Source organism: Thunnus albacares, chromosome 13, assembly GCF_914725855.1.
Source record: "Thunnus albacares chromosome 13, fThuAlb1.1, whole genome shotgun sequence".
Taxonomy (NCBI): domain Eukaryota; kingdom Metazoa; phylum Chordata; class Actinopteri; order Scombriformes; family Scombridae; genus Thunnus; species Thunnus albacares.
In genome coordinates, this window is record NC_058118.1 from 8976811 (window position 1) to 9116490 (window position 139680).

At 39.0% G+C, this 139680-nt stretch overlaps 2 protein-coding genes across 5 annotated transcripts; one reads left to right on the forward strand and one right to left on the reverse strand.

Annotated features, from left to right (window-relative positions):
* Positions 1-2775: 2775 nt before the first annotated feature.
* Positions 2776-110285, reverse strand: LOC122995008 (roundabout homolog 1-like). 4 transcript variants are annotated; one of them, XM_044369907.1, is made up of 35 exons: positions 110186-110285; positions 107581-107627; positions 104392-104530; positions 100098-100286; positions 99102-99230; positions 97179-97271; positions 73206-73532; positions 23003-23160; positions 19029-19149; positions 17906-18044; positions 17676-17803; positions 15865-15873; positions 15440-15564; positions 15167-15338; positions 13139-13347; positions 12965-13046; positions 12700-12868; positions 12421-12587; positions 12148-12269; positions 11148-11382; positions 10796-10917; positions 10455-10626; positions 9908-10105; positions 9119-9145; positions 8276-8315; positions 7924-8078; positions 7414-7770; positions 7199-7318; positions 6966-7101; positions 6292-6444; positions 5745-6190; positions 4800-4940; positions 4478-4699; positions 4236-4390; positions 2776-4061 (listed from the first exon to the last, which is right to left on the reverse strand). In XM_044369907.1, exons 5-34 carry the CDS (start codon positions 99184-99186, stop codon positions 4239-4241), a joined length of 4782 nt encoding a protein of 1593 aa, XP_044225842.1. In that variant the 5' UTR covers positions 99187-99230; positions 100098-100286; positions 104392-104530; positions 107581-107627; positions 110186-110285; the 3' UTR covers positions 2776-4061; positions 4236-4238. The 4 variants fall into 4 exon arrangements, with proteins under 4 accessions (XP_044225842.1, XP_044225843.1, XP_044225841.1 ...); XM_044369908.1 differs by lacking the exon at positions 100098-100286 and having other exon boundaries at positions 13139-13344; XM_044369906.1 differs by lacking the exon at positions 100098-100286.
* A 123-nt stretch (positions 110286-110408) lies between these two features.
* On the forward strand, positions 110409-121292 carry LOC122995009 (protein phosphatase 1D-like). Its single transcript, XM_044369910.1, has 7 exons — positions 110409-111047; positions 115503-115731; positions 116329-116453; positions 116576-116757; positions 116968-117192; positions 117578-117665; positions 118961-121292. Exons 1-6 carry the CDS (start codon positions 110531-110533, stop codon positions 117659-117661), a joined length of 1362 nt encoding a protein of 453 aa, XP_044225845.1. The 5' UTR covers positions 110409-110530; the 3' UTR covers positions 117662-117665; positions 118961-121292.
* Positions 121293-139680: the final 18388 nt, after the last annotated feature.

The following is a 139680-nucleotide window of genomic DNA, read 5'->3' on the forward strand; positions in this document are numbered from 1 at the left end:
ACCATGAAAAAGGTGATATATTTTGTCATAAATAGAGTTTTTTTTTTTGTTTTTTTTACTGAACAATCCTGTGTAAGTGATGTTGACTGGAGTGGACATTACCTTTAACAGTTTTGGTTAAAATTATTCACCCACCATTTATTCATAACAGTCACATCACTCCAGCTTGAAGTGATAATTGGACAAAAAAAGGTGGATCACACTGTGTGGTCGCTGTTGACAGCTGTACAACTGTAAAGGAGGTCAGCCTTTTTGCACGAGTGGGACACACACACACACTCACATACAAGATGCTTTGACAGGTTTTATGGAAAATAACATTTGTGCCTCTCACCAACTGTAAATGGACAAACCTCAAAAGTGCAGTCATTATTTATGTATTATGAAAGGTAACAAAATATCAACAATTGCAATCACAGAAAACATAGATGTGTTATCTGAATGTTTAGTGCTTCCTTTGCTCATTTTGTAGCCTATTTATGCAATCAATGTCAAAGCAGATTCATTATTAGCCTATTGCTATATATAAAGATCTCCAGAATTATACTAAACAATACAGTGGTTTTGAGATGAGTTCTTAGTTAACACTGCAGAGTTGTACAGTAACTAGCTTTGAAGTGTTTTCTTATTTTTTGTTCAATCATCAGAATAACTAAGATGTGTTTTGCACATGAGCAGTTAGAGATCTTCCTTGCACACTTCATTTCACCTACTGTACTGTCAGAAAGCGAGGGAGTGAGTAAGGTTAATGGACTGTAGAAAACAAGCTGTAGCCAAAAGTTACATACTATTGTGACAGAGTCATAGATTAAATGAGTCATGTGGGTTGTTGTGGATCAGTGAGCCTAAGGCAAAGCTTGTAAAATAAACCCTCCTGTGTTAGTGATTCTAGGTGGAAAAGTGCAGAGTGGCCCTTCTTATGGCAATTTATTTATTTTTTTCTGTTCCAACAAGGTTCTTCAGGTTCCGTCGTGCTCAGGTATAAGTTGGCATGAGGACGTCACAGAAGAAATATGGCACTTTGATGAGAAATACAACCTTACTTGCAAGGTGAAGAGACTATTCTTCAGTCTTTGATCCTCTTACCCTTAGCTGTACAGTATGTGTTCTGAAAGCCATATTTGATCAAGTCGGACAACAGCCAAGTAGAGAATTGAATTGTTTCTAGGTTGAGTGGAGCACCGGACTGTAAGAAGGTTTAATTACTGAAAAAAGGCTTTAACTATTATCATTATGTCTATTCATTGGCTCCTGGTCGCTTACTGGTCAGCTGACCTTCAGAAATGACTCATATATGCAGAGATTGTATTCCCTGATAAATTTACATACATTGACAGTCAAAACCTGCAATAACTCATTTTCTGGCCACTTGGGGGGAGAAGAAGCTGTGGACACAATGACATAATATCACCTTTGAAGTTGATGTGGAAAACTTGTTAGCAATCAATTGCTTTATCACACATCCCGCAGATATGTAGCAACATTAGCATTCATTTGGAGTCGTGTCCCTATCCACTAGGTGAATGTAAATCCATAATCCCTTTTCATAATTTCAGTGTTTGATAAAGACCTAACAAAGTCTGGCTTGAAGGTCTGAGATTAAGGACCAAGTAAACATTTTATCAGGAAATCTGAGTCATTCCTGTGACCTGAATGAGATTTCCATAATGTGCTGTGTGCAATAACTGAGTTTGTGTCTCTGTTTGTCGCATGTGGGTGATGTCAGGATATCTGAAATTAGGGATCACAAAGGTCACAGGGGCTTCTCACCTCACTTATCACTGCTGAATGGAGTGGTTCAGGTTTTACCAATAAATCACACTGAGGTCTGTATAATTATAAAATAATTTGTGGATGATGCACCGCTCACAGACATACACACACACACACACACTGAAAGACATCTGTGAAAACCTTGCTTTCAACAGCACACAGGTGCTCTGTTGATGAAGGTTCATAAGCGAGGTTAATTAAACAGCATGTCTCATCACGTCCTCAGTCAGTTTTCTTTTCTCCTGTCTCTCTCATCTGCCTCTCCTCACTACCACAGAATTAGATGGGTTTATCTACAGTATGGGACGACCAGATAGACACTCAGCAAAATTCTGGTGACAGTTTTGAAATCAATGAATGGTCAAATATCTTTGAATATGTTTCATTATAAATAATGACAACTTTTCCCCCAATTAAATCTATAAGATTCTCAAGACTTACTGGCATTTTGCAAAACCACTGTACAGTAGTTACGTAAAATATTTTCCTTGATGCCACTTCTACACAAACAGTACAGTTTTTCACATTTTCTTCATCTTTGCCTATGAAACTTTAACATTTTATAAATCAAATCAATTCAATAATGTTTCCTGTAGCATAAACTCAAGTGAATATTATACACATGAATGGTTCAGGAGAAGAAAGATTATAAAATGATTTGTATGATATATTCAGAATCTGTTTGAATGTGTGGTATATATGTAATTAACCTTTCAAGGTCTTGGGAAAAAAAAAAAAAAAACAACAAAAAAAAAACACCCATGACTGTACATACTGTACATTTTAAAATCTTTTTTGCTTTAGTTACATTAAAGTTCTAACTTTGAAAACCACCTTTGTAGACATAAGTGAAATGAGAGTAAGGATCGACAGTTGTTTGCGTTTTTCATGGTAAATACTGGCTGGTTTTTGCAGTATCTGATTCTTTCTTTGTCGCATTAGAATCTGGAAAGTAGAGTCTACAGTGAAAACTATAAAGAACTGGGTTACAGAAATGAGTAATTTGTTGTTAGCAATATTTATTCAAAGTAGAGTAGAGTAGTTAAAGTGACATACCTGTTCCATACATAACCTATAAAAAAGGGCTGGACAATATAACCAAAATCTATAATTGTAACAGTAATAATTTTCTTAATACTCCAGTGCCTAATAATATTTACTTTCTTGCAAAGGCTCACTTCTGATATCTTTGTTAGATTCTGGTTCTGTGGTTCATTTTAGAAGGCTGAACATCTGGTTAGATGTCAGTGATTGTTGTAGCTATTCTCAGTTTAATTGTATGGTCTTCAGGCAATTCATTTAATGAAAATTGCTAAGTGAGTTTAGGCCAGTAAGAGATTAATAGTCAGTAATTTGATCAATTTGGCATACTGTCCAGCCCTGCACCAGAAGTTATGGTCAAGGTCAAGCGAACACAGGCGTAGATGAAACTGACTCAGTGGAGAAAACAATGAATGGAACCAGTCCTTGACCAGAGTTTTCATCATCCCAAAGACAGGACAAAGCAGTCAGGATGTTTAGTAAAATCTCCTACAGGTGAATCTGCATGCAATTCTCTCAGTACACACAACAGATATTTCAAATCTGAATGAAAGCAGCTCAAAATGTACGCAACTGAATGCACAATCACAATCAACAATCGTTTTCTCAGCCTGAAGTGAGCTGATGAAATGATTAACAAGACTCCAAAGACTGATTTCCTCCAGACTGAAATTCATATAATAATAATAAAATTAAGTGATTGTGCTTTTATAACCAAAGTAGAACAAATAATACAAAGACAAGATGTACATCACTTATAAAACATTAACACTGTTATATAAAATTTGAATTTCAAGCACTTCTGTGGCAGTAAACAATTTACAAGATGGCTGGAAAAGACTCAATATCAATTACAGTAAAAGAACAAGACAACTGACAAGCAAAGATCATAATATGGACTGCATCAAGCAGTTGTCAGGGACAATATTTTTGTAGACACTCACAACCGCCATCAAATGTGCATACATCTTACTTTACTGAGCAACCTGTCGTTCAGGCTCGTGGAAGCTGGTCACCCAAAAAGCAAACAATAAGCAGTGCATCAAATTGAAGTCCACAGACTTGAACATGAGAGCACTTTTTCTTTTTTTCCAACATCTAATGAGAAATTTGAAGTAGAAATTAATAGCATGTATTGTGCAGTATTTTTGGAGTCTTCTTCCATATCGTAAAGGTCATTGTCCTTCGTGTGAAGCAACTGTAGCATATTCTTGTTGTGCTCACATTGCTTCTTAGCTTTTCAGGAACTGTGAAAACAAAACAGTGTTGTGTTTGTCTTCTTGCGCTTAATGCACTTCAATTATCATTTAACTTGTGTAACAGATAATAAAAGAGACGTCTATTTGTAGAAATTACATTGACACAATAAAGCTGACAAATTAATTTTATATCTGGAGTTTTGATTCCTGAGGTTTACTTACATCCTACAGCTGGCCTGTAGGTGCCACCTGTCCTCCCTGTTTGGTCCGTGAGTCTCCACATGATATAAAGCTGGATGATTTGGGATCATCAGGCTCCCTCTGAGCATGACCTGATGGGAAAGAGGGACGACTATACAGAAGGATGTCCCCAAATTCTGCAGAAGAGACAACAAAGTGAGAGGTTTATAATTGACTAGACTATAGTTTGCAAAGTGAGCAATATAATGCATCCAGTACTGTACCTGAGTGCTGTCTGCTTTTGCTGCCTCCTTTTCCTCCTAGTGGAGTCTTGTGCTTGTCCTGGCTCTCTCTCTGCTCAAGTGTACCTTCCCTGACCCTGTGAGTCCCAGTGCTGCCTCGTCGACCCCGGCCCTCCCCAGAGCCCATCCGAGGCAGAGTGGCCCCCCTCACTTTATAGTCACCATGGGACATCTGGCTGGTGAAATTCAGAGGCATGCAGGTGTCTGGGGACACATCAGAACACAGAGATCCAAATGTTAAAGTTGTTATGAGATACACAGATATTAGACAAATCTCTAGTCTAAATGTTGGTTCAGTCTTTACCATCATTGAAGACGTCTTTGGGTTGGTAGCCCTGTTGACCAGTCTGGTTCTGTTTATGCCTCCTCGGCCTTTTATGTGTTATTGCAGGACTCATGTTGCTGTCTGTGGACATGGGGCTGCTGGGTCGCTGATGCCGCCGGCCTGAAATCATCACACAGATTATATTATAATATTAAAATGTTTATTACATTAAATATTACGGTAGATAACAGTAAACTTACAGAGTGAGTCTGTTTTTTTATATTTTAATTGTGCTGAATTAATATATGATAACACTATTTGTCAAATATACATTGTATAAATTTACAACCAACACATAGTTTCTCCATCAATCCTTATTGTGAGCAGTGTGGTGTTAAATTAGGACCACAGGGACATTGTTCCCTAAGTAAATATGTTTTATTTTCAAACTAACTAAACTATTCAACCTTATCTGATTGTTGCTCAGATTTAATACCAATTTTACAAGGGCTTTAATTTAGTGAGTGATTTGAGAAACTCATAGTAACTCATGTAAAACCTTCTTTTTTAAACCTTTGGTTGACAATATATAGAAAACCACCATGCCATAGCTTATATGGCATCTATTATAAAGTTGTTATATTGAAATGTTAATGTATATTTGCAATTTTTAAAAAACATATTTATCACATTTTTATTTTATTTTATTTATTTAAAATAAAACACTAAAAAGCTTTGGGAAATATGAGTTGAGGCAGTGGAAATGACATGACAAAAATGGCCAGATTCAAACCCAGAGTGTCATGGATGAAAATCATGTCACTGAAGAAGAACCTTGAAACAACTTAAATTAGTAAAATGATGTGCAAATTCACAAATAAATCAAACAGAGTAAACAAATATGATAAAATGAGATGTGATAATGACATAAAATGATATAATAATAATAATACTAATTCATTTTTTCCCCACAAGCCCTCTCACCTGACTCCTCTGGGTATCTACACATGCGCAGGCCTACAATATCCCGCGAAGATGCTACTGCCTGGTTGAAATCGCCGTCTGTAAAGAAGGATCCTTCTGAGGTGCTGACAATACTGGACCTGCCTGATGAGATGTTGTCCTCAGATGCTGAGCCCCAGCTGTTAACCATGGACCCTGTGACTGATCTGTCCAGATCCCCAGTGCTGGAGGCTGGGGTCTGCTCCAGCCCGTGGAGGAGCAGCTTGTGTGGAGAGGGGTGGTGCAGCTGGTGTTTGTGCTTCTGCCGGTTGTGGTGTTGGCTGTAGTGACTTTCTGCAAGCTCTGTGTCTATCTCCTCCTCTGCCTCCTCATCGTCCTCTTCCTGTCCATCAGTATCCATGCAGAGAGGTATGGAGCTGTAGGTGTGTGTTGGGGAAAGAGGGTGCGGGTGGCTGGAGATGTGCTGGCTGTAAAGTGCATTTAAAAAAATCCATACAGTCTTGTCACAACAAAAGTTTTTATTGAGTCAGGTAGAAATGACAGTGTCAGGAAGCTTTAATCTGGTTACCTGAAGTGCTCGGTTCCATCGCGCAAGCCACTGCTCAGGTCTCCCTGTGGTGTTGTGGTAGGTGGGTGACTATAGGGCACTTCAGTAGCAGATGAGGCTGCTCCTCTAACTGGAGGAGTAGGACAGCCCTCTATTCTCTCCTCTGGATCAAAACTGATAAGAAAGGGACAAATATGGCTAATTATGGCTAAAGTAATGAGGAATGACATTGATGCAAAAAACTTTGGTCCTCCATTGAAACACAAATTTCCATCATAGAAAAATGGACAAAGGTGAACAATAAGCTTTCTGCAACATCTGTTTGTTATTGCTGAAAGGCTGCACATGTCTTGTATTCATGCGTGTTTCTGTTCTTTCCATTATGCATTTCATTAAGTAATTCTAAATATAGTAAACTGACTGTCTGACAGTGATAAATATCTAAACTGTTTAATTAGTGTGGTTTAAGTGTCGGCAGTAACAATAAGGCTCTGTTTTGAAAGATGGTTTGCAGATGTTCATTGCATCCTGTAATAATGCCTGGGTGATAACTTTGTGTATTATTATATTATTATTTTAAAGTCAGTTTAAAGCAAATAAAGTAATGTATGTGGTGACCCACTTCAGCACTACCGACTAAAAGACCCTGTGTGTATTTGTGCTGTAATGCATATATGCAATCTGTGTGTGTCTACCTCTTTTCCATGGGTAGGCTATACTCATCACAGTTCCAGGCATTAGCATGAGGAGGAGACAGAGCTTCTCCCCAGCTCACTGCATTATGTTTTGGTGTCTTCGGGGCCCGCGGTCCCTTCCTTTGATTTTGACTGCCTGAGAATTTAGAGGAAAACCCCATGGTAAACACAGACCTCTGGCTTGATTCGTTAAAAATCATCACACATCTGTATAGCTCATCTCTTGGCTTCACCTGAGGTGCTGTTGCTGCCTCTGTCTGAGCTGTGGTGTGAGCCTCCAGTGCTGTGGTCACGGGTCTGGTTGTAGGGGATAGTTTTAGGATGGATCATACCTTCACCTCCTTGCAGATGATCTGAAGACAGAGAGTCTCACAGAGTGAGAAAATTTACAATATATTTCTTTTTTCATTCAAATAATGCAAGCAAATCAAATTTAACCCCACTTTACCTTTATTTAGCATGTTTTGCTCCATTATGTTGTACTGCATCTGTGCTGCCATCTCTTTTGGTATTGGAGGCGGGTTGGGAGGCTGCTTCCAGCAGGGCATGTCCAGAGGCTCTACAATAGCACCACCGGTGGCTGCCTTATTCTTAATGCTTGCCTGAATGAGCTGTGTGGTGGCATATGGGATGGGTTCATATGTGGCTGCTGAATCTCCTCCTGGACTTGCATAGCACAAGTTGGAGTTGTTGAACGTTTTAATCTCATTCAGCTTGTTGGAGAGGTTCACATCACTGTAAATGGGCGTCTCAGAACCAAGCTGTTTGTTTTCTGGATGGTTTCCGTAGTTAGCAATGCAGTCAGCTGAGGAGGACATGAAACAAAGCAGCACATGAAGCACAGCAAGAGTCACAAAGCTTCAGCATTGCTGGGAGCTGTTTGATTTTCATTAGACACACAACATGTATCACAAAAGCTCCTACCCGAATGATGACATGAACTCAGTCATGCACTAACCTGGTCGGCTGTATGTTGTCATGTTACTGTCACTGGTGCCATTGCCATTATTACAGCAGTTGATACTACAGTCCTTGTGATTGGCACATGCATTTGGCCAATTTTCTGGCAGCCACAGCTGGTTCAGAGGTTCCCCCATGCTGAGAAGGCCAGGTCTGCAATAAGGAGGACCATAGTGCTGTCAATCAAAACCTGCAGTCCTCATATATCACTGAAGAATGATGAGTGTGGGGTGGATGCATAAGCTTCATTGTTTAGAACAGGCAGACATCTCCCCCTAGTGTTCCCACAACGTGAGTGCATTTCTTCTGTTAGTCTTAATATAACACAAAGGAACAAAAATATCACTCACCTGCCAGCATTGCACACAGATTCTCCTCTTTGATATGCAACTGCAAAGGCATGTAGAAAAACATTAAAACTTGATGAGCTGTCAAAAAGCGGAAATGCTAAAGGCAGAGAGAAACCATGAAAGGCAGGTAAATATTCCAAGCTAAAATCTAAAGTCAAGTCTATGCTCTCTTCAATACATGCTTCCATTCAGAGGACAAAAAGTCTGACTGTATGGTTTAATGGGCATGAAAACAACACAAATAATTGCCTGTGCTTTTACAGCTCTCGGCATAAATTCACAAATGAATCAGAAACACTGTTTGAGACATTTTCTCCTCCATCATTGGTTAAACATCAAATACAATTCTCTGTATAATGCATTCCATATTTTTCCTTCTTTAATCTAATGAACCTAACCTAGTGAGCAGGTGGGCTCGGCACACTATCTGCCTACAGATGTTTATGCATAAAGCTGATGTTGCTTTATTACAATCAGCAAAATCCGTAGTTTGGTTCAACATGCTTGTACTGCATTTATGTACAATAACAATATACTGAAGAGGAAGCATCAACTGCTACTTTAGTTCTTATTTTAGAGAAAGAACTATCTAATCACTTTTAAGGTTAGTTGACATTGTTGATGTTTTACCTCAATTAATTTCTCTTCATCTTGTTTTTGTTTGCTGTATTCTATGTCAAGATTACGTTTTTAAAATCAAATTTTTCATATTCTTTTTGCATTGTAGCGCTCTTTCAGTTGTGCAGTACGTATAATGATAAAAATGATAATTAACCTGCCAAATACATAGCTACTCAATACAAGTTATCACAAACATTAGCAGATCTATCATACAGTACATACCTGTAGGTGTGAAGGTGAATGACGGGACTGTAGGAACACACAAAGGAGGAAAAACAAAGCAAGATGAGCAAACTGAAATAATTTCAATATACTTTTGTATTATTGTAGCTATGAGCTTAGTTATGCACGCTATGAGGTTTTCTCATATCTATGCATCTATCCTCTGCTGTGTGCACACAGTATTGATAGACATCTCTTCATATAAAAAAAAAACTGATGTGTACAAACATTTAAATAACCACATGTCAACTGCCTTACTGCAGCCTCTTTCTTTGACACAAGTGTCCAGGTGCAGGTTAATGGGGGTGACAGGCAAGCCGGGGGAGAGGGAAAAATAACAGTAATATTGTAGCAGACATGGTAATGGCAGGTTGACAAGCCTGTGCCTCCAAGAACTGTGTTGTGTTGAGGAAATGAGTGACTAAAGGTCATCGTTTGAATGTCTGCATAGTCGCGAATGAAAAGTGTCTAATTTGTTTCTGAAGTCTTTGTGTCAAAGGGAGATTAGACCGGAGTATTTTTCACCCTTTGATGTGATCTGCTTATCAGCGTCTGAAAATATTCCTTAATATCACTGAGATGAAGACTGCTGTTTAGTCTGGTGGCAACGTGTCATGGATTGATCACTTCTACAATCATAACGACCTTCAAATGTTCCCACAAAAGTAAATTGACAACCTGTTTTACAGACGTACACCTGGCCCACACGGTTGTAAATTAGCATCTTGAACATACACATATCTATCCATCTACCCTTATAAAATATACACATAACAGAGAGACACACACCCTTGCGGATGCCAGTATATGTGCTGCTGAGGCCACTTCTCTTCTTGCGGTGACGGTAGAGCCACACACTGAAAATCATGAGGACCAACCAGCAGGTGGCGCCAATGCCAGCAATAAATGCCGGCTGCCTCACTACATCTGAGATCTGAGACAACGTGTCTTTTTCCTCACTGATATCCATCATCTGGCCTGCAGAGTCTGATCAGTAAAAGAAGAAAGCAAGAGGTCAGACATTACAGCAAAACAACAGCAGTGATGTCAAGAAAGTATAATTCATGTGTTCAAAAATGTTGATAAGGCAGCAAAGAATCATGCATAAAAATCAGAAAAAAATCATGCATTGTTAAAAAGACAACCTGGACAGCTAAAGGTAATCACAACATGAGCTTCAGATTGTTCATTCAAGTTTCCCATAAATAGCAGTATAAGAAACATTATGAGAATGAATGAGATTAGAAGTTTTCACCCTGAGGTATTGTCACTGTTTATTGGCCGAGTTTTGTGGCAGCTTACTAATCAAACTCTCCTTTTTAGGGAGGACTCTCACCTAATTGAAAGAAAGTGACATCACTCTTGACCCCAGGTCCAGCACCGTTGCTAGCCGCAACCTCTACACTGTAGCGAATTCCTGGTGCCAGACTGGGAATGAGCACAGAGAAGGTGGAGCCATCAACCGATTGGTTCACATGATACCGACTCTCATTACCCAGGCACCAGATCTGTCAAGAGAGGGTGAGGAGGAGACAAGATGACAGTGATTGCCTGAGGGACATATCTGACAACACAAGAGGCATCATCAGCCTCACAAAGATACAATTTACATTTTAACTGGAATACATGTGATGCAGAGCATGGGTACAGTAGAGGGCAGGAGCCTTCTTCTCTTACTTTGTACTCTTGAATGACTCCAGCCTCTTCCGGTCCTGGAGGTGGTTTCCAAGTAACGAGGATGGCAGTCCCATTGGCATCACTCTTTGTCACTGTAACACCCTGGGGTGCTCTACTAGGGGCTGAAGCAATGGAACATACAGTTTACCATGGAGACATATTAAGTCTCATGTGATGCTGTATGCATCCCATGTATGGTCTGTATCTCTGACAGCACTGCACACTAAATAAAGCAATACCTGCTGTTTGTAATGTCATCTAGATATATAGTCAATAAAAGATGTTATTCAATTCCTCTCTGCTATTAACAGATACATTTAATACTGTAGAAGGAAAGTTCTCAGACAGTCACCTTCTTCCAATGTCCTGACCACCTTCACATCACTGTCAGCTCCCTGGAATTCATCAAAGAAGGGGCGCACTTTGAACTCGTAGATAGATCCCCTCTTGAGCTGACCGATAACCACCCCGTCCTCCTGTGGGGTGTGTACCTCCAGGACACTCCACTGCCCCTCAGGCTGGCCATGATCAGCAGACGCCCTGTACAACACCTTGTAACCCTGGATGTATGGAGACTGCTGCTCGACCTAATGGAATTGCAGAGTAAAACATACAGTATAAATGTCAGCGTGCTCCCTTTTGTTCATGAGCAACTGAACGTCTGGTTTGAATCAAATGTGTGAATGTAAGATAGTCTTTATCGCATGTGAGTTAAAACAACACACACCTAAGAACGATGTTCACTCTTGTTTTGTGTGAGAGTGAACATCCTGCAGGAATGATCTGTTAAAATTCAGTTAATTCCCTTTGCCTTGAGGGTGACACAGAATAACATTTCCCCATATCTGTGAATTCTCACTGTAAACTGTGATATGAGGTCATTAATAGTTTCCCCTCAGCATGTTTCTAGTTAAAATCAAACCAGGAGAGGACTAAGCAGTTTCCATTTAAACCACGCAATTATGACAATGGATGCCTTAAAAAATTCCAGCTAGGGCATCCACACACACACATGCATGCACGCACACACACCCAGAAAAATGCTGTAAATAAATTCTTATGTGTTTGGAACAAAGTGCAATTTATCATCCCAGAGACAAATTCACTTCTCTGTGCAGTGGATTTATTCTCTGCTAATAAATGTTTAAAGAGAAAACTCCAAGTATTTCAGCATAAAGTAAATATTTTCAAGTGTCTTCACACTAGACAGTTTAGTGTAGATGATTATTGCACATTTGACATTTTTCCCATATTTAAACTCACTTCACATCAACTCACATAGAGTACATATAACGTAAAATTGTGAACAGTGTGTGCAGGACGGTCAAAATTACTGTATGTGTTCGCCTTACCATCCACTGCACCCTGACAGCAGAAGACGACAGGACAGTTGGTGTGTGCAGGTGGATCACCACATCTCCCAGCTCCCTCTGGATGTGACGATGATCCACTCCCTGCATGGTGGAAGTGCTCTCTGTTGGTACCAAAGGTACAAAATGAGTTAAAGAGCAACAGTTACTTATTAATTTGAACTAAAATAGACATGCAGATTCTGTTCAGATTAACTGTTAAAAATGAGGTTAATCTAAAAAAAAAAAAAAAAAGGATGAAAAACCCACACTGACCCTGTGTTCTGACAGCATCAGAGATTGGGCTGGGGTCACTGAGGCCATAAGCATTCACTGCTCTGACCATAAAGAGGTAGACAGTTGCAGGCTTCAGGTTCCTCAGGACAAAGATCTGTGTTTTCACATGCTCAGCTAGGGTCACCCATCTGCTGCCCAGCGTATAACTGCAGGGAGAGGTGAAGCAATGATAACACATAGATACAAGGCAAATTTCAAATCAAGCTTGATAATATATGTTGTTTAAACATGCTGGATATTACACACTGTATGTCTAACCTGAATGCCTCGATTAGATAAGATGTAGGTGTTGCTCCTGCATTGGGGTTGGATTTCCATGACAGAGTGACAGAGGTACGGGAGATGTCAGTCACTTCAGGTTTAGATGGAGCACTGGGCACCAGGTTAGGGTCTGTAGGATGACTTGACTGCACAACAACTCCAAATTCTGCCACAGAGATACCAATAAATTAAAAAGCGAATTACACAAGCTACACAGTGTATTAGCAACCTTTATTTATTTGTCTGAATTTGAGTAACCTACCTTCGACTTGTAAGTATGACGTCCAGGAAGCCTCTCCATTCGGACTAGAAGCTATACAAGAGTAGAAGCCTGTATCTCCCAGCTAAGGGGGAGATGATATATAGTGGAAGACATTAGTGGGTTGGCTTGGCTCAGTGCTGTCAGTACTAACTGCTGTATTACTTCATCCCATACCTTGGTGTAGCGAATCTCCAGTGATCCTGTGTCTGCTATGGACATACGGGAGTCCACTGGAGACACCACCGCACCATCCTTCTTCCAGTGGACTGTAGGAGGTGGAGTGCCAGCAGTTTGGCAACCCAACACCACAGTGCTGTCCACGGGAACAGTCTGATTGATTGGGCCCTGTCTAATCACAGGAGGAGGGTGGTCTGACCCAGCTACTAAGAAAAAAAAGGAAGTAGAAAAGTGAAAGAATAATAATGAAATGTCTAACATCACTGAAAAATGTTCACAGCCAACACAAATTACTAATATTGAACATATGTTTTTAATTTTTTCCCCATGATAGGGGGGAGTTTTTGTGGTTATGTTTAGGCAACTTAAAACATTACGTTTAAGGGTTGGAAAAAAATGTCATTGGAAGTAAAATATGGGTAAAGCTAGGTTAAACAAAATGCATATTACATTCTTGTACTGGGGTTAAAACTATATTAATATTCAAAACAGTAAACAGTAGTTTATAGTATGGAACTGGAAATTTGGAATTGATGTTCACAGAAGAAGTTATGAAGATAGACAAAAATAAAAGTAAGAAAGATGAAAGTAGAAAATGAAAAACGAGCAAATGAAATACTGCCAAAAACTGCAAGACAGATAAGATGTGAAAGATATTGAGAGGAAAATTGGTAAAGAGAGAGAACAATAGGTTTAGGTGGCTGTGCAGGCAGCGGAGGAAAAAGAAATCAACTTTTCCCCTCCAGCGGAGAGCAACTAATCGTTCATTCGGCAGTAGGTACTGCTGGAGCCGACTCCAATCAGAACGGCAAAAGCCCAACTAATAACAATCCAACTTAGATAACGGAGCTCTCTCTTACATTTTAAAACCCTGTGGATGGGGGCAGGGGTTCTAAATAAATAAATAAAAAGAATAGCAAAAAAAAGATGATGGAAGCGCGCCTTGAAAACTGCCGGAGGTAATGCGGACCAGTTATTTCCATTAAAATGCACCACTCCAAATGGGGATGAGAGAAGTGTGGTGGGATGGAGAGACTTTGGGGGAGGGGAGAGTAGAGACAAACAGGTAGAGGCGAGAGCGGAGTGCTATAGACCACTGAAAAAAATACATAAAACATGACCCCATCTTTTTTTTCCCATTACCTATAACAGATTTCTCACTGTGGAGTGGATGCCTCTCATTTCCCTACTAAGGTGGCTGCATTACCAATATGAGCAGCGGATTATACATTATAACTAACAGGGCTGCACTGAACAACTCAATGTGTACATGCAGTAACTGTCTAAGCCTGAAGCAATTATCTTCATTAATTTAATATATGTACAGAGAAGCACAGTTACACAGTTACAAAGACACATGTATTCATGATCAGACAGGTCATTTAATTGGGAGCCTGTAGACTTTGCTGGTGGTGTGTAATTAATGGTGTAAGCCTCCTAGCACATTTAAATTGCTTTTTTAATCAATTATTGAAGTTATCCCATCACCTAGGACTTGGATGACAGTTCCTCAAACCACTTTCTATATAAACATACCTAGAAACAATATGATAATCCTGCAGTCTTAATTTATAAATATCTGCAGTAGACTAGATTGTGTTATATTAATGGAAACTAGAGTAACAATAGATAATAATTATGATATTTCCCTTTGAGCTTTTTATTTAGATTATATACATTTGCCATATAGTAAATAGTATTTTTAGAGGTAAGAGAGATGAGACCAAACACTCTTTACACAAAATCACCATGGAAACAGAGGGTTTTGAGCCCATCATGTGAGCAACATCCCCTGAAATCTCTCCCCTGACAGTTAGTAACCAAGGCCAACTACCACACCCATAAGGGAGGTAGCTCTCACCAGTGTGCAACCAAGGCCAACTCATAGCCTAATATATCTGCTCAACAACGAAAAACTGCAGCAGCAAAGTAGTCCGTTTAGCCAAAAGACAAAAGACTGAAGCTGGAAAGGTGGCTGATAAAAGCACCCCCATCTGCCCTCTATCACTCCCTCTCTTTACTCACTGTCTGTAACCTCCAGCAGTGCTTTGGTAATAACACTGCCGGCAATGTTGAGAGCCTGGCAGCTGTAGAAGCCGCCATCAGAGCGCTGAACATCAGTAATGGTCAAACTGCCCATCTGGGAGACAGACAGACGGCTGAAGGGCTGTGGTGGCTGGTAAGAGAACAGGAGACTCTGTAGGGGACACAGAGATCACAGAGTTTGAAACCCCTTCATTAGCGTTATTTGTACTGAGTGGTGATTTAGTGTGATGACAGACTGAGGGTCAATCTCACCTCACTGCCCTCCCTCTGCCAGAAGATAGCGGGCTGTGGGTTACCGGTGGCCTCACATTGGAAGGTGACCGTCCTTCCCACTGACACCACCTGGTTCCTGGGGCGTACAGCAAATGCTGGAGGCACTGTAGAGGAAGAAGGGTCCTAATTACTAAGGCAGCCTGATACATTTCCTTAATTCCCAGTTTAGGAACATCAGTCAGTATGCATAACAAGCTCAGAATAAAAGATATGTAGCAAGAAATGGTCATTCTTTACCTTTTGTAATGAAAAAAAAAACAGCATATTTTTATTCATTTACCCACATATAACATGAATTACATACTGTATTGGTGGATGGAAGTACAGTGCAGCTAGGACAATGACAGGGGCTCATGATTTCCTGTTACTGTCTGATGGTGGATGAGGGGCGGATGACAACTTACCAGTGTTGACTATAAGGGAAAAGACACAAAAAAGAGCAGTATAATGAGTGATGAAGGCACATACTGGCATATGCATTTGAGATGATGCACTAAAAAGTATTGACACATGCTTGAATGAGTGAGCACAATGGAATCGGTATAAAACAACTACAACAACAACAACAACAACAATTTCATATACGCTCATACATTTGTAAGTATAGTTTGGAAAGGATATGCAGGAAAGGAAATTGTGCTTTTGGAATTAAAAGTGAAACATTTCTCCAGTATTCAAACCAAGGTCAAAGGACAAGGCAAGCTGTTTAGACCCTATTAGACTCAGCAGATTTGTTGACTCTGAGGCGTGAAAAATGAAGGGCTGGTTTAAATTACAGAGCCAGCCAGCCTTGAGGCCTATTTGGACAAAGCTACAATCCCCTAATGGACAAAATAAACCTACAAGGAGCGAGGAAGGAGCACTGTGTCTGGATAGAGGGTAGGAGAGGAAGCTGCTGGTGCTATGCAGGGACCTCTGCTCAGCTAAATGTATTACACAAACAAAGACACAATTTTAAAATGGGAACTACTGTATATCTTGACATCTGTAAACTAGATTTATAGTGAAATGAATGGCTAGCTAACCAGCTGGTTTTGGAACTGCAGCAAGAGTATGACTGCAGTTATTGCTCAACATTTTTGTGTTCAAAGTTTTTTAAAAAGTACAGCACATGATTTTGCACATAGTTGGCACTCTCTCTGAGGAGACATGTTTCATGTATAGTCAAATGTATTTCATTTATTTGAATTCAGCAGTTTCTCCAAGTTAATGTCTGAAAGTATATCAATCATTTTAATGAGTTCACTGCTAAATAGTCATTTCATTTCATACTTGGAACCTGGGCAAACCTTATAATGAATAAGCTTGCTGCAAGGCCTGCTACATCTGTTCCAAATGGCAACTGTTTAATATCAACCAAATGTTTAAGGTCAGTAAAAATGATTTTGTTGCTATGACTGTATATACATATACATATATATACATATATATATCCTCCAATAAGACAACCTCTACTCATCTGCCAGTTATTCCTGCCCTTCTCCATTCACTGCCCAAATTAGCTATGGCCCCCCTTGATGGTCATTTTCTCAGGTTTTTGGAGGGAGAGGAAGACAATGTAATTGGAACCATGTCATTTCCCAGCATGAGACCAGCCCTGGCTTATCTTTAATTAAGTCCTACTGTCCTCACAGTCTGTGGCACTGCCATGTGTGTTTATGTGTATATATGGGTCTGTAGGTGCAGCTATGAGAGGTGTCTTACCGCTCATTTCTTGCGACTGATTTAAGAACTAAAGGATGTCATTGTGGCAGGACAACTCCGACCAAATGAATCCATTTTCTGCGGTCACGCAAACATTAACTGCATGCTCTTCTCAGTTTATACAGTACATTATTATGAAAAGTACTGTAAACAAACTGCAGCACAGTCCTACACTGCTTGTTTTAGAACCGAGGACTGCTGTAGACATTATATGACCTCCAGCCAGGAAGTGAAAAAGAACACACAAAAACCCCAGAGATAATTCTGCCTGTACTGTCTTGAGAGCAACAGCAGCCTATGGCACAATAACAAAAACTAGGTCTGGATAAAGGCAGTGTAAAAGTCACTGCCTGCTAATTTGTGACACTACGAGACAGGATTAGTTATCCTGTTAGGCAAGGAAAAGCTGTCTTGCAAATACTTCTCATCCGTGAAAAGGAAATCTGAGGCTTTGAAAATAGTGTGTGAACTGAGAAGGTGGTGCTATGGTTAGAGGACGGGTTGAACTGACCGTGCACAGTGAGCGTGGCGGATGCTTCAGACTTCCCAACCATGTTCTCCACCACACACGTATAGGAGCCCTCATCTGAAGAGGTCACTTGGCGAACAATCAAGGTATGGTCTTCTAGGATTTCAAATCTGAAGGCAAGATGGACACACACAATCAAGAGATGAAAGGAAAAGTTGAAACACCAGGTTTGCATGGTACATTTTTGTGTATAGAAGGCCTTTGTGCATTACCTGCCCTTAGGCAGGTCAGAATCATCTTTCCTCCAGCGGACAGTGGGAACAGGGTCTCCTTGAACCGCACAGTGGAACTCCACGCTCTCATCTGCCAACACCACCACACTGCTGGGCCGCTTCACAAAGGTTGGGCGCTCTAGAGAGCAGCACAACAGAAAGCAGCACAAATATCAATGTATTCACTGACATCAGGTTTGTGAGTGCCATCCATTGTATATATCTAGTAACAAGTCTTATCTACATTTCTTTTTTTGTTATCCTTAATCGCTGAATTGTCGGATTGAAAGAAAAAAATATTGAAATAGCTTTAAACTTATCAATCTCTTTGTATAGTTACTGTGGTTTATCTAAAGGTTCTTGTTGGACTGGATGTATCACACCTTCACTTCCATACCATATCAAGTTTAATACTGGATTGTTGTCTTTTGATTAACGTGTTTTGTGTGTGTGCATACTGTATTTTCACAGTAGCATGCATTGATGCAAGGAAATTGTGCAAGGAGTTATGGCAAGATAATATTCATTCTAAATTTTACTTCAAGAAACAGAAAATGTTAGTACAGTCAGCCAATTATCATAGAACTTGGAAAAATTAAAAATTCTAGAGAGTCATTTAGTCATTTATTATGCACAACCTGTATATTTTGACCTGTTTCTGTATTCAGCAGGATTATTCTCACAGCCTTGAATAGCTTTATGAGGCAGTACTCCCAACACCAACCAAGGTCATCTAACTGTGTGATACTGATAAGAGCTCTATTCTGATGGGAAATGTTAGGAAAATAAGTGGGGGATGGAGAATTGAGGCTGGAATCAGTAGTTTAGGGTGGGGGCTGTCGGAGGTAGCATGGGGAGCTCTTGTACTGAAGGGTTTGGAGGATTGTAGCTTTGGATGTAGCAGCAGTAAATGTTCAGCACAGTTTGAAGGGAAACCTCTCCAAAGCTGGCAAATTGGATGGTAGTGCTGCATAATCAACGTAATTAATGGGTTATTATACCCCAGTGACAAAGACCTCACACAGTGGACTAGAAAACTAAACCACCGTGAACTGAGAGGGTACTTGGACTAAGTTAAGCACTGCAACAATGGAAAATGCAATCACGAAGCCCCAAATTTTACCTAGCACAGTGAGTTCAGCGATCTCGCTCTCCCTTTCTCCGACCATGTTAGTTCCAACACAGATGTATTTCCCTGCATCACTCTTCCGGGTGTTGGTGATCATCAGCTTGCCACTGCGAATCTAAAAGAAAGCACAAAATATATTTGCACAGCTGTATTTGCCCAAGACCTTATCATCCTTGTGTGTACTGTGTTTGTGAGTAGCTGAGTGACATTCATAATGCATGTAATATTCTGGCCAAAATATGTACATTTTGTCATAAAATGTGCCACAGCTAAATTTCATTTACATTTGTACAGCTTTCTCTGAAGACGTGTTTTATGCATAATGCACACACTGTGTACTCACATCTTTGGCTATCTTCCATTTGAAAATATACATGTATGTGCACTTGATGTCAAAACAGCAAGTAGTGTCGTGTATTCTTGTGTGCATCTGTATGCATCTCTTATCTGAGGACAAGAATCTGTACTGCCTTTCAAGCTTCACAGAAGGTCACCCATTATGAAATTACATAATTCATATCTGGTGCTACATTAGCACAGAACCCTGGGAACAAAGATATACTGCCTCTTTGTAGAGACCTTCCTCAGATGTTCTGTCAGCCTACTTTGCCTTTCTCAAACTTTTTACCTTCACTGTACTCATATTTGCGCACAGACACACACACACACACACACATGCACTCTCTCACACACACAACAAAGAGGCGGAAGGTATACTGCATGCACTCCATGCTGTTTTCATTCTTTTCATATCCTATCCACCATATGCCCCCACAGACTATGGTAGCTGTCTTTATGGTACTTTGAAAACTGTTCAGATAGTCTGTAGCTACCCAGTGTTATAGGTGATACCACAGCAGCAGTGAGCAGGCGTGATACTATAACAGGGATGTGAAGATGTCAAAACAAACACAAGGTCATTCCCTGTACCCAGACATCTGAAACCTTCTCCCAGGCATCAACTTCAATTAAACTTTCAGCCTTGTTATTATGATTTAAAATTGCTTTTTTCCTACTCACACAAGGCAATGGAACTGATCTATTCATGTATTCACACACAGCCTGTTATACCTCAGCCCGGCTATTTCTTAACAGAGGTCAGAGATCAAGGCTGACTACAGTGCTGTGTCCATGAGGCAGGCAAGGGATTCAGCGTCATGCTAGACAGCACCTGGCTTGGTGGGCACTCTCCACTCACCAGCTTACAGATGGAATACATCATTAAATTGCTGCTGCAGGGATGAAACCAACTGCCTTTCATTCATTAGTCAGGCTCCTCCAGGCTAACCTTCCACCACAAAAAGCTCATACTGTACACCAAATAAATAACAACTATGGATGGCCTAACTATGGCTGACATTCCAAATCTGTTGCAAATGATGTGGTTTTAAGAGGAAGATTTGACAAACTGTGGTGTGACCTGTGGTTGTGTGTACTTTTATACACAATGCCAACCGCTAGTAATCACAAGGAGAAAGTGGCAGAATTTGGGAACTGGTACTGCAGATTCAAACTTTCCTGTCAGTATTCAATGGATTAGGTTTGGATGTTCAGACTCACATTAGCAATAAAAAGACTCATATAACCAATGCATAAATCTTCTATACAGTATATGACTAAAAGCACAACTGCATTATTGCATACAGTTACAGAGGTGGTTATATTGCCATGAATGAGCCATGAATGAAATCAGACATTGTTGGAAACCTATCAAGTCGGACAGGCTGCATGTTTTTGCAAACAGTAACTGTATTTTACAGTATTGGATTGGCCCAATAAAATATATATTAGGATATAATTGCATAAATTTACATTGCACAATTACACACTAAGTTGCAATAAAGATGGATTTTTTTTGGCCATCCTCCACAGGGGCTTAACATGTTCGTGCTTCAAAACAACATCCTTTTTAATATATTTACATTTTTGTGTAGCATATTGCACATGGAGGACAGGAGTAGCACAGTTATTAATAGAAGTGGCACATATAGGGAACGTTTGACATGTAGACTTACAGTAAACAACTTTTTTCCAATTGCTTGAATGTCAGTGTATAGCCCTATTATTTGCTCATAATCTTTCCCATATTGTAGTTTTCCATTCCATAAATAAGTAAGCACTAATATTTTCATCAAATCCAGAAGCATATTAAATTCAGGTGATTGAGGTTACCCTGGATAAAAAAGATTTGTGTCTTAGATTAATAGGACATCAGTGGGCACTTGTCCTGGTGGGTCTACGATGCAATAACTGTCTCTTGATGAACCAAAATCAAATTTTGTGGAAATGTAATGATGCCAGTAAAGTACTCCTCAAGGACTGCAAAGATGATCTTGCTCTAACCAATGCCACTGACTAATGCTATACTTGTGTTCTGCAACTTTTGCTGTTTGCTGTAAATACTGCTGCACTAGTAACTTTAGCAGCTGATTAAAGAGCAGACCAAGAACTTTTTTATTTCCTGGACTGACCGCTCCTCGCTTTTAGGAGCAATTCCATTGCAAAGAAATCCACATGTGGTTTGTCTATCCTCCATCTCGGACACTGAAACCTCAACTTTCATTTCTGTTCTGTTTCAATATGTTCTCTCTCTTCTTCACATAGCCTTAGACACACTAAAGGCACACATATTCTGAAGCTGCTTATAGTGTGAATTACATGTATTTTATGTTTAAAGGCATTTAAAATCCATAAATCACATTTTTTGTGTATTAGAACCTTCTAAAGAATTAACTCACCACTTTATCTACATATCAGTATCAATAAATTGAGGTCCAGGACACAAAAAAACACTTAAAAGGATGGGAAGTAGCCATGAATCAGTTGTGGTGGACTCCTTTGGTCTTTGTACAGTAAGTGATGTCTTTGAATGAACTCTCATGGCAAAGACATATTTCCATATAGGAAAGATGATTAGGGAGGACAAAGACAGGCACGCAGAAAGTACAAAGCAAAAAGCAGCCTTTGTATTTCCCTCAGAGGAGCCTCCGCCTGGCTCTGATCCATGCCTCTCCTTAAATCAGAGATAGCTGCTCTGTCCATCACAGCCCCCCAGAGAGACTCTACCTGTCACTCCACACTAACATGAGCTTTGAATCTGCTCTTGTGTGTCCCCAGGAGCATGCAGAGACATTCAAATAAACAAATCAACACACACAAATACACACACACACACACACACACACACACACACACACACACACACAATCATCTGAGATGCCGAAACCAGGTCCTGTCCTTCAGTTAAAGGGATAAGAACTCCTGCTCTTGCTGGCCAAAGCCATCAAGCCCTTCTGGGTCTGAAATCACTTAAGTGTATACAGAAACATGAAAAGAAAATCACTGCTGTGTACTGCATGCCACAAGACAACTTCATTAGATTACAGTAATACCGCACTATAGTTCATATAATGACTCTTACTACTGCCAGCTTGTTATTGTTTTCTGTTATTGTGTATTTTTGCCATCAGGCATATACAAAAAGCATAGTATGCAGTTTTTTTCTGATACACTGTTATGGTTAGTTTTTTTTCTGTCAAAAAACATCTCTTTAAATTCCTCCTAGCAAACTGAGTTCTGTTTAGAAACTCAGAGATTATATGGGTAAAAATAGTTATTTTTAGGAGCTCTTGTGACCACAAGAAAATTGTTTTTTGATCTGGACTTAACAGTCTTGCTCTTCTATATTTCCACATTATTGAGGTGAGAGTTAATTGGTTGTTCTAACAAGGACAACTGAATACCAAAGATTTACACCACAAATCTTGTACAACAAAATCCAAGAGTTGAGAAGGCACATGCTTAATTTAAGTCCAAGCTTCTTGTTTTGTATCATGTGGATGTACCAACTGGTAATAGGTGTTTTGTCTTACATGATGGTGAGAATGACAAAATTAATTTTTTTTGTGAACTATTCTTTAAAAGATAGGATGATCTATAATGTTTAAGGTTAAAACAGTATCTCTTACTGTGATGCGTTCATCTCTGTCATCTAAGTTGGAACCATCTTTCCTCCAGGAGATCGTGGGTTCAGGGTGCCCACGGGGTGGTTGGCACTCCAGCACTGCAGGCTCACCCACTGCAACCATAACGTCTACTGGGTTCTGTCTGAAGTCATCACGTAAAACTGGAAAACACACAAAAAAGCAGACCAGTGAATAGAGTGGAATTTAATGATGCTTGACCATGATTTGACAATGCTAAATCACAATATCTGCTCATATTGCGTTCAAGTGGGGTTGTGTTTATTGTATCAACAACAAGAGTCCATTTACTGACTGATGTGGTATTCACAGCTTTCATAAGTGGGAATTTTATAGCTCTGAGCTCAGACGTTGTGACAATGTGCATGCTAATGTTTTTTTCAAATGTCAGGGCACAGGCAAATTGCTTTTTAATTCTTTTTCTATTAATTTCTTCTGTTGTTTACTCTTTTCTTATTCTGAGCATGGCAATGAAATGCCATGCTCAGAATAAGCATGAATAAGCAGAATAAGCATGAACTGCATGAAATGACATGCAAACACAAAATCAGTCACCATTTTGTAAAGGGTACAAGGCCATGATCTGTTTCATTGTTCGTCACCTAGCAAGTGTTCTCAAGACTAATGCCACTTTAGCAGCAGGATATTGTCTACTTGACTTATCAAGTCGAAAATATGACCTTACAAGTTCTATTTGAAGGCAGCATAATAAAGTGTTATACAAGAGCTCTGTCTATCACAATTTTTAAAAGCAGTACACCAGATCATGCCCAAAATATATCATGATTTGTTAATATTCTATCTAGACAGCTAACTGTTTATCTGTGGTGAAATTTCCCAGGGAACCTCATGGGGTTACTTCCTTACTCAAACAGGGAATATAGTTTATTGAGACAAGCTGCTGAGAAAGCTGGTTGTCTTAATGGCAGACAGTAAGATGAGAAGATTCACTGCTACAGAGCAGATAGGTGAGCTCCAGACGGCTCCACTAGCATGCAGTGGAAAGCTACCACAGCAATTTATCATCTTTCCACAACGAGTAGCCTGTGCGCAGAAAATGAGCTTGTAGCCAGAAGCTGAACTGGAGACAGCTCAAACTCGCATCCACGCAGAGCCCAACCGTAAAGTGTGATTTCTGGTGGACACGGGCAGCTCCTTTCTGTCTATGTATTGCCTCAAGCTCTAAACAACAGCACAAAGAAGAGTACATTTCTGATTAAAGGCAGGAGATTATAAACACTTAAATGTGTCAAAAAATCAACCAGAATAATCTTAGACCTCTCAACTGTAGTATGGGACCATTATTCATTATTTGCAAGCGAGAAGCTGAGGATGGACATGAGGAATGTGGATTTGTAAAAGAGAAAGTGGTACATCATGAATGAAAACAAGTCTTTCCTTTCACATCACTGAGCAGATTCTTGCTCCTGATGAGGTGAACAACATGTGCTAATGTAGACGCCTGTGCATGAGTGACTGCTGTTAAGCATTCCCAGTCTTAAATTACAGGGGGGGCTTAGAACCTGAACAAGCCAAGGGAGCTGAGCCAACACAGAGAGCAGAACAGCAGAACTCAGTCGAGCTGGGTTGGGGTGAAAAGACAGGAAACAATGAGGAAAAGGCATAATCACTCCCAGATGGCGGCAACCCATTCACCCCTGGCTATGGATTTGTACATAACACTGGGCAAGCGGGCCTGAGACGCCTGATGAGCACTGTGGATATGGGAGAACAAATTGGGATGACCTTCTAATTGGAAGTATTTCGGCCCCTGCATCTCTTTGAGCTCCACTATGCTGTTCTGCCCCTCTGATCCTCCAAGCAGGGTTGCGACTGGCTGACTGCAGTTGACTGAGTGCTGATGGGAAACAGCTGTCTGACGACCCCCCCCACCTTCCCCTCCACCCCACCCCCACCTCCACGAACACCACCGTGTCACATGATAAAAGGCATTCCTCGTGGGACACAAAAACATGGTTGAGGTTACTTCAGACAGGAAGAAAGTGAGACCATCACAATTGTGTGTACAGTACAGTGTGCGTGTGTGTGTGTGTATGCTGATTGATTGACTGATACTATCTTATAATTCCAAAAGCAATCAGGTTACACATCTGTTTTTACTATCGTGTGAGGTCCTAATGTCTCCATAGGATTTGAAAGCCTGGACTATTTCCTCCGAACCCTTTGTTAAAGATTTATTTTTGGTGATAGCGTTGGGGTTAGTGTAAGAAATAAGGCGAGGAGAGATAAGGGTTAAAAGCAGAGGAAGCTTATGAAGGTTAGTGAAGAATGTTCTCATAAGTGTGCGTGTTTTTGTGTGTATGTGAACAAGGAAGAGTTGGCTCGTTTATGCATGTTATACTATTGTGCTGAGTAAGCACAGGGATAATCTGGAACATGTGTTTGTAAAACTGACTGTTTATATTCTCAGAAGGGAAAATGAATCTGCTTATTAAGTTATAATAAGAAATTATGCATGCCCAACTAAAAACCATACAAGCATACGCAAATGTAAGTACTCTGATTCTCAAAACAAGACCATCTTCAATTCCTCCCACTCTCTTGCCTTAGTGTCTCTTTTCTTGTCATTTATTATCTCCGCGCAATTCATAAACGCAGCTTATCTTGAAACATATCCTGACAATCTACTTCCCACAATAGGACGGATGTTGCTGACACTGCTGTATAGCCCTACATCCCTTAATTCAGAGGCGTTTGAAAAACCTGTCTCCATAGAGAAGAAGAATGAGGTAAAACTGATTCATGCATTTGCTGGATACATAAATGTTTAAATTTTGTTACGGGCTGATTGATCAAATGTGGAGATCCAGAGATGGCTGTCTGCATTTTAGGGATATTTGCAGAATTATACAGAGGGCAATCACCACAAATTAAACCCAGATTCTTACCTCTGCTATAAAAAATACAGACATTTTTTTTCTCTGCATGCTTTGATTGCAGAGTCATTAATATTTTTCCTGTATCTCCCAGTCAACTTCAAAAACTAAAACTACATTTGCTGTGTTTAACCTTATTTTCCCTTCTGCTCTTTCACACTTGCATTTGTATTTTAAGGCTTTCTTATTATCAAATTATACTTGTTTATTTCAGGAGTTGCATAAAGATGAATGTCATAGGTTTTTACAGAGTCAAAGCAATTCATAGAATGCAGGTTCTGGCTTCTAACAGCATAACCCACCTCTACAGCTCCTGAAGCCAACTCAGCTTGCCTGTTTAGCTGGAGCTTTACACCTCTCGCTGTCTTCTTTTCTCCCTCCATCTGATCCCTCCAGATGAGAATCTCATAGCCCACTTCAAAGCATCAGCCCTTGGCCTCACTACCCTGGATCTGACAGTGTCTGACTTGTTGTTAGTCCTCTGGAGCCTGAGCCAGAGCTTGAAAGGCCTACTGCAGCAGAGCTCCAATAATCCTCTCTGCAGAGTCCAACTGGACCAAAAAGGAACACAATCTAACCCCACAGACAGGGGCACACACAGTAACCTTATCACACTTCATCACCACATGAGACAGCCAGAGGCACCTTTTGTCACCACAGTCAAAACTAACCCTCCCTTGTTACTCCATTTTGTATTCAAAGTGCCTTTTTGCACACTGCAGATCGAAGGTTACGATATTGTAACACTAGTGCTATTAGCACAGGCGGAACCCTCCACTGGACTCCAAGGGTATTCACCCACTGAAATTTGCATAAATGTAGCCGGCCAATCAGGACACGCTTAATTGAATATGTGTGGAGCACACAGTGTATAAGGCAGCATGCGCTGTCCAGCATCCTACAACCTCTTCAGTGAGCGGTGTATCAGCCTCACTGATCCTGACCGGCTAAAGTTAGTTGCAGCCCACCTACTTCTTATAGCCTAGGCCGTCTCAGTGACGAAGTAGGGGGCCCAGCCGATCCAGGTAGTATATCACTGAACTGGGTGGGGCCATGGCCTAACCTGCAAGGGTTTAGTGTCATGCAACAGACCCTCTGCACACCCTGTTCCCTTGGTCATCATGGAGCACAAGAAAAATGCAGGTGTATCATGTCCAGAGGGGGGCCAGATGAAACATAGCTGAAACACACACTCACCTTTTTCATTGGGTCGATCCAGTGAACACAGACTGCAAAAAGGAGCCCAACATGTCCAAGAGATAGAACCGTATAAATGGACATGGCATAGACCAGGACACTGCCATGCATATGTCCTCGACACATCCCACTAAACAACGATTTGGTCTAAAACCAAACCTAAGACCTAAGCCCCCCTGTTCTCCAGTCCCAAGACATGAGTCAAGCACAACTCCCAGATATTCTACCTGTTGTTATGGCTAGGGGATGCTCTTCTTCCAGTTGATCGTGAACCCTAACTTAGTTAGACACAAAATCAACTGGGTTGTGAGGAACATAGCCCATTTTTTGCACCTGGCCATGACAATGAGGTCATCAGGGTAAAAGAAAACCCTCACACCTCGGTTGTGCAATGAAGCCCACTGCCAAACCCTCCATAAATGGGAGTTTGGCCCACAGGGGGTTGGTACAGAAAAGGGCCGAGATGGCGGGGAGGTCCATGAACACACCACCACGGACCATCCCGTAAGCGTTGCAGCTGCAGTATTCATGCTACTGTGTTCAATAATTCTCGTCTCTCATGTGGAGATCGATGAAGGAGAACACAGATAAGTCCTATATTTGAATTCCAACTAAAACATAGACACTTTGTGGTAAACAAGAAAGGACTACTGCCACCGGCAGAGGGTTTATGTACCTGACAACGGCCTATGAATTGAGGCGGAGCAATTCAATGTTACTGTCTGCAATGAGGAGAGTGGAGTATGGTGAGGATTTTTTTCCTGCTGAGCTACAGCGCCAGGAGGTGAGTTTAAATTATGTCTTTAATTAAGTCTTTTTCCATTAACCTTAGGTGTAGTAACGTAATAACATTAACTATGTAGGTCGTGCTTTTTAAGAGCCTGGAAAGGCTCAATTTGTGGCCTTGATGTTAAGCTAACACTTTTCCCCCTCTGTTATGCCCATGACCTTGTTCTGAGACGCATATTGGACAAATTTCATCAGTCATGCTTTTGATAAAAAGTATAAAATGTAAAAGTATAACAAATTGGTTTAGTTTTTGAATGTGACTGCAATATTTGTTTTTTTACTTCATGCACCACTGAAGTTTTTTGCTCGACACCCCTCACCCCCCAACCAAACACTAGTTTGCTAGCATTCACTAATCTTAGTAGCTGGCTAGCCAGCTACACAGTCGAGGCTACACTGGGCATGTAACATAAGCGGGCTGTTTGCGGAGCCGATGTGCTGCATAATATTTTCTTCTGGTGGCTACACCTAGAGGCGGACATACAACGTAGGCTTCTGTAACTTCACAGCCAAAACAAGATGTTGGACCTTGGTTTTGGGATTGTGTTTTCACTAAATGCCAACAGGCTGGTAAGATCCCAAGGTGGAAGCACCGTTTGATACAAAGTAGCTGCTATTTCAATCTCTGTTATCAAAGAAAGCAAGGGACGTAAAACAGGAGACATGAAATAATAATAGAAAATCTCACAACCAATCTGACAAAGTTAGAGCTCATTAATCCTGTATAGTTCAATTATTTAAAAATATAGACCAGTTATAGCACATTATAGCCGTGTATGGCTTGCATAAAAAATATAAATAGAAGACAGGTCTATGTTTAGGCTTGTACACTTGAACTCCGTGGCGCATACCCATGACTTATGTGCTTTTGTCACTGGTGTAGCCACTTTCATTGATTATAATGGAAGCGCATGGTTGCAGCATCCACTCCATGAGTGGTCCATTTATGTTACATGCCCAGTGAAGCCAGAGTTACTCTGGCTGGGGGATTCACATTCAAACAGCTAAGTCACTGCCCATGCTTTGCTCGCTCTTTGTATTTTATATTGACCACTAAGTAGGAAAATATATTTATAAATGATATTTTGATAATGGATTTTTTCCTGATAAATACTTATGGTAATGCGGAGCATGCTGCAGACTAGGGACACAACTCAAAACTTGATTCTGAGCAGACATTTTGCCTCGTCACACTTCCCCTTTCCCCCCTCTCTGCTGTGTGTGTTTGTGGTGTTAAGTTTGCATGAGAGCAGGGCTGAATTCCACACATACACTCACAGAGATCAGCAGAGCAGAGAGGCCACAAAGATAATGAGACTGACATTGGGTTATTGTAAACTCCAGTCGTAGATTAAAATTATTAATTTAAAATTACAACAAAATCCTCCAGTGGAGATAGTGCAAGGAATTTTTCAAAGACCTGTTAGACAAGCAGCAATGTCTTCAACTGCTCCTCCTCAGTCAATCGACAGATTGGAGGTTTTAGAGATTTACTTTACTCATTTTTGAGACTAATTTTTTGGCACTATTGAATTGGATTATATTGAGAGGTGTTTCTTGTATTTTGTCCACAGTTTATCATGTAATATAATTCAAAATCACAATCTACAGTCTCTAAAATGAACAGCAACACCACTTACAACAAAGCAAAACCAAAACTGAATATTTTAACCATCATAAAGGTTGTAATTCTTGCAGGGCAGTTGCATTATACTAAATAAGTTTTAACTAGTCCAAAGTATTTGAAAAGTATGTTTGAAAAGTAGATGTGGAATAGTCAGTTTATACTTTTGTTTATTTGTTTGTTTGTTGTTGTTGTTTTAATAATTGTATTCTTAACCACTTAATTGTTTCAATAAAAGTAAGTCCCATCTATAATCCATTATACTATCATGTGGAAATGTTAATTTTGTGCGCTCTCCTCCAATGGGCAAGGAAGAATAATACAGCATTATAAAGAGCGTCATGGACATCATCACAGGTGTTCAGGCCTTGTCTGTATTTATGAAGACTGGACACATTTCAAACCCAGGCTGAACTTCAAAACTGTTGTAAAAGAAGGTCATAAAATTGTGAGTAAGTTGTGATTTGTGTACGTTCCCAGAGCCTGGTAACATTAACAAATATTTTGCACATCTAAAGACTCATTTGAGGAACAGTGAAACAATTAAATGTCCATTTGCAGGTTGGTCTTTCAAGTCTTGTAAACTGTCAATTTTTAAAATTCATAGAAGTAACTACCATAAGTTTTCCATCCTGAATAGTTTAAGACCAGAGCTTTTTGTACACCATACACTTACAAATGCAGTAATAGAAGAGGATTCTGTTTCTGATACTGAGGTACCACCTTCATATGATTCTGTACCTGAGGCTGAACCTGCTATTGAAAATGGAGAGGCCATTAAACATCAGTTGGCATCTTTATTTCTCTGCATGCAAATTTTTTTTACATGTTTCAAGTTTAGCAGTACAAGAAGTAATTGATGAGTTATTTGATATGGGAGAATTTGCTTATCGAAATATTAGGAAAATTACAGAGACAGTTTTGGAGGAAAATAACTGCAGCTGATGCCTTTGTTGTAACATCATTGTAACATCAAATGTCTTTCAAGGGAGGGGCCTTTGGGCACAGAGCATAAAAGGCAGTCATTTTATATAAAGAACTTTCCAGTTATTTAACCGGTTGAGTATGTGCTAAATGCACAAGAAAAAAAAACATTCATTTGTTTATGTTCCTATTTTAGATTTGTTAAGTAAGTTGCTGGAAAGAAGTGAGACTCTTCAAACATTACAGAGATCCAGTGAATGGGAAAGTCATTACAGTTCATTTGAAAATGGTGAATTAAAGAAAACAAACTTCTCACTGAAGAATTTGGCATAGCTCTTGGCTTATACAGTGACAACTTTGAACTTTGTAAACCAGTTAATCAGTAATCCAGTGGGGACTGGAAAAGAAACACAAAGCGTGTGGTATATATTGGGTGATGGCCAACTTATCCAGACTTAGATCAACATTATCATCAATTTATCTAGCTGTATTGTGCAAAACTGTACACATAAAACAATATAGTTACAGCAAGGCTTTGGAGCTGCTGATTTAAGATATTCAGCATTAAGAGACCATAAGTATATCTGTACAAAGACTTGGGTCTTATGTCAAAGGTACTGGTTTGTATGTTTCTGCAGACAACTTGGGTGCACACTCACTTGCTGGTTACCAAGAGTCTTTCATTATTGAGAAATTTTGCAGATTTTGTTTGGCTAACCGAATAAATATTCAGCAGCATGATTGCCAGGAGTGGGACTTTTACTTTGAGAACACCAGAACTGTTTGATGAAGCTGTTAGTGTGCTTAGACAACTGGCGCCTCATGTGTTGATGGTTTGAAGAAAGACTGCATGATGTATTGGAAGGAACTGTACCTGTGGAACTATGTATAAGTCTTTAAGATCTGATTGCTGAAAAGTATTTCACATTGAATGACATTAATGATAGAATAGCATCATTTTCCTTTCAGTTTTACGACAAAACCAGGGTCCGGCATAACCGATGGTCCGTGGCCAGTAAAAGTTTATGCAGGTCAAGTTGTTTGGCCAGTACAGGACTTGAAAAAATTTATGTGAAAGAAACATATGAGGCTACGAAAAGAAAGAGGGGCTTTCTAATTTTGTGGAAGCAACAATACTCCTGGGTGGAAAACAGCGACTATTAGGTTTTGTACAGTTTGTCGGTGACACACTGACAAGGCTGCTCTTCATTAGCATGGAGGATCCAGACATGGAGCAGTTCAACACATCTGTGGTAGACAGGTGGCTTTCAGAAACAGACAGAAGGAGCTTGGAGTGAACATGCGCACACAAACAAATGCCATTATGTTTTCTCTCTCACTGTTCTATCTTAACAAGTACATTTCTGCAGATCTCTTAGCATTGTCTCAGATCTTAACACAAGAGTTTATTATCAAGGTCATCCATACTCACTGAAATGTTATTATCATAATTTCTGTTCTCTTCTCCCTATGTATTCCATACTCACTGGCTTTACCTAAACCTATATTTACACACCATTCATTTACTGATCCAGTGTGCCTAATTTTATAATATAACTAAAGTAAAACGACTAAATCTAAAGGGAACTTCACTGTTGTACGTATTATGTATACAATGAATAACCACAATTATGGGAAAAAAGTTATTTTCATTTTTTGGCTGCCGAGTCGGTGGAAATATACAAGGGGCTGGTAAAACTGATCTACTGGCCAAGTCGGCCAGCGGGGAAAAATGTTACATTGGACCCTGAAAACTACCTGACCTCAGACAGTACAAACTTTTCAAAAAATGTAACAATTGGTGGTTATGGACATGAGAACTGGGTGCTTCTGAGATTTCTTCCACTGTTGATCGGCCACTGTATTCCAGAGAATGAAAAAACTTGGCCTGTGGTCCCTGAATTGTAAGACATTGTGGAGCTGTTATCCAGCCATTCATTCACAACAGACACCCTGTGCTACCTACAGGCCAGACCTCTGACAGACAGTTGCTTTTACAAATATTTAATGGGACTAAATTATGCTCTGAACGTCATTATCTTGAACGCTATCCTGGTGCACTAATTGAGTTCTGGACAATATGATTTGAGGCAAAACATTCTTTCTTTAAGTGGTTCAGAATGCTGGCAACTTCAAAAATATTCTGCACACTTTGGCCACAAGACATCAGCTGGTGTTGGCATATTATTTGGAGATGCCAACTATTTTCAAACCAAGCATTAGTACTGGGCGAGTATCAGTTGTGTCTGTGGGCATCTTACATGCTGCTAACAGAGAGGCTATATGTAATAAGTTTAAAGGTCTGGACTCTGTTTCACTCACCTCCATTGCTATCTTAAATGGGACAAAATATTCTAAAGGAATGGTGCTCTCAGTTGGACAGACAAGTTGACTGCCAGATTTTTGGGAGAGTGCTAGAGATCTGTGTAGTGGATCATTGCATATCATTCATTATGGATATCATGGCAGCCTTCTTGGAGAATCTCAGGTGTTACCAGCTCAGCAAAAGAGACCCTGCAGTAACTGTGGTTGTTGAACTTGACATTCTGAGTGACTACATCCCTCTTGCTGCATACCCTATTGAAAGAAAGCTGCTCATCACTCGAAAGACATTCATGTTACATTAAGGTAAAGTTTATTGGGGAGGGTTGTGTTGTACATTTAAACACACCCTTAATCTTTGGACCACATAACAGACTAGTGACTGCTTGACCAGTGCAATCACATACACTTTACTGCAGAATATGAACCTCTTTTATTGTACAATTTCATGCATCTAGTCTCTGCTGTTTTAACTTTTTATTTACAACTTCTTTTAGATTCACTTCAGAAGATTTTTTTTCCTGTTAATATAAAGTGTTTTCTTGTTTGTTCACTGTGTTTCAGCTATTGGTGCTTCCTCAGTGATGCTTCTCTGAGTTATTATCTCACCTCAGGAAATAAGGCTTGTCACCCTACAGAATGTTCCCCTGTCAGTCGATGAGCTATATATAGTACTGCGCAACACTCTGGGCCTCTGAGGGAACTTCATTTACAGTTTGAGGATCCAGACTTTGGGAGTGAGCAGTGCAATTTGACAGACATCGAGGATCTACCAAAAGAATGAGCCACACTAAAGTTTTGTTCATGTTTTCTGAACCATTTTCTGACTTGACACTGTAAGCTTTGGTTCCCCAAATAGTGGTGATTCAACAGAATGGCCTGATCCCTTTGTTATTCCAGATTTCTCCCATGACATTGAGTTTCACCTGTGGATAGCAAATGATGCCTATGCCAAAGAACTGTGATGCTCATCTCAGAGAGTGAAATACTGGACAGACTAGCTGATATCATATCCAAAATCACTGCCTATCCAAGTAAAGACCACTATGAACGTGCAGCCAAAGCTCTTGTTGCAAAGCACCCTTGTCTCAGGGAGCCAGGGTCAGGTATAGGATGGTATTGCTGGGTATTCAGCTTGAGATTCAAAATGGGCAATTTCCATCAGAGGATAATGGCAGCTACATGCCCTGAAATTCTTGTAAACAAAAGAAAAAGGGGAGAGGAAAACAGCAAGCCAGTCAAGAAGTCAAAAAAGGGAGAGATCGACTACTTGCCAAAGCCACCTGAGGGACAAATTGCTGTTAAATCAGAGAAGGATTGCAAGACCATGCTTCTAGAAGTGCAGAAGAGAGATCCAGATTTACAGCTCCTGGATGAATTGATGATTGCAACATTCTCACAGCACAGAATAAAGATCATTGGTGATGAGCCACTCATCTCTGCGGTCATGGACAGATGGCCTGCAATGTTTAGTGAGAGACAGAGTAGTACAGCACAGAAATCCTGAATTTTGTTACTTGAGCATTGATGTAGTCAGAAGGCATGTACTCTTTGTTGCAATCATATTTGTGATTTCTTTGTGTTTCTACCCCTACAGCTCTATGCTGCTCTCAATTTCCCTCACTCATGCCCTTTTCTCTGTCGTTTCGTCATCTATCTGTTTCGAGTGCCGAGTTCAGTAGAATTGTCACAAAAGACCTGCTGGAGTCATTCCTGGATAGACTAGAGGCCTTGGTCTTGGTGTCAAGTCTACTAGAGCTGTAGAAAGCAGCTGCTGCATCGGGCTGGAGGTTGACCCTGAGCAGTGTTCTGCGTTGTCTTAAAAAGGAGGTTTAAAATGTAAAGAAAATAAATAAAAATCACGATTCTAGCTTAGGTATCGCATTCACCTATTCTTGCCTGTTTTGAGGGATACAAACTGAAACAGAAGAATAGCTGCCTTACTTGGTCTTTCACGCTATCTTTCAGAGGATTCCTCTGACATAATCAGGATGTGTGATGTAAGACACTGTATTTACACATTTCAGACTACACTCACTTGTTTTAAGTTGACATGTGAGTAAGGTAACATTTTTCATGTTCATTAGAGGTATTCTCTCCTGCTTTGTGTCAGTCAGTGTTTCCACGAGGGTGCGTCTGAGCTCCTCACACACACACACACACCACGGAAAAAATAAAACTGACTTTCGATTATACTATGCTCATTGTCATAGTGCAACAAAGTCCGCCAATTATTTAGGCAGTATGCGAAAATGATTTAACACCTGTTGAAACAGCTGAACACACATTTGCAGAAATGCAACGTCTTCTGTTGCTCCCGCCACAGACAACTTCCTATCGTCTCTTCATTTACCACCAGTATGTTTCACACAGACATACATAGCTCCTTATGCTAACAGCAGGTTGTTATGAATGAACTGAAAATGACTGCTAACTATATGTAGTGATTGAGCCTAATTTGCTATTTATCTCAAACTGAGTTGTACTGTTTAGAACTTGAGGCTGAGGGCCCTATTTTAACGATCTAAAGCGCATGGTCTGAAGTGCATGGTGCAAGTGCATTTAGGGTGTGTCTAAATCCACTTTTGCTATTTTAACAGCAGAAAAAATGGTCGATGCACCAGGCACATAGTTCAAAGGGGTTGTCAATAGTCTCCTAATTAATCTTGGGTGTTTTTTTGTGTGTAACATGCAATAAACCAATCAGAGTGTCATCTCCCATTCCCTTTAAAAGCCATGTGTGCTTGCAGCTTGGTGGATTGCTATTATGATGGTGCATTTGCCAAGTAGTAAGAAGGAAATGGATCTGCTCGTGCACAAAGTGAAAGCGCACGATCCATTATGAGCACACTGGCCCCTGCTGCTCCTGGACCCTCCATGACCAGCCCCAGACCACGAGTTTAAGATCCTGTTCATTAATTTGTTGCGAATGTATTTTTGTTTCATTTTTTGAAAAGGTTTATTTTTTTTAATAACATCTTTGGTTTCTTTAAAATTGTTTTCCTAAGTAATGGAGTAACAGGTAAAATCAGCAGGGTTTTAATTTCTGAAAGTATAGAAACCTGATCACTGTACTCTCTAAAATGTTAAAGAATATTTGTTAAATATTGTTCAAAAATTAAATCATTAATTTTAATCATGTAAAAAATCATTAACACAGTTATCAGGACTTGATCAGCTCTCCAAGGTCCTGATCCTGCTGCTGGCAGCAGCTAGAAGCTGTGCAGATTTATTTCCTTCTTTAGTTTAATCATTGTTTTCACCTTATTTATTTCCTCATGTGTTCCTCAGGTCCTTATGTATCAAAGTAGCAGAAAAGTCGATCCGTGTCTGATCCGCTGTTGTCCAACTGTTTAAATACCTACATGTATTGCCACGATTTGGTCAATGGTTAGACAGTTTTATCCATCATTACTGCGTCAGACTAAGCATTATGACATGTATTATTTAAAATATGTTGATGTACACAATAATAATCGTTCACATTGTAATCCTTTTATTTGTAATCTTTCGCATGTTTGTGCGCTGCTATGTGTCCTGTGTGTGTAACAAGCAGAGTGTATGTTGTGCACCTGCCTACGTAGGCGCATATTACTGTCTTGATAATGTGCCTTTAAAGTAACAGTGAAACATTGCGTCATTGACTTCAGACCAGGTTTTTGTTGGTCAATAGCGCAATCGCTCTCTGCTGCCTCAAGGTAGCAATGCGCTTGACCACACCTATTTTAAGACCAACATGCCCACGGGCGCACTGATGGGTGCCAGTGCATTTGCTATTTAAACAACGTGGATGCTGGACAGGAAAATGACTGTTCAACTCTTAAACTAACAAAGACACCTGCGTCGCACTTGGCGCTGCTTTGCGGCCCTGAGAGTGAGCAGCCTCTACCCCCACCCCACAGTACCTTTCTAGAGGAGAGTCTCTTCACATCACAATGATGCTGCAGGACTGTTTAATGTAAAAGACTTAAATGCTCTCTAAACAGTGACATCTTAAGACTTTAGATTAAAGATTAGATTAACTATTAATCAGACCAACAGTATTTTAAGTTATGTAATGTTTTCTGCCCATACATGTCAGTAGGGTTATTAACTCATTAAGTAATAATTAATTCTAGCCTACAATATGAGAAAAAAACAAGTTACTCCAAACAACATTTTTATTCTATGGATGATCAAGGCTCTCTTACCACTAAAATTTTACTAGAAAAATACATATATACATATATGCACAGCACATACACATATATACTTTGTAATGTATGTAATGTAATGTAAGACATTTCCTAGCCTTTTTAGAATGGCAGTGATATTTTAAACTAGGGGATGTCTGGTAAGATGTATATGTCTTTATAAGTCTTCAGGCTCATGGAGAAACCCTCGACGTGATAAAGAAAGGAATGCAGGTTGGACTGTTGATTGGATACGAAGGTCTTCTGCATGATGCATTTCCTTTGGAAGTCTTTAATGTGGCTCTGGTAGTGGTGGAGAAGATAATCCTACATGAGTCCAGATATGTGCCCACATGCTTTGCCATGTTAAAGGGCGCAATCTATTATCTTAACCTCAACCTAGTATGATGTACTCCTTTGAGTTCCTTCAGAAGGTCACCATGAACATTAAACCAGACCAAGGCTCAGCAAGAATTCATGGACTCAGAAATAAACTTAGATATAGCCTGTAAACAAATCAGTGCACATCTCAAGACCCTACTAAGAGGAAGCTGTTAATCGGGACTCTTGCATTGTTCTTCACACAAACATTGTTCATGTTTTCGACAGTATAATTTGTACAGTGCAGGTCAGGTACGGACAAAGCAAGTCAAGTATAGATAAAAAATTAAAAGGTGAAAAACCTTAGTTACTGTTCTGAGGTAAGTTTGGTAACTCAAACATGTAAAACCTTTTTTGAGGCACTAACTTTCATAATGTAAACGAACATTTTTCTTTAGAATTGTGTTAAAGGAATCTTTTAGACATGGAAGTTGTATGTATGGTTTTATAAAACTCTCATTATCCCACATTTAGCCTCTGCACAACTCCACCCTATCTTATCTCATTCTCTCTTTCTGTCTTTCTTCATCTCTCTCTTATTATCTCATTTCCAGTTTTGAAAGTATGTGGGAACCAGCAGATGTGTTTGATTAACACATCTGCTTTTTTGGTCTTGACAATGTACAACATTGTTCTTGTTCATACTGAGATTTTATGAACCTGTTGTTGTTATCTCACATTTTGCCTCAATGTACAACCCTGGCCCATCTGTCTCTATTTCCCCAGCACTCCCAGTTGTCAACATATGTGGGGCCCATGTGTTAAAACTCACTACAATAATACAGAAATGCGTTTGTTCGACTAGGTAATGAAAGTTTTCTTACATTGATAATGTAAAGTAATTCTTTGTTTTAACTTACAGTATTAAGTTGAAACAACAAGTGATTAGAGTTCAATCAACTTTGACAACTTACAGGGCTGGTCCATTATTATTATTTTTTTTTTTAGGGTTTTTATATTATTCTGTAGCTTTACATTAGTGTTCCATATGTATTCAAATCCAAAAATTAAAATTTTGTTCAAAGTATGTATGTTTTAGCATCAAAATGCCATTTTCCCCAGCCCCTCTAAAAGCTTTTTCCCACGTGACCTGACGTGGGTTTCTGCATGATGACGCTGCTACATATAAACCAATATAAACACCCCAGTCCGCCTACCCAGTAGCCACAGAGATGGACTGAGCACTCACTGTGGCTGCTGCTCTGAGTTTAAAAAATAAACTCTTGAGCTTTCCTTTCGCCAATAAACGGTGTTACTCGCGGGTGTTATTCATCCAGAAGCTCCGGCTCTGCTCCTGGCTCACTCCCCCAGAGCTCCCGGCACTCAGCAGCTGTCTGTCCCTCCGCCCCATCCAATGCATTTATAAACATCTCACACAGTCAGACACAGCGCTGCAACATCGCTCATAGTATATCTGGACAATTTTTCGTGCTCTAACATATAGCAAGCGAGTATGGTAGGAAGACACAGTCAGTGAACTGCTTATGTGTGTTAGTGGGTGGGAGGATCAGCGCTCTAACCCACATCACCGCTTTTTGCTAACAGCGGAGTGGGTGTTCCCGTTTGAACAACCCGGAAAAAACGGAGATAGAGTCTTTAAAACACAATGTTGAGATAACTTTATGAACTTTAATTTCTGAGTTGAAACAAAGGTAATCTTCAAGTTTAAGGTTACCTTTGTTTCAAGGTAATCTTTGTTACTCAACTCTTCAAGTTGACTTAATTTGTATTTTCAAGGCAGCAGAACTTGCATTTCCAAGTTAAACCAACTTGAAATATCTTACAGTTTGTAAGGCACTGATGGTTTGATATCAGTTATAGTTAAGATTTGCCAAAAGCGGACAACAGCTGTGCATGCCTCTGCTTCCAATTCATATTATAGTGGAGGAATACAATTAGCAATCAGCTTATCCACTGGGAAGAAATGCCTGCTTAGAGACCACTGACAAATTTAAGGCTTTTAGGAAGAAAAAACATAGAGCACTTTGGCATTTCCACATCATTAATATGATGTGTTTTATATTTTCATATGTTTTATATTATCAGATCAGAGCGATAGAGAGAGAGAGAGAGAGAGAGACAGAGAGAGAGAGAGAGGGAGAGAGAGAGAGAGAGAGACAGACAGAGAGAGAGAGAGAGAGAGAGAGAGAGAGAGAGAGAACACAAATTAAAGCAGGGAACCATGCCATGCAGGCTTGGGGAATCAAGAAATTAAGAATGCAACCACATTTTTACAATCAGCGGGGTCTGAGCTTAAAATATTAGCTGCCAACTGTATGATAAATAGTGTTTTCTTTGTGAGAAAATTAAATGGAGTGACTTGACCCTGACTTTTCAAATTGTATATTCATCACAGTCCTCAATTGCCCAAATGTATTCTCTTTTGTCAGAAAAGATTTTATGTTTTTGTGTTTGAATATGTACATGTTTATGCTCAAAGGTATAATCTGACATTTTGGGAAATGTGATTATTCGCTTTCTTGCTGTGAGTTCGATGAGAATATCAAAACCACTCTTATTTTCTGTACGCTAAATATGAATACAGTATACAGTCAGCAGCCAATTAGCTTAGCTTAGCGTAAAGACAGGACGTAGGGGGAAACACCTATACTGGCACACATTATCTTGTTTGGGTTTAATCCACCAAAGTGCAAAAACAACAAGTTGTGGGTTTAAGGGGGTAATGTGCTTGACTATAGATGTGACTGAAATCACTCCCTTGCTCACCCACTCGTTCCTCCCGGAATAATAGACACTCAATAGTTTACACAATAGTGAGCACTAAATTCAGATTACGAGCATTTACTAATCATCATTTTGATGTGTAGTCACTCAACTGTACTTTTCACATATATAAAATATGACACATTGTATTGTGGGATTGTTAGCAGAAAGTGGTGTAATGTCATGGGTACTACTTTTCATTCAGTAGCAGAATTTTTGAGGTCACTATATTGTGGAAAAATGTACACACTATGACATTCACAGCCCATTTCTTTGGCTGGGAGCACTGACTTCCTGCAGTCTCTGCTGGTTGCCTGGCAACCTCTGGTGGTGACAAGATTTCAGGAAGTGCCAAAATGTTGAACTATCCTTTTAAAAATAGAATTTGTCTAAATTGGAATAAAATGTCAAAAATACAGTAATTCTGCCCATAACGTGTTACCAGTGGCTTAAAGTGATACAGTGTTAAAAGCCAAAACCAGTGCCCACAACTCTAAGCAAGAAACTATTTAGTATTCATTTAATACATGACTTAACTAGTAAAAAGTGAATGAGATTGATTACCTGTCAATGGACGAACATCTACTTGAGCAATATTCAAAGGCACTCACTATACCATAATGCACCTAATTTATTGGAACCCCTTACATTATTAATACATACATGCATGATTTAGTCAGTAGCTTATTGAAGTATCTCATACACACTGGTCTCCTCTAAATGGTTCGATAGTGAGTGGAGAAAAAATGAAAGATCAATGAAACACTCCCTAGAAAATGACGTTGAACTTCTCTAAAAATGACTGCCCATACTCTTGTTATTCCTACATACTGTAGGTGCAGTGTGACTGTTTTTCTTATATTTCATTGGATGATCTCAGCGATATGTAAATACTAAAATGGAAAAAAGACAGAGGCAGAAGCTGGAATTATGGTTCCTCCTCTGTTCTGTGGCGCTCTGGACTGAGACCGCACTAAAACACATTATTCCAAGAGTAAGTAGTAATAAGTAAAAATAAGTACTGGCATCTATTACACTGTCCTGAAGTCTTAATGTCTCCCAGTGCTTAAAAACATTCATTTCAGCTCAAATACAAACCAGCCGTCTTTGACTAAAATATCCCAGAGCACACACTTGAAAATATATAAATATAATAAATACCCAAAGCTAACCTTAAAAATACAGCAATCATCCAACCCCAGCAGATATGAAATCCTTGACTTTTTCTCAAAATCTATCTCCTGAGCTCTCCCCACCCCCTACCTCTCTGCGTCCATCCAAACCCACCCGTCCCCCCCTCTTCTCCTCAATCACCTCCTCCTCCTCTCCTCCTCCTCGCTCTAACAGAGCTGGAGTATGGAGAGATGGAAAGCTGCAGGAGAAACAGCTACTTCACAGAAAACCAATGTGTGCAGCTCATATATAGGTGGTCAGACCAACACATCTTCAAAATTAAATGATCACATAGGTCGATTGTACCTGCACTCCAGAGCCACCTATAGGACCGCTTTCTAATATGCCGCCTTTATCAGCAGTAATCTCAAAAAATAATTGTTTTATGGTGTGACAAAACTGGGGTCAAGGTCTGGTTAGGTTTAGGCACAAAAACCACTTGCTTAGGGTTAGGAAATGATCATGGTTTGGGTTAAAATGATCACTTGAAATGTGGTGTGGGTTAAAGTTACTTCCTTAAAGTTACGCAACCTTCGTTGTCATAGGTGTCACCATAAACTCCTCAACAATCAAAGTTCTGGTTTTTAAAAAACTGTCTCGACTCGCAGTTGGAAACGTGAACAGGAAGTGAACAGAGGTCACGTACAGCTAAGTCCACTTTTTGCCATCTATCTATCTAGCCGTCCACCCAAGCACGCTAGATGGTGTAAACGTAACTATAGGTCGTTTTTTGACAGCTGAATTTTCGACCTATAATGTTGTTTTTCTTGTGAGGAAGGGCTAGGTCAGACAGATTGACAGAGAGAGACAGACAGACACATACGCACACAAATACACCACTCTCACATAGGCAGTCCAGTGGGCCTTGTACCCCTTTGCAACCACATACCAAAGCCAATACCATAATATGAACTGCAACCAAGCAAATCCAATAAAAGCTGCTAGCAGCGATGAATGGGCCGTCACAGCTCACGCAAGTCGGAGGGAGCGGCAGCCGTGGTATTGCTACTGGAGGTTGGTTGACATGGCTCTGAATTTTCGGGATTATTGGACACTGTGTGAAGGGGTAAATATTATTTCCTGTGCGCAGTATGTGACGCTGGAGATGACATATTGTAATTGTATATCCATTTGATGAACTATGTGTCGTTTAGGTTCCACTTCCTGTTGCCAGTAGGTGGCGTTTCACAAGTGAGTTATTAATGCAGCAATATATTTACTGGAGATTGCCTGACATGGATATGCACTTTCATGAGTATTGGACATTGCATGTGGGAGATAAATATCACTTCCTGCATCCACTATGTGGTGGTAGAAAACACCAAATGTATATTATGTTGCTGCATATCAAATGTAGACCACATGCTTTAAATTTCATGTAAATCAAAGGAGGTATATAACATAAGGTCTGCTTTCCGTTGCCAGTACATGGCACTATGACTACGACTTAATACTTACATGTAGGAATCTTCAGGCCTGAACTCATATCAAGCAGGTCAAGTCTGGATGAGGGTGAATAATGCACAGTTAAGTTACAACAGCTTCCTCTTTCATGGCAAAACATGCGAATTGTTCACCTTCAGGTGAAAAGCTTTGCAATTTAGCTTCATGAAGGTCTTTAGATTTTAATGAGGTGCATCTTGGTTACCTGCTTGGAGGAGTTCATAAAAGTATGGCAGATGTGAGTGGCAAAAACAGCGCAAAAATTGCACAGTAAATTTAAAATGGCAGACTTCCTGTTGGGCTTAGGGCATGGCTCCAAGAGGCTTTTTTCATCTATGTCAAATTTAAAGGTGTGGGCTTTAACTTTGAAAATTGTTAGGGGGAGCTATTAAGCCAACTTGCCACACTCCAACCCAAGACCCATATCAGATATCAAGTTTTGCCACTTCTGATGCATGTGCAAAGTTTTGTGAGGTTTCAAGCACCTCAAAAATGTATTTGAATTTGACAAAGGAAAATCATAAATAATCCTTTGAAATACAATAGGACCTTCACACCACATGGTGCTTGGGCCCTAAAAATCATTCCTTGAAATACAATAGGGCCTTTGCAACACTTGATGCTTGGGCCCTAATGAAGGTCCCACACATACAAATTAGGATGCACGCATTAGCTCAGGCTCATAACTACGACACATGAGATTTGTGGAATACACACAAGCATTCAGAAGACACCACACACTGCTTATAAAGGAAACAAAAATTCCTTGCATGTCCTCCCCAAGCTCCCCTATTTGAATTTCATTTTCTGCAAAGAAATCATTACTCAAAAAAGTCCCAAGGCAAACAGATTTTTTTGCATGCAGGGCCATAAATCTATCTTATGTTTGGCGAGCCAATTAACTGAACATAGGGGCTCACTTACTGAGGATAAAGCTCTCGGTTATATTATTTGCTGGGCCAAATTTTACTCTTTAACTTTTTCTTTTCTCTCGCTTGCTTTCTTTCTCACATTCAAAAAACCTTCCTTTCTGCATAAAGTGGCTCTGTCCAGTCTAAAATGTCACGGCAAGAGCTTTATAGACATCTTTATGTAAAATGTTAACCCAATGTTGACCTCTGCTATCTGAATCTGTACCAGACATTCATTTATTTGTATTTTTGTAATTATCTTTTTTTATCTAGTGTGACAATTTTGTCACCACCACATAAAGAGAGAACTACCACTGCTACACATGCTCACAGTACAAATATAACATATAAATTTACCCCAGCCACACTTATACCTCTTTAAACTATCAGATAATTGTCTCTATCTAAGCCTTTTTGTAGTTTTGTTTTGTTCTGTTTTGTTCTTTTATGTTACTATTTTTGCCTCTCTATTAAATCTGTTAAAGTTATTAGTTTGTTATTTTACTATCATAAAAAGACCAAAGAAAGGAAAGTGTGACAGAAAAATGATGGTACACGTGCACTGGACATACACATATCAAGAGGCACTGCTTTCTGACAGGGCTTTTATGGAGAAGACCTTCACATCACACCCTCTTTACTACATGACACGCCCACTTTAATACATGACATCCCCCCCCCCCCCCCCCAAATGGGTCTGTCATGTAGTAAAGTGGGTGTGTCGTGTTGATACTGCAAGTCCGCAGATAGACCTACTTGGTTTTATGTGTGCGTGTGTATGTGCGTGTGTCTGTGTGTGTGAGGATGGCTCCCTGCACCGGTTCATCAGTTCTGACACTCTAATCCTGTTGATGTACGTGCAGAACATATCACTCGTGAGGAGCAGACATTAAAACCAGCTAAAAGGATTGTGTAACCTCCAATTTAATCTCCTCCACTCATTATATCCCTCTGTAAGAAGGAAGACAGGAGGAAGAGAAAGAAAAAATGTTGCTGGGAATAAGGAGAGGGCAGATACAGAGAAACAGATGGACATGAAGCAGATTAGGAGAATTAGTGAAGTGGCAGAGGAGCTGGGTGAAATGGAGGTTGAACAGCTCTGATAGGGTTGGGAAATTGTCAATCACACAAAAGTGCACCAGGTTGACTTTCAGTTCTCTCAATGGTCTTATGACAATAAAGCAACCAAAACAAGTATTTTCAAAGTTAAAAATTATTTGGCCCGCAGCCTGAGCAGCACCATTAAGTGGAAAGCAGACTTTGACTATTCTCAGAATGATGATCAGAGTACTGTAATAGCTAGATTTAATGGTGCAGGTTCAGAGAGAAAGCGAAGGAAGAGAAAAAATATTTCAAAAAGGACAAGAAATTAAATTTTCATCTTTGATACACTGCTTATTTTTCCTAACTATGATTTATTTGACTAATATTACTCACTGGAGAACATGCTGATACAATATAACACACTTATGTACAATATTGAGTCATTTGAGAATCAAATGAGAAATATGTGTAAACGTGTACAGACATCACACTGTGTTTGGATTTAAGATTTAAGAATGTGTGCTGTAGACATCTTTATGAGCTGTAGAGAATTTTATCAACTTAAGGGATGGGGGAGAGGTTTCGGTAGAAACACAGGCCGACAAGTTGTTACACATGTTAAGGAAAACAGACGCAGATGCAGACGGTACACTTGCTCTTTTGTTTATGAAATATATAGTGTTTTTATTGAAAACATTCCCACACATAACTTATTATAGCTTATTTAGTCTGGAGCATGCAACATAAGGCAAAACTGCTCTGCACTATGTCATTCAGACCAAATAATACATTGTGCTGTGTTTATACTTAAAAAATGTAATTTTTAATGTTAAGCAGGCAAATTGCAAAGACCATGAACTGCTAGCAGCAGTCTGTTGGTCGGTCTACCACTTTGGTCCAAACTGAATATCCTGACAACTATTGGATGGAAACTTTGTACAGACATTCATGGTCCCCTGATGATGAATCCTACAAACTCTTTTTTTTTCTCTAGTGGCACCATGAGGTTGACATGTGTTGTTCAGTTAAATATCTTGACAACTATTAGATGGATTACCATGAAATTTACAACAGATATTCAAGGGTCCCTAAAGGATACATTCTAATGATTTTTGTGATCCTCTGACTTTTTGGTTCTATTGACAACTACTGGATGAATTGCAGTGACATTTGGCACACATGTTCATGGTCTCCAGAGGATGATGTGTAATAACTTTGATCATCTGACTTTTCATCTAGCATCATCTGGTCAAATTCTGATTGGTCCATTATTTTGGTTTGTGACCAAATACCAATTATACTCTGTGATTAGTGATAATTAGAAAATGTTTGCATGCTAACATGCTAAACCAACATAGTGACTATGGTAAACATTATACCTGCTTAACATCAACATACTAGCATTATCATTGTAAGCATGTTAGCACACTGATGTGAGCAGTTATCTGATTTTTTTTTAAAAAAAAGACATTTTGCCATAGATGATCTCCCCAAAGCTCACACATCCAGTCCAAATCTACCTGGATACCATACATCCGTTAATTCTATATCTATATCTATATCTATATTTGATTTGATTTGATTTATTATTATTTATTGATAGGGACTGTGTGTAGTTTAAAACATTAAAGGTGCACTGCACCGGAGCTAGCTCAAAGCTAATTTGCATCCGTAGTCCCCTGCAATCAAAACATACAACAGCACAATGACAAACAGTACAAAGCCAAAAACAAAACAAACAAACAAACAAACAAAAAATGACCCAGAACACACCGTACAAAATACAAAGCTACACACAACAGCACATCACATACACCCACAATGTCAATTAGGAATTAATAATGTAAACTAGACTCAGTGGTCACACAGCTGATTGGCCTTTAGTAGATTTTTTAATTTTGGCCTTTATCTATCTATATTTATATCTTATCATTATCATCAGGGTATGTTTATTTGCTGAAGCATTACCATATTGCACTATTTCATGACAGGCTATCATGACATCATACCAATGTGTCTGTAGTGGGGAAACCCCTCTATACTGTAGCTGTGGGGAGTTAGTTCATTTGCTGCACTGATTTGATTACCAGTTAATAAATTGGGTTATAGTATCTAAACTATATCTATTACTTCACATTTCTGCAATTATGGCTCCCAGGCTACATGAGCAATTACTGTCTTATGTTTTAACTGAACTGTACATCAATGGAGTGTGGGAGTAAACCCACAGAGGTTCAACTTGTTTAATTTGGCGCACTCTATTTAAATTGGATTACTTTGTAATAAAAATAAAAAATAAATTCCTCTAAATATTATTTACTTATACTTATTATATTATTTTCCTCAAGCAGATATATCAACTGTGTACACACATGATCATTAAAAACATCTGACATGCTAATAATTTTGAGTACATTTTCTAATTCAGTTTTCTAAGGTCTCATTTCACTTTTTCATCAAATCAAGCTTGCTCAGGATGGCTGCTTGATCCATTCATTACCTGCAAATGCATTCAGGGAAGTGCGTCCTTCCTGAGGGCACACAATGTATGTGGAAGGACACAGTTCTCTGCAAAATAAAGTTTAATGGAGGTATCAAGTTGCTGTACTTTGCACTCTCATATGCAGTCTGACATTTGCAAGAACGGCACACTCCTTTGGTGTTCTGATGATGCAATCCTTGTGTGATTAAATCTCTTTGAAGTCTAAATAAAATGTTTATATGCGTGGGTGTGATGTCTGCTCTTACCACCTGTTATTTTGTATAGCCTTCACTTTGTAGACCATAAACTCTTCAACCCATTGCCATAAATTCATATAACCATCTCAGATAAACAAAGTTAAATGTGTGTTGTAACTAAACTCATTAGGCACGTACTTAATGTGAAGCACCTGCCAAAAACTCAAAAAAAACGAGTGACAAGTGTGAGATGACCACAAGCTCCAGCCGCACGGAAACTGTGCTTTAATTATTCCAAACAAACGTGGAATTCCTTCTGGCATGGGTGATAATAGGAGGTGGAAGAGCAAACAACTGAGAATGCTGTGTGGATGACACTAATGAGCGACAGGCAAGGGGACACAGAGAGGTGTATGACAGGGCGTTGACAGTAGCAGGTTGAAATGGTGGTGGAGAAGAGGCAATACCTGGGGACTGTTCAACACAAAGCACAATGACCTACATTCTGAGATCTGTGCTAACACCTCCCCATAGAGACCTGACCTCCTGCAAGGAGATGGCTTACAATCTGGCCCTGTGTCATAAATAAAGCCTTTCTTTATTACATCTATTCAGGTGTGAAACAATTCACTGGCTCCACTGGTACAATCAAAATACTGGCTTGTGATTCAAATCAGACAGAACCTAGCAAAAAAACAGGCTGTTTGCACTGTTAATTGTGACAGCTATAGTAGACACCTGAACCCTTTAGACAGCAGGAAGTGCATTCCAATGAGCATAAGAAGAAGAAATGGTACAAAACCAAATCAAGTCCTCTTCTTCTGAATAATGGAGAGAGCTGGAGGCAGTAGAAACGTGGCCCTTTCTCTCCGGGGCAAGAGTCCTTCGCATGAAAGCAGAGAAAAGCCACACACACACACACACACACACACAACCCTTTAACCCTCTCATTAGTGTAATCCTGCATGAGAAGAGTAAATTGTCATGAATAAATCCACTTAGAAGCCAGTGAATGAAAGACTTTCACTGTGGTTGCATTACCATTTCAATAAGCGTGCCACGCTGCAAAACGTTGGCAGTGTTTGACAGAGTAATTGGGAACATTAACGAGTAGATAAAATATGGTTAGCGGAGGGAAGCCTGTATGTAAGTGTGTATGTGTGAGTGTGTCAATTAATTTTTTGCCCAGACAAAAAACATATTTCTAGATTTTTCCACTAATAAGGCCAATGAATCCCCCCTGAAGGAATGAAATTGGTGAGAAAGACTTTGTGGGCTTTGTTTGACAAAACAAAAGAATTGTGAAGCAGACAGCAGTCAGACCTTGAGACAAATATATTCAAGTGTACTGGCCCATAGAAACCTTTGTTTGAGCAGTACGACCTCAGTGATGGTGTTAGGAAAATGTCCCTGGGCTAGATTGAGTTCTAAATAAGCACCTTACTTGAACTGTACACAAAAAGCAAGAGAGGGGCGAACTTCAGAGCATGTGCAATTACACACTGCATACAGAGCATAAATCTGATGCTTAGTGGGCTGCTCTTTGTTTAAAGCAAGTCATATTAAATGAGTATCTACCCAAATTCCTACCTGGCCTTTGTTTGTGAAAGAAGACGAAGTGGGTAGAGATTGAAATAATAAAGAGCAAAACCCAGGAGAGATGCTCCAAGGGAGGAGTGCACCCGGGTCACAAAGAGAGGCGATGGAGAGGAGGAGGAGGATGAGGAAGAATAGGTGGTGGGGAGGGCGATGTATTGTAACAAAGAGAAAAGTGAGCGAGACAAAGACATACAAGCATGGGTAGGAATAGAGAAACAGACACAAAGACACCGCAGCGTACAGTGAATGCAGCATCGAATGAGACGGCAGTCACTGCAGTGTGTTTGTTTTATGGCGAGGCGGGTGCCAAAATAGGCAAAGTTATGGCCTAACAAACAAACACATGCACGCACACAAATCACACACAGTACAGTACACACACTCACAGTTACAGCTATGTTTCGCATCATAATGTACCCTCAGGTGCCCCAGTCCTTTCCCTGTCATCAATCTGAGAGACAACTCAGGGCCCAAGAGAGAAAGAGGCTTTGGGCAGGTATGCATTGCTCTCCAGAGTGACAGAAAAAAAAAAAAAGATAATATAAATCAGACAGATACCAGACAGAATCATGGGCTGTTTTCACACAAATATTTGAGACTGTGGCATTATATTCCAAGCTATATTACACTGATTGACAGGCATACATTGTGCAGTGAGATAGAAACCATAACACAACAATACTTTTATTCAACGAGGGAAAATAACATTATCGTGACGGGGAAAGGTGCTGACAGTGCAGGTGCAGATAGCACAGTCACATGATTCCAAGGCGTGTTATAGAGGCTGCATTTGACATCATCCTATATATTATTTCGTCATAGCTGATGGATATGTGAAGAGATGCAGAATAGAGGTAGAAAAAAAAAATCATGAATGAGTGCATTGTGTCAGATGGTTAATGCTGATAATGATGAGTGCAAACAAGGTGATGTAGTCGGCAGAGCACCATATCAACACTATTCAGATGGTACAAAACAACCAAGGTTTTCCAGCATCCTCTCTTTTTTTTTCTATTTCCCAATCATTTATTCCCCTCCAAGATGGCTTCTAGAAACAAATTCTGAGCTTGGTGCAAACATACATCATCACCATTGGAAACCGATCCACAAATGCAACATTTTAGTTGTTGTATGTTACAGCCTAAAAACAGTAGTCTTTGACACAACCTCTTCCAGTCATAAAGAGGCTAGAGACGGGTGATTTAGGGTAGGAACGGGAAGAGAAATCGAGTATAACGACAAGCTTGTTTGGTTTGGACCGAGCTGCACCGGGGAGGAATGAATGGGGAGAGAAATGAATAAGGGGTGAAAGATGAAACTTTAATGATCCCTCTGGGGAAATTGGGTCATTGCAGCAGCACAGGGAAGGGTACAGATAAGAACAGAACAAATGCAAGCTGTTGTAGATAATAGAAGTAATTAAAACAAGATAAACATACTAAAGATTACTCCACAGAGAGAGAGAGAGAGAGAGAGAGAGAGTCATTTTAACACATTTATATATTAAATGTATGTGCAGAATGCCAAATTAATGAAAATGTCAGCTGGGAGAACTTAGCGGGTAAAAACCCATGTGCAAATGTCCGTTGTGAGATGCTTAAATTATCAAAATTTGCAGATGGAGCAAACATTGCAGTGGAAGGGAAGAAGAGAGTGAAGACAGATTGAGCAGAGGAGGAAGGGAGTTTGTGCTGAAGCAGTCCCCCAGCCCCTTTAATTGGTAGGAAACAAGAGGTCTCTGAATAAACACCCGCCACAAGAGAGAGCCTGGCTCATTTTTCCTCTCCTCCTCGTGCTATCCTTCTTTTCTCCTGAGTAGTTTAACTGAAGCTAACTCCAAGTCATACTCCCCTCAGAGCTCTTCCTCCTCCTCCCTCTCCGCACTTCCCCTTCACTCGTCACTGGCCCCAGCTGTCTGTCCTCCGTCCCCTCCTGTGTATCTGTCTGTTGCTGGGACGACAAACTAAACACCATCTCAAGATTTCCAAATATAACAACAAACTGCTCTCAGAAGCTATGATCCCCCAACTCTGCACTTACCACTCTCCATCTCTGTATCTCTCTGTTTTTTGTTTTTTTTCTCTCTCTCTCTCTCTCACTGCTGGCCCGCCGTCTTCCCCTCATCTCTGCTTTTTGGTCTTCTCCCTAATTATCTCACGGAGGACGAGGTAGCCCCTACCATCCCCCACACCTCTCTACAGCCCCGCTACTGAGAGCCCCTGATGAACAATTTGACGTTTCTCTAGCCTTCTCTTTCTCTCGTCCTCAAATTGATTATTGTACAGAAAGCACAGCTAAAAGAGCAGCCCACTGGGTAATTTGTCTTTCTGACGAAAGGAGTCAATGAATAGGTATGGGGGGAGGGAATAGCAGAAGGCTCAAAATGATATGCAAAGGAAGAAAGAAAAACGTGATTATACGAAAAAATGGATGGTGGATGCTTCGGCCGTCTTATTTCTGATAGCTCATTCTGTTTGATGTTGTGGTCAGAGGCACAATTGAGGAGAGCGGACATTTGCATGTCAGCTTAATATGCATATAACATAAGATGCAGCTGGAAAAGTGAGCAAAGTGAGATAAGTACATCCCCAAGAAGCATCTGTAATTACATGAAGCACGGCGGAAAATAACGTTAATACAACGAGACACAGCCCTGTCATCCTCTCTCTCCATCCCCTCTGTGTTATTCTGTAAATCCCTATCACAAACACTGCTGCAGCCCTGTGGCTACAAACATTCATCTGTCAGTGTTTGATTTCACGTAAATATGACTGACTGATGGTGCTGTTGGATGATGCCAGCCTCCAGGTGTTTTCAATCTCCTTGACAATGACACTCCCATTGGTTTGGCGTGCCAGACTCCAGTGATGACAGGGATGGAGGGTATCATTTGGGCACCACAGGAAAGATCACTAAGTATGTGTATAGACACCCTGCCTTATCATTAGTATGAGGAATGCCATGAATAAGCTCTGCTGAAATATAAGCAGTTATCCTGACTCAATCTTCTGCTACATTTGATGACTCACCTGGCTGGATGTGAGTAAATTAGCAGACCAAGACGAGGTCAAATAGTGTGTGTCATCGACAATTTTGGTTGAGGCAAGTGCACACCTGAATAATTTTTTTGACAATTACTGTAATGAGATGTTGAAAGTTCTAGCTTTCTTATATATGTTCCATCATGCAGCTTTGATTCTCCACCAGTGCAAAGTAAGCTGAATCAGCCCCCCGCCAACTCTCTTCTCATCTCTGCCGTCTTTTCCTGCATATACTGTACGCCCTCATCACTCTTCATTCTCCCTTGTGCTTTCCTGTCTTCCAACTTCAATCTCTGCTTACTCTCATCTCCTTTGTTTCCTCCAAGCTATCTCACCATCTCTCAAGGCTTTGCTCCTCCCTATATTCTTTTCTTCTCTGCTGCTTCAAGCCCGCTCTAAAGTCTTTCAGCAACGCTAGATTTCTCTCACTGATTTTTAGGCCCAAGCTTCCCTCTTTTTTCTCTCCCAGTCCTGTTGTGCATTCTCTTCCCCAATCCGTCCCCCCCCCCCTCCAAACCCTCCTAATGGATCCCATGTCAGCAGAATACCAGAGTAAACCACACAACTGCACTGCGGCTTCGTGTCTGTCTCTGCCTCGATGTCTCTCTCTTCTATGTATAAAAAAGTGTGTGAAAAAAAAAAGAATAGAAAAACTGCTGGCTGAGCATTACAGTTCAGTTAAAAAGCTGAGTCTAACATTTAAAATACATGACACTACAGGTGCACTCTCTGTTGTATGGTGACCAACACACATTTGTCAATTAAAGTGATGACCTGTGAGATTTTACTTTTGTTAATTCTTTTATTTGATGAAATCTTTAACTCATATTTGATGACAAGGGGTCAGTGCGGCACTGTCTTTGTTGGACTTAATATTGCTGAAGTTTGAGTTTTCTTTGTGTAGCCATGGAAGCTATCGCTAAACATGATAATTATCCAGTTCTTCTATGTTCCAAAGAAACTGCTGTTGCTTCTGGTAAACTCAGCACTTGCTGTGCATGAGAGGATTTTCCCTCATTTTGTGCCACAATTTGTATTCCCTGAGGAAATTATAGGGGGAATATGCTTAATAAACAACCCTGTCTCCTTGAAATTAAATTTATATACCACATATTTGCAAAAAAAAAAAGTTTTTTTTAGAAATGTAGTGCTGCCCAGATTATTTTTAAATCAACATAATAAAGAAACTACTACTACTAATCAATGTAATCTGGTAAATCACAAAATCTTGGTACTGAATATATGGGCAAAGTATTCAGTGACATCTTTCATTCATTTTTCTACAGTATCCACTACTACAATACAATATCTGCTTGTAGTGACTAACTTTATGGTTATGTTTAGGCAACTCAAAGCATTCGGTTAAGGTTAGGGAAAGATTGTGGTCTGGGTCAAATACTGAAAAAGTCAGCGTTGACTTGAAGCACTTGACGAGACATGTTTACTTTATTAACATTTAACCAAAACCACAATCCTTTCCTAACCTTAACCAAAGTGCTTTTGCTGCCTAAACCTAACCTCACGCAGGAATCTACTCAGGATTTTTAAATTAGACAGCAATGTCAGTGCCACTTTCTATGTACTTGTGTCCCTAATGTGACACAAAAATCTGCGACATTCTGAGCCACAAAAGGCTACAGCATTTTCAAAAATAACGGATGCACTTAGATGACTGGCTTGTCTCACTTATGTTTGATTAGGCATTTTAGTGTATGATTTTCAATGAGCTGCTTTTATCCTTTTAAAGGCTGAAATACATGTTGTGTATGAAAAACCATTACACCCTGCCAAACCATTTTTATTTTATCAACAATGTGCTCTCATCTTTGACTGCACTGGAAAAAAAAAATGCTAATTATGATTTACATCAATTACATCAAATGCAATTTCACAGTTTTTCTCTTTCATGATGGTTATCCTGGCAAGCGTCATGCGGCTTTTCATTACAGCAACAAACTCAACCGGCGATAAGTTTTTGCAAAAGGTGTGAACGTAAACAGCGAGAAGTTAAACGGAGGCACAGCTCTTTGCCTTGCTGCCTTTCCTTTGGTGGAGGAGTGAGCCAGTAGTAGTGTGTGCAGGAGGCTACAGGCTCACAGGGACAAGTGTGATAGACGATCCGATAAGGGACTGGCAGGGACAAACTGTCACGTCTCTGCTGGGCTCGGCACTCCACAGGTACACGGCATCACAGGCGAGCCCTGGCAGTGACAAATGGACCCAATTTCCATTTATTTATCTATCTGTTGTGTGGACCACAGAACACATGCAGGTCTGCCCCCCATAAATCTTTATCCTGTTAACACAACACCAATATACCAACACATTAGCCCTCCCAAGCAGCACAGACTAATCAAGCATGTTGTTACACAATGCGTAAAGAACATCAACATGTTGGCTGTGAAATTACTGGCAAACACACATCAAGCGGACAATTATAAAATCACTGCAGACAAGTGACCTCACTCATGCACATGTGAGCATACAAATAATGTAAAATAACATTGCCCACTAAACAATTCTGGAGAGCAAAATGGAAGGAATGTACTCAGAAAATAAATCTGGGGCTAAAGCCACCTCACTTATAACACAATAATAAGTTTCTGCTCTGGAGATGGAAGGGGCTGGAGGAAAGCCAGAGGGAATGATGGGGTCAGGGGCGAGGGAAGGCACACATTTATACTGTTTAGATTTGATAAGGCAAGGAAATTGCTGAGAGAGGCACCCACTTCTAGAGAGACAAGCAGCCTGCCAGTCCGTCTCAGTGACTCCAGCAGGTTTGGCTCAGTGAGGAGGCCTCGCATGACACGCTGTCCCCTGCTGACGAAAGCTCGCCTCTTACAAAGACATCTGCATCAGCCAAATCAGTACTGTCCCATCTATAAACACTAGACTAGAATTAATAATTATCTCTCTGCAAGCCAGCTCACTTCCTCTCACTATTGTACACAAACAAGCTCCTTTTACAGCCTCAATCACACACCGCCTTCTCTCTCACTGACACATAAACACGCACGCACATAAACTCTCCCTGCTGGTTTTGTCATATTACCTGACAGAACACCAACAGATTTTTTGCTCAGTGCCAAGCAGCCAGTGGTGTGAATGGTTGAGCCGCTGGATTTAATTAGCGCTGCGCCCATATGGATTAGCAAACAGACAGGCAGGCACACGCACAACTAGAAAGTATGTCACATTCCCACCTGATCGGCTCTTAACATTGCCCTTGGTGGCATGCATACATGGATGCACACATGAATACACACACCAGAGGGAAAGGAGGGGTGGGGTGGGAGGGGTGGGGGTGGTGGAGGGGTGGAGGGTTGGAGGGGGGACTTCATAATCAGGTGATTCGTAATCAGGTGATTTCTTTGCCGTAAATTTAATTGGTTTTAGCAGCAGTGCAAAGAAAACGTTAAGGTTCGCTTGCTGCACCATGTGTACAAAGACAGCTGCTCTGACGGGAAGGAGGTGGGAGGGAGTAAACTGAACATATTGCTAAATAGATTATTTTAAAAACCAGAAAGGTTGATAAACAACATACTGTCATGCTGGCAACACTGAGATGCAGTCTTTTTGTGTCACCTATAATGATTCTGTCCCACCACCCTCTTTTATACTATTATACTACTATTTATACTATTACTAGGACACAACATAATACAAAATAAATGACATTAGCAAATATCTGTTGTGAGTTAGGATTCTATTTGAGCTATCAGATGACAGATGTTTTTTATCTTGTTTTACTATGATTTGAGCTAAGATAATTCTTTGATATGCTTTTAGTATAACTACTAGCTTACATGCTCTCATGTAGCAACTATTTGGCTCATGGATTTAAAAAACACAAGAACACTTTTGTCAGCGCAAAGAGAAAAAAAATCAATTGGACTACATTCAAATGTAACTGTACTAAAGCTACGCTTTGCAACTCATCTTGCGCTGCTGACCATTGATCTACTGAAATATTGACAATTTTTCAATGATTCAGTGCTTTTTTGTTCCAAGGGTATCTTACCGGTGGAAATTAATGAGGAGAAACATATCCATTGATCCTCACCAGACCGACGAGGCTCTGGTTTTTGTTCAAGTGATTTCCTCCACTAAGGTGTCTGTTTGTCATCTTAACACCGGCCCAGAAGTCAAATAACACACTCCTTCCACAATGACTTTCACTGATTGATTGTACCATGTCATTTTCATCAATCCAACAATACCCTTAGTGCATCAGCCTGAGAAAATAGCTGTAATAGGGTAATATGGTGTGGTTATTCTTTACTCTTACCAGGGCCACTTAAACTAAAATATGGTATTTAGTTTCAGCTGTATAAATAGTGAATAATACATAGCAATATATGCTACGTAATGGTGGTTAAGGCATTTTGTGCAGCTAAGCTCTGTATGAATAATAGCGTAATCCGCTGCAATTATGGATAGATAGCTTATAATTAGCTCACTGTAATCCCTCCAGCTGTCTCTCTCTTAGTAGACTCAGCACTGTCTGGATCCAAATAGGAAGAAATGAGAAAGAGGGCAGTTAGGGATAGGGATAACCTTTTCTTAGAAGATATTTCTGGCATTGTGGAATCAAATGAAATGTTGTCCTTCACAGTGTGTGGACACAGAGTTTCTTTTATGTCTCTATAGGCTCCATAGAGAGAAAAAGGATGTGTAGAGAAGAGACTCAGGGCCGAGTTGAGGGCAGTGTTAATTATCATTTCTGCTTCAGCCTGTAGTGCTACCATCTCCACCTCCCACACAACAGACACTGAATTCCAGATCATATCAAGGTTTTCTGTCTAGCCATGGTTGACTTCCACTTTCTTAATTTTACGTCACTGTCTTATATCGCAGCATGTGTCCAAATTAATTGGTTTGTTGTGGGATGCACTGTTTTATTCCGCTCTGCTTGATATACATATGCAACTGCTTGGGGGTTTGAATGAATAGCAGGAGGTGAACATACCTTTGCAGTAGTCTTACGGTTATTTACAAGGCAAAGAATGGTAAGATTTACTAGTACTGAAACCCTTGATTAGACCCAGTAGGTGTCTATGCTGAAGCTAGCCCATGTTTAATAGCCTCCGTTGAAGCGTACTGACTAACATGCATGGGCTGTTAAAGTCCCGGTGTTTGTGAGCTTGTCGTTCTGTTCAGTAACCAAATGGGAGCGACAGGGAGGGCTATTAAACATGGCAGACTGTGTATACTGTAAACAACGTACAGCACATACCCCACTGTGTGTTCATGGGAGTGTGAAGCTTCCTGTACTTCTCTCTACCAGAAGCAATTTGGTTCATCTAGCTGTGCTGTTGCTCCTCAGAACACACAGCGAGGAGGCATTCATATCCACTATGGTTGTTTTTTCCCAAGACATGTAGAAGGTTTAAATTGTAGACGCAGTGGTGCAAGAGGAGAATATATCTGACTTCAGCAACCACCTTTATCTGTTTTTTTCTCTTTATTTTGTTGTCATTAAAGAGTGAGTTCACCCAAATGAAACTACTTTATAGTAAAGGCGCAGTTCCTTTGCAAACTGAACACTGTTTCTGGAAATAGATAAATTCTTTTCATTTAACTTTTCAATGATAAACATTCACCTCCATTACATTTGGGTTGAGGCAGAAGAACATATATTGAAAGCTGGTGTAATGAAACGAAAATGATCTGCATGAGTAGATACCTCTAGAAATAAGTGAAGAAATACATTGTTTGTAGTTTTCAGTGTATTAAACATTTAAGTACTATGATATCTCCTGAAGAAACAACATTCAATTAGCTCCAACTAGGAGGGTTTGAGAACAGTGCAGTCAAAGGGCTAATCAAACAGATAGGATTTCATTCGTATCTGCGAGTAAGCAGTGGATATTCTCATCCTCTGCCCTCTCCCCTATTTCTCCCTTTGCATCCCTTCCCACTATCCAACACTCCCTCCATCCCCCATGGCAATGCGAGGCGGGCAACAGTATCCGCTCTATTACAGAACCTCTAGAGATATCTGCCTTCTCAGCATGAAGTGGAGCTAGACGGTGAAACACATACGCACACGTATGTGCACACACACACACACAACCACACACACGCACACACACACACACACACACAGAGGATACCGCAGGTCTGTGATAATCAATGCCAACAGAGCAGCAGCAGATAGAGAGGCAGACCCAAGGCCAAGTTCTACTCAAACAAGCAAAACTGAGAAAGAAAATACACTAAGGAGGGAAGAGGGAATATGAGTGGCCTGACCCAAAACATTAACAATTCTTTTGTCTGTGTACAGTACATTTCATATGAATTCTTTCGATTTTATAGTTTATTTATTTGCACAGAGGCTTATTAAAATGATAACGCATGCAGAAAGTGAAAAGGCACTCTGCATTGGAGATAAATAAAAATCAAAAAGGTGAGAAAAAAATAAGATGACAAAACTGCAGGTGAATATAATAAAATGTGCTTTAAAAACAAATGCATGAAAAGAATGTATGAAAAAAACGAAAACCTCTAATTAAATCTGATATGATGTCTCAGTTTCTGCCACTGACATGTTTTTGCCAGTTTTTTTCTTAAAGGTACACATACTGAAAAGAAAATGCATGCCAACAAAAACAACACATAGCTTCGTCATACTCTATTTATAAATGGTACTTTATGTGAGTGAGAGAGAATAGGTGAGAGCGAGAATCAGACTGACAGCGCTCCTACATCACACTCTCTGTCTCCGCACATGCTGTCAAATAACCTCAAGGAAAAACTGACAAGACGCGCAGGTGTCCGATGGCTATTAGTGTAAAAACTTCCTCATCTGTCAGTGATGGGAACCAGTTAGTGAACCAGCTGTCAATTAAACAACCACTCATCTTTAGAAGCTTCTCACACTTACAGTACAGAGTGGAGGAAAAAGATATGTGTGTGTGTGTGTGTGTGTGTGTGTCTGTCTGTGGTGGGTGGATGTGTTGTTTTATTGCCTGTCGACTTTTTGGTGCAAGGCCTTTATAGCGAGACATTTCTTGTGGCATATATGTCGTACACACATTTGGTAGAAGGCCATGAGAAAAGGGTTTGTACCAAAACGTCAGCAGGCAATAAAACAGGCAGCAGAGGTGAACGTTATGTGCAGGAATCTTCACTTGTTTTCCATGGGTGTCTTATTGGGAATTTAGAAGCTTTTTTTTGCCGCTTTGACAAATCCTGACCAACAATCACTGACATTAACACTCAGAAACATACATGCACCCTAAAAAGCATGCAAGCTTACTACTGCAAAAAGAAAATGACTTGTGTATGTTTAAAATCATGTTGTGGGACCTTTGTGCAAGGATACAAAGATAACATTTGTTGAGGTTATTGCACTACTTAAAAAGCCCACGGTATCAAATTGGATGTGGGAGATTTGCAGGAATCCCAGTATACCCGATCAATCCAATTATCAATCCAGCTATGAATCCTGGCTCGCTTCACTATCTCCAGATGAATTCAGTAAACCTTTAATTAGCCAGTTCTGCTTGGAGGCCACTGGGATAACATATAGGAATGGAGCCTGGAAAAGTTCATCCTTTTTATCAGCCTGTGAATCTTTCATGAGAAGATGCAAAAGCAGCCAGGTCCAGTTAACTTACAGTCAATAAACTAGTCAGATGAAAAGCAGACTCAAGTGTGCAGGATGAGATCTGAAAGAATATACTGTACATCTCAACGAAATACTAAAAATATCAATGATATTCAACATTAGCTCACCTTTTCTCCATTGGCACTTGGTGATAAAATACTACAGTAGATAGCACTATCGCTCTTCCTTCCAATTAACTATAAGGCTGTAAGGACATGCTGGAGGATGCAATGAAAAAAAGGAACTATTTGGTGCCACAAAGAAGACAACTTAATGGAATATCTAAATATACTTGTGTTGTTATGCTTAAAGGCAAACCACAGTGGCACCGTGCAGCAGAAGCAATTTGTAGGAAAGCATACCTGTCATTCATCTGCTACTATACATAATGTGGCTCTAGAAAAAGGTGGTGCCATCAAGTGAATAAAGCTGCTTTTCCACTTGTAAGTTTTGAACAGATACTGATATTTTAGCTGTATGTCATTATTTTACCGTATGCTATTATAAAAACATGATTTCCTTACAAAATCTTCCTCATCTTTATCAGTCCGGTTGCACATCTCTTCCGTCTCCATGTGCATTTGTAAATGCTAAAAAAAATTTGATCATGAATTTGATTCATGATCAATAGAAATCAATAGGTGGCATTCTGTAAGAGAGGTGTTTATACAGTCTTGTGACCAAAAAGACAATGAGAGGAAAGTAATTCTTGGTTATATGAGCCAATTTTGATTTTTGCCATGTGGAAATGGTAACAAAATAAATTCCAATTTATCATATACTCAAGCAAGCAGAAGAATGTAAGTGGTCAGGCAGGAAGTTCCATTCACATAGTAACAGGTGGTATTTGTCTCATTTTCCATACAATACTTGGACTGACACACATACATTCTGGTGGCAGCCCACTTGCTGGCAGGTTGTCAAACAACCATATCAGCTGTTCATCCCTCTGACCTCAGAGACATGGGGCAGAACTGCCATGATCACAATCCCAAGACACAATCGGAGTGCCATCAGCACAACGTCATCAGAGCAGGGAGGCAGTACTGAAAGTCACACGTGGCATTTATTGTCCTCACAGAGGTATATTAGATAACTAGAAAAAAGCGGCTCAATTACTATGCACAGTATGTGTCAGCTTAGTTCCCTGCCATTCTTAACAATGAATACATATCAGAACAACATTAGTCTGATATGAGAGCTGAAAAAAACAACTTTAATTGTTCATGTTGTAGATGCTGCACATTTTTCACTGTGACATTAAAACCTAAACCTTCTTGGATTGTTTTCCTAGAAACACAAGATATTACATTAAACCAAAAAATTAATCTCAGCAGCATAATGGCATATTTTTCATGCATGATTGTGATAAATTACCAGTAGATTGCTGTTATGAAAATGAGTTGAAGCCTGACGTGCTTTGCATAACCTGTATTAACGATATGGGCGGGCAAGAGACACAGATTTATGTCCTGAATGTAGCATGAAAAATATAAAGACAACACATCTTCGGGTATAGGTGCATTAACTGGTTTTCCATGTATGTGTGTGGAGGGGCACTAATATGTGTGTAAATGAATAAGAAGTCCCAGTGCTATGGGCTATATCGCTCTGAAGATCCTTTTAATTATCTCCAGTCCCTCTTCAGTGTCTCCTGGTTTTCCTCTACCTCTCAGCTTCATCCTCTCCTTCAACTCCTGGTGCCTCATCTCATGCTGTCTGTATTTGTGCTCCTTTGTTATGTCTCTCCAATAGCCTTGGGAAGTCTGGGAGAAAGAGTAAAGGGAGTTTTCCTTCGAGAATGATCATAAATTGAGATTGGGCAAACACAGAGGAGGGTTTTATTGGTAGAAGGAGTTTTGAATAATGAAATATTCTATCTTTTAATATTTTATGGCATTTTAAGATAAATATTCTTTAATATATTTGAAGGAAAGAATGGAATGGAAAGGATACCTGTAAACATCTATTGTTGCTTGCAGATACTTGTACTAGATTGCAGTAGTTGATTGAACAGGGCTCTCATTCATTTTGTTGTTTCTATCTCTCGTAATAAAACTGAGACCTTGAAAATTGGCCTTGATGACAGAGAAAAAAGGAATTTAGTTTGTGGGTGTGGAAGGAGGCTGCCAGCTAAGCAAACACAGAGATTGTGAGTACGAATTATCACTACATCCACACATAGCAACACAATTAATTGGAAAAATAATGAAATTGCCTATTTGAATTCTGCAATGTCAACATCACAAGAGGCTGTTGATGTTGAAGAGATAAAAGGTAGAAAAAGCACTGCCCCTTGAAGTGGCAGTATAGTGCTACAATTTATTAAATCATTTTAAGTACTGCAAAAATGAATCTAACTTAAACTATTTTAGCATCTTCCACACATGTTACATTATTAACATTAAAATAAAAAGCAGCACTACCTTTTAAAGGTAATATAGTGTCAAAAAAAAATCTGACAGACATACACATGTTTCAGTCTGCCTCTAAATAGTATACACCTTACACAGATAGACACACACATACATACATACACTTTGTATACTGTGTGTATGACAATGTTATAATGGGGAACACATCACTGGTCATCAAAGCTTTCAATAAGTAGCTTTGGCAAATCAGCCACAACAGAGGCTCCATCACAAACCTGTCTGCACATTCCAAAGTATTCCCAATGGAGAGAGATGAAGCGATGCTCCAGAAGGAGGAGGGGGAGGAGGAGGGGGGAAAATGGCAGAAAATAGGGGATGCAGAACTGACAGCCAGGCAGGCACAGGAATGGCTGTGGTGCTTTGGAACTGTTCATCTCATTATTCAGCTTTCCATTGAGGAACCACTCCTCTCTCTCTCACTCGTCGTCCCATATTTTGCTGCATGTTATAAATCACCACATCTGCAGCCCATTAGTGAAGATACCAGCATCTTTGGTTTTGGTGGGTAAGCAGTAGGAGCTATACTGCATAAACAGCCTATTACTCTGCTGCTACACTAGCAAGTGCTAGAATCTCTGATTTCAAGTGTCTGTCACTGCTTCTCTGCACTGTCATTTCTGTGAAGTATTAAGTGAAGTGCAGTATCTCTCAGATTGCCCGACAATGTCTCTAAACATTTTCTAAGTTGCCCCTTTTCAGCAGCAACTTTATTTAGTATGGTGAGCTCAAATGCTTAGGTTTATAATGCAATATTTTATAAATATTATGTTCTCATCATATTATTTTACATAATAGTATCTCATTTCATGGAGATGATATTTAGCCTTATCTCTTAGATAAACCAAAAGCAAGCAAGTTGCTCACAAAATTGTTACTTAGCAAACCTATAATGATAAAATACAGTGTAAATGTATTAACTTCCTGACAGTAAAAGTACCTGAATACAACTTTACGCTAGCTTGTCGTGCTACATATCACAACCTCCTGACTTTGTACTGAAGTTCTTTGAGAAATTTACGATGTAACACAAAGTCAAGAGGTTGTGATATGTAGCACGACAAGCTAGCGAAGCACTATAAATGGTGTGTTCCCTGCCTCCGCAGTGATGTCTGCATTACACAGAAATACTCTCTGGATACTGAAAACTTCACCTTAATCTTCATGGTGAGGGAACATGACACCCAGTGCAGCGATGTGGCTCATTGATGTGCTTTTAATAGTTTTTGGACAACAACGGAGGTCTATGGCGCAGAGGAATAAGATATATCAGGCTTTGGATACACACACGATACTGGTACGATCAGTTCATTATTGGTTTGGCTCTGCACATGAGATTCATTGACAATAAGAAAAATATAGAAAATCGCTCCTTTAAATTATCATCTTAGTTCAGTTGTGTAATCAGTTCATTTATGTTTTATGTCTTGATTCTGAACTAGCATTTTTTGGTAATGGATTTTTTCAAAAGACAATTTGGGTTCAAATCTGTATATCAGTATAAAAGCTGCTCCGTGTCTGTGCAGTGGATACAGCAGTAAGAGCAAGCAAGGCCTTTAAGATTATTGGCATTATTTTTAAGCAAAGAGTAAATGGTAATGAAAAATATGTTTGTCTATATTGGTTTAAAACTTTGTAAAGCATTTAGTAAACACTGAGTTGAATTTCCCTGCAATTTGGCTGTCTGGCCTCCAGAATATTTGATTATGCTAAAAGCTAAGTGCTTGCCTGTACTTGATCACGAAAGAATTTTGATTAGCTTAATGATAGTCCAAAAAGTTTGAATTTTAATCATAGACACCAACAATCATCAAACCACAATTACGCAGTGCACATCTGAGAGAGTGTTCATTATTCACTGTCACTCCCTGAAGGGACTGTCAGAGTTGCACTGAGCTTAATTATTTTTAAATGAAATTACAGTTAACTTTTACCGGGTGATGTGATACCACAGGAAGCAGAGACAGTAAAAAACTTTAGCAACTGAAAACTGACACAAGGTCAAAATGAAAAAGCAACACAACCTTTGACCCTCAGGGGAAGATAACATTAACTCTAAGCACAGATACGACCAGTGGATGCTGTTGACTGTGGTGGTATGGAGTGACAGATAGAGGATGGATAAGGCTAATATCTCAGCAAATGCACAACCATCCCTCTTCTCTCCATGACAGCAGGATTACTCAACCATGCTGTAAGCCTTTAATACTTCCACACTGACAAATTCAGAAGCAAAATAGTGGGTATACTTGACATGTGCTTACCATAGCACAGTTTATGTCAGTACCGGGTTTGCTGCAAGTTATGACTTGATGATTGGTTTTCACTGTTTATTAATTTCAGTTGTTAGAAACACCTCCGCAGCTAAACACATGATTGCCGGTAATTTGGCCCTCCAGGAAGCTTCTCTTGCCATGTTACAAATCAGCAACTGGAGTGAATAAAAGGCATATGACTTTAGAGTAACCTGACACAGCAAGCATCTAGTCTTATTGGAAATGGATAAAATCTAGTTGCATTACAGCTCTGAGGCTGCAGGGAAATGCAACCAGCTCTGAGCGGGAAAAGGGGAGAAAAGATTTAGTGTCGGGAGAAATGGGCTGAGCCGAACAGAGTCTCCCCTGCAACAATCAGAGCTGAATATTTTAACCGCAACAAAATGATAGCCAACATGAATTGGATGTAGAAGAAATGGAGGGATATCCAAAGCATAATGCTTAATGTAGCTCACATATGAGCACACAGGAGCATACTATTCACAAAAGTCTATCCTCCACAGACGGATTTGTTGATTTAACTCTCCCAGGCTGCTATTTTCCTCCTGTGGCCCGTCTGTCTCTCCTCGTCAGCAACTTATTCTCCAAAGATAAGCACAAAAAGAGAAGAGGGGGGAAAAAACATGCACACATACATATGACAAGGCCAATAAAGAAGGCTTCACATGTGTGTAATGTAGAGGAACCATTAACAGCCCTGAAAATTCACGATGCCTCCCAGCTTATTAAAAACAAACAAAAAAAACATCTGCTGAATCTAGGTTTATGTCTGATAAACCTAGATTCAGCAGATGTTTTTTTTGTTTGTTTTTTTTGTTTTCTTGTGTTTTGTGTGCTTGACGAGGCAACAGCACATCTCTATTGCAAAATGAAACCTACTTTTGCCAGAGATAGAAGAAAAAATATTAAGGGGGCTATTATTATTATGGTGTAATTCAATTATCTGACATATAATGCAGATTTGAAGGTCAGTCCTTTCTTTCTTGTGAAAGCAGCAACTGTAGTTTAATTTGACATACATATACAGGACAATGCCGACAGGACAATGTACACACAGACACACACAAAAGGAACGGCTTCACATTTTGATAATATTGCCACACACCCAGGAGCCATATGGTCTTTGTCAGAATCTCTTGAGTACTTCCCCTCTCCTCTCCCTTCACCACGCTGCTGCAAGCCAAACAAACTCTTTCCCTACGTCCTGACACTCTGGCGCAAATCTGGCTCTTGGAAAAGCTGAGCCAAGGGGAATATAGCGACTAAAATTGTTTAGACAATACTTGCAGTGCACTCGCCCCAGTCTCCAGACTGTAAACACAAACCAGCTGTCCCCGGAGTGTGATACTTATTCACTGACTGATCTAACCATGGGCCAACTGGGAGAGAGGGGAGCGGAAAACAGGATGAAGAACAAGAGGCTAGCACGGCGTTCACAGACTGTCACAGACAATTGGAAATAAACACTGATATCTGACTTTGTGGCTATGGGTGAAGAGCATTTACAATGTGTCAGTGTTTGTCTATCAAACAATATCACTCCTCGTCCATATGGAGAGAAAATGACAACTTTCCTGAAACATACCGCTCTACTACCACTTAGGATCTTTTCTGCGTTTATCCAGAGTGACTACAGACAGGATGTTGTCAGCAACAGTGACAGCTATTTGAAGTGAGGAGCCATTAGTTAATGGATAGGGGCAGGCAGAGAGGGAACCTGACCTCTGAGAATCTGCCTCTCTCTTCGCTGCCTCGTACGTCTCCTGCACCCGCTTTTTTCCAGCATAAGATTACAATCAAAGAGGAGCGGACAGGGAGACGGACCAGGGGTCCCACCTCAAGCTGTCAATCTCACAGTCTGACTGAGCTACACATATCCCATGATCCACTTCAGAGAGCATGGTGTTACTGTGAACATGTCTGTCATGTTAATGCAGTCATTTAATTACCACAAGCCATCATACGTCTTCCACTAGCTTTCCCTTTTCAAGATATGAAAAGAAAACAAAACTGCATATATTTAGGCTGTTCAAATATAAACACTGTATTAGGAATGCAATGATTATAGATTCTGGTGGTACAATTGTAGTCTGAGGAAAAATCATGGTTTCACAATTATGATGAATTAATTTATTTCACAACACTATGGATGGATTAAATCACATGAGCATGTTTTGTTTTGAAGAGGGGGCATAAGACACAAACTTCACCAAAGATTCTGCAACAGTGGGTTGAACTGCAGCAGTACCAGAGGTAGTCTTAGGCTAAAAGTGAATAAGAAAAAATGAAAATAAATAATCCATGCTAAAATAAACTTTGATTGAACATTGCAGTAATAACTTAAGTGATTTCTAATATTTAAAATATAGTGTTTTTAATCATTATTATTAATAAAGGTTAAGATTAAGTTTATTGATCCCCTAGGGGAAAATATTACAAATGTAGGTAATAAACTGGAGTGTTTTTTTTTTATCATCAACTGTCATCCATGCCTATTTTTTAAATTCATTCTTAATAATCTATTTAAATAATTAAACTAATTTTATTTTATGGTATAATGCTGGAAGTCTACAAGATCCTAATGTTACATTAGTCTTTTACACGTGGCATATCTACCTACCATACCTAGCGTTTACTGAACACATAAGGGAGTAAGCAACAGGATGTAAATAATCACATTGAAGCCCTTGAGGGGATTACATGCCGCTTTGGTGAGCATTCATTTATAAAAGATGCAATGCTCCATTTCCTGCTTTGTTGCCGTTGGTTTATGTTGCATTGAAAGCCCAACTCTTAACTCACCGCTACTTCATCGGTTGTATATTCCCCACCAACTCAATGTTTCATTAAGTAACTTGCCACTAAAGTAATGTTTTTTTTAGTCATAACTTGGTGTACTACCTTCACTTGAGCGTGTATAGCTAGATGGTGATCTGGAAGATGCTGCATTGAGTTTGGCAAGTTTTACAAATTGGAGATCCGTCTTCTTGAACACCCCCCTGGGCCATTATTTATGTATCCAAAATACTCCCACACTGACGATTTAAGACATTTTTTTTTTTCGGTGGATTCCAGACTTCAATGTTGAGTCCCTCAGCAATTGCCAGAACACTTCATGTCTCTTTTAGCTAATGTAGCCCCCCTCAAACATAAACTAGGTTGCTCTCGTGACAACATGTGTAACTTTGCGTACCTGAATTTGTTGCAGCACAGCATTTTAACCTCTTCCACTCTCGCCCCCCTACATTTTTGGCGGGGTTGGGGGATGTTTAGGGGGAGATAGCAGGTCAACAGTAAATGCCACATAGAACTGGTATACATCATCAAAAAGCTGGGAACCTGAAGATTAATTTGAGATGCAGTTCAGTACTGTGTGTCAAGTTTTTCTGGTAATAAATCTGTAATGAACACTGTGTTTTGGTTAGGTGCCTATTCAAATTTTGAAAGTTTAGAGTGTATAAGGGCTTAGGACATTATGATGGAAGCATATGATGGCCATTCACATGCTCAGTTATGTCTCATTAGTTGTTCCAGCAATTTTTGGGTTAATACCATTTGTTACACAGGTTTGGTGCAACATTTAACCATTTTTGACTGCTCAAAATTTGATAAAAGTGGTCCAAAATCCCTCCAGAATACCATATTAAGACACCAAGACCTTGAGTAACACCATAGAAAAATTCATGCTGTGATTTGGTATGGAAAGCCATACATCCTCTGAATGCCCTAAGTCTCTAGTTTGTGGTTGTAAAGTTTCATGAAGCTGTGATTATCCTAGAAGCCCAATAGGTCATTTTATACAGTGAGGTCAAGTTTCAAAAACTGGTCTCACTACGATGAAATGGCTATTATGACGAGTAAACATCATCACACATGAATACAGCTGGGCCCATTAAATCCACAAGAGTCTCAGCTTTCCAGTTATACCCAATTTATGCAATTCCAAGACTGTTCAGGGACCCTGGTATGCAGAAATATTCAAATACACCATTTTTAGAATAGGTGAAAATAAAGGTGTGAAGGCGAGACTCGTGGGTAACCATAGAACTCATTTTCATTCAGACATCTTGAGGTGAGAGGTCAAGGGACCCCTTTGAAAATGGCCAGGATTAAGCTGGTACACCAAGTGTGTTTTGAACTTCTGCCTGTAGTCTGCCAGTTGCACCTATGGACATTTTTTTTAACACAACTGTCTAGTTTTGTTTAATTTTACTCACAGTACAACCATTGTTGAAAAATAACATACCATAATGTCCCTTTTTTGAGAATGAGAACAGAAACACTCTGAGCTTTTACGGTTACAAAACTGTGACGTTTTAAAGCGCAGTTAATAGTGAAATCAGTTAATCGCTGCATCCCTACACTGTACGGAGAATTATGTTTTATATCATTTATTTTAGAAGCAGAGATCTTTACTGTATGTGATGATGCACAAAGACCGAGTTGGCTGTTCACATAAGCGTTTAAGTTAGCCAGCTGGTTGGAGGGAGGGTGTGTGAGATGAGCAAAAAAAGTCTTTTACCGAGACAAAGACTTTTTGTAAAAGCTTCATTCCTTCTTCTTCTTCTTCTGCTATTGAATTTGCCTGAAATTATGTAGACAAATACTTAATGTTATGAGTGATCTGTTATTGGAAGATACCAGTATGTTGCTATATTTTGAATTGAATTGAAGTTTGACATCCAGCTGTGTCTTTTAATTCAATCTAGGATGGGCCAAATGAATTGTCATGATGTGGAAATAAAAAAATAACCAATGAATACATAGACAGAGGACTCAGATGGGACGTTTCTGCCTTTCTCTCCATACTTTCACATGCATGAGGAGTGGTGTGGCTGCATGGTTGTCTTTCCCTATGGCTCATTACTACACTGCAGTGTTGTGGCTTAACCTTCATCTCAGCCACAAGCCGAGTTTTCCTCTCGCAAATGGCAGTGTCCAATTAGTTTAAGAATACCATTTATTCCTCTCTCTTACTGAACCTAAAAACAGGTCTACTATCCAATAACCTTTAGAGTACACAGGCTGTGACTTTGCCTTCACCTCAATAAAGCGCTTCATGATTGAATCAAGTGGCTGAGGTCAATAGGACATATGTTCATTTCCCAGGGTCCTCTAGGGTCCCTGCAGGCAGAAAAAAAATATGCTGAGTGTCTTCTGTGACATTTATAGGATAGGAACTAAGTTATATGTCTTTTTTTTTCCTTTTTTTTCATTTAATCTCTTTCGCTTTCAGAAAGGGCTCCACTGGCATGTGTGCGTGTGTGCACGTATATGTGTGCGTGTTGTGTGTGCTGACACAGTATTTCAACCCTGCGGTCACGCTTCAGGCACCAGCACATACTACATCTGTCACTGTCTCTACCACGTCACCTCAATTTTCTGCAAACAAGTTTCACTTCTGTGCCTTGAAGGACAGACACTTCTTCCTCTCTCTCTCCTCTGCTTATGCCTGCTCCGTCAGTCCTTTCCTGCTTCCATCACTTTACATCTGTCAGCCTCTAACACTGTCTTTTGTCAGCCGTCTGCCCACTTTTCATCATCTCTCCCTTACTTCACTTAAATCATAGCGGCATTAGAAAAAAATTATAATACAGTAAATTCATTTAGAATTGAGTTGAGGCCTTTATAGGTAATTAATTTCCCACTGTAGCTTTCATATTTACTCTTTCTAAAATGGATCAAATGAGTGATGCTCTGCAGGATTCTTGTCAATATGCAGCAGTGTCTTCCCTAAGTCTTCCTAAGTAGTCAAGTCCATGAACTCATCATATTATACAAAGTGACAAGATATTCATGACAGCTAATCAATTAAATGAACTGTGACTACTTAATGTTTATTTATATGGACAGGTGAGGACAGGACTTCAGTTCATCCTCTGCACTACAATATAAAAAATAGTTTTGTTTTTGTGATTTGTTGTTTGTTGATCCATTTGTGTGGTTTCTGTTTTTTGTGAGTGGCATTGTGGGGCTACAGACAACAGTTGTGCAACCTTGTGTTGTAAAATGGTAAAAAAAAAGATCTTGAATCTTGAATAGAATATTCATTGACTAGTCCAAGGCAACATTTAGTGATGGTTTCTTAATAAACTCAACTAAATCCTTATTCTTCTATATTATTGCTGTTATTAATCATATAATAATTGGTGTATTTAGCATATTCATTTATAATGCATAGGATTTTGGATCATTATTGATTTAGCAATTCTTCTAAGAAATTCAGAGGACCGTGTATCTTTAATATATTGACTTTTCCAGATCTTGAGTAAAAACCTTGTTTTTGCATTTTTGGCAAAGGGTTCAATAGCCCAAGACAACCTCTTGTCAGTCTTTAGAGTAGCTTGTAATCCTTTAGTTTGAATATGAAAATATGAAACTCAAAACTGGACTAACATCAATGTATAACATTGATGTTATCAATGTATAACATCAATGTATAACATTGATGTTGGGGATTCAATATGTAGCTGTGTCACTGATTTCTGAGCAGAAAAATTACTGAAGGAGATATATATATATATATATATATATATGTGAATGATGATGTTAACGTGATGATACTATGTGTGTGTGTGTGTGTGTGTGAGTAGCGTGTGTGCGTTCGTGCGCACAGGCTGCATAGCAAAGCAAATTATTCAAAAACAGTAGCTGGTAACTCATGAGAGCTTCACAATTTTCATATTGTCTGTCTTAAAACAACAGTCAGGTGCCCATATGAACACTAAACAAGGTTTTCCTCGCTGTAATCATTCCTTGTTTATAGTCGCTATTAAAATATCCCCCTCAAATGCACTTTCAATGTAAGGGATATGGGCCAAAATCCACAGTCTGTTGCAAAGTACAGTAACAAAAAGAGGGACTTAAAAGACTAAAAAGACTGTAACGTTGAAAGATCTACTTAATTTGACTAATTTGCATGGCTGAAGGTTCATATTAGGTTCAGATAAGCTTTTAAATGCATTTTTGCACAGAGGGACTGTGGATTTTGGCCCCCATCACTACATTGTAAATGCATTATGAAGGGATCTTCTAATGGTCAGTATGAACAGGAGGAATGATTATGGCAAGAAAAACCTATTTCAATGTTCATTTGGGAACCTGAATATTGTTTTAAGACAGACTTGAAAAACTTTGAACCCGTCCTTTAAAGTCCCCCTATTTAGCATTTGGTTGTATACTTCTTACAAATGCTAATTAGAGGGACTTTGAGTAAAGTTTGACCCAGTAGCTTACTGTATATCACAACACAGAGTGACAACAATTCGTGGTCTCAAAAACCAGTCACCCTTTTGAATTCTGTTTCCTTTACAACTTGTAAAAGCAATCTTCAAGCTATTTAAACACTGTACAAAATAGATGACAAATTATCGGACAAGTCTGTCTATTGACAGAGTAAGGTCAATCCTCCTTTTAACACTCCACAGCTTCGCAGCCCCCTCTAAAACTCCCTAACTCAGCAGCATTTGCCAAAGGGGGTTCTGTTTTACTATCCAGCCTCAGGGTGATCCATGAATCTGTGTGACCTCTGAGGGTTGAGGTAGGGAGACATAACTCATCCAGGCAGCTTCAACAAGTCCTCGCTGTGTTCCTGCTCGACCTTAAAAACCTGGCAGTAAATTTAGTGAACTCCAAGTAATAAACTCTGCCCCTAGAGGGCTTAGCTTCTCAGGGTAGGAGTGCTGATCTAGCATTACCATGATACCGTTTGACCATCTCTTTCATTATAATTCAAAAGGTGAAACAGATACTAGAGGGGTATTATTATTTTAAAACCTTTGCGAAATATCTGCCCAGGAGACCGAGCTTGGGCAGGGCTCTGCAAGCTGACACAGCTGAGCTGAAGAATCGAAACTAAAGGATGTGAAACTATGCAGTATGAGGGTATTGCTGCTTATCACCAACACTTTCTTCTTTCAGTGCATTATTCATTCTTGTTATTTTCCAGACTGACTCCAGCGTTTTTTGGACTTGCAGAACCTGTGCTCCATAGGGATTCACAGACCATCTGCACTTACCCTATTCTGATGGTCGTAAGCCCTGACCTTTTGCTCTCTGCCCTCTGCCTGCTTCTCCACAGGCTTCATTCCATCACTCTAGCTAATGTATACACACACACACACACACACACATTTGGCTGCTGCATGCAACCTGGCAGATTCCAGCCTGAGACATACTGCAGTGAAAGGCTGTTTAACTGGCAACACCACACACTTGACACTTGCAACTCTACGATTCAGCGAGTCGACAGTGTCACCTGTTAGGAACACACTCACCCCTTGTTTAAACCTGGGGACTAAAGCAGACACACAGCTGCTGTTTGTCTGACAGGTGTGTCACATAGTGAATTTCCATCTGTCCCTAAACCATAAAAATGACCTTTAAGCCATAATTGGAAGGAAAGTAACAAAATGAAGCAGGCTTTTCAATTTAAATATTGTGTTTCATGTATAATTAGATCAATTGGAGTGCAAAGCATCAAAACACTCTATGCAAAGGAAATATAACAAAGACTGTGATGCATTGTAGTAAAAATGAAAGTATTTCCACCTTAGTAAAAGTAGTTTTTTATGCAGGAAATGATCTAAAGGTTAGCCTGCTATTTATTTTCTTTAAAGATAGATAATAAAACACCTGTTATCATCATACCTAACGCAAAATGAGAGATTAGGAAATAATTTAGGATATTTAAAAGAGCTCAGATAATAAATACCCAGAAATGTGGATAAAACGACTTGGTATAAGAGATAACTTATTTGTTGTTATTTGATAACTTATCGTTTGTTCTTGGTCAAAGGTTAACAGATCTGGCAGACTTCTGTCATTATGTTTGATTGTGGCCGCTTTTATGTTAGGTGCATTTCCTGATTAATATTAATCATAAACCTTGCTGGGGTAATGTGTGTTGCGTTATTTTTAATAGGATTTTCTGAACAGCTGTAACTTACTTGCTACTTCCAGGGATGCGTTGTGACTGATCGCCTGGCCCAGATAGTTTCGGGCCACACACACATAGCTGCCGTCGTCGGGCTTGCTCCGTCGTCCATGGACGATGCGCAGAAAGAAAAGGGACCCGCTGGGCAGCAGCATACGGTGGGAACGGGGGTTGTCACGGTCCGTCTCAACACGCTCCCCATCTTTGTACCATTCCACTGTGGGGGTTGGACGGCCCTCTGCCTTACAGTTGAGAGTGGCTGGTTCCCCCTTGGACACAATGAGGTCAGAAGGGTGCTCCACAATGCGGGGAGGGAAGTCTTCCTGCCGCAGACGAGACCCTAGAGGGGAAGACGAATGAAAAGGTGATGAAAGGGGAAGAAATTAGTTCTATGTATACACTTTACTGCCAAATTAGCAATATAATACTTACTGTAAATGTCAGTGGAATTCAAAAAACACAAAGAGCCATAATGAAATTACCAAATAATCCTTCCTTGCAATAAAGAGTAGTACTAATCAAAACAGCATCTGTTCTGAGGGAATTAGACAAGGCACATTATTATTATTGTTCAAGTGCTGTGTATTAACAATAATCCATGACAATATAATTACTGTCATTTTAATTAAAATGTTTTGCTTTTTTGAGCAGTTGGAACCCCATGAGGCATTGTAAATTACTAAACAATGCTGACATGTGAATTCCTCAGGATGTAATATCTTTTGAAAAGATGTCTAGCCTTAAAACATGTATTTGCACAGAAATATATACAGCTTTTGAGAATGGCTTTGAAGCTGGATTATGAAAGGATTATAGTGTTATCTGTGACTCCAGTAACACAACATTACACAACACAACTGTTCATTTCACTTATTTAAATATTCAATATTGGTCAATTTTATTGGAGAAATGTCTGCTTCTAGCAATACAGGAAAATCAGCAGATTCCAAGTGTATTACAGTATGAATGTTTTGATATTCTCAGCAAAAGAGAAAGGATGCCCATCCTCAACATGAGCCATCACTCTCTCCCTCCACCCTACTGCAATAGCATGCCTGTATATCAAGTTGTGTGTGTGTGTGTGTCTCTGTGTGTACATCCACTTATGCTACATGTTCACCATTTGGAGCAAATTTCACCACAGCCTCTGAAATCGTTAAACCAGCCATAGAAATACAAATCAATACCTTCAACCATACCCACACTAACAACCACAAAATCACCTTGAGTTCCCGGTACACTGTTGAGATGTCAATCATACTGGTCTTCTCAAAGAAACTGTGTAACAGTGACTCCTTGTGAGGCAGAGGACACAGCAAACCTCCCTAATGAGATCCAGGTACACACCTCCAATGCCTCTGTACATCTTACATTCCCTCCAACTCTTTCCAACCCCCCAGCAAGCACACACACCAGCCCTACCTCCAACCCTGTCCACACACAGACCCACACATGTTCTCTTCTCCTCCTTCCAGTATTGTTCGAATCTGATGTGGACTCTGCAAAACAGCTACATGTGTTATTGTTTTAGTCTAGATGAGATTTTAAATCACCTTTTATTCAAGAGCAAAATGCATAAGCAGTTGTGTTAAAACTGCAAGACATAATACAGAGGGAGAATGAAGAGAGATGGAGAAGATGAAGGAAATGTGGCTTTAATGTCAGTCATGCAACCACTGTTTACCTGTTTTATTGCTGTGGGAACACTTTCCTGTTCTTTCATGCTGGTACAAACACCAGCTTATACAGCCTTCAGCAGGTCACGCTTTAATGTACCAATGGCCCTGTAAAGCAGATAATCACTACCGTGCTAGAGAGTGATGAGCTCCTATACTCCCGCTGCAACCAATAAATCCCACACAGACAAGCGTTTACTCAGAAAGATAACACCTCACACATTGTGAAATGGGTGAGAATTTGATCCACTGGGTGATGTGGTAGATTATTTGTGTGTTTGCACAAATCTGAATTTACTTTATTTTCCAAAAGCTTCAAAATGAAAATGTGATATTATCTAAGAGGTAGAGTACAACCCCCTACATCACACAAGAAGTCAGGAACACTAGGCATTTGATAAGTGTGCGAGCTTATCATTAAAAACTTTAAGATATGCTGACATATGCAAGTTTTTGAACCAAAAGCTCCATAAAACTTGGATGGCAGCAGTCTGACTAATCCGTCCTCAATGCGTCTTGGGTGCGTTTACTCCTGTATTTACAGCTGTCCACTTGTGATCGGATAACCAAAGACGGATGTTAATACCAGGTGTAAACAGGGCCTAAATGGAAGTGGACTGCTGAGATAAGGCTTCCCAATGCCAACTACTACAGTCTATTTTTTATTTTGCTTGTTTGTTTTTTGCCATTTGCCTCATTTCTCTTATTTTTACTCTTAAAAGCTGTCAAAAGGTCATGATGATGCAGTGCGAGAGCGTTGACTGTATACCTTGTGCCTAGGCAGACTAATGGACATTGGGGTATTTTCACATCCAGAATAGATGACAATCTTAAAATGACCTTATTTCAAAAGCCCCTCACTGGAGGACAATGCCACAACAGGTGCAAAAGTGTCCCCACCTCTCCACAGCCATGCCAGCACAAATTTGAAAGGGATTTAATGGATGATAAGCTGTCAGGAGAGGCAAGGGACATCAACTTATATAGTGCTGAAACTACTCTCCTCCTCAAGGCAATCCCCCTCAATTTATTGCCCATATCTCTCTATTAAGCCCTTTGAAGTAAGTATCCTTAAGATGGCTCTTAATTGCAAATATGATTAAAAATTCAGCATCTCTCAAATCAAACAGAATTTTCAACTTGTTAATGGGTACCATATCCCCATCCTTCATAATCTGCCCCAATTGACTTATACCTTCACACTGCCGTGTAGTGTTTGTCGTACAAAAGGAAGGTAATTACACACCTAAAAATGCTCCTCAGTAACAGTTTCTCACCTCCAGAACCTTTTTTTTAACAAGAGCACCAGAGTGTACTTTCTTTTTACAGATACTATGCAATGTAGCTTGAAGGTCTGTGACAATGACACTAGGTTGGAGGTGACCAAATCTCAATCAGTCAGGCAACAATTTTGGAAATGCACACATCATTATCAGGCCTTTTTGTAAAGTTAAAGATTGGTTCACTCAAATTACAAAAACACAGAGACTTCTGCCTTCTACCCCAATGCAGCGGAGGTGAAAAGAATTTTAATCAAAACAAGATGAGGAGTCTACAGCCATGCTATCAGCCTCACTTTTGCACTAGAAGAAAAGTCAGGGGATCCCTAAAGTAAGTAGGATTCATCCTCTGAATCCTATTCAAAGGCTGTTGAGCTATTTTTCTTTTTTCCTTTTGTAATTTAGGTGATCTGATTTTTCAGCAGCACAGTCTGAGAGGGCAACAGCACAGAGACAGTTGGTCACCTGCAGCAAGACAAATTGTGCTCCCCAAACTTGCAAAAGAAAAGAATGTTACCTGAATGAACAGGGTATCACTTGTCATATTTGAAGCTGAAAGAGTTCTGAAATTAAATAAGTAATTAAATAAGAAATTAAACTAATCTTGTAATTTAAAAAAACACCCCAAAAAAGATAGAAAGACAGGTAAAACCATCCATATAGCTGTGGTCAAAAATTGTAAATATTTAATCTAAGTACGATTTTATGCATTGTCTAGACATTTAAACCTATAACAGAACAAAATAAAAAGGGTGTCCACTGTGGCCTTTGGTCCTTGTTTACAGCACACATGCTGCTTTCCTTGTTCTTAATTGTGTTGGGCTGATGCCTAAGGGTCCAAGCAGCTCCCTAAGCTCCCTGGCATTACGGAAAGGCAATATCAGCCCGCCACAAGTGGGCCCCCAGAAGACCAGGCTTTATCTGCAAAGGGCCAGCAGCCAGCACACAATCAGTATGCAAAAACATGCACAGGGATGCACAATGGAGTACATACATACACACCAAAGGTCATTTGTAGCACCTGTGCTCCTACAAATATGTTTTTTCTGTCAGTCATCCCTGAGGGAGCTCTGTTGTCTTGTGAAGATCTAGGGAGAAAAAGGGAATGAAGAGCAACAAATACAAGAGAGAAAGGAGCCTGTCTATGTAGTTTTGCCTCAGTCAGTGAGAAGTAGAAAGCCATAATAAGTTGGAATAATGAACTAGGTATTTTATATTTTATTCGAGTAGGTTTGGTGAATATGCAAGGCAGAAAAGAGGACATGAGAGGATAAATTATAGGAGGAAAGTAGGCTGAAAAGAAGAGATGATAAAGGGGGAAGGCAAGGGCTTTAAAACAACAAATCATGAGCACTGAGATCATAATAACACAATGTGACAAATATGAATGTAATTTACTGCAACATTGGTGGTCTTGGATCGACCCACCCCAGTGTAATTTGCAGTACAATACTGTATGTATTTAGACAGCATGAAAGGAGGCTACTATGACTGTTTGGATCCAAACCAAAGAAATATACAGAGAAAATATCAAATATCACAATCAAATTAGCTTGCTGCACTGAGGTCCCTCTAGCTGTCAGCTCAGTATGAAAAATTACCTTCAGACAGGCTGAATGACACATGGGCACACACACACACACTGACGCACCAACTCAGACTCAAACTTAAACTCAAAACCCTCCAAACTCACTTTAAAGAATGTGCAAAATTGTCGGTGCGGTTTTCCCAAACAAGCAATTACAAGAAAAGCAGCGGATGACATTTATTAATGCAGAACGCTGTAGACTTAGTGCCACCCTTTGGTGCTGCTGACAGATGTGAGACGCAGTCAGCTTGATCAGTGACTCTGACACCAAAGGTACCAGAGCCATAGTTGTGGAAATGGTAAATCTACACCTGGGGTACTGTGGGATTACCTGTGCTCAAGTGCCAGCGCCACTCTGGAAGAGTAGCAGTCAGGCACAGCTAATAAAGCCAGGCAGATTTTGTGGGAGACTTAAGAGTGTGCAGTAAATGGAACAGCTACTGTATGTCTTGTTAAGGCAATCACTTTGTCTCAGTCTGTAAAAGACATTTAGTTTCTTTTTTGTGAGCCATGGGCTAGACCGTGGATCAAAGTCCACACTTTTAATGGTGAGACAGAGATTTCCAGAAGCTTCCAAGTTCACAGCACTGCTCTTGTAAGTCAAATGACACCACATGTTTGAACAGACGACTATCCAAGGCCAGCTCAACAAGCTAGATAGAACAAAATGAAATGTTACAATAGAAAGATTTAGAGACTAAAAGAGCATTTGAGAGACAGACATGACAAAAGACCACCATGGGACCAAAGAGTACAGCAGGGCAACTTAACCAAACTAAATAAACACTGAGGTTGTTTTATTTTTAGTCAGTTCAGAAAAATGCCATTTTAAGTCAGACTGGTCAGCAAGTGTCAGAGTGGTGATTGATGTTACGACTTTTCTACATGACGTACAGTGAAAGTCTCAATTACACAAAAATAGTGGATTAAGTATGAATTGTAGCTGAATGAATCATGCCTCTGAATAAGAAATGAGTGCTGTCAGCATTTCCATCCTAAAATATACTTCACAGACCCAGACTAGACAGCCGTCTAACTCTCTGACACTTAACTCACAGAAGCAAAGTATAACTGTGATAAGTGGATGATATTATGCAAGTGTTTGCTGTGCATCACTGCACCACCTTTGGTATTTCAAGCACATCTGATTATACAGAAATGTCAGCAAAACATTCAACAAATCCTCTCTTCTAAGGCCAAGTTCTGACTAATGTGGATTCAGTGCTACATCAAAGGGGCTATAAGACAGGCCAGGGACCTGTTTTATAAAACTCTGCAGGCTCTACAGTAAAAGCTTACATGCACACAAAGAAGAAATTGTGAAAACTTTCCATATGTTCACCTAAAACTAATTTTCTCCTTATTGAAGCATAACGAGCAAGAAATTATGAGCATACATGAGCTCACATCTTTCCCTGTTAACTTTACCAATTATCCATAAATGATTATTATGAATGTCTGCTATAGACATTAATATCAATCGGCCTGCCGTTTAACAATGTGATAGGAAAAAGGAATATTTCAGACCAGCTCAAAAACTGCATAAAGTCTTTTGTTGCTATGAAGGTTAAAAATAGATGTGTTAGACTGTTTGGTGGTCATTATGGTTTTAACGGGGCTACTGAAACACATCTTCTAAATTCATGTATAGGAAATCTTCACCATGTCTTTCAAAATTCGGATATTTGACTGATATACCTCACAACAGATTACTTGTTTCTACGTCAACTAAAATAATTAGACATTTATATGCCTATTTGCTTTCTTGCCAGAAAGTTAGCTTAGCTTAGCTGCGCCCATTCAAGTCAGAACCCCCTGTAAAAAAAAACACAGCTTTGTTTTGGGGATTAAATAACCAAGATAACCTGTTGGTTAGTTTGCTTTCGAGGTCCTGGTAGGAGTATTTTTTACCTTTGGACCAAACAAGGCTAGCTGTTCCAGTCTTCATGCTAAGCTACGCTAACTTCACATTTAACAGACAAACGTGAGAGTGGTATCAATCTTCTTGTTTTAAATGACAAGAGTTAATAACTCTTCACAAGAAAGCGAATAAATGTACTTCCCCAAAATGTCAAACTACTTGTGTTGCTCATCTCTTGGAGACGTACACACACACTCATTCATTTGTAAAGTAAAACACAGGGAACCAATAAATGCCAGACATTCTTTCTCAGGCTGTATAAACTACAATTAAGTGGAACAGTTGAACACTGTCATTCACTCAAGTATGTGGTGGAAGGAATGTGAGTGCGTTTCTATGCCTGTGTGTGGCCAGGACAAGGTGTCTATAACCACACTCTCTTTTACATTAATTGCTGATACATTTGATCTCCTTAATTGCATTTGTGAAGTTAATTAGATGGAAGTTATTAAAAACTTTGCTTATAATATTATAAATCAGTGTTTCTTCCATCTACCACCCTTCCAACAACACAATGTACAATGAAGCACCCCCCCCAGAGAGGAGAGTCAAGGTCACGGACATGATAACACCTCCCAGCACCCAGATGTTCAGGGCATGATATGAGCTGAGTGGGAATGCAAGCATGAGGAATCTGCTTGCAAGATTAACACAACGCAGGCTTAAGAAATCATATTACAAGATGCAGACAATGATTTTTCATTATCTGTTAATCTGTCATTTATTTTTCTAATTAATCAATTAATCTTTTAGTCTTTAAAATGTCAGAAAATAGTGAAAAATCTCCTTTACAATTTCACAGAGCGTCTTCAAATAACTTGTTTTGTCCTAGCAAAAAGCAGAAAATCCTCACATTTGAGAAACTGTAATGACATATTTTTCCTTAAAAAAAGACACTTAATCAATAGACAATCAAAATTATTGCCAATCTTTTTCTTTTGATTAAATGATTAATAAATCAATAGAAAGAATATCGAACTGTCTCTGCATCTACATCTGAAAAGGTCCTTATGTTTACATCAAATTACTTTATGAAGCCCCTTTCACTGAGAATTTTGTACACATATTGATTTATTTCATGAATCATGAACTATGATTTTCTACAGTGTCATAAAAAATCTACTTTGGGGTACCATCTGTTAAATGCTTATGGTAACAAGCAATGAAGTCCTCAGGACAGAATCAAACCAGGACATTGCTGGTAAACAATAAACATCTGAGCCAACTAGGTCACCAGGACATTTTTAACTGGAGAATAAATCCATCAGGCTGTCTATGACACGCAGGCAGTGGTTTGTTTTTTCAAGTCAAAACCACACATTGTGTAATGGAGGGCATAATACATATTGCTACTTTCAATTAATATTCCTGAAATTTGTAAGAATCTGATAATAATTTTTTAGGCTCAGTTCAGACATTAAACTGAATTGCTGGTCAAGTACACACGGCATATTTTCAGGAATGCCAGTACTGTTTAATTATAATCCCTTATGTCAAATACTGTCAGCATTTATGTTTCACTTTTCATATACTGACAAGCTGAGGTGTGTGATAGTGAGGAGCTTACCTCGTGTATTCGTGGTGATAAACACCTTATGAGCACCGCTGCCTGGAAAGGCCAGCAGCCCATCTGAAAGGCTTATCCTCACTCCATTAAATGTTCAGTGGAAAGCAAAGTGGCTGTACAGACCATTGATTATCATTCAGGCAGAGCTTAAAAGTCAAACTTCCAGTGAATAGGGCAGTCACTGAAGTGGCACAGAGGTAGTTTATTATTATGAAAGAAAAAAATCCACTTTTGGTTAATCTTACATACTAGTTTGATATAGTCATTATTTGTGATGATGAAATATGTGATTTACTGTTTTACATGCCTAATCTTCTCATCGGTAAAAAGTTTCAATGTTGTCTTTAATATAATCAGTTAAACAGAATGCATGTTTGACCATCTGTAGTTTATTGTGTTTCTTTCATCTCCTCTGAGGATTGTAAGTCAAAAAAATGTTATTTAAATTGTACTTTGCTAAACTAACTGAATTAATACATTAATATTGCATTAGCTTCATGCTGTGTCATTGCATGTCAAAAGTGCATGTCTGCATGACCTACATTTGTTTTCGGTCTTAATTGCGCCCCTGGTAGTGGCAGCCCAGATGTGAACTGACTGTCATACTGTGAAGGGAGAGAGACTTTGCCCAGAGCACCAAACCCATCATAAAACTGAAGCCCTCTCACAGGACACTCTGGTGGCTGAGGACTCACTTCATAAATGAGTGCATGCAAACACAGAAACATACATGTACTGTAAATATGCAATGGACAATATCACAGTATAAACACACGCTCTCAACCACTCTTAAATACCATCTCTGTGATGAAGAGCCTGCATAAATGGACACAGCCCTGGATGTTTTTGAACTGTATTGAAACTGAAACCAAACATAGCTTTAACTTTATAAGTCAGAGAGGACATTAATAGACATTAATAAGAGGGTATATTCAGCCTGAGGGGATTATAGGTCAGTACTGTGTAGATTCATCGACATTTTCATGGCTTTGTAAGAACCTGCATAGGAGAAGAGGAAGATGGGTCGCATTGCGCCTTGCAATAAGGCCAAGTGTAGGAGAGTATCGGCAAATACCCGCTTTCTACACCTGGTAGTATATACCCATCTAGTTGGATTACATCTGACTTTAAAGGAATAGTTCCACATTTTGGGAAACACACTCTCCATTAAGTATAAAGCAAGAGCCAGAAGATGATTAGCTTAGCTTAGCTCTGTCCAACATTTTAAACCAATATCTAGCCAGCAGCTCACAAAATAACATGTAATATCTTGTTTATTTAATTAGTTTTTTTCACAAACAGAAACATGAAAAAACAAGTTGTAATTTTACAGGGAGTTAAGTGTCATAATTATTTCTTGGTCCTGGAGTCTTGTCATCCACTGCCAGGGAACAGAAAGAAACTCCAGGAAGTCACTGCAATGCAACATAGTTAGGGCCAATAAAATGTTACCCAAACAAGATAACAACCGATATATAATGTGTTAATTAGTCAGCTTAAGGGTGCCGGTCGGTGATTTTTTCACCGACCGGCAACTTTGGAAAGAACATATTAACTTTTTCCCATGTGCTAATCTAAACTAATCTTGGTTTCTCTTTCAAAATTAGAGCATAGCATATCACACTTTCTTGTGATACGAATGTCCTGCTATCTGAGCTGCCTGCCACCTGTTTGACTTGAGTGCTTCTCGGTACAATGTGTGCACAAATACTTTATGCAGAATAAAGAACATTTTACTAAAGCTTAATACAAATACATCTCTGTCCACATCTGAGTTAGTCGCTACACCCTCTACTTCTGTTGGTGTCTAACTGTGTTACCTCGCAGTCAAGCCTATTGGATTCTGATGTGGCATGGCATGTTACTCTTGTTACTTCTTTTTTCACAAAGTAACAATGTGACTTGTTGTTTCTAAAAACAGTTTTAAATCTTGAGGCAGCGGTCTGACTGTTTCAAACACAGCAATGGGTATCTGACGCACTGGCAGCAGCCAAGCCAAGAAACCAAATGCAAATCTTATCAAAACACAGCTGCTGCTGCCCCATTGTTACGTTCATAAAAACACAGTCCTCATTTTAAACATTACATCTTGCTGCAATTGCTATGAAAAATCTACATTTGATAGACATTTATCTGCATATGTATACATGCATACCATGCGTATGTATAGATCTTTTTTTATTATTATTATTATTCCAATGCAATCTGCTAGTTGAGTTGGACAGTGGCCAAAAGATTATGGAAAGAACCAAACAAACGGGAGTCTTCCCCATTCCAAAGGTTTGTGTCTTAAAATGATGATGGGAACATTTCAGTCACATGAATCACTAAATTAATACATAAAGCTCAGAGTTTCATTAACAATGGAGTGTAGACAAGGAAAAAGATTACCCTCCAAACCCCATTCTTATATTGTATTTTTCAGACATCAGTCTATTACCTGTAGGAAGAAGCAATACTACAAGCAGCAATAAATCACTACAGTGGGAAAAGCCAAGATGTCAGAGTTCAGTGAGGATGAGAACCAGCTTCTGGAACTCCATAATATCCTAACCTCTTTTTTCACTGCAAACCTGCTCGTGTCAATCACCTCCACTGGGCAAATCTTCTGTGTTCTTGACAAATTGCTTTTCATTTCCATGTTTGTCATGAAGGATTGAAGTCTTAATCGAAAGACTTCTTCAATCCTTTCTTTCTATGAAAAGTTTAAATCTCAAGCTTTGATAAGCTTTTGCAAGAGATTTTACAAAGGTGATTGAAACTGCTCATCTGGGTATTCATTTGAGAATTTATCTGTATGAACAGCTTTTTATTTGGCACTGTTTGTAGTCCTGCTGTTGATCACAAATGCTGGCACAGGGCTGCTTGTTGACTTAAGGTATATGGTTAAGGTCCAGCTTTCCAGCTTGGTTTGCTATATGGATTGAGCTTGAAGGTCAAAAAGAGCTGTGGCCATCATTTGCTTTTTTATTGTGACAAAAATGCTTCAAGTGGTGTTTCTGAGGTAAATTGTTGTTCTAATAAATTGTTGTAAGAGTGCAAGCCTTTGCTTTCAATTTGAAAATCTCTGCAACAGCTGATGATCTGCTAATTAAGAGAGAGGTTCCATTTGTCTGTTAAATGTAACTGAAATGGTTTGTCAAAAAAAAAGAGAGAAAAAGCTGAGGGCAACCAATTCTCATAAATATCATTGCCAAATCAACACTGTTTTGGAATAAAACAGCTTTGAAACTCTGGCTACAGGACACACTTGATAACAATCTTGCAGCAATAAAGAAGCTGTTTGAAGTGAGCAAAACAGTGCAGGTATTTTGGTTGATTGGAAGTAAAGCTTAAGTCTGCTCTTTTAGTTCTTATTGCAGTGGAAAATCACAGGCTACGGAAACAACATGTCTCAGAGATTAATGACTGTCTGAAGTTTCCTTTTATCTCTATGTGTTCACATAGACATTCTGAACATGAGTTAATTACTGTATTTCAAAACACAACCAAAGACTGTATCTGTAAAGACCACACGGCTCTGTGTTCCCCTCTTTCGAACACCTTGACATTATCCCTGTCCGCACTTTCTTTCCATCTTCCTCTCTCACTAACCTGAGGCATTTCATTGGCTCTCTTGCCACTCAGCAACCCCTAGTTATATGGACTTCCAAAAGAAGGCCTTCGGCTACACTGTAACCCTGCACGGCAGGAGAGAAAATGGATTGTAAGAAAGTACAGCTCGCATGCACCATCTTTTTTTGACCATATAAGTTTCAATCTTACTTACACAAACTCTGGAGCTGAATTAGCAGATATAACATTTGGAGACTGTTGATGAATGTGGGGAAAAAATAAGATCCATGCTTCCTTGAGAACTGTCAGTGAGACATCAGAAGTAGCAGGAAGGAAAAGTAATAAAAGAACTGTGATACTGTAGATGAAATACTGTCAAGATGCTTGGAATATTGCAGTGGTGGCAATTACAGTTTCAAAGACAATGGTATAACCTAACCCAGTTACATACTGCATAACTTCTCAGCTCTTACAACATTTTATGTATTTGTCGGAGACTGTTCATCCCTGTATCAAATCAGCTTTGGAAGCCATGTATAAACCAAACAGATAAACACAGACTAAAGTTATGTGTTTTCTGACAACATATTTCATTCATATTGTGTGCAACATCATTCCTTCCTACATAGTACAAATATCTCCCACTGGATCACCCACCAGCTAATGAGACTGTATGTCAAAAGGCTCCAGATGCTTAGAGAGGCTGCATTCCAACGTCAACCTCTGGTTACATTAGGTATGCCCTCTCTCTCTCATCATTCACTGAAGGCTTACTACTTCTTACTGGGATCTGATGAGCCAAGTTAAGGAATGGGTTTGATTTACATGTGTTCTGATCCGTTTTAATGTTAGAACAAATGTCATAAAATCAAACCCCCAACTACTCAGTTTAATGCTTAAAAAATGATTCATAATCAATTATTTTGACAGCCAATTGAACTGAACACATTAGTAATTTCCCATGACATGGCCCCATTGGCTCTTGGAGTTGACCCCATGCATCTGTCATTATGCCAGTGTCAGGAAATACCCAGCCTGATGAGTAGTCCCGCTTAACTTCCACTTCTTCCAAGATATGTTTGGAGGATATTCACATTTTTTTCCATAAGAGGACACCATTTGGAATCTTTCAAGAAACTGAGTAAGGGAAATCTCTCCTCTAAATCTGTTTACAACACATTGTCCATACTGCCTTGCATCCATTTACAATACACTACATCAAACTCACCATTTATATTTAGAAGCCTGCAAATTTACTCACAGCCCTAGTTCCAATTTTTTATTGAGTATAACAATCTGTCAAGTCTGTGACATATCCAAAACTATAACACAACCTTAAGCATTTAGCATTACACTAATTATGTAGTAGTCCCGTTAATTACTGATTTATCAATTAATTATCTAATACCGCAATACTGCACTCACATTCCTGCCTTATTACAGGTTCAGATAAAGGCATCACAGCTGGATGGTTGTAAATCCAACCATTACCAAAACTTTTAGTGCCATCAGCCTCAGTGATTACTCCTGCTTATCTGGGAATCCCATTCTAAAGCAATACAAATGCCAGCTAAGAATAGATCTGCTAATTAAGGCAATTTATGCATGTTTTGGGCTCTTCAGTGAGAGATGCTCTAGTGGGAAAATAGTTCTTTATGCTACAGTCTTCACATAGAGGGCTTTGAACCCTGTCAGTGAGACATGAGACGAATGAAGGAGAGAGATGAGAAGGATTGAGGAAATGGCGGAGGGATAATGCGCACTACTGATGTGTTCCATCACAATACTGAGCCATTCTTTTTTTTTTTTTTAGCTAATCTTAGGTTTAATAGTCAGCCTAATTGATGATATGTGTGTTTTTGTGTGAGAATACATCTCTGGCTGTATCTGAGCGTGAAAGTGAAATACTGTGAAAGATAGAAAGCATATTTATCTATTGATTATTAGCTGCCTGACTGGAGAGGAGACAGTTCACACAGATGTAACCTCAAGAAGCATCTGAGGTGATACTATTACCATGACCTTTAAAGCTGTCCTTTCAAAATATGAATTCACCCAATTACTTTTAAACCAAAAATCCCTGAGGAATACCATACAGTATCATTCTGAAAGAAACCACTGTACCATTTCAGTCATTGATGGACAAGTTATAGGGTCACATGGGTACAACTCTTTGCTTTTGCACAGTTTGTCTGAGAAAGAAACAATCTGCCAGTGTCAGCCCATCTCAGTGAAAGGAGGAAACAAGCTGGATTCACAGATCAACCACACATTGCAGGTGTGGGTTGTCTTTACAATTACTTATAAAGCCTCAAGACTGTGAAATAGTAGATTTATCTACAGAAGTAATTATCCAGAGTGCCTCAGCACACAGCCATAGCTGGACACTGACCTCAGGAAAGGAAGCTTAGAGCAAAAGAGTAAAAACAGCCCGGAGAAAACCACAAACCCAAGGGAATTTCTTGGCTTAGAAGCTAGTTTATCTAGATGATGGTGCTGGTGGTGGGGGGGGGCATTGAGGGCAGCACCTCAAAGTGACAGTAAAAAATTAAATAAATCAACTTAAGATGACAATAATTAGACACAACCACATTTTTATCTGTCTAATTACCACATTTGATTAGTACAAACTGTGCATGGTTGATTTAATACATTACTGATGCAGTGAGGACGCAGTAAAACTTGTTTGTGTGTTTAATATTTAAATTAAATGCTTGATACATGCTTTTATACTTGAACTGCTATATCACTGCTTGATACAGTCAAGTTGTTTTGTTTTTTTTTATTTCTATATTATTTTTTTCAGTTCATGCTTGAGTTGCCATTGCACCTAATGAAGACACTACTGTGTCTTAATATGAGATTGTCAGTCAACACAATTGAATAGCTGACTGACAGATGAACTATGCTATGATTCTTTTTCACAGAAATGCGTGATAGGAAAGGCTGAAGGTATAGTAGGAGTGTGGGAGGATCCCCCAGGCGAGGAACCTGCTACTTTTGTAGGGCAGGCAGATAGTAATCGATCCTCCTCAAAATGAGGAGTTATGTGGCTATGTGTGTCTTGGAATGTGTCCATACGTATGTGCATGTCTGTGTGAAGGTGCAATGACCTATGAACTTCAGGCCCACAGGCACTTGTTAAAGCTCTCGCTAGCTTCAGTCCCACAGGCCTGGCAACTGTGCTCTGTCTCACAGCACCACAGGAAACAAGAGAGTAAACAAGGGAAGCAATCATGAATCACAGCTTTCAGCACACAATCCGAAACACACATTAAAGACAAGCTTACGCTAACACCATTACATATGTATTTATGCACATTCACTCAGAACCAAACAATTGCAGCAACATCTGTGGGGGTTTGAGAGACAACAGACAGTCTCAGTAATTCAGTCTCAACAGTTCCTGGTGGACAGAGTTCTCAAGAGTATTTTTCAGCTAATAACAACCTAAAAAACACCAGTGTCAAACAATGTGAATTTATCATGAGCTCATACATTCTATATGGGCTGACTCTGTGGATGCTCTGTATGTCAATAGACAAATAATTCAAGGATAGAGGTGTTCATTCAGACTTCTTTTTTTTTTTAAATACTGACACATAAAAACAGCATATGAAGTCCAGACATAAACCTCAAATCAGGTTTGATGGATTCCAATGATGGGTGAGAAAAATATTAATAGCTTAAAAACTTTAAAGTCACTTAGAGCTGAAAAAGCAATTTGCTAACTGTGCCAACAAAGAATGAAAGAATAGATGTTAAATTAGCAAGCACCAGCACACCTTTCTTTGAAACCCGAGTAATTTCAGCAAATTCTCAGTCAGGTTGAATGAAGCAGACAGGAGCTGCATTGTGAATACATTTTTTCTTATTCTACTCCTACCCCACACATTTCCAACAAATAAACGACATTAGTGGAGATGCTCTCTAACCAAACTGGTCTCCAGTGAAGCTTGTTAGTCACATTATTTCTAAGGAACAACAGAGGGAATCTGAAAGTTCCATCCAACCAACAAAGGAAGCCTCGTTGGTATAAAAATATGTCCTATCAGCCCCATCATCCATAGCGAAGAAGTTCTCATTAGTTGTGAGCGTCAGCTCATCACTGTCACCATCACAAAGACTGCAGGGAGTCTTGTTAGCTTAGGGGACGACACGGCAAACCAGCTTCTCCCAATCAGGCCATCATTACTTACTGTAAGGTCCAGTATTCTGTGTCGTGTAGTATTTTGGATCACAACAGTCAACCACTTGCAGCCATGAGTGTCAGTCACCAAAGCAGCATGAGTAAGTACACGTGAACTCTGACCTGTATACAACTAACTCCAGCGGGCCAGCCAGATGTCTCAGTCAAACTGTTCCCTGTGGAGTTGCTGCACACACCAGTGATGGAATTAGGCTGTGTTCTGCTGGTCTCTAAGCCCCTCTTGTACTTACTTCTCTGCTGGCAACACATGGATGAGATGATCTCAAACTAAAATAAGCCTCAGAAGACCTCCGTTATTTATTGCTAAAGTTATTAACCTAGCTATTGGCTTAGTTGCAGTTATTACTAAAATATGAACAAAACGGAGTTTGAAAGCACAGTTGTGAGACAACCATCATAAAAAAGAAATACAGGATGCAGGCTATTCTTTTATTTTCCCCCGGTTCCTTTTTTAGACAGTGTTTATAGACCATCAAACAAAACAGGTAGAATGGCGAGGCAAGTCGCAGCATCACTCTGGGGATGCATAATTAAGATCTGTGTGATGAAAGGGACAAAGCCATCTCGACGTGAGCATATGCTTTTAATGGCAACCATTTAGATTATTATGTATCATGCTATTACTGTTGGCAGATTTATTATGCGGAGATTAAACTCTCAAATAGGCGGAGTTCCAGGTTCCCCCTCTCTGTACAATTAAGTCACTCAACAAACAATTTTAAGAGCTCAAGGCTTTAATGATGGACCATTGTATGCTTTTTATGCTACAGTACAGAATACCAGACAAGGGAGTGATTTGGTATATATCAAACACCTGTAATCATTTTGATTGCAATTTATTAAGCAAGGATCATTTTCAAGGACAGGCGTGTAAGCCTGGCAGCTCTCCCAGCTATGTCGTATACAGATTTCTAAAATCCCTGTAATCTATGGTGGGATATGGATGTGATAAACACACATGCACTCACAGGTTCACACAAGGGGCATTGCTATGTAAATTTACTGTACACCTTATCACATCCTCTGACTCACAAGGTCTGCGACACATTTTTTGGCAAAAACCTGCAGTGCGCTGGGCCAATCAGTGAGAATTTGTCAGAAGTCTGTCAGTGAGCATTTGTCAGAGGTCTGGTCCACTGCACTGGTCCTTTAGCCAAAAGAAGAGTCTCAAGAGAAATGTATCTACTCTACCAGTTTACCAAAGAACACTGTAGAGAGAAAAAGCTCCCAGTGTTGAAGAGCACTGAATACTTATTCCATACTGGAAACCCAGATACTTAGTTTCATGTCAGGGCTCAGTGAATAAAGCCATAGCAATTAAGCAATAAAAATATTTTATTGGACTTTGAAGTATATGTTGCTAGCTTGCTATTTGCAGTTTCAGAAAAGTTGTGATGAAGGGGTGCTTCCGGTGCAAATTTGACTGCAAATGAACATATTCACATTATGTAGAAGGATCAGAGACAGTTCTTTAAAAGTACCATATGCAACAGGACAACACCTCTGACTGAAACACAAACCTCCTAGAGTACTCATAAAATGCTCTGGACTGGGTGGTTGATCTAAGTTTGTCAGTTTGGAAATTTATAGAAACGAACTGGAAAATTGGTGTCATACACATTTTTGTGCTCTTGATGTGGATAGTTAAGCCTTAGTATGTTTCCTCTTTTGAGTCACCACTGAAATTTAAGAAAAGAGTTGAAGGCTGTAAAACTGTACCACTGCTGCTATAGTCAGAGGAGCTAGACAGAACATTCAGTGCATTATCTTTGGTTTGGAAAGTGTGAGGAATGAGGTTGTGTTTAACCCACATGTACTCTGAAGTTGGCACATTACTTCAGCCATCATAGGAGCAAAAAGCTTGGAAAAATAAAGCCATCACTCAGTGTCAAAAAAGCTCTAGTGTTGAAAACATATTGTTACTGCTATGTTACTGACAGCTGTCTTTGTCTTACAGACTGAACAAGACGGGCGCCAGTAGGGAATATGAAGGACTTTTGAAAAACATTTGTGATTTCTTGTGTATCTTTCCCTGTAGTTTCAAGAATATTTGTATGATTTTTTTTTTTAAATTACAGATGAATATTATGACAAAAAATATAATTTTGTATGTTTTGTTTGTTTCCTACTTCAGGTTCAGGCTAAAATCTTCTCAGTAGTTTAACCCTAGTTTTGCTGAAATTAGTTTTACTTCTTCATAGTTCCCTATTTTTCTTAAATGCTTTATTTGCTTTTCTTCTGATCTTATTAAAACCCAATATGTAAGAAAGTATTGGTCTAATTCCCTGTTAAGAACAAACTGCTGTCTATATTACTGAAAGCAAAAATTAAAAACAACATTATAAAACAGTACATTAGGGTTAAAATATATATACATATATATATATATATATATATATATATATATATATATATATATATATATGTGTGTGTGTGTGTGTGTGTGTGTGTGTGTGTGTATGTGTGTATATATAAATATATATATATATATATGAGAGAGATTTAGTCATTATTCTCTATTTGGTGTGCTGTTGTCCCTTGTATTTAGCCTCAGCCCTCAAACCTCTAACAATCATCACTGCAGACCAGCCCATTCTCAACAGCAGGTGCATATGTAAAAATATTGTTATTTAATAATATGTGGACTGAAACTTCGCAATCTGTACAAAGTATTAATCTATGTGACTGTAGCTGTTGCCCTATTTTACCTATTTTATCATAGTGTACCTACACCTGTGAGGTCTGCTGCTTGACTGGAACAATATCAGCTGCGTATGTGATAAAGCCTAAAGGAAAGTGTTTGTGAGCCAATAAATCCTGGATAGAAAGTATGTTGTCAGCACTCCAACAAAAACTTTTCATGTGAACCTCAACCACCACCTGCAATATCAGTGTTATATCAATGTTATCCTGGAGTTCATTTTCCTGGAATGAACCTTGACCCTTCAGCAGAGAGATAGCACTTATATGGCTGGCACACTCCATTTCTAATCCAAAGGTTTTCTTTCTGGCTCAGTCTCAGATTTCACCCAGTAAACATGTTTTGGGACAGTAGCTCTGATTTCCACACAACATAATTGTCCTACTGGAGTGTATTCTGGACTTGGCACAATGAAAAATTAAGTTAAATATAAAGGAAACAAAAATAAATGCATCTGAATCTCTTAACTTCTCAAATAAATACATTAATTTATATAAATGTTTCTTCAATTTTAACCTTGAGACTAGATGTCTGGTGACAGAATTATCCAGTATTGAATCGACTATGCAGCAACTATGACATTGTCAGAGCAGAGAGCCTTATTTCCACCCAGTGGAAATAATACATCCTCACTGGTCTGACTGGTGCAAAGGGACTGTTCAAGTGGAGTCTCTCTGTTCCTCATTAACCTGCAGCTCATGTGATGTATGCACTCACTGAGGACTGAGGATGATAGTGGATGTCCTACTTTGACTCCTCACATGCATTTGGACATGCCCTTGATCCTATCCTATGCATAAAACAACATGATCTCACATAAACCTTATTATGGCAATTAACTTTCCACTGGTGTGATAAGAGCTGCTTAAGAAGCTGTGTTTCATTGGACTGTATCAGGGGGTACAGATAGATGGGTCACTTTCAGCAAGGAGGCAGCACACAGCATGGGTCAGGGGCCACATACTGATACTGCTGGCTACACAGAGAGAGGGTGACCAGAATACCCGCAGGGTACCGTGACAGATCAAACTTAGCATATTCATCATCTCCTCTCGTTTCTCTCTCTATTCTATATCTTTTTTTTAATTAATCTTTCTACATACACAGGCAACACATTTCCAAACATAAGAAAAACTGTATTGGCAATAAACACGCCAGCCAACTCATACCTGAACAAATGTGTAGAAATGCCAGTAGACAGTATATTCCCGTGAAACAGGCAGGCATCATTCAAGAGCAGCTGGAAACGGTGTAAATCCACACTTAGAATGCGCTTTGTGTTGTCTATTTCATCTAAATCACAACTTCTGCTGCAAAGCCGCTAATGAGGATGGTGGATGAGTTGCTGAACTCCGCAATAATACAGATAATAATGTTCAGAGCAGCTCCTCAGAGGGTGGTTTTCTATTTAATCAAAGTTCAGATCAGTCGGAGGCATCGTTGCGGTCGAGAAGTAATACACTCAACACTATTTGGATTTTCTCCACTCCAGGCGAACTCCTCACTTCCAAATGCTGATAACTTCGCGGAATTCATCGGTGATCAGATTCACTATTAGATCCACTTAAAAAGAAGCTTTCCGCGGCTGAATAAAGCACAAGAATCCAAAAGAGCAGAAGCGTCCGGTTCCAGTCACTTTAATGGTTTAAATGCGTACTTTCCCCCTCTTTCACTCCGGTTTCGTGGGACTGGCGCTGGTTGGATGAGGCGCCGTGCGTCTCTGCGCTCAGCGCTGGTTTGGTTTTCCTACTCAGGCAGAGGCTTTTCTGTTGTACAGACGAGATTCCTGTGAGTCAGGCACCATTTAACCGCACAAGGATACATTCACAACACGAAGCTCCACTAACGTTTGCATTAAGCTCGCCTATTATGAAAAAGGTCCAGGCTACAGCAGCCAAGTAAACGTTAGAGAATATAAAACATACTGCAAACTATGAGATGTGGATGTTATAGTTGTAATATCCAACAGATTTAATATAGTAGACAATGTGCCACAATATTAAGTACCACAAATGTAAGTCGAGCTGTTTCTTATTAAATTGCAGTAGAATATGAATCCAATTGGCTGCACAAATTAAACGCTTTGTTCAAAGTGTTCATTATTATCAAATAGGTTAAGATTGGCCTTTATGAACTGCTTAATTCCCAAACGAAAATGTATTTAACATTTAAAGTGTGTCTGCCGTTAAAAGTGAGCATAATGTGATCTTGATGTATGATTTATACTATTTTTGTCTTCTTATCAAGATAGAGGGGCGTGCACTTTCACTGTATCTCTATAAAAGCCTAAAGGGAGCAGCCTAGGCTGCACATATAGGAAAAGGGTATTCTTAATGAGCCAGTATAATGTGCCTTCATCCAGACTGGGCAGCAGCAGCACTGTGCTTTATTCGATGACAACAATCGATCACGTTTTCACCCTCTGACCTCTCAATATACCACTGGGAAATTAGATGACATTTTAAGTGCATTAGAAATGTAATGCCTATTATGTCTTGATATCAAATATGTTGAAGTAATCACATAGCCTGAGTGATACTCTACTTAAATAAAATAAATTTTGAACCGCGAAGGATTAATGTACTTTAAACGTTATAGTTAAATTTTTGACCTAGTGAACGTCAGAAATGTCCTTTTTAGGTCAGCACTCCATCTGCTGGCTGCAGAGCTGTAACACAGTCTGGTGTGAAGGCAATGGTCCTGAGCAAAGAAAAAGCTCATTGTGTAAAGCTTTATTTGTCATTTTGTATTGCCTACCTTACAGTACAGCACTGGATTTTTCCCAGCAACTTGTTCATGACACTGCCTGTTGTACATGATACATGTCTTCGTCTACGGCTGTTACAAATTATGGTTAAAATTCTGTTTTGCATCCTAATTCTGTCCACTTCCACACCGAGTACCTTGTCCTCAGTGAAACAAGCAGTCAGATGCTAATATGTCAAGTATATGTATAATTTTTAAAAGAAACTCAGCCCTCACGCCTCAAATCCTTTAATTGCCCATTGTGAATCATTGGTGGCTCTGCTGAATGGTGCCAGCCCTCAAAACCAAGCCATCACAATTGGTAAACAACCAATAAAATATGGGAATTATAGTCTCATTAGGAGCATGTTTCTGCTTTTATACAAAATCAGCTCTATTTTTTTAATTGAAAAACACCTTTGCCTTCTCGCATTTCCCATATGCAGTTCAATGTTTGCAGGAAAAGAAATGCACTGAAATATGTGTACAGTTGTCTTTTCCCAATTACTCAGTCATAATGCTTTGCTGTGCATTGCTATTGTGTTTCTTTTTCCCTGAGACAATCAACAAGGGTCCCTGTTCACACTATTATATCTCTTCCGAATAAATATTACCCCTACTATATGACTCTCTAACAGCCCAGTTGGCTGAGACTGAATGACTGCAACAGTAATAGAGGACAACATGGTCATGTAATAACTGCATAATTAGTCTCATTTCATAACATTGATAGAATAAGCTAACTAGCACAAATAACGAGAGGATAGAGATTTACCAGTAGACCTATTGCTTTTTGCATGTGTGTTTTCAACAACAGGTGCAGTGCACACAGCTAAATGCAGGGTTTGTGAATTATATCAAACATTTCGCAATTGGTCACATTCCAAAGCATCTCCTACACCAATATTTCCAGGGAACAGATGGTGAAAAATGGACACAAAGACTTGCATGTTTTCATGGCAACACAGCACATAAAATGGCAAGGATTTGAAGGAAACCTTGCCAAGTGCTGAGACCTATTTTTATTTATTTCTTTCACTTCAAAATAGCTGTGTGGTTGGGTCTCAGCCAGGGAAGAAAATAGCTCCAAAAAGCACAAACCTAAATCCAAAATATATTTATGAAGGAATAAATAATTTGGAATCTCCGAAGAGAAACAAACTTGGGCCATTGTCCCTGACTACCGGTGACTGTTCTGTCCAGCCGCACTGAAATGATGTGTCCGTATCTGATATGTGGAGTTAAATGCAGATTTTTATAACTTGGGCAAGTAGGTTGTATGGAATGTGTGGCCGTATCCATGATGGCTGTGTATGTAACACATCACTGCCATTAACTGCTTTCAATACATTATAGTTTTCCCCATTCTAGCTTCTATTTTTCATGTTGATTCTCCACTCTCCCCTTTTCCTATTATCTGTGACAGCTCTTTGGCTCTTTCATTTACCTCCACTCGTTTATATCTTTACCTGTTTGTCAGCGCCACTCACTGCACATCACTACAGTTGCTCAGGGTCATACAAAGTGTTGAAGCAAAATGAAAGACAGCCTTTGCATTCAACATCCACATCCCAGTTGGAAAAGCTGATGCAATACCTCTTCTCTTTCTCAATCTCCCTCCAAATTGACAAACTCGCAGCAACCCGGATGGTCTTATCAGTCGTTAAGACTGTTAGACGACCTTTCAATTACTCACAATGTCACTGTTATATTTTTTTCCCACTGGGCCGCAAAGATTTTATGTATGAAAAAAAAAAGCTTCTTATCTTGAGAGAGGACACAGACAGATCAAAAATCCCTCTTTCAACCATTAGCTCCACATAAACTACATCAAATAGAAGCCAGTAAAAGCTCCAATTTAGATTCCATAAAAGAAAAAAAAAACATCCTCACAGTGCCCATTAGAGATAAAAGACAGAAAACATAATTATTTTGGCCTCTCATTTTCTTCTTCCTGTCACTTAAATTTGCTCCAGGTGTCAGAAGAACTTCAGCATATAAGTAGTATTTTGTCATCTACCAACACCATGGAGGCTACAGAGACAGAAGAACTCTTAAACGTTTTACTTTGTTCTATCCTAGTACATCCCATGTCAGAGACCTCACCATAAAATGTCAAAGCAAACGGAGAGGGGATTGAACTGTGTTGGCTTTAGACACAGTACTTGAGGTCTGCAGCTGTTGAACTGGCATTAAGTGGTATTACAGTCTTTGTCAGCAAAAGGAAACATAGTCCTCTGCCTGGGAATTGGGTTCACCACTCTATCTTTCAAAGGACAAATACAGAATCAGCACAACCTGAAGCACCACTTTACTCACTGACGGCTTTGTCGAGGCTTATTTCAGACATTTCTTTAAAAGCATTTTATCAGATCGAATGGAAACCGAAACTAGGCTGCTTAGGAACAGAACAAATAACAGATCTGTTATTTTTGATGAATGACAAAACTAGAAGAAAAAATAACAAGAGAAGAAATAGCATATTCTGCTGTAAGAAACATAAAGAGGGGGCAGGATAATACCTACTGCTGGATTAACACCAGCACAGACTGCAGTGGCAACAACATGGTGCATGACAAGAGACTGAAGAATGGCAGGGATATGTTGTGTAGACAGCTATAGACAGTAAGCCCTAAACTTCATTAACACAGCATAGCTCTTCATTGGTTTGTTAAAGGACAGAGTGATTACTGTTACTTATCGAGTGAACTTGCACAAATCACATTTAGCACATGGACCGTACCTTTGTATCCAAGGCTGTTGTCTTGTTCTGTTGCAGGCTCAGATGCAGGTGTTTGAGTGATGACCTCACGGTTCCCTCTGTGTTTATCTGTGTCTGTTTGTATTGGAAACACAACAGTGGGTAACACAATGAAAAGAGCATTACACATTTGGTTAACTTGTCCATATGCAACATAAACGCATTTCTTATGTGGCCTAAGTTTAAACATGAACAATAATCTAAATGAAAATGGGGTATTATTCAGTTTGATTTAAATGATGACTCATCAAGTTGGAGTTAGTTTGTGATTGTTTTATAAATACATGAAGGTTCAGAGATATTTCCCTTGCCACTAAGATGAATACAATTTGCTCTGGAAGCACATTTTTGTAATGCCAACACTGTGAGGTGTAAACAAATTTAATCAAGCAGTCACAGAAAGGTGAGGAGTATGATTGCTTTCATGTCTTAGTCACAGGAGGAACACGATCTCTGTGTAAGCAGAAAATGAATCTAACGCAACACACTTTTGAAAATACAGACAGCTAATGGAAAATTAGCTGAGCAGCCAATAAACCTTTTGCACTTAAGATTACTGAGAATTAAAATTGTTAGTCATTAAATTATTAACACAATCTGAAATATGTGTACTATGCGCCATTACATTACATGCACCAACCATGATATTGTGTGCCAAAGAGTCAAAAGCACCCCTGGGTGCTAGGCTGTTATATGGCTTATATTCATGGATATTTTTCTTTTAAAAAAATACACCACTAGAGGGTGCCACCACTTCATCATGTCACTGGAGTTAAAGCCAAAGAAGTAGCTATTTAATAACCTATGACAAAAAGTTAATAATTTGACCTAAAATCAACCAAAACCTGAATGAACTAAACAAAACTGCATGAAATAAATAATAATATTGGGACATTATTATACATGGCATGATATTACTGACATGTTATAAAGCTGGCCATGGCACTGTATGTTGTTAATCATCTTATTAAGTGAAGCATTAAACCTCTCATGAACAACTACTGAGTCTTTTTCTCCTCTCAAATAATTACATTCTGCCTGTGGCAATTACACCTGGTCTTTATGCGTACTGTGTCTCATCATCACATATATGACTGAAACAATTAGATTTGTTTTATTTGAAATAAATGCAGGTAGAGGAAAAACAAGCACAAAAGAAGAGTTTGCACACAAAGACCAGTATGAAGGCAGAGCTGAAAACTTGACATGGAAACTCAAAGAATAGAAGTAAAAGAACATTCAGATTGATTGTAGTGTGAAAACTCTCCCTCAGCATTACTCTGGGTATTTCATGAACATTTTCAATCAAATCAAGATTTTTCAATCAAAGAAAGAAAACAATTATACTGTACATACTGAGTTCTGTGTCTTAATGTTTTCAGCCACAAGAGGTCAGTATAACTACACTCAGGAGGTGCTGAAGTTGTGCCATTAAGACAGTTTAGTATTGGTGAAGAGGTTTATTTTTTTCATATTTCTCTCATCCACTCAGACCCAAAGCTTGCACCTTGAAAGATAAGTCTTAATACCTCATACCTTGTGTTCAGGTAAGCAGAGTTGGATGACCAACTCTCTCATATATACTCATATATTCCCATAAGTATAGTGCCCACCAGCATTTTGATTAACCTGCAGTGTGCAAACTGCTCTTATACGTGGACATCAAAATGGGCTTTGGGGGTTCATGGTTGTCGCTTCTAAAGTACATTTGCAAAACATGTTTCATAGTGAATAACCCCAATGAAATATTACAACTCATAGTCATGGAAACAGTCTTATCATAAGAGAACAATAAACTAATACTTTGACTTAGTTACAACACATGAAGTACAACAGAGAAGTTAAAGAATAAGCACTCGTGATGTTGCTATGTCATGTATGTCGGTTCATCGAAGAGTTTCTGACCTGATGAAATGTCCATGGTGTGGCCATGCTGCAGCTGGTTGACACAGAGCAGGCTGATGAGAAGAAATGTCATAGATGCCAGCATGGCTCCTGGTGGCCCAGCTTGCCTTTAAGAAGGCCCTAATAAACCTAGAACCAAAAGACAGGTCAAACTATATCAATTATTAAGACATTACATGTAGTTGAAAAATGCGAGCTGACTTTGAGACATGCTGCAAGAATAAAGAATAACAATACACTGTGCTCCAAAGTTAGTCAGACAGCAACACATTTTGCTTTTCATTTTCAGGCTTCATGCTTCAAAGTTGGTGCAAGATTTTGCACTTTACATATCAGTATATCTGCCATTAAGCCCTTGTTGTAAATAAGTAAGGAAGAAAAAACAACAGTAAGGAAGAAAAACAACAGTATTACATTACACTGTTATTACAATATTACCAGCATAATAAAGTCCTAGAATGATTAACCATTTTGTGTTTTGAGGAGTTTTAGGGCCTACAATTCCTCTCACATATTAAAATCAAACAAACTCCTTGTCCACCAACTACCCTGCTGGCGAGCACTATGCACAGCTATACTCCTGTGTGAAATTCCACCAAAGAGAGGAAAGACAGACAGATGGACTTTCCTCTGAAACCCTCCCAGCATGTAGCCAAACTCTGAGTCTCTCGGTTTCAGTCTGACCGAATCCACACATAGCAAGGGGAATGCAGATTACTATGCTTTAGTGTTGCTTTTCCACCCATATCCCAACTCACTGGTGAGCCCCTACAGTTCATCTCAAATATGTTCTGCTCTCTATATGCTTTGTACAAAACTATGTGTTGTGTGTACATTTTATCTTCAACTGCATCAAAATGTGTTGTGTTCATACATAATCCAAGTCAAACATCCATACAAACATGCTCACATTTACCTGCTGAAAATTCCAAAATCAACAATCCCCCCAAATAAATACACACCTTCACACATGTCAAAAAAAACACACACCCTTACTCTCAAGTGGGAATGGTGATGAGACACAGTGACAGTGCCAGGCGAGAGAAATGGGATGTCAGTTCTACTGATCAGCCATCTGTGGTACAAACAGCTTTGCAACCCATCCTAGCTGTCTGATGGACAGCCAGATTCCTGGGATGTCTTGGCATCCAGTGGCCACTGACTCTATGCGCCACTTTAATTGTTCTGAAAAATGAACACCAACAGCCAACATTGTAAATATGCCAAAAACTTGAGCAAAAAGTGAATAGACTGTGCAACCAATGAAGAGAAGGGTAGGCACCATTGTTGTTTTGGGAATTTAGATTAAGCTTCAAACTAATATATTGTTAGTTTAGTGTAAATTAAAAGCATGAGATGGTTCAAATCCTGAAATATTCTGGTCTACAGATAATCAAAATCTGTTGTAGATATGAAGGTCTAAAATATATTTATATAAAGGTATGTGAATCTTTATTTTTAGCCATGCTAGCAGTATGGCTCTAGGGACAGGCCAGTCTAGGTCAGTCAGCTGTTCCACCTCTTTGGTCCAGACTGAAATATTTCTACAACTATTTGACGGATAACCATGAAATTTGGTACACATATTCATGTCACCCTCATAATTAACAGTTTTTAACCTTAACGTTCTAGTGCCACTGTCTGGTCAAAATGTAATTGTAATGGTTTATGACCAAATGTTTGCAAAACTAATGACATTACTCATCAGCCTAAAGTGTGCTAAGCTTAAGCTGATGCCTAGTCTAAGCTGTGTTTAGTGCTAATTAGCTAATGTTTGCGTGCTAATACACTACACTAAGAAGGTGAAGAGGGTAAACATTGCACCTGCTAAACACCAGCATGTTAGTAATGTCACTGTGAGCATGTAAGCATGCTGACATTAGCATTTAGCTCAAAGCACCATTATACATTCCCCCTGTAGACCTATTCTTATAAGACTTTATGTAGCATCATTTGGTTATATTATATGTGCTTCACTCTGGATCTGATTTATATTTATTTGTGAAATATGTAAGCCGGTGCAGTTCTGGCATATCTGTGTGCTTGAAAAAACAATAAAAAACTTCAAAGCAATCCTGTTGTCACTTTTGGTTAAAACACCATCTACCACAGATTTTACCTGTATTTGGTCGATCTAGTAAAGATACTGATGTTTTATAAGCTATGAAAGCCAGAACAAACAATACTCAACAGTAATATAATATTCAATATGAATAACATCCATAACTGAAATCTGTTACAGCTGTTACAAAAATCTTAGATATATTACATGGATATATTACTAACATAATGAGCGAGGAAAATTGCATTTTGTAGAGAGCTGAATATGAAATGTGGGTGGTAATAATAACACTGCACTGTTTGGTTTTATGAAACACTGTATCTTTGGGGGAATACAGAAAGTGGGTGTAGAGGGAAAAAACAATAAATACAGGATGTAATTGAATATGTAATATAATATGCACAATGTAATATGGCAATGGCAGGAAAAAAGTGTGCGTAATCATTTCCAGTGACAAAATGTTACTTTAGGACGTCTAAAATCTGACATGAAAAGACTAGAGGTGGTTCTAGAAAACCAAGTCAGGGTTGCACTGTGTAAATAGCAGCAGTAGTTTATCTTGCAATTTTGTGTACAGTATATGATCAAATGTTAAGTGAAATGGGAGGAGAGAAGAGGAGAGGAGAGGAAAGAAGAGGAGAGGAAAGGAGGTGTAAGATGCAATATAATAATATAAGTTCAGTGAATGAAACTTTTCCATTGAGCTCTGTGTTGGTTCTGCTATCTATTATTATTATAATCAAATTAACCTGTACCCCCTCCCCCCCCTTGTTAGTACATATAGGCCCTTCCCTCATGACTGACCATGCATGCACTTACACCCAACATACATTAAGCTGCCCTTACTGAAAGAAATGACGACAAAGCATCTGTTACACTCATCTGCACATGCTCTGAACTAATGGGGAGAGTCTGCAGATCAAAGGAGACAGGACTGCTGATTTCCCCTTCCTTATTCTGTCCACTGGGGGAATAATCACAGCTTACCATCTAACATATTGTCAATAAGACGGAGCAGGAGCTCCCCCTATACAACAGCAGACGGATACTGTAGAGAGCACTGGAGCGTGAACAGAATCAGCTTTCAGTATCTCCCCTCCATCTTTTCTCCCTTCTAAGTTCCATGTGCAATACTATATATTATACCAAGTATACCATGTCAAAAAGTGCAGGTGAAGATGCCATCATTTAACTGGAATATTTACCTTGGATGCAAATTAAGTGAAAGCAGACATACTGCATTTCAATGCACAATTAGCATTTGCAGGAATAAAAAAAAACTTGCATTTCCCCACATATTAAAACTATTTTAGTCCATTTTTAAAGAGGATTAGGGCTTTAGGTATATAAATGTAATATTGTACTGGTTAGTTTTATTTACTGCTGTGTTTAAGGCTACACATAATTAAATCAGTGTGCATTTCTATGTGCATTGTAGACTCAGATGTAATGACTAATCAGCAGCTCTGTAGTACAACACCACTGGGGTGCTGAGTGAAAGCAGGGGGTACAACCAGGAAGTATGATTCACTGACTATTTTCTGCACAAGAACTGGAGTCTAAATCAGCACCACAGTGGGAGGTATGTGGAGGGAGAGGCTTGTGCTTTTGAGACAGACAGACTCCAATATTTGATGTAGACACAACACACAAACCACCTGCATATATTACTGTCAATCACGTAAAGTCATACATCACGTTTTAACATTATACAAGGCTTGCTGTCTCGCCACATAAGACTGAAGAGTTCTTATCAACACCTGGCACTTATCACTGACATATGGATGTGTCTTTTGGGGAAATGGATGGGGGGACAAATACAGGCTTTCATCACTGCCACTACAATGCATTAAGGGAGCTATCAGAGCAAGACAAAGGATATTAAAAGTATGAGAGGCAATGTCTGAAGCTCTGTCAGGGCTCATAGTAACAAGTCATAGTCGGCTGAGTAGGCATTGTGGAAGATAAAAACTAGACAGATGATCCCATGGACCAGCCACAAGGGGCAGTGACCTCTGCCCCAGAGGATAAAGGACGCTGATATGTCAGCATAAGACCTTAGAAAACTAAACGTACTGTTAGCTGCATTTGGATTCTCTATCTGAAAATAATGAAGAAAAAATATGTTTGGTGTAGCGTATTAATAGCAGTATCTAAAAACCATAGAAAAAAATATTTAAGTAATGGAACTGTGAAGAAAGGACAAAATATTGATGACCACCCAAATGACCACAGAGCATAAAGCAAAATGTATTTACAGATAAAAGACTTTGATCAGGAATTAATCCACTGACTCCGCTCAACCTGAAAAGTGATTTTCAGTCACTGTACTCATTCTTAGTAGAGCACTATATGTTGTTCACCATGCCTTCTCTCTGCTTACCAATAGGAAAACTTCATACCTCTCCTTTATTCAGCCAGGCGAGTCAGTTAAGAGCAACTTCATATTTACAATTACAGTGGTTTCAGTCGGTAGTACAGCCAAACAAACTAAACCCACCAGATTAAGTGATCCTTTAAAATATGAGATTGGATTTGTTTGAATGTAATTCTAGCAACTGTTGCTTGTGCACATCCATAACTTAATCCCTTCAGAGTTTTCAAAACCACTGAAGGATTTTCAGAATAAGAAGCCAAAGAAATAAGATTAAAAACAAAGACCAAAGAGAGAGAATGCTACAGGCCTAGACTTTGTAGAAATGCAGACTATGAGGTATTTTACCAATTTTTAAAAAATTATTGTGTGGTAGGTTTGTATAATACATTCTTTGCATATGGGTATTATATTAATTAAATATATGTATATTTCCCTCCATAACATTCAGATTAATCAGTAGATATAGCTAAATTAAGTGTAAAGTTATGATTTGGCTATTATTTAACCTTTAACACAAAGTACAGTAAAGAATTCTATGATGATTCTATTAATTTAGACCTAACCTTTAAGGTCTATATGGAAGGACAAAGGAGATAATACTCTGCCATTATTTCTTGTATGGCAAAGTGCAATCATCAGAATAAAAACAACATTCATGACCATTTGTGGTATAACTTTCAGCGCTACAGCACGTGGACAGCATCCGCTCCTGTCTAAATGAGTGGGCAGGGAAAGGACTTAATTCCCTTTCAATCCACCTATGCCAAAATCATGTGCACTCACAATAGTGATATTACCAAAAATGCAAACCAAGCCTAACTAATATCAATGAGCACAACTTCAAAACTTACCCCTCCAGGTTATTCCTCCAGTATTATTGTTCCATTTTCTCTGGTAAAGCCAAATCTCTGCAAGTGTCTGTCTATGAGGCATCCAAGTACCCAACAATGAAAGCAGAGAGAGAAAGAGAGAAGAAGATACAATGTGGACCTGTAAAAAGAGGAGAAAAAAATCAAAAGAAGGAGCCTATGCCGAAGAAAAAGCCTAAATAATCCATCTGTGATCCAAGAGACGCTATCAGATGGAGTGCATACAAATCACAAACCTACCTCTGCAGCAACCTAGGTCCAATATCCTCAGGGTCCTAAGGCTGCACTCAGACAATGTACTCTTACAGATTAAGCCTGACAGCTCACACACTCAAGGACATTAGAAAACAGTGAACTTCAGAAACAACATTATCATTTTCATTTTATTTTCTCAGATTATTAAAAACAAGATTTTTTTCTCATTCTCCCTTTTGTCTTTTTTACACATTGGGAACAGCATGGACTTTACAATTAATATGTGACATGTTAAAGACTATCCTAAATGGAGAGTGTATTTGAGTATTTTGTGTGTCTGTATTAAATAAAGCATAACTACTGTCTATTTTTCATTATAAAATTGCAAATTGAGCAGTTATTACCCATGGTTTGACACTATTTGGAGTCCAGTGTTCATATATACAGTATATATACTGTCTATTTTTGATGGTTTTGCAAATGAAGCATCACAACTCAAGGTACCTGCAGCAATGGGTAGAGAATCACAGATTGCTTTGCTGCAATATGGGGCAACATCCCTGCATTGTGGTTCACAATCTGGAGAAATGCATCCCACAGGGTCTACATTTACCTGCAGCAAAACCAGCTTGCCACAGTCTCTTTAACTGAGTGGAATTGAAATGGTTTTCATCCATTTATTTTTGCTACCTACTTATTCCTATTCAGGTATATACAGTGTGGGTGCTGGAACCTAGCATGCATAGGCCAGAAGGCAGGAAAACACAATTCATCATAGAGATAGCAAAAACACATTTACACAAACAGAAATTTTGGATTTTTCAACTCATCTGACTTGCATGTCTGTGGAATATAAAATGTGAGAAAGGGGAGAGAACTCTACTTCTCTAGTGTCTTCCACTAGCCACTCCTCTGTGTATTTTCCATGATCATCAGTTCACCTGTGCCCACGTTCAATGAATTATTTATTAATTGATTTGGGTTTTTTTCCATTTCATTTATTGAAAACAATGTGCACAATGACTGATGAATCTTCTGCAGTGTAATGATGTGTGTAACAAAAGGAGAATTGATCTGCAACATTGCTCAGCAGCTATTTATTCAATTCAATCTACCCTATGCAGCACTGTGATGGGCTCAGTGGATTACACAAACCAGGAGAATACACATGTCCTTGTCTATGTACAGATTCCTCTTGTATTTAGTTTATGGAAAGGTTGATCTTTGTGCAGGTATATTTACCTCCAGAGGCAAATGTTTGTTTGTAACTGGCAGTAATTCAGTGGACCTCAGCGCTGTGCAGTACACAGTACACCGTGCACCAAAAGACACATTACAGAGGTTAATTGCATTAATAAATTCATACATTTAAAAGGTGAACACCTAATCTTAAGTATAATTCCACTATGGCAAAATGATGTGGAAATGTATAGAGCCTGATGCTGCAATAGAGGAGCATCAGGGCATGTGACTCAAAACAATTTTCTTTTCAACTGCACTCTTATCAACAGAGCTCTTATCGAGATCCTTCATCAAACTCTGCAGTGCGGTTTTGAATTAACCTTAAGTCAATATCATGGTGATCTATCATGCTGACAGAAGCAGACCTGAGAGTCTGACATTGGAAAGATAATCATCTCAAGAGTAAATGTAGTCTTCTCTTGCAAGAATGTTGCTTAACTGGTCTGTATGACCAAGTCACTTGTGGTTTGAACCTGGGGTGAGATACACAAATATGAACACTATGTGACATATGTTGTGACAAAACATTGTTTTGAATTTGGACTTTGGTTGTGATATAAATGACAGTTACTTCCCTTTCTATGTACTTCCCTTTCACCCAAATTTGTTTCCTCAGTGTTCAAAGTCCCTCTCCACTACAAATTGCTTTTTGCTTGTTACTTGGATGTTTAATCTTCACTGTGAGGGATGATGTATGTGCAGAGAGAAGGCTGTTCATCTGCTGAATGGAAGAAAGTTTGTCTGTGCTCACTTTAAATCTCAGTTCAATCTAAATACATACGAGCATCATTTGTAACATCGCAACTCATTTCGCAGCCTATTGTGGCCAGATATGCAACTTGCACAAGTGTGAACAGGAAGCTTGAAACCTCCAGGGCCACATAAACTGAGAATAGACTTTAAAGTGAAGTAGGTGACGTCTTGTATCTGATAGTTAAAATATTTGCATATTCATATAGATTCTAGATTTTTCAATTAAGGAGAAGGAATATGTGTATTTTAAGAATTTTTGAAGGAGGAGGTAATTGAACTACCAGACACAATCTATCATTCAAATCATATTTTAAATGTCTTAAAACCTGTATGGAGGGGATCTTTAAACATTGAAACATTAGCTTAATAAGCAATTTAGCAGAAACATTACCTTTTTATTTCATTGATCTTTTGATATGCATATTTTCATGAATGAATATATCCCTGGTTACTACAATAACCATATGCCATTGATGATATGTTACAGAATAAGACTTTATGCACGTGAATGATAGCTTTACATTTACATCAAACTCTGGATGAGGACAAACATTGTGTTATCAATATTATTCAGTGACTGTATTTTGACTGTATCTGTATTTCCCAAGTGTAACTGCGGAGCATTTTAGTTCAGTTTTGGTGAAACAACTTTGCACTCCTTCATCTACAAAATCAATCCTTCAGCATTTTACTTTCATCAACCATGACTTTCTCAGAACATAAACAGCATGATATATCAGAGGCAATGTAGTAGATATATGCAGAGATCACTTCCACATATTACTTACATATTTATACTGAGATCAAATTTTCATGGTTAACGCAGATCATGCATGGGTAATTTGATCAATTGTTCCCAGCTCATTAATATGTGTTGAAATGTGTCAGTGTTAAGTAATTCACCTATAGAATTAGAAATGTCTTTCATTTCTCACAATCAAGTTATTTCAGCAGCAACCGGGACATTTATACTGTACTAACCTCTGTGACAGTGTTGGCATTTGGCATTTTCCTGATGTGTCTTCTCTCTGTTAGAAAAAGAAAAGAGAAAGTAGTTTGGGGCTGAGGTCTGAGAGACCTGTCGACCCTTGGCCCTGGCCTCTCTTTGCTTTGTTGCATTATTGGTCTTAATATTTGTTTCTTTAGCTGTATGATGAACCTGTCACATAGACTAATGGCCAGCCCTGAGGTCTACCAAACCCCAAATATAATTATTTATCCTGGACACTTTGTCCCCTAACCAATTAATCATTGCAACTTGACTACACATTGATGAGGGTAAAAGGTCCTTCAATAAGATGCTGTGTGAATCCTTCTCTCTCTCTTACATACACGTACAGAATTTCACTGTGATTTGCTCACATCAAAAATGACCAGTGGTTATATTACCATACATTTATATGGTAATATTTGAATCCCTCCCTTTTTCTTTTTCTCTGCTTTGACTGGGCTGACTGACACTTCAGCATTTACACAGGAAGCCAAACAAAGCTATTTTTATGGATGGACCATTATACAAGAGCTGCATGGGGAATCTGTAAGAATGCAATCCAGGTGTCATTGCCTCTTGGTAATCTCTCTCGTCTTCAGGAATTCATTTTCTCAGCATCTTCACTTGAAAATGACATTCTGACACCATTTACATGGAAATCACTTTGCCTCTTCATCTGTAATAGTGCCCTGTGTGCAGACAGGACCTCTCAGAGGGTTAGACTATTAATGGACATAAACAAGAAAGGCAAAAAGAGAAAGAAAGACAGAAAGACAGACAGACAGACAGACAGAAAGAAAGACAGAAAGAAAGAAAGAAAGAAAGAAAGAAAGAAAGAAAGAAAGAAAGAAAGAAAGAAAGAAAGATAGAAAGAAAGAAAATGAGGAGGGCAGTTACTAAAACAGGAAGGTTTCAGCATTAAAGCCAAGGTCAGAGCCTTGGGTATTAAGGGATGAAGAAGGGATGAAGAAGGGATGGAGACTGACGGAAAGCATAATGTGGGAAATTCCTATTTCTCCACTTAAACATGGGTATCCTCTCTCTCTCTCACACTCTCACTCTCTCTCACACATGCACACACACACACAAACACACACACACACACACACAAGAGAGATAAAGAGATGTAAAGACTTTCCTTGAAAGAGGAAGAGAAATCAAAAAGCAAAGCACACAGCTGAGTAGGTGCTGAGAGGAATGCATATAAGTTTCGGGATTTTGTAAGGTTGAAACGAGAAATATTTGAATACAAGAATGTGTTCTCTATTGGAAAAACACGAGATCACCATAGATTCATTTTATCTTGAGTAATAACTTATTGTTAGTGGTAATCATTTCTCTGCTGTGCTCGTTATAAAGATTTGAAAAGGATTGTCAACTTCCACAGAGACCCGTGGTTGACACACACACACATACATACAGTGCACAGACAACAACCTATACCACAGCAGGGATTACCTTGTCAAATTTTGAATCAATGTGTTTAGTATGATAATAAATGTGAAAGTAGTTTCCCCATATGAAAACCATACATCACAATGATCTAATTCTCACCAAATGAGATATAAGAACATATGAGATCCCTTGTATATTTTTTTTCTTGATAAAATAGAGATATGTGTGCTGGCATAATGCTGTTTGTAAAAATGTCTGTTTAAAATATTGAATTTATGTGAAAACTGGAGGAGAATGTTAGGAATAGTTAATTTGACCACATTAATACTGCCTCCATATGGCATTATTGTAGCACTACTTGATAAAGAGCTCCCACAACCACACCAACTGTACTGTAATGGATGATGAATAATGCCTGCTATGACATTTTCCACCTCCTTTTCTTTTAAAACTACAAATATGGATTTAGCATAAATTCACGCACCCTGCAAAGCTGAGCTACATGGCATTGAACGCAAGCAAAATTTAAATTCAGTCTATAAGGCAACAAGTAGGCCTATGTTAAGGGAATCCTTTGTATTACAACGTCAAAATAATTACTGTAATTTTACATTAATCTTAACATTAAAAGTGCTGAAATACTATTATACATTTCTTGATTTTGCAAATGAAAAGCACAGGTGTTACTAATAACGTTAACAATGACAGTGTACCAGCATGCACTATAGGACCCTGAAACTGAAGCAGCTAAATGGAATTCAACCATGATTCATTTTTAACATTTACATCTGTGCTTTTCCAACTGTGACATGTTAAAGTGTCTCCTCTGAACCGACTTACATCAAGACAATTCCAGATCATTTAATTGAGTCGGTCAGAGCAAGTTTGAAATCAAGTATTTTTAGTCGTTTGGGGCAAGTCCAAGTCAAGTCTTCATAAATAAATTGAAAATGAAGATACAAGTCTTTCAAGTGTCTTAATGTTGACCATTAAAATTAAACAGCTTTTGAACATTTTCATTTTAAAGACAGATAAAATTAACTAAGCTCTATTTATTTACAATTGTAATTAGGCTAGTTGGCCTAAGGGCCACTTTCCCAATAGCCTATTTAATGCATGCTAGCTGTAATATTGCCTCTCAAAATATGAAGGCATTTATGAATGATGGAGCCAACAGAAAGTTTTTCATTGTTTGCTTACTTCTGGCTGCTGTTCTGCCACACTGGTGGGAATTCTGTGCAAAATGTGCTAGGTTAAGGACTTCTCGTCTTTTGGGTCTGCAAAGTGACCCCTACTTGTATTTCAAATGTTTTTCGAGCGCCAGTAACGCAAGTAAGGCGTGCCACGCGTAGTTGTTGATAGGTGGGAAATCAGGACGTCATTACGTACAGCGGGACGTTTCGGTGAAGATAAACAAAAAGGAAGGAAGCCTTCGGCCATACAGTCGCGGCAAAATTGGTTCAAAATTTTTAGCTTGCGAGCTACAGTTAGCAACTACATGTGTCCTTTTGTTGCTTAGAAAGATAGTATTACGCGTTCACAATCATGGACGACGCAATAACATTTCGTATGAGTGCATTTTCCGAGCAAGGAGGGAGGAAATACATGGAGGATGTTGTCGAGATAAGAATCGAGTACGAGCCGACGCCGTCGCAAGCCGAAGATTATCCAAAGTCGCAGAGACATGGAGGGCAGGAAAAAGCGGAGAGTGAACCTGGTAAACAGACTGAAAATGAGACACATGGGCATAACGTTGCTGCTGAGTCTGCCCCAGTTTCTGCAATGTGGGTAGAGAGTCTATCAAACGATGACAGTGGCAACAACAGTGCACCGGCATCAGACAGAGAAGTCGCAGAGCATGTAGTCGACACTCGGAAGTCTGTGGCGTTTTTCGCAGTTTTCGATGGTCACGGGGGTCGGGAAGCAGCACACTTCGCCAGAGAGAATCTGTGGGATTTGTTGAAAAGGCAGCGGGGCTTTTGGTCGAAGGATCACAGTGAAGTGTGTGCTGCTCTTCGTAAAGGGTTCATCGCCTGTCACCATGCAATGTGGAAAGAGCTACGTAAGTCATCAAAGTTAACCTTACTTGCAGCCCCCGCCTCATATGTATAGCTGTTTGTATATATTGCTGCATAATTTTCGCTGTCACGCTCTCTGCAGCGTTGTAAAGTGTGTCATGTGAGGCAGTATCCCACTCAGCTGGTAGGATGATGCTCATCCCATCACAAATAAACAGACTGAGCCGTCATCTGACTACTGCACAGCTTTTAACGTTGACATGACACCCACAGTATAACTCTGAATGTGTGCGTCATAGCAGTTGATTTTAGTGGATTAAGGCTTACAAATAAAAATGCAAACATAATGACAACATAAATCATTAAAGGGTTATTCTGTGTCAAATCAGACAGAATCCAGAAAAGTGGTTGCTGCACCGTCTCAGATTTTGTTCAGAGTTTGTCTATATAATGTCTGGGTCCCAAAACTAAGGCCTGTAAGATATTTTTGTACAATTCTAATGTTTTTTTTTAAAATATTTTTTCTTGATATATTTTATTTTTTTTACACTCTCTAAAACACATCATCTGGGAAGCCATATTTGGACATGAATAACAATAATAATTATTCCTATCCTCACCAAACTTTGTAGGATGGAAGACAAACATGTTCTCAGTATGACTGAACCATTAAAAGTTTGTCCTGCATGCCTATTCATTTTCTATAAGGACCTAGATTTGGTTAAGAGTGCAAAATTCCTAAACAAGAGTGATCTTGCGGGCATTATACACCCATTTATTTTGCATCCATACGGTGTCAATCATTATTTTTTCTTCAAATACAATCTCAATCTATCAATCAATATTTGAGGTCTCTACCACTCATGGACATGAAGATGTTATGAATAAAACAAGGTGTGGTAGCATTTTTCGGTCATTTTCATACATCCACAATATTATGTGGGGTAGTTAGTAGAAACATGAAAATGTATGTAGAAATAGCTTAATGTATGGTCATTTAGTGTACAAAGTGCAAATGTCCTTCCATGTTCCCACACATAGTTATAAAGGCATTGTTTTACTCTAGGTGGAAAAACATTTCCATAATGAAGAAGCAGTGTCTTCACTTATCATCTGTATGTGTGTTCCAGCCTCTGAAATATTGATTAGAGAAAGAAATACATGTTTTCTGTGGGCTCATTTTACTATAGGTCATTAATGCTTAAAGCTTTCTAACATGCACACTGTAAAATTACATGTATAAACACAACCAACCTTTTATGTGGACACACATGTAGGCTAGATACTCCCACTGTAGCTTGAGAGGGCCATGTAGGATACCACTTATTGCTCCTTATACCAGTGATTTTATCAAAATATTTCACTTATTTTAAATATCCAGGACCTTACTGGAGACACAATTCCCATCTCAAATGCCCTCTATTCCAATGAACATACTGAAAACCTGTTTATCCTTTATTTCTTACAATTCCTATGACACAGGATTCAATAATCATGGAGATACTGAGGCAAAAAAAATATAATCCTGAAATGGATGTTTTTCTGCCAGAGGTAAAATATCTCTCAAATCTGTGTCTATTTTTGTATGAAGGAAAAATGGATGGACATTGGCTCTTTGTACCCTTAATAACCATACACAAGCAATTTCCATCTATATTTTATGTTCCGACTACCTGCCCCAAATACCATTTTGGTCCTATGAAAATGACCAACATGCTACCATGCCTTGTTTTATTCATAATATATTAATGTCCATTGCTGGTAGAGACCTCAAATATTGGCAAAAGATTGTATTTGCAGAAAAGAATAATGATTGATATCATATTGGTGCAAAAATGTTGGTTTGTAGTACCCTTAATATCACTCTTGTTTAGGAATTTTGCATTTTTTTCCAAATCTACAGCCTTATAAAAATAAAATGGCATGCAGTATGGGCTTTTAATGGTTTTCGCATACAGAACACATTTGTCTTCCATCGTACAAAGTTTGGTGAGATTAAGAACAATACCTCTCAAGATATTAATGCCCAAACATAGCTTCCCAGATAAGGTGTTTTTGAGACTATAAAAATGAAATAATACCAAGGGCTGAAAAAATATGAAAGCATAGGATTTGAACAGAAATATTTAACAGTCCTTGGTTTTGGGACCCATTCATGATATAGACAAGGTTTGAACAAAATCTGAGACAGTTCTGCTACAACTATCTGATTTGACACGGAATAAACCTTCAATTAATTGATTTGTAGTCTTAGTCTGTGTACAACAAGGTAATCCTGTCAGATCCTGCCAATCAGACAGGGGTTTAAATCAGGTTCAACGTGTTTAGTGGTGATCTTACCTTTTGTTTACATTCTGCATCGCAGGTTGTGCCTTTGACAGTGTATGGTGGTGGCCAATCAGTTTCAACATCACTCTCATAGAAAGCATGTGTATTTAATTAATCTATCTGTTAATTCCACAAAAATAATAATGTCCTGTATGTGTAGTGTATAATGTCAAAGAAGCCCTGAATCAGGATTTGGTCCCATAAAGGAGGTTAAGAATAGCAGGACTTATTGTGAAAGGCCTGACTTTGGAAAGTCTAACAAACTGAACCAGAATGAAACTGTTTCATATAGTCAACTCAGTGCTACATGAATTGAGACATGAAGCTTGGATCACATCAATCCAACTTTTTTCTCTCCCAATACAAAATCTTATACCTCAGCTCAAGGTATCTGTTGAAACCCAGTGTCAATCCAACACAAGTGCTCTCCTATATCCCAATTGTAAAATCTGTTCATCTCAATGACTGGAACTCACTGGGATCATTTTTATGTAAGGTGACATGAGGCCAAGGATTGCCGCTTCTCTGAAAAAGTTCTGTGATTTCATGAATGTGATCTCAGAAACACTGAATGTAGTTATGACATTGATGAAGACACACATTTAGCTGATACCCAACCTACTTAACAAGGTCAGTATCAGTCCAGACACTGATCTGGTGGATCTGATTGTGCACCTCTAATCAATTCACTATGACAAAAACAAAGAGGTAAAGAAAAAATCAGGACATTCACAACCACAGAACAGCACGTAGTAAACATGTGATATGAAGAATTAAATATTTAAGTCAAGATGGACAAAACCACAAAGCCAAAGAGAACCTTTGGCAGCATGTTGTAGGTCACTAGGGAACACTTATTCTTAGTAGTATAGATGTACAGTATTAAGAGGATTGCTGGGGAGGAGTTGGTTGAAAATACTTTCACTCTGATTGGTAGAGTTTAAATCTGATTAAAGGTACTCTTTTGAGTTTCTGGCCTCTAGGAGTAGGTCCCCGCTTTATTTGTCTCGTACTGCACCAACAAGGTCAGGGAAGAAGACAACAGCAAGCTAGTAAACATGGAAGTAAACAGTGCAGAATTAAAATAATTAAATGTTTTATCAGGAAGGAAAAACATTCAACACTTTTGTCAGACCTCAAGGATACACACAATGTATTTTGATGAGTAACGCTCAGTGTAAACAAAACTTTTGTTTGTTTACAAGAAAACAGTAACTTTTAATCCTGAGGTGAAGTCTAAAAACCAGCCTGAGCACAATGAGGCTACTCTGCGGGAATATATGTTTCTATGGTAACATGATTCAGACCTATTTAACCCTGCTTTATTAAACAAAATATCTCACAAATAAGCCTGATTCAGTCAAGTAAGCCTGGCTTATATGGCCACGATGCTTTATGAAATAATAGTATAAAATAATACCCATATAGTTTGAAGGGGTGTTTTTTTTTCATCAAATGAGAGACATTGTTTTCATTTGGCTAGTTTTTCTGCAGTATAAAAAAGATTGCTGTAAGAAACCTCGGTATAATTCAGTAGGATTAGAGAATACAGAACCAAACTATTCCCTGTGGTTGCTTTTAAGGCCACAGGCTGTACAGCTGCTGCCAAAATTACGTTAAGCAGGTTCAAAGGTGCACATTTGCCTCTGACTGACATGCAGGCTGAACTAATGTTGATTTGTTTGTTTACATGTGTGTGGTAGTCTTAAAAATTAGGAAAGGCTTCCTAAGCTGGGTAGACAATATTAAGACCTTAGTGACGGATGCAAAGGCTTCTTAACTGTCTTCTTTCTGCTATTTGTAATCTTCTTATGCCTCCATCGGTGTGTTGTGTAAATCAGACACAAGTCCAGTGAGGTATTTCTACCTCCAGTGTACATTCTTCACTCGGTGTTGCCAGTGATGCTCTTGATAAAAGTGCTACTTTTGTCTTAAACCATATTGTTTGTTACTAAAATCTAAAGTCCCCTACTCAAGTTGCTTTTAGTAGCCTATATATTGCAGTTTGAGTATTCTAAAGTGGTAAATAGACTAGTTAAACAACATTTTGTTGTGTTATTGTAATTACTGATACTACCAGCAGGGTTCCACTTGAAAACTTAGAGCATCTTTGACCAGTGAGTAACATTAACAACTGTGAATCATTTTAATTTATTTTCTTTATCTTACAGCGGAGTGGCCAAAGACTATTACTGGCCTGCCCAGCACATCGGGCACTACAGCCAGCGTAATTGTGATCCGTGGAGTTCACATGTATGTCGCCCATGTAGGAGATTCAGCAGTAGTAGTTGGAGTGAAAGAAAATGACTCTGATATCACGCTCCAGGCACTTGAAATCACACAAGACCATAAACCTGAACTTCCTAAAGAAAAAGAAAGGATTGAACGACTTGGTGGCAGGTGAGTTGCACTTGCACTACAAGTGCCAAAATGAAGCTTGATGTTTCTGAAAAGCAAGTGTGATTATATAACTAAAATAATCTATGTTGGTATATACAGTACCAGTCAAACGTTTGGACACACTTTCCCATTCCCTTGAATGAGAAAGCTTGTTCAAACCTTTGACTGGTACTGTATATTGGGGGATAACATTTGCGTGGCAAAGCGTTTTTTCACAGTTATCCTCTTAACACTACACCATCACTATGTAGTGCACTCCTGTGAAGTATGTGCAGGTGGATTTTACTCAGCAGACACAATTACTTTGAGGAAAGGAAGAAGACACACTAACCCACAGTCACCTCTCTCAGAGAATATAGTCACATTTAGGCTGTCTAAGCAGAGAGATGAATCAAGACTATGGAATCAAAACAATGAGATAATACAAGACAATATGCAGGAATATTCCAATTATAAATATAAGACATAAATCTATGAATTCTGTGATTCATCACTGTTGTTTTTGTAAACAAAGAGACATGTTGCTGTATTTTCTGTCTGGATCAAAAGCCTGCCTTTGTATCGAAGTTTATTGTTGTGTTATTCTTGTAACTGTAGTGTAATGAAAAAATCCGGGGTGAACCGTGTTGTGTGGAAGAGGCCCAGACTGACTCATAATGGCCCTGTGAGGAGGAGTACAGTCATTGACCAGATCCCCTTCCTGGCTGTGGCTCGATCTCTCGGTAAAGATAGCACCCTTTTTCTGGAGATTATGTGTCCATAAGATTCCGCGTCATGTTGATAATGTATATTCTCTGTTTAATTGTTCCTCCAAAAGTGATATTATTTTCTTATCTGTTGAAAGGTGATCTCTGGAGCTACGATTTCTACAGTGGGGAGTTTGTGGTTTCTCCGGAGCCTGATACCACTGTGATGACCCTTGACCCCAAACGGCATCGCTACATTATCCTGGGCAGTGATGGACTGTGGAATATGATGCCACCCAAGAATGCTGTCAATATGTGTTATAGCCATGATAAAATGGTGGTGTGTAACTGTACAACTAATACATAGTAATAAGTTTTAGAGCAGCGTTACACAATCAGTGTGACTTTGGATTTACAATGGTTTCAATTTTTATGAGAAAATGATTATTTTGCCTTGATTTTTATGCTTGTTTGAGCCCAGAATAAATTTTATTATTGTAAACATAATTTTATTTCTCCCTCCACTGTTGATTTTTTTTTTGCTTCCTAGGGACCAAAGGGAATGTCTTGCGCCCGCCGGCTGGGATGCACAGCCCTACTGTTTTGGAAAGAACGCATGCTTCGAGCAGACAACACAACAGTGATTGTCCTGGCACTGCAAGAGCATGGAACACCTATTCCTATGCATCGAGATGAGATTGTTGTTGATATGGCTACAGGAATTGACCATGTTCCCTACCCAGGAACTACCTATAACACATGTGAGGTTCCAAAGGTCAGTGCCATTTCTTTGCTTCATCCTGATTTTTTTTTTTTTTTAACTTTTCATTAGGATGAACCATAGAAACCATAAAGCACAATAACATATATTTTCCAAATGCAGAGCTGGTCACTGCTGGAGAAAGTACCTCATGACCACTCTGGCAATGGAATAATATACTGAATATATTTTTTGTTTGTTTGTTGTTTCCTATTCACTGTATTGTCCTTTATATATTCAAGTCCAGTTTTTTTTTAATTTTGTCATTTGCTTTCAACTTCCACCAGTTAGAATATGAAGGTTCATAGACACCAATAGGTGCTGACATAAGGTCATACCAGCGGTTTCCATCAGTGCCCCATTGGTTCACCATATCACTCTTTGTTTTCGGGGCCAACAGGCGGAGCATGAGGATGGCATGTTTTATGAAGAAGATGAGATATATGGAGAAGAACATGAGGGATGGCCATGCCTGGAGTGGTAGTGAGGTGACTGCTCATAAAAATGTATCAAAGTGTCAGCAACTGAACTAATTGAATAGCCAGGTTCCTCTCGCTGAACCTGTTGGCAAAACATCTGCTATTTGGATATAAACATATCAAAATTCCCTTACAGCTGGTTAGTCTTCTCTGCTTGTGAACAATGGTTAGCTACAGTGATATTGATGTTATGCTGCTGTAGATCCCGTACGTCTTCAAATGTGTTGCCCAACATTTACCAGTTACTCTTTAAAGTGACATAACCAATTCAAAAATACAATCTTTGTTAATTTAAGACATTATCATCACGTTATAAGTAAAAGGCTAAATGCAAGATCATATCATGTGTGCCGGTAGAGGGGTACAGTGAAATTCCTGGCTTATTTTTTTTTAAAAATGGCCAGACCATATCTACTAATGCCCAACAGAAAGCTACGTTATGTAGCTAAAATAAGAAATTATGTCACAGGTTTCCTACCAAAAGTTTGTGCCATTTCTGTAGCATAAATCTCCAGTGCTGAGTCGTTTTCTTCCCATCTGGTCCTTTTGGTAACACACCCTTTACAGTGTCTTGTATTCAGTCATAGTATGTACCAAGTAAGAAGACAGAGGCTCTGTTCATGATTGGTTTTCATAAAGGACTGTGGTGTTGAATGAACAAATGGCACAAACGCTATTTTTGCGTACTTATTTACTGATTTATTAAGCAAATATGAATTCTGCCCCCTCATCAAACTTTGATGAAAGCCAGTAGTAGAAGACTTGATACGCACTTTCCATAAACCTTTTAGGAGGATTTTCTTTGAAAGAAGAACATGACTGTTTGATCTTTCTTATTTTCTCTCTTTAATACCTTTGAACAGACCATTAATTAAAAAAAAGTGAATGATGCTAGACAGAGAGCATTGAGACTCCTACCTCCTGAATTATTAAAGTGAAGGTCATATATTTGTATTTACATCCTATCTATTATGCACATTATGTGCTGTGTGTATGCAGCACACCTAAAACTCAATGTATAATCATTTAAACACATTTTAATCCAGTTATTGTTTATGTCCATGATTTTAGTGTTCGTCCATTTGTAACAGCTTTCATCTGTGTGTCCCATTGTTAATCTTAGATCAATGAATGGCAAGTTGTGTCTCAAATATTTTCTATTTTCTTGATGAAATTAACAGACTAATTTTTAATTAATTACAGTTTACAAATAAGCATGTATTATTTTTTATTAGTAAGTAAATATAATAAGGAAAGAGTAATTTTTAATCTATTTTTTTATTTGCTTAATTTCTTTATTTCAGCGGAGTGATGCAGAGAATGCTCCCTACCCATTTAAAGACAGTTCCACCGCTCTGGAGCAGGCATTTGGGCTGTATGAAGCAGCCTTCTGTGCCACCGCACAGCTCTTACCTGATGTTGACTGTGTGAGGGCCACACAGCCCCCCTCAGATGGTTCGGTGAATGTTTTCGAAAAGCAAGACTCAACAACCCAAATGGACCCTGCTACTTCTGCTCCTCCGTTAAAAAGGTCTCGCCGCTCTCCACACATTGCTCCCAAACTTCAAGCTCCTCACCGTCGGTTTGGCAGGTCCCCCAACAAAAGTTCTCCCCACAAGACGCCTCATAGCAAAGTACAAAGTGAACAGTCCCATCAAACTCATGCTCAAAAGAGAGAAAGAAGCTCCTCTGAGGAAGTCCTACCACAGCAACACAACGCTGCCTTGTGTGTGTGCTGAATCCTGTCTCATAGAAACAATGTTTTTGCCCTGAGACATGTCCCTGTTGTGCCACAGGCCTATTCTTAGATGTATACTTTTATACAAAGTCTTTGTTTTTGTAAATATGTGAGAAATTTGAGATTGTATATGTGTTTCTGTTTTGACCTTTTCTTCTTGCTCTTCTTCCTGCCCCCTCTTAAAATTTTAGTGTTTGTGGAAATTTTAGATTTGTTCAATCAGTCAATCTATTTTCATACTTAAACGTATGTACAGTATATCCAAAAGACGTATTTTGAAGGACAAAAATCTGAGATGACATCAATTCACTAGTTAATGTAGAATTGTGACACGTGAAATCTTCCAGTTTAGATTTTTATAAATGAATAACTGTTATAAATTGTTTTGTCTTGTTGGATCTTTTTAACATGCCTGCCTTTCCTTGATTGGGGTAAATACATCAGACCTGTTGTTTATGATTTTTCCTCTCAGATGAGTTGTGCTACAAAGCCATTGCAAAGGGTTTCTCTGTCAGACTGTATTTCTAAAATAATAGGGAAAAAGGTGGCTTTGGTGGGTCATATTCATCTCATGTTGTGGATTCTGAGTTTCAAGCTCTGAGGATATACAATAGAGGCCCTTTGTAGTAGTAAACAGCTGAAAATCATGGAAAACTTCAAACACGCAATGGTCTGAGGTAGGAGCGTCATGTTAATTATGCGGGTATTGATTTTAAGTCTTTTTTTTTTCTTTTTTTTTTTTAATTTTGTGTCTTTTCTGGTGGCCAATTGTGTACTGTCATGATCATAATTGCTACTCAACTAATCTAAAATATTTGATACACATCTGAGGATGTGTTAAAGGGTCAAGTTACTCAAACCAGAGAAAAAAAAACATTCTCCCACTTACCATAGTGGCATCTATCCATATACATAGATATGTGTGATTTGAGTGAACTGACCCTTCAATGGTACTAGCTGGGCACTCATATTGATCCATTCCAAGCATCTCCCATTTATTATCAGGTCAATTAAATTACTGTTATTTTAATTCAAACTATCTCATGTATTTCAGTGGTAGAAGCAGAAGTACAGGTTGTTGGCTATATTGAATGCCGGTGTAAAAGCCAAGATTAAATACCTGTGCCTGACTGGATTAAGTTCATTTAAAGTGTTCACTAGGCACTAACACAATTATAATATGTCTTCCTCTTTCTTCTCATATGTGGTATCTTTGTTTATGGTTTGCATTCATAACTTATATGGTAAATAAATGTATGGTACTAATGTCAAATAAATGCCAGATTCATGGTAGATAGTAAATTACAAGGTAATCAAAGTTCTAACTTGTGTTGGTGTGGCAGCTCAGTTACTGTTTTAGCTGATTTTGTTGCCTTCTTTTTACATAAGACTGTCATGGTTGCCTTAGCACAAATGAGTCAGGAGTGCTTTTCACATGTTTTTCATATTTGGGACTTCTCTAAGATGCATCAACCTCAACCATTAATCATGCACCTTCAGTTTTACACCAATGTCATATTACTGTTGACACTGCTGTGTATTTAACCCTGCTCCATGTGGTTAATGTTTCCCTGTTATATTACAGAGCAGTTTGTTGATTTTGTACAGTACATTAATATGCAATAGAAGTTTGTACAGTACATTAATATTATGCAAAGTAATTGGGTTTTTCAGGAGTCTGGCATGCTCAGATCTACTCTGTATGTTGTGAAGTGTCCAGAGGTAATGGATGTTATTGGGCATGTGGTGTGTTTTGATGATTACAATACTTGGGTCTGGTTTCATATCCACTGCAGCCAGTTCTCAGGACTAACTGTATAAGTTACATGCTTTGAAAATGACTGGATATACAGTGTCTGTGTGTTGTAATAAAGTTTTCATTTTCCAATTGGTGCTGACATGTCTGTTGTGGTGTCTGTGTTTATACAACGATATCTAGTCCACTGTGGAACTGGTTTCATGATTAATGACATAATATGTTTCTGTTTAATAAATTAACTTGTAAATCAACTTTAGAATGTGTTTGTATTGCCTTTACCTACTGTGTTGTTTGAAACTTTTACTCACAGTTGTGAGGGGTGCACTGGCAATTGCATCATGTTCCAGTAGATGGCAGTAATGTAAATGGGTTAAATTGTGTCTTTACAGTAACCATCTTCTGCAATATTAAAATTGTTTTGTTTGTTTGTTTTTGTTTAAGGAGGCATTGCGTTAAATACATTTCCATTGCAGTCACAAAAATCTTTGTTTTTTAACAAACAAGACAGTGAACCCTGAGTGGCTGTTTCCAAGGTCAAGAGTAAGCTGTTAAACTCATCTTTTAAGCCAATATGGGAGAGAAGCCCTAAATTATCCGTATAATGGACAGTTATATAATCTACAAGCAAACTCCATCCGCTGCTGTGAAAGTGGACCTTGAGTTGAGACTGTTTTGAAAATGTTTGGCATTTATTTTATTTCCATTACCTTAAGAAGATTTAATACAGCCAAAGATTAACAAGGTGCTGGCTGGTGAAAAGCATAAATCAGTTTAAATCTGACTGCACATTTAAATGATTCCTATTAATGGGTCATAAGACTATTCAAATATAATCACTCAAGTAGGAGAAATTGTTTGACATTTGTATTTGATTGACAGTGACAGTTATGGCAACATTAACTGATCCATGTTAATTTTCCTTCCTACACGTGAGCATTCCAATATTTGTGATATGCTGTTTCAAAATATGTCATTGGATATTATACTGTAGTTTGCAGTGCTAATGAGATTGTACTTCAGCCTTGTCATCCCTGTTGTAAGTTGGTCTTGAAAACGTGACTCACATAGACTTAAATGAAAAATGATCATTTTTTCTTGTTGTGTACTATATGATACTTTGTGATACTGTACTTAAAGAATGCATTTCTTGTCTTTACTCATAGTCTGTTTCTGTGACATTACAGACATCAGATCCATGATAGTAGTGTCTTGACTTGAATATTTCATTGACTGTCAGCCCAGCATCTGCTGACCTGCCTAACATGCAACATTCCCCTCTTACGGCAGACAGTCTGTCACTGTGCATCAGCCAGTGGAGCGTCACAGTGTCCACCACTTCTCCCTCTACTCCCCTCCTTGTATTTCCTGCAAATAAGCATCTTCACAGCGAACTAGGAAATATTTAGAAAGCAAACTTAACATAGCAAATACAATTCTGATTTACCATTCCTTACATGCAAACTACGCTAACCTCATTCTCTTCACATGTCTGTAACAGTATTCAGTGGAAAGATAGATGAATGTGATGGACCCCTGTCTAGATGAAGGTCAAATATTTTCAAGAACGGTTTTTGACCCATTTCAGCAGCTTTAGTGAAGGCAGTCAGCATATTTTTTGTGAATTGTAGGAGATAAAAATCTGGGTCTCTTGGTTAAAACTGGGCTGAATGTTAATCTATCTTTAATTTTGTCATCCTGTTTTTCCATGTTGTAATTTTGCTATCTAGTCTATTCTGTACACACAACATCTTTTGCACATTCATCCATCCTACAATAGGGATCTCCCTTCTATTGCTCTTCCTGAGGTTTCTTCCATTTTTTTTCCCTGCAGGGGTTTTTTGGGTTTTTTTTTTTTTTTAGATGTCTAAATATAATTATTGTTTAAACAGTGTTTTAATGACTACAGTATATTTCAACATGTAGCATATTTATTATGGGATCTGCTACATGTTTAAGAAACAATGTATAACCTAGATGTCTTTCATCCTCAAATCCCTGAAACCATGCTTACTGGGAAGGTCAAGCAGATAGACTAGTGACAAATTAAAGGAAACCTGTGTAAGTAGTGGAGATAGTTCCAAACAGGGGTAATTCATTGGTTTGATGAGTATGAAAATCATGTGAATCATGAAAATTCTAGAAACTTGAAACCAAAGCTGTTCTAATTTTGATGATCCAATGCCTTACTACGATACTTTATGTCCCCCACCTGTATCTGACTCCTACTCTCACTCTCTGTTTTTACAACCTACAGTATACAATAAACATTTACATTCCAACTTTGCATCTCCCACAAGAGTTTCCCATGAAATGTTGCTGATTAAATAAAACTGATGTTATTCTGGCACCTTCACGCTCTTAGTAGCATTGAGAGCTGTGAGTGTGAGAGTGTCACAGTCTTCGGTGGAACCTGTCTAACCCACTTCTCCCCACATCTCTGTCTCTTTCTGACAGTATCTGTAGTGTTTCAACAGGCCTTAAATGGCTTGCCCACTGCCACTCTTGGGAGGCTCAAGAGTAAGTGCTATGAGGAGGAAGACTTCTCCAGATGATGGGATATGACGTGCCCTCCTTTTCTCTCCTTTCTCCAACTCAAAGAAGGGGGCAGGAGGATATGTGGTTGAACTGGTACGCTGGATTGGACCCTAATCAAATACTATTTTTATCATAAATACATGATTCACAGCAATTCCCAGACTTTTTTTCTGTGACAAATGCCCTGTTGTAATTACACTCTTTTTGGTCCTGCTTTGTGGCACTGGTCTCTTTTAGAGGCAACTTGTGATGACTCAGAGTGTTTCTATTGATCTTGGTGATAGCTACTGAATAGGGGGACTTGTTGGAAAACAATGGGTTGACTTGGCAGTAGGTCATGAGGTCTGGCTCCACACTGATGCCTCCAAACTGGATGGTCTGCGCCCTTGGCTAAGATCACATGGATCTCCACAGTAAAGGCACTTTCACAATGTCAATTTTTGAGTCACTCATTTAGACTGAAGATATCATCAACCCTAATAAGGTCATTGTGACCTCATTGCTTGTTCACAAAGGCCAGAAAGGAAGGTTATAATATTGTAACCCTAGTTCTGTAAGCACCAGTGGAACCCTCCACTGGACTCTCCTCCAATCACATGCACACAATCACCCACTGAAATTTGCATGTGTGTAGCCGGCCAATCAAGACACACCTACTGATTATGTGCGTCTCACACAGTATATAAGGCAGCAACTCGCTGCCACTCTCATCCAGAAACCACTTCAGTGGACGGCAAAGGAGTGGCAGGGTCCAGAGGTAGAGGGCTCCGCCTGTGCTTATACAACTAGGGTTACAATATCATAACCTTCACTCTATCTCACACAGGCTCCACCCTCTAATGGACTCTATAAGTACAGTGGGTGGAGCCCGATGAATGTTTGCCCTACCACGACATCTCATCAGACTGCCTTACTGAGAACGACCGGCTAGAGGTTAGTCGCCATGGCCCACCTACTACTTTATAATCCAAGCCACTTCAGTGGAGCAGTAGGGGGCCCAGCCCAGATAGCATGAACATGAAACTGGGTATAACCATGGCCTAACCTGGCAGGGGTCAAAAATCATGGGGTGGTGGGGGACAGGTGTACCAGAGCTGACACTCACACGACTCTTTTCACAAGTCCTGAGTCACCTCTGCGAGCACAGACCATGACAAGGAGCCCGTCATGTCCAAGAGATAGAAGCTTATGAACAGACAAGGCATAGACCAAGATGCTGCTGTTCATATGTCCTCGACACTCACCCCACTGAATAAGGCCGTTGATGCTGCTACACCACGCAATGTGCTTAGACCACAGTGGGGGGTCCTTACTCACCCGCGTGTAGGCTTGGGAGATGCACTCACAAAGTCAACTAGCTAAGCGCTTCTTGGCTAGGGCATTACCAGCCACTCCCTCTCCATTGCGCAGGAACAGCTGTTAAGTGCACCGAAAGGGGGCCGTGCATGTAACATAACATGCCAACGCACGTACTGGGTACAATAGATGTAGTTCTGCGTCCCTGACTTCCCTATGGGATGGAGGACAAAATGCCTCTAGCTGAATAGTTCTTGACCTAAATTAACTCCTTGTGTTCTTGGGAACAAAGTAGGGGTTCGGTCTGAGAGAGGCACCACAGTGGTCACCATGAAGCAACAAATAGCTGGGGTGAGCCAAAAGGGCACACAGCTCAGATCACCTGTGACCTAGATTGATGATTGGTGTAACAGTTAATTGCACTGGTGCTCTGGAGGTGATTATTCCAACTAAGCCACTCCACTGGCTGTGAATCAATCTTGTAAAAAATGCCGATAAGCCCTGTTATACACGGTAGTGTTAAAATGTAACACCTTTAAAATAAATTGTGCATATACCTTTCTACAGCTCAGTGTTTTTTCCCCCCTTTGTGCAGTACGTTACTCAATTTATTAAAAGTCCAGTAAGCACTTTTCATAAATGAATGTGAATCTGAAATATATATATGTATTTTTTGGTTGTTTGGTGAGTATTAATTCTACTGTTGAGCTGTTGTTCAAGGTATCAGAGAAAGTTAATGAAGCTCAACACTGACTGAAATGTGATGCATTTTAGCAGCTTCCACAATGTTAGGTAAAGTTCACAGCTGCCTTTTAATCGAGGTTCAGAATGTCTGTATCAATTACTACATATCTGAAAACCTATTTGAATTATTTAGTGTAGTGATTAACCCATATTTACCCTATTAAGTTGCATTTGGTACAAGCAAAATGACCAGCTATTACGGGCACGCTATGGGAATCCATTTCTAACTGCAAATGGCTAAATCTACCTGAAATCATTGTTATAAATTCATACATGTAATACTGTGAATCATGAGTCATCTAAGGCAGTTGATGTCAAAGGTGATGGTTTGCTGTATTTAAGTGAGACATCCAAAAAGCAAGGTACAGATGGCTTCAGGTGGTTTATTCGCTATCCTCAGGCTCTTTAAGTACATTTGCTTTTCCATGAACAAGTGAACTGTTTGAGGAAAGAAGATTTGACTGCTGATTGCTAAATCTATTTAATTATGAGCCAGGTGTCAACATGCTCACGTGTGATAGTACCACAATTAATGCCTCCATTACGTTATGGTCAGTTGGGCTTTGGCTGATCTTGAACAAATGGATTACTCCAGTGGATAGTGGTTACTGAGAGCACTTTATGGCAAATCATCATCTTGCAGCTGATGTCAAAGGTGATGGTTTGTTGTACGTAAGTGAGACACCCAAAAAGCAAGGTACAGTTGGCTTCAGGTGGTTTATTCATTATCCTCAGGCTCTTTAAGTACATTTGCTTTTCCAGGAACAAGTGAACTGTATGAGGAAAGAAAGTTTGAGGGCTGATCTCTTAATCCATTTAATTCTGAGCCAGGTGTGAACATGCTCAGGTGCCACATTTCCACAATTAATGCCTCCATCACATTATGGTCAGATGGGCTTTGGCTGGTCTCAAAGAAATGGATTACTCCAGTGGATAGTGGCTACAGAGAGCACTTTTTGGCAAACTATCATCTGCGAAATGGTAAATTTTACATAAATAGCATAAAGTCAATTTACTACATTTCACAACTTTAGTGATTAACCCATATTTACCCTATTAAGTTGCATTTGGTACAAGCAAAATGACCAGCTATTAAGGGCACGCTATGGGAATCCATTTCTAACTGCAAATGGCTAAATCTACCTGAAATCATTGTTATAAATTCATACATGTAATACTGTGAATCATGAGTCATCTAAGGCAATTGATGTCAAAGGTGATGGTTTGCTGTATTTAAGTGAGACATCCAAAAAGCAAGGTACAGATGGCTTCAGGTGGTTTATTCGCTATCCTCAGGCTCTTTAAGTACATTTGCTTTTCCATGAACAAGTGAACTGTTTGAGGAAAGAAGATTTGACTGCTGATTGCTAAATCTATTTAATTATGAGCCAGGTGTCAACATGCTCATGTGTGATAGTACCACAATTAATGCCTCCATTACGTTATGGTCAGATGGGCTTTGGCTGATCTTGAACAAATGGATTACTCCAGTGGATAGTGGTTACTGAGAGCACTTTATGGCAAATCATCATCTTGCAGCTGATGTCAAAGGTGATGGTTTGTTGTACGTAAGTGAGACACCCAAAAAGCAAGGTACAGTTGGCTTCAGGTGGTTTATTCGCTATCCTCAGGCTCTTTAAGTACATTTGCTTTTCCATGAACAAGTGAACTGTATGAGGAAAGAAAGTTTGAGGGCTGATCTCTTAATCCATTTAATTCTGAGCCAGGTGTGAACATGCTCAGGTGCCACATTTCCACAATTAATGCCTCCATCACATTATGGTCAGATGGGCTTTGGCTGGTCTCAAAGAAATGGATTACTCCAGTGGATAGTGGCTACAGAGAGCACTTTTTGGCAAACTATCATCTGCGAAATGGTAAATTTTAAATAAATAGAATAAAGTCAGTTTACTACATTTCACAACTTTACTTGTAATGCCCCTTTTTCACAGTGGACACTTTGACTCCTGAAACACAGGTGTAAACAATAACATCAACAACGGCTGCATTCCATTTCCGCTGCAGTGGCAAGTCAAAATGCCAACTGTTCTCTGAGCCTGTTTGTGTTTGATGAGTTTAAACCATTGTTGTTGTTTTTGACAACGAGTGGCTGAGCAATGTCACCTAAGATTGTATGCTCTCATTTTAGAGCTGGATTTAAAGGTTTGTTGAGGTTAAGATTCTTAAATGTCTTTAAGACCACCGTTCACCTCACACACATGAGGACAGCAAGTGTAAGGCAGACTGACATGTCCGGGTGTAACGGGGGCTTCAGTAATCTACCGGTGTCTAGGAGATCATTAAATTGTACAAATATTGTATGTTTTGTATTAGTCAGTTGAGGTAAGAACCAGTTATTCTTATCAAAGGATATGACAAAAGCATACAAAAAGCTTAAAAACAATAAGTATTACTTGTTTATTAGAACAAAAGCCAAGTTGCATGCAGGACTTGGAGAAACTGCATCAAAATGCTTCAAAAATCTGACCTTAGCTAAGCCTTTAACTGTCAAACCTAAGGAGATTATGAGGAAGAACTGGTGACCTCTTGAGAAGTGTATGGTGTGTGAGGGGAGTACTTCTTTTTGTTAAGGCAGTTTTGTCACCATATGTAACCATGGCAGAAGACCAGGTGTAATCCTCCACTAATGTGTCCTTGTTGGCCATCATTGCTCTCAGGCATCCATCTGACCTCCCATAGCTTATAAGGCTCTTACTCTGATCAAACTTCTGAAGCCCGGATTTTAACGCCATAGAGGGTCATTACTGAGAACCAGAGGTGAGAAGAGGTGTCATCCTGCCTCACACCCAGTGTGAGCACTGTGTTTTGTAATAAGATCTAGTAGTAATCCCACTGACCTGATTAAACAGTGTGCAGACGTTAATCTCAGAAATCACTGTTAATTTATTTGACTTTGGTTGAAAATGTGTATCAAGAATAAATGGTAAACTGCCAGAAATTATGAATCAAAGAAAGGGGAAAATTCTGTTGCCCTTTCATTTTCAGTAATATCCTTATGCTGAATTGAGTTTGACTTAGACCCTTCATGCACTATTCACATGCACTAACATGTGAAATGTGGACACACTTGCTTTCTCTGTTGTTGTTGTTGTTGTTGTCATCATAGTCAATCGGTCTTTATACCTCACAATAAAGCCATTATATGGTTAGTGATCAAGGTGTCTAGGCTGACCATCGAACCAATTAAAATTTTCTGGTTTAACCACGGCTATCCAGTTATACTCATTGAGTCACAGCAGTATTTAAGAAGTCCCGCTGAGTCTTAATGCTACTATGGCTCCTTCTGTATCATGTCCAAAATGAGGTTTATATGTAGTGGTATTGTGCTTTTTCACTGATAAAGTGACTCAAGCACTAGTAAAATGAAACAGAGTTATAATGAAATCCATATTTTGATTTTGAAGATGTACAGAGAGGGCTAAATATCTATATTGTATTTGATTAAATTACACATAACATTACACAAATTAAGTTAGCAACTCTTGGTCGAACTTAAAAAAAAGGGAATACACAAAATTCTTAACATTGTTTAAGAAATCAGAGGAGTCATCCTCAAACGATTACTTTTAAAAAGCTGTCCTAACACTAGACTAGTAGCCAAATTTAAAGTGTGGCCATATATATATATATGTATGTATGTATGTGTGTGTGTGTGTGTGTGTGTGTGTGTATGTATATATATATATATATATATATATATATATATATATATATATATATATATATCCTATGTGAGCAAATAACAGAAGCTAAGTCGAAGTGAAATCATTACTTTAAATCTGGCAAGACACAGACAAATGTTCATATTATTTAATTCTTAAAGGCTCTCTTTTAGTAAATGTTTGTAAAACATTTACAAAGGAACTAATTCGATAAGATAGGAGTGTGTGATCGTCCTTGTTGCTGCTGTTTGTCTTTTTCTGTTTTCGTCATTGTGTACATGCCAAATTTGGATACGTGCACAAACACACAGACGCTCGTAGATGTAAAAACACAGAGGGCAAAAGTAAAAAGAAACAGTTGACTCATCTCATTCCTAATTCCCCGCTGGCGATGGAGGCAGCTCTCAAGTCACTGAATTTGTATCGCTAGAATGTGTTGTCTTTTCACTTTTGATTAAGGTGAGAGTGAAGGCAGGAGGACATGCTGTAGCCTGGGAGCTGTCCAACGCCTCCTCTGTCACTGCCACTGTGCCTGCTGCTTTTTACACTTTCACATGCTCAACACAATCTCCTGTAAAGGAAGGCAGACTCCGGCTACACAGAGCCAAACATCCGTACACACTCAGCTCCAGCTAATCTGCAAAGACTAATAAGCTACTGACATTGGCACAGCCTTTTGCAGAGTAGTTCAAGAGTTGGTGGCAGGGTGCGACTGAATGGTAACTACAGTCAGGTGCCACCATGCCTTCCACCACAATCTTGGTACACTTGCAGTTAATACTAGATGGCAAAGACAGGATAGTGTATGTGTGCGTTTCAAATGTTTTCCTATGACAATTAGGTTTCCCTCTCTTGCATACATTAGGGGTGTGCCAAAATACAAATACATTATTCAGCAAAGCACAAATAGTGTTTTTTTGTTTGTTTCTTTGTTTGTTTTTTTACAAATATTTGTTTCATACAAATATTTTAAAAATTATTTGTTTTTGGGAAGAAACATGTCAAATACCAATGCGCAGGTTGGTTACATTACTATCTCAGTCTCTCTTCTGCTCTGCTGTTACGTCTATCAGTAGGTCTAAACTAGGGGAGTCACATCCACCTGCTACATGACGCACACTGACACACATGAAGTGCTCCCAAGGAACTTGCCATAACCTGTTGTTCCCCTTCTCCTTTCCACAAAATTAGGTTGTAAAATATAGGCAATAAATGAAAAGTGCAAAGCAATAATCGCCTTTGAAGTTCTTCCCTACACGTTACACGGTTTGCTGTCTCTGTGTTATGAATGTATAAATAGGTAAAGGTCTGTTTGCAATGAGGCGATGAGTAAAGTTTTAGCTCAGTAGTCAGCGCAGTCGTCTATGATCTGGTAGCCTCCAGTTTGACACCCAGAGTGGGGACCTTCTGCACAAGGTAGTTTATTCATGAACACTTTAATTTTCTAAAATTAAAAGCATAATAAAAACAAAAACAAGATTTTTAAGCCTCTTTCCACTTTTATTCGAATACAAATACAAATATTAATACAAATAAGTTTGCTGCCTCAACAAATACAGATACAAATACTGGGCCCTCTGCCCTTCCCTAGCATACATACAACAGTGATACATCTGTAACTGCTTGTGTGTTGGGACCTGCTGAAATGACAAGAATGTCTCTGTCTATGCACAAGTTTATTAATAGGTATAATCTTTACCATGTTCACCAAAACAGGCATTCTCATCTAGTTATTTTATCAATAAACAGTTTCTCAGTTGACTTCAAGAAAATGTACTTTATCACACTATATGGTATATCGCGATATAAAATTACATATAAGTACAGTGATAGAGGATTTTATCCATATTGTCCACTCCTTGACCCCATCATGAAATTATTATCACCACAGGAAAGGCATGTGTGTCATGAATGCAGAGACAGATTAAACGTCTGACTCGAGACTTGTACATATGAAGAAGAGCCAGGGCTCCTGAGAAGCTCATTGGACTGGACCTGAGCCCAATCACATGCTGGGAACACTGGAAGTAAAGATGGAAAGGTGTGTTGCATCAAGAGAGCACTGAAATGATGGCTGACAGCAGCCTAGAAAGAACTAAATTTAGCTGGGTAGAAATTTCTTTTGCACTCAAACGATAATCTTGTTGAGGGGGATTCAGGGTCACCGCTGGTCAATCCCTAGAGCACAGATGCAGCCTGAAATGTGGAACCAAGTTAAGAAGGATCATAACAGGACAGAAATTAGACCTGACAGGACAAAAAAGAATCTGTTCCTTTAAGACAAGTAAGAAAAAAAGCTTTTCACAATCTACAATGACTCTTGTGGACAACAACAACAACTCAACTCTGACCCCTGAATAGTAGAAGCACAAAAATCAAGGAAAATGACCAAATCAACGAAAGTTGAGCAAGTTAACAAAACCAAATTGATTTACCATGTTAGTTTACTAACATGGTAAATCAAGGCATTTGTTTGGCTCAGCGCTCTATATCCCATTAAGGTCTGATACGTCTCGATCTCTGCAACTCTAATATCGAGACTGATCATGATTAGCCTTGATTAACCTCTGACTTAGTTTGGCAATGCTTTGGGATATATATTTCGGCATAGCTAGTCCCTATGTCTGGTTAAAAAATGCTTCCATATGTTATTATTTTTGATGAACATTTCTCCATTCAATCATTGACACTTAATGCTATAAAAATGTTATATGAATATATAAAATAAAATGTTTTGGGAATATTTAGAATTTAAACAAATTTACCTCAGCAAGGTTGGATCAGTCTGGAACAAACAATTAACACCTAGATAATGGGAACTGGTAAACCAGTTATAGAAGTCATTAGCAATAACAAATGAATTACTGAATTTACTTTGCTTAACTACACACTGTAAACAGGATTATTTGTGAGTTGACACTTGACGAACACCAGTGAGAGGCTGTACATAGTTATATCTTTAGAATTTGTTCCGTTGAGTGATTAAATGTACATAGGATCATGTAGGGAACATGTGTTTTTTCAGCTAAACCCATTCAGACTATATTTCTGCAGTCCTTCAGCTTGTCAATGAGGTGCTCCCACTGGCAAAGGATTAAGTCAGCGTAAACCAACCTCTCGGGAACCTTTGCACTGCTGACATCATTACCCTGTGAACCGCTAAAAAAATAAACCCACTTGTTACAAGTAAGGATCCTGACATAAGATTAGTACATGGTATAGCACCTGGTATAGATTACTTTGGCAATAGGCCACACTGCTCTCAATAGCTTAATAGCCTTTACTGTGGACATAAAATCTAAAAGGCAGATTAGCTGGATCTCTTAAATAAAAATTGAAGGAAAGACCATATCTACATAGTTTGTTTGTGTGGTCACAGGCTGCCTGTGGGTCACGTGACTTTCAGGTAGGTGGGTAAGGGAAAAGAGATCTTTATCTTTGTCTTCCTGATCTTTGGACCCCAAAGGTGGCCACCCCAAATCTGTGTTTCTTGTGCTTACTTTTGCCCAAGGTTCAAGGTTAATTTCAAGGTTCAAAGTTAAATTATTGTCATTTGCATGCTTACACATGAAATGAAATTTGTACTCAGGTCCAGCAGCATACAATGCAATAAGTCTAAAAAATCTAAAATAATTAGTCCTATACTAAGAATAAATAACAATAATAAGAATATCTAATAGCAATAATAAGCATATCTTCACGAGTTGTAGTTCCGAAAAACTGTACTTTACCGTGTATCCTATGTTATTAAGTATGACCGCCGGTAGCTGAGAAGCCGCTGCACTACCATATGGCAGGTTAACGTAATTGACCCCCACGCCCTGACCGGAGTTTGCAGTCTTCAACTTTCAACCCCAGGGCTCAGCTATACTTACTATAAGTAACTATATTCAGACCACGCTGGAGCATGAAAAGTCTAATTCAGCAGTCTTCCTTTCATTATACAGTGACAATACATCATAAGCCTTTACGGAAATGCACAATACAGGATTAGCCTTTACATCATTGCTGCAATACAATAATACCTTTTAAACAATTTTACAAAAATACAATCATCTTGTATTTTTGGAGAGAAAGCATGTTGTTCAGCTGGCCCTTTCCCTAAAGCCAGCCCTTTCTCTAAAGATTGTGAACCCAAACTAGACAGATTTATACCTCTCCAGAAGCAAAGCTAAAAACAGTCTGGTCCCTAAATGGACACTTCCACAAACCGTTATACCTTACAAACAAGTATGGTCATACAATCCAACAGAGACCTCATGGTCACACGGACATCCTTCAGCTTGAGCTTGTCTAGGTACCTCATGATCCACACAGTCTCTAAAACAGTGGGCTTAAGACAGAGATATCTGTAGCTAACCCCAGAGATCAGCAAGCAGCCTTCAGATAGAGACAGGTTCAACAGTTCAGCTAGTCTAGGAGTAGGACTTCTTCACCAACACGTGTCCCCAAAATGACAATGACATTACATCACATTCAGTTGATAACAAACATTGACTCTTTAGTTTAAAAACATTTGTAGATTTATAAAATGATAACCTACTATTCAATTTTCTTTCACGGTTATTAGTCCTTTTAAATTCATCACAAGTCATTTAACCCACTGTTAATATTACAGTTAAAGGTTTAGGTTTTATCCATGTCTGTAGCAGCCAACATAAAAAAGAGACTTGATAAATTAAACCAGCACTAATGATGCGAGTGACACAACTTCACAGCTGCTGTCTCCACTAATTTATTCACTATCATTTCTAAAATTGCAATTGTTCAAATAATATACAACTGTGGCAGTCATTTTATGTGTTGAGCAGCCTATACATTACTATTTTTGCATGTCAGCAGTTGTTCACTACTTCCATGACATCCCAGTTTATTACTCGGCAACCATAATAACTCTATTACTTAGTAATTTATATATTGTGTTATTGTATGTACAATCACAAAAAATCATGTAAGTCACCCGAAAGGTTTGAAAGAATGCACAATAGTTACTTGTATTAATGTTGCAAACATGCACAGTATAATCAGAGACTGTAACATTGAAGCTTTTCTCTGTATAGTGAGCTCAAGTGCCAAGCAGTTACACTCAGTGTCATGTAATATTGAGTACTGTGGAGCCCTCTTGTCCTCTCACGTCCCATCCACTACTGTCAGATGCCCTTGGGCATGGAGGCGGGCTTATTTGGCTATGAAAGGTCCCTTCTGCTCTCAGAAAAGAAGCACACAGAAAGTGTTGAAAGTGTTATGCATAGTAGACACTTAGGACCCTAATAGTGCTACTAACAGATGTCTTTTACTGTTGTTTGCTCAAAAGTGTTGGGTAAGTTGGATAGAGTAGAGATAAGCTGAAAATCAGCTCCACGAAAGCCTTCTGCTGGTTGTCTCTGATGGGATTTCTGACACTTCTGAAACCCAGAAACTCCACAGGAGTGAGAGGCTTAGAAAGCCAAGGAGTAAATGATTTAACAGCAAATCTAATGCAGCAAAGCAGCCAGAGAGCTGCAGCGCCCTACAGGATAAAGGTTTAAAACTCTGTAACTTATAATGTCCTCAGTCAGACATGACCTGGTTTATTTTTAGTCAAAATTATCAACAACTTTTTGTCCCACTGAGTATCCTAAGTTGTGTCTCCTGGCTCTATTTTAAACAGTATGTTCTCATATATAGTACAAAAAGGTTTGAGTTTAAGGTTTTATCATGATAAGATTAACATTCTATGATAATTACAGTACTTTACATCGAGGCAGGCAAATTACATCTGGTCTCACCTCTAGTGACAAGGCTTTCTTAATTATTTTATGTTTTTTTTATTATTTATTTATTTTTAAGTTCAAAACTAAATTAGGATGTACTGTACTACATTTGCAATTTAAATCGCAAGTGTAGTACAGTACATCCCACAAACAGTACATCAAACACAAAAGTGAGAAAGCCATGTCATCTTCAATGCTACTATGTTAAAAACATTTGTGCTTCAAGTTTAGAGCCACACACATAGTCATCAGATGCTGGTCAGACTGTCATCTTTCTAAAGGTGCTGCTAAATGAATTTGTAGGAAAACACATCTTCCTGTAAAGCCAATGAATCTAAACAAACAAATTCTGTAGTGGTGTGACAGTGTCTCAACAAGGACTCAAGTCTATAAAACATTAGGCCTTTAAACAATTTATTTCCTACATAAGAAGTCTGTCTCCCATGCCAATGAGTCAAATATTTAACTTCTTAGTTCCATTAAGCGAACAAAAGAGGCTTTTTGGAAGGCCATTGGAGGTTTGTTGCCAGTGCCACTTTGCACTATGTGTTCACGAGGCTTTAAGATGGTTAGAATTGACTGGCGTCTCTTACTGTGTGTATTAGGCCTTTATTAAATTTGGGGCTATATATTTATAGTCCTTGCAGCAAGAACAATGACTTGGCCCTCTCCTTAAAATTAGCTGTGTCTCTGCCTCTGTGTCATTAGATTAGGTTGGAATCCCAGACGCTCAGAGTCCATGCTTGAAACACTGCTACAAATGGGTTAATGCAACCTAAAATTGATTACTACAACATTAGGTTTATCTCGTAGACAAAACGTCTCTCTCTCAGAGGTCAGTGGCTACACAAACAAGCCATTCACACCAAATAACACATAAATTCAAATGCTGTAAGAGCCATCCAGCTCTCGCCGTCTTCCTCTGTCTCAACTTTAAGGTTCCAAGCAATATTTTCCTTTTACATCAAAATGATGGAATGTCTGATACTGAAAATACAATTTAACTTTTATCTTTCATGTTGACTTTTTCACATAAACAAATTTGAAGCCAATAAACTAATTTGACCTATGATGGTGCTAGATATAAAGTCAAGGGATTGCCAAAGTTGTTCCAATCTATCCTGAGGGGGACATGAAGGTCTGAACAAATTGCATGGCAATCTATCCAGTAGTTGTTGAAACATGTGACTACAAACCAAAAAATTCAACCTCATGGTGATGCTAGAAGAGAAATTGAAAGATTACCAAAGTCAGTAGGATTGATCCTCTGGGGACCATGAATATCTGTACAAAATTCCATGGAAATCCAATCAATGGGACCAAAGTGGTGGACCAACAGACATTAAGAAAATGAAGAGAGAGCAGAGAAATGGCTGCATTTATTTATGTTAGAGAAGCTTCTAACATGAACATAGGTGCTGATCTTGTGTATTGTGTTGTGTGTATTGTGCTGTTAAAATTGAATGAGTGTAAAAACCGAGCTATGAGTTTTCTTCCCTGAAAGCACAAACGTATTCTCCCCTGGGTCCCTCTCCCTTTCTTTCTAGGAACTTCAATATAATGCACCAATAGAGTGTAAGAACAGACAGAAAACTTCTCTGTAATGCAGCAACACACCGCTATTTCTATACATCCTCCTCTTTCATTCTACCATTGGGATAAATAAGTATGGCAAAAGTGAAGCTTGTAATGATTCAGGTTGAGCAAGAGTAATAACCTCCAACCAGTCTGCTTCTGAGTAAATTACTTCAGACATGGCTGATAATAGTATGCTTCAAGCAGGCTGGTGGCCTTTAGTGCAGAAAAAGGTCATGTATGTACACATATGTATGTATTTCTAAACATTGCCCTTCAATATGAATATCAGGCTTTTCAAAAAGACAGCCGTGTTGGGCATTGTTGAAGCCTACATGTTAGTAGGGCCATCAATGCCCTCTTAAGTAAAATTACTTCTATTGAAAAATAATGGATCAGTTACAGTGTGAATGGATAGCTTAACACTATCCTGAAGCACCCATTTTTTACGTCTTGCAGAGGACTTGCAGTGCCATTGACTTGAAGTTTGACTTACAGTTCCATCAAATCTCACAGACCGAGTGTACAGGTGCATTATATTACATGACAGTAAGAGCCACCACCATAATGTTTTTCCCCCTACTGGCCTGGAGAACAAATGCTGAATAACACAGCCATCACCAAAAAATGGTTAGGGTTAGGGATTAGGGTTAGGATTAGGGTTAGCAGCAGCCATTTAATATTAACTATCAAGACTTTGTTAAGTCTATATTATCTATTATCTTGTCCAATTCCATTCTGTCATCTTTGATTGGGGAATTATGTAAAAGGGCAACAAGTGCTACTAATATGATGTGGATGTAAACACTCAGGCTTAAAAATCAGCACTTTAACTTCACTGGACTTGTGTTATTCCAAATCCAAAGTGGTGTGATATGTTTTTAATGTCTCTTATATTGGCTGCAAGTCTAATTTACAGAATTGCTTGTTTGTAACAACACATGCATGTGTTATAATGTAGTTATAATGTACATGAACATTTTTTATATTGTAATGACAAATAAAAGTATTTTTTGTGGTAGTCTCAGTACACTAATCTCAGCATCTAGGTCTTACAGTCAGATCCATGTGTTGTGTCTGTTATGTTATCAGTATGATGTCATGATTAAAACAAGACACTACAGACCGGAGACAACAGTTGAGGTGACCAGTCTTAAAACACTTAAGTTTTCTTCCTCATCCTCCCGTTTGTCATTTAAGACTATTCTCCAACCTTCAGATGTGATATGTACTTTCCTGGCTTGCCCTTTGGATGACTTGCCAGGAACCCTCAGTGGCCTAACATTCTTCTGAATTGATCCCAGGTGTGGACTGTGACCAGAGAGGTGAAATTCATGCACCATCACTCAGATTGATTGCCTCCTTCCTGTTCTGGCGCTTCTCTCATGTGAATGGCTGGGCCTCACCAGAGAAAACTGGTGGCGTATCATAGACCATCCCTCACAGTAGCAGTGAGTGAGGAAAAGCAGACCCAGCCACTGCCACTCCCCTCTTCAACCCCAAACTTATTGTGGTGTTGTTATTACAGGCAACCTCATGCACGCCATTTCTGTGAATATTTACAGAGAGGAATGAAAAAATATTACTTCCCTCCTGTCTTCCTTCAATCATGCTTCTCTGAACTTCTCTTATGGCTTTGATTACAAGTTATTACCTTTCACTATCTAGGGAGCTATTCATCATTTGTGGGACCTGTGAGATCACTTCCTATCCAGAGCTTTTCCTGCCTTGTAACTGTCAAGTAGCACTCCATTTCACCCTGAACTGCTCAGCCCATGGTATGGCACAAAGGAAAAGAACAGACCCCTCTATGACTACATTATTAAGAAGTGGGTTGTTATATTCTACTTTTTATGCACTATTGTACAAATATATTTTTGGAAATTTAAATAAAAGCAAAACATTTTAGAATTGGTGAATTGGTCCAAGCAAAGTAAGCTATTTGTATTTATATATGCTAATTCAGTCAGTGTATGCACTGACTTTAAAATCCATAGTTTTCCACTTAAAAGTTTATGAATCAGTCAATTGACCTGAAAGTTGTCACAAGAGGAAATATATCATGGTTAAACAAGATATAAAAATTACAAATATTTAAATGATAGTCTTTAATTTGGTGGCTGAATTAACTTTCCTCATCATCTTGTTATGGGATTAACTATTAAGAGACACATGAAGCACCAGGAGTGATTAGCCCTGTTTATTAGTTTGTTTTGCTGATACTGTTACATAATAATAGTGGTTCTCAAAGTGGGGTCCAGGATCCCCAGGGGTCCTTGAGGGGATTCCGGGGGTCCCCAGCAAAAAGGGGGGTGATTTATTTTCACTATTATTACATCCATAAATAAGACAATGACAGAATGTATGAATATTTTGGTCATGGATTTTATACACTTTCTGTAATAAAACATCTAAGAGCAAAACTCTTATCAGATGGGGTCCGTGGTCTAATTTGTGTCAGTTTAGGGGTCCCTGACGTGAAAAAAGTTTGAGAAACACTGGCATAGTATGAGGGGCTAAAGGCACCTGGGGAAGTCGTGAGGCCTTTCATACACAAACAAGTCTTTAGGAAATCTGGTTTTCCGTAGCCTATAAAATGAGAATAGACACAAAGACATTGCCCAAGCCTCTGCTAACGAAAATCATGATGACCATTTGAAAGGAATATGAAAGGAAAATAAGTTTCATTAAGCTTGTTTCATTATAGCCTATATTGCACGCAAGCCATGAGGACATTTCAACTTTTCAAAAATAGATGGCTAAAAAATGAAGAGATAAAAATACTAATTAAATTAAATATAAAAAAAACAAACAAAACAACAACAACTACAAAACATTCTCATCCAAACAAATTGTCGCATCAGGAGTCCCTTCTTAAAAGGAAGGTCCTTTGATGTTACCAGTGAACCTGTTGAATCTCCATAATAGACAATATACATTT

Bases quoted from the DNA above. Each gene is read 5' to 3' on its own strand.
- LOC122995008 (XM_044369906.1), bottom strand. From the start codon at position 99,186: ATGCTGGCATCTATGACATTTCTTCTCATCAGCCTGCTCTGTGTCAAC. The intron at 15,339-15,439 runs GTGAGATTGACC...TGTCCCCTACAG, and splicing joins GGCAGAGGGAGGGCAGTGAG to AGTCTCCTGTTCTCTTACCA. The intron at 6,191-6,291 runs GTAACCAGATTA...TGCACTTTACAG, and splicing joins GATGGAACCGAGCACTTCAG to CCAGCACATCTCCAGCCACC.
- LOC122995009 (XM_044369910.1), top strand. From the start codon at position 110,531: ATGGACGACGCAATAACATTTCGTATGAGTGCATTTTCCGAGCAAGGA. The intron at 115,732-116,328 runs GTGAGTTGCACT...TTGTAACTGTAG, and splicing joins ATTGAACGACTTGGTGGCAG to TGTAATGAAAAAATCCGGGG. The intron at 117,193-117,577 runs GTCAGTGCCATT...CGGGGCCAACAG, and splicing joins ACACATGTGAGGTTCCAAAG to GCGGAGCATGAGGATGGCAT.